Source organism: Glycine max, chromosome 17 (genome assembly GCF_000004515.6).
Source record: "Glycine max cultivar Williams 82 chromosome 17, Glycine_max_v4.0, whole genome shotgun sequence".
In the NCBI taxonomy this organism is placed as follows: Eukaryota; Viridiplantae; Streptophyta; class Magnoliopsida; order Fabales; family Fabaceae; genus Glycine; species Glycine max.
Window position 1 is genome coordinate 6,771,619 of NC_038253.2, and position 129,413 is coordinate 6,901,031.

Here is a 129,413-nt window from a genome sequence, read left to right on the forward strand (position 1 = left end):
TGAGAGCAACCAAGCAACGCAGGGCAGGGGCATAAGTGGTAGTTAACAGCAAGAGAGAGGAAAGCAGAATGAAGAAGGCAAGGGCGTTGAGCGTGGCAGTGAACGTGTTGTGTTTGGCCATAGTTTGCAGTGCGATCGAGTCACCGCAACACACAGTAGTACACTCCGAGTCCGATTTCGAGATCAGGCTCTATCGTACCTCTGTTTGGATGTCCGCTCCTGCCCTCGACATTTCCTTCGAAAAAGCCACCTGGAATGGCTTCCACAGGTATTCAATTCATTTTTTTTTTAATTATTCCACTGCGCATAGTAATCCTATGACTATTCCCGTGTTTCCCAATCTGGCAGGTTGTTCCAGTTCACAGAAGGTGCCAACTTGAATTTCTCTCGAATTCCAATGACTATTCCCGTGTTGACAACCGCGGTCCCCGGAGCGGGTCCTCTTCAATCCCAAGGCTATTACGTTAGTTTGTACTTACCCGTTAAGTTCCAAGGTGATCCTCCGGTGCCTCTTCCAGAACTCAATATCAAGCCCTATGAATTCAGCAGCCACTGCGTTGCGGTTAGGAAGTTCTCTGGATTTGCCAAGGATGAGAGGATTGTCAAGGAGGCTGAAAAGCTCGCCACGAGCCTGAGTAGGTCTCCCTGGGCTGAGTCCAAGACCGGGCGTGGTTACTCGATTGCGCAGTACAATACTCCGATCCGGATTGTCAAGCGCAAGAACGAGGTGTGGGTGGACATTGATGCTCCTGAATTGGGCTGCAAGTCGGTCGGTGTTGCCGCGCATTGATTGAAGGGAGAATGGCAGGGTGCATTCCTAGTTGTGATTACCTGCCTTCCTGTACAGGTTCTGTCTAAATGTAACAATTTGCTCTCTTGATATGTTTATATTGTGTAACTATCCTGGAACATCATAGACTTGTTGTGTGTGTAAATAATAGGATTATGTGAGCGTTTCCACAGATCATGTCATGGAAAAGATATTGACTCACTTGAAAGTGTGCAAAATAATTGGTTCGGATTGAACCAGATTGTATCTGAACCTAATTCAAATTAGTTTTATCCGAACTCATTCTAAGAAAAAAGGAGTGTACTATTTTATAAAATCAATTCAGTTAATCGAATTATTTCTATAAAACCAGTTCGGTTAACCAAATTGGTTTTCATTTATTTTTTTTTATTTGGTAAAAATAGTTCAAAAACTAGTTTGAAAATCAATTAGAAACTGGTTCGGTTCTTAAAATCAGTTTAAAACTGATTAAAAACTAGTTCAATTCAGAATCAATTTTTTAAAATCAGTTCGATTTTGAATCAGTTTCTAAATCAGTTTGATTATTTGGATATAAAATCGAATTAGTTAAAATAGTTCGAAACTAGTTCGGTTCGATTGTTTTACCAAACTTGTTTTTGCACACCCCTTGAGGCTAACTATTAGTGAAGTACTGAGTGTGGGAAAAGATGGGAAGCTGCTGTCTTGTTAAGTGGCTGTCCTAGAACTAGAAGCACTATTTTTGGCTTGCGAGCAAGTTGAAGGTGAAGGTTTTAAATTGTGCTTGCAATTGTTGTGACAATGTGGTTTTCAATCATGTAATGTGCTCGTCAGTTTTAAACCTTGCTGGCAAGCGAAGTTTTGTAAGAACCAGTAGTGAAAGAAAGGCATTTTGACATTATTTTTGTTTTTACATTTTATGACTTAAACTAACTCAAATCAAGACTATCACCGTGATTTACCCAAATAACAGAAAACGTGGTTAGGTTGTTGAATGGATTGACTTGTTGGATGAAATTTAATGGTCTTTTTTTTCTGCAATAAAAAAGTTGTTGCTGTCGAATTGGTTCTTATCTAAAGAAAAAATTTAGACCGAAAAGTTGTTTTGGGTCGAGGGAACACTTATTAAGTCACAACTTTTCATGGTCCATTTTGGTGCTTTTTTCTCGGACTTTCACAGGCATACTTGTAAGAGTAATCTTTGAGATTGAGGTTGGCCTAGGGCTAGGATCATAGTTAATATATTTTTACTGCAACCAGCCATTGCCAAACTGTCATTATGAATATACCTCTGTCTGCAAGGTACCTAATGAAACACGGTTCCTAGCAGCCATCACAGAAACAGAACCTACAACAACGCCTCCCTCTGTGTTCTTGTGGCTGTCCGGGAGCCAGGGTTGTCTGATAGCCACTTCTACCATAAAGAAAAGGGGGACTTTATCTGAATGTTAATGTTAATAATCAGAGAGGTAATATGGCTTCACATGTTAACGTTTGAGAGACTGAAAATTTTTTGTATCAATTTTTCATGGACAGTTTTTGGAGAACAGATGAGCAGAATGAAAGTAACCTCATATAGCCACCAAACCAAACTGCTCATTTCTTAGTTCAGTGATTACTTAATCTAACATTTGCCATGCTGAAAATGATGTAATTTTGGATTAACACGTCTTGTATAGACTTAAAGACAGCTAGAAAAATATATATTAAATAAATGAATAAACACTATATAAAGTACAAACAAATGATTCGACCCTTACCCATACCAGAAAATGAACCAGCTATGCAATTTTTTGTCTGACTGTCAAATGAGAGTCATGTGACACTTTGGATTTGCCCAAGTTCGAAGCAGCAACAACAGTTAGTTCTTTGCATTCTTTTTGTGAAGTCAGAATATTTTTCAGCTGAAAGTTAGACACTAATATCTCAAGGTAGTGAGATTTATTTAAAGGGTGAATCTCTCCTAATAGCTACTCTTTTATACATAGGCTTAGAAATCGAACTGCAGATCATATAATTAAGATATCTGGCAATCATGTCACAACATGTTGATATTAGTTGGTTGCATTGCTCCTAATCAAAGCTGTCCAATTTGTATTCCAAAGCCACCCAACCATAAGATTCTTCCCTCGCATTTCAAACTCTGGTTCAGCTCTTACTAAACATGAAGGAGTGATCTATCACAACAACCACAACATCTCCAAGACCCGGTCGGCATCATCCCTGGGGTCTCCTCTTCCCAGCAGTAGCCAGGACAAAACTGAACTGTCACTGTCCTATTCATGTGGTCACACAATCAAAGGCTCCAAAGTCTCAGTCACTCCAATATTAACAAATTTGTCTAAGGCGGTTTGATTTGCATAGAAATTTTTTCCAAAGTTGGCAAGTTCTCTAAAAAAGATAAGGTTTAGATTTTTATCCCTAAAAAAATAACGTTTAGATTTACAAGTTGTAGTTACAGGTATGAAATGAATTTACCTTAAGCACGATTCAAGGGGAAGGAGGGAAAGAGAAAAATCCTTTGTTTTGATTTGTATAAGGAGTAGACAAAATATAAAACTAAAACATATTTTTCGTCTCATATTTATTTAACATCTTAATTTTGTTTTTTAACTTCTTTTCTTTTTATCAAATTTTTAAAACTTTTTTTGGTGGCATTTTTAACTTATTTTTAGTTACAACATTTTTTTGAGAAAACGGGCTAGGTTAAAATGTTTTACAAAGTCATCAAATCAAAACTAATTATGTATAATAAATTTATTAATTTTTAAAATAATTATCTTAAAATAATTCAAACAGTAAATCTGTAATATATGATCAAACAATGATGTAAAATTGTTTTATTTTATATCTTCCGTGCATAAATATTAAACTTCATTTTTTTCATCAAATTTAATTCCTTATCGAACAAAAGTTTCTTACATGTTATTAACTATTAATATTATTGTATTAGTACTTTTATAATTTGACATAAACTAGTCAAACTACTGTCTCTTCTTTCTCATTTGTGTGAGGATTATAAACTATTTATTACATCCTATAAATGAAATATGAAATTGAAAAGCTGTTTTTTTATTAAAATATTATTTAATGGTGATTTATAAATATTTTATATCTCGTTATATGAAGGAATTTTATTATTAATTAAAAGGTTATGAAGATTAAAATTTATTTATATCAGATAGCTGATTAAAGAAGAAACATAATTTTTTATGATTTGATATAAGATTTTGTAAAGTATATATTAAAAATGAAGAAGAAACACGCAAGAAGAATATGTATAGAAATTGTCTTGTTTTTAAAAATAAGACTCAGATTTATAATACAAAGAAATAGAGTTTTAGTGATTTGTTATAAATATTTAAAACAGTAAAAACAATTTATAATTTAATGAGATTGTTTCAATTGATTTTTAAATAAATAATCATTTTAATTTTATTTAAATTAATCACTGGAAATTAAAATATTTATATGTATTTTTTTCTGAATGATATTTATATTATTATTAAATATTCATTAATCATAGTTATCTAATATTTATTGAAAATAAATAACAATTAATAACATGATTGATACCTTTCATGGCTTTTTTTAAGGGTATATTCTCACTTGATAACGGAGCTACTTTCTTAAAGTACACGGTTCATGTTAAACTGGAAACTTTTTTTTAATGATATATATTATTGTTTGGAATCTAAATATTTAAACAACACATTAGGCATTTGATTAATTCCATTCAAGCCATATAGGACCAATACGAATAATAAAATTATTCTTATCCACCTTCATTTCTAAAGACTCTCAAATACATTTTTTTGACCACTGATTTTACATGCCATAAATAAAATTAACGATAAATTAAGATCTAAAAAGAAATATTGAATGAAATGTTCTGTAATTCAATTCATATTTCTATCAAATTTAATTTAAATACTTTTGTAAAGGTTTTTTTTTTGGTGACGTAGTAAAGGTATTATGCTTTTTACTCTGCAATTTGACATTTCCCAACTATCCACTATTTTTTGGCAAAAAAAAATTATCCACTATTTGTGCAACAAATATTTTCAGCAACTCAAATATTAATGAGTTTAATGTCTGAGTTTTTATCTCATAAATTATTTTTTGAATTATTTTTAAATAATTATTTTAAAAATTAACAAATTTATTATATATAATAAGTTTAGATTGAATGACTATGTATATTTATATTATGAGTACATAATTTTTTTAACATTAATTAGCCACATGCATATATAGATAAACAAACAACTAATCATTTAATGGATTTTTTTTAATTTCTTTATCTACTCCTCCGATGTATTCTACAGTTTACAGAAAAATATTGTTTAGAGAAATTTGGTGAAGGATTCAAAATTATAAATACTTCTCATGATTTTTTTATTATATGATACTAACACTTAATATTATGACATCTCTCAATTTTATTAATTTCTTTTAAAAATAATAGATATTTAAAGTTTTTTATTTAACATATAATTAATCACTTCTCATCAAATTGATTTTATGATAAAAGTGATACTTTCCATTGTAATTTCCTATCTAAATAAGGAATCAAGCCTTCGATCTTAATTAACTTATTCACTTATTTAATAACTTTTGATATTTTATTACTTTTATAATGAAAAAGTATACATAATAAAATAAAATAAAATATTACTGTAAAACAAGTTATAGTATTAAAATTTGATAAATGTGGTATAACTTTGGTATGACGTGTAAAATAAAACTTAATTAATGTAATTTTGTAGAATGGGCCTACATCCCTATATGAATAAACAATTTTTCTCACGGATGGTAAGGTAACTCAACTGTTACGTCTTTCAGCTCTTTCTTTTTTCTCTTTCTCATTCTCCAGCGAACCCTTCTCTTCCTCTCCGATCCGAAACCCATCGCCTCTAACTCCCACAGATCTCCCTCTCTTAAACTCACACCAAATTCCCCCTAACTTTTCATCGCATATTATTCCCCTTTTACCCTTCCCCTCTCTTCGCACCTTTCTGCAATTGCTTCTCTAGGGTTTCTCCGAGGCGACGGATTTTCCAGCTATATCCGGTACACTCTCGTTTCCACTTACAACATGTAACTCATCGGCGATTCATTCCGAGGAAACGAAGATAAAAAAACACGTATTTCGAGGGCAGGAAATTAGAACTGGCATTTTTGCAACTGTAACTGCTGTGGGATTTGATATACATGTTTTTTTTTTAATTGTTGGAGATTAAAATGGACCCGTGTAGAGTATGTTTTATCGCCATAGTGTTTTTGTATAATCGTTTATTTGTATTTTTCATACTTTTGTGGAATATAAGGATCCAAAGGCCTTTTTTATTTATTGTCATTATGCTTCTGAATTTCAATTGGACGCCTGTTTTCTTAATTTTTGAAGATGTTGTGCGTGTGTGATTGTGGGGCTTAACTTGCATATGATAGCATTGTTGAGGAGTGCCCGTTGTTGAAAAGTTTGTGTTGCTTTTGGATCTCTGGTTTGATGATAAGATCACTACTATGGAACTGACAAAATGATTGGTGGAATTGAATGTTAGCGGTTTTGGAATATGTTGTTATATAAGTCGATTCATTGCATGAAGTTCAGACTCTTTTTGTAGTCATTTGAACTTTGAATATAGCTGCATGATATTAAATGCATCGGTGGAAAACATGATTTTAGAAATAGAAACCCTTAATAGAACATTACTACATAGGTGGATGGGAAAACTGCAAGCATAGATATTATTTAATGGGATTGGCTGATTGGGTGAAATGAATAAGTATAATCATTGTTTAGAAAATCAATGGTTAAGATTTTTAAGAATTTCATTTTGTGTTGTATACACACATGTATTTTGCCACTATTTCATCAACCAACAGAATTAACTTACACTCTGAACTGTTCCCTGCGATTTAGAGGAGTCTAATTCTATTTCATGTAAGTTAATAATCTTACTGAGACCAAGAGCAGATGAACTGTGTGTCATGTTTACCATTTTAGGCTCAGCTCCATTTGGAGACTGGTGAGATTTGATAATAAATGGAGAAAATAATGAAGACAGCAATGGATTTTTCTGCCATTGAAATTTAACATTTTGTGGGCCTAACTTGGTGACTGTGTGAAATGCATGTATTGAGAACGATGTTATGGATGAATGGCATCCTAAAGTTAGAACTAGAATACATTGAGAAAAAGAGTATTTCTATTAAACATTCACAGGTTTAATGTTGACATTATTGTACATCTTAAATTCTTACCTGTATGAATTCATTGCAGTATGTCTTATCAATTGAATTATGTTTCTCTGTCTCTCTTATCAGGCCTTTCAATTGGATTGAATGACCGTGTGGCGGCAACTAGGCTATGACTTCAAGCATGTTGAGTGGGGAGCGAAGGTATGTTTCAATTTGAGTGCTTTAAGCCACTAAAAATGAACTAATGGTTAGGATTTTGGGTCGTGTGCAGGACACTAGACCAGAAACCAGTGTATGCGTGTTATTCAAATTAAAAAGAACTGAGAAAAAAAGCATACCTCGCATGCTCACTCCTCCTCCTCCTCCCTATATTCTGCTAACCTTCTAACTTGATTTGTCAACTCAGCATAACAAATTCCCCTTCCTTGTAACCTATTACTCTATTACTGTCTTTTGCAATTAAGTATTTAGAATTTGGATCATATGTTTCTTCAGGCATTGTTACACGATCCAATAGTTTTTCTAAGGTCCATTTGGCCCCATTATCTGACTTGGGCCATTACTTAGTTTGTTATAAATTATCATAGTTCTCCCCAATGTGTTCATGAGTTATAAATTTATTAACTTATTAAGTGATTAAAAGAAAATTGAAATTGATAATATGCTAATGCTGTTGCAGATGGGCCTCTTCTTCCAGAAGAGGTGGTATGACTGTTTTAGGGAAAGTTGCAGTTCCAAAACCTATCAACTTACCCAGTCAGAGGTAATTAAGTTCTGTCTGAACACTTTTCTCTTTTCAGTTTTCAGTTAACTAATTGGTTTACCATCTGAAAATTTTCCCTCTTATTTTTCTCAAGGTTAGAAAATCATGGTCTGGACCCAAATGTGGAGATTGTTCCCAAGTGAGTATATATTTTATAGACCTGAATAATATAAAATTTTCTGCTTCATTTGTTCTTCTAGTCTTAGATTAGATTATTGATGCTTGTGTGATCTTTTTTTATTAGGGGTACACTCAGCTGGGGTAGTAAATCATGGGGGTCTTCTCTGTCCCCAAATACTGATGGCGGTACTAGTTCACCCAGTCACCTCAGTGCCCGTCCATCATCTGGTGGAAGCGGCACACGGCCTTCCACTGCTGGCAGTGATAGGGTTCTTGAGCCTACTGCTAATTCATGGGGGTCAAATTCTCGGCCTTCATCAGCGTCTGGGGCACTGTCAACAAATCAGTCTTCACTGACATCACTGCGTCCTCACAGTGCAGAAACAAGACCTGGTAGCTCACAGCTGTCTCGATTTGCTGAACCCTTAACTGAAAATTCAAGTGCTTGGAATGCTGCTAGGACTACAGAAAAACTGGTAGGCTTCTGCTTGAAACTTGAATGTAGTTTTTAAGAATTTTTTAAATGTAGTTTTTTGCTATTCATTGTTTCTATGATCATATAGGCTGATTTAGTCTAGTGTTAAAGATGTTTGTCTTTACAATTATTGTCACTGGAATTTTCACTTGTAAAAATTTCCATTTCTTACCTACTTTTGGTTGGTTGGGGGAAGGTGCACACCTTGTTGTGGAATATAATTTTTATGATAATGCATATATTTGTAGATATGATTTGGTATTTATGTGGTAAGACCTATTATCTTCTTGTATGACTATGATTTACTGATTAAGACCTGGGTATAAAACTATAGATATTCCAAACATCTTATATATACATTATTTTCTGGGCTACTATCAAAATAGATGTTTTGTCCTCCTTGTATTCGTAGGTCTACCTGTCTATGGCTGCCTTTAGTTTCCATGCATTGCTAGCCCTACCGCTTATAATAGTTTGGTACAAAATTGCAGGGAGTTACACAACCCAAGAATGAAGAATTTTCTCTAAGCTCTGGAGACTTTCCAACCCTTGGTTCTGATAAAGATAAGTCTGTCCTGAATTCTGAGTTGGAAGGTATCATCATACTCTGTATTACTATTATGGTGATTGCTTTTTTAAATAGAATATTTTTTTATGGACAATAGGTGTACATTTTATGGTCATAGTTGTTTAAACATGTATTTATCGTTTAGTAGTGGTTATTGTCAATATAATGGTTTTAACTGAAATTCTAGGATTTGTTGTTTATGTTGAAGGATACCAATTATTCCCTTTAAACACTTTGAGTCTCTTTATATTACTATGCCAAGAAGATTAAAGGTTTTAACTTTTAACATATATATGTGGTTTATTGACAGCACATTTTGTCCTTGGGTTTTATAATTAAAATTCCTTTATACATTCCCTAAACAGAGCTATATGTGTGATATTAGGAATGGTTGGAAGAGGATTCACTTATATTTAATGAATACATACTTACAGTTTTCAGCTTCCACTATGTGTTGAAATGAGTGTTTTGTGTAAAAGTGGAGTGTGAAATTCATCTTGCACTATGGCCACATTGGCTTTAAAGTGGGACAAATATGGTTGTAATTTTATTGTTAGTTGTTGAATGGTTATACTTCCAATTTTTAATAATTTTTCTTTTCATCAACCATTGGCAGACCACAGTTCTCAAGCTCACCCTGACTTGTCTTCTGAACTCAGGAAAGATATAAATGAGATCCCTGTTATTGGTATGTGTGCATGCTCTTGCTGTTACACTAATGTTTTAATTCACTTTTTATTCTGCCTTTTTCTGCTAATAGGTTTTGCTTCCTTCTGTGATGATCTTTTGTGCTGCTGGTATTTCAGATGATGTTCCTGTAAATGCAAATATTAAGGGTGGAACTGTAAATTCTTGGAGGAGAGATAATCAGGCTTATAACGAGGAAGGTGTGAGGCCAGGCATAGAGAAATGGCAGGGAAATTCCCAGCCTTATCCTAATGCTGGTATTCCTCCTCAACCATTTGATGCTTGGCATGGTCCTCCTGTAAACAACCCTCAAGGCCGTGTTTGGTTCAGGGGTCCTCCTAGTGGTCCTCCATTTGGAAATCCTGTTCCTCCAAGTGGCTTTCCAATTGAACCATTTCCATATTACCGTCCACATATGCCTCCTACTGGTCTTGCAAACCCACCACCCCCAGTTCCTCCTGGAGCTGGACCAAGAGGGCACCATAAGAATGGAGATGTCTACAGGCCTCATATGCCTGATGCCTTTATTCGTCCAGGCATTCCTATGAGACCTGGCTTTTTCCCTGGTTCAATGGTCTATGAGGGATATTACAGTCCTCCAATGGGCTATTGCAATTCAAATGAACGAGATGTTCCTTTCATGGGAATGGCTCCTGGACCCCCTGTCTATAATAGGTACTCAAATCAAAATCCCCCCGAACCTGGCAATTCACAAGGTGGATCTGGTGGATATGGTAATGCTGGGAAGCAATTGACCTCAGAGCAAGTGGAATCTGGTCATCCTTCGGATACTGCTGGACCTTACAGAGTTCTTCTTAAGCATCATGAATCAGATAGGAAAAATGAACCAACAAATTGGGAGGATTCAGAGACAACCAATGCAACACATGTTGATGGCAGGGGACAACCAAGAATGACTGTTTGGGAGAATGAGCAGAGATCAAATTACAGAAAGAATGAGGAGAGGGATTTGAGGACAAGTACTCGTGGTGAAGTTTCTTCTCAGTCTTCAGAAAATCAAGTATCTAGTTCTTCTGTGATGAAGGCAAAATTTCCCGAAAGTTCAGGAAACATAAAAAAATCTGATGATATTTCAGCAAGGAAATTGGATGGTGTTGCCTCTGATATGCTAGAAATCTCCTCAAAACCATCTGCTTCAAAAGATGCCAGCCTGATTCAAAAGATAGAGGGTTTAAATGCAAAAGCCAGGGATAATTCATCTGCTAGAATTAGAGAGGAGCAAAGGAATAAAATTCATGCCAGTAATGCTCCGATAAACCATGTGGAAAATGCAGTTGGTGCGGATGTTGTGTTTCCAACCAGAACGCATGCCACGGAAATCATAAATCCTGCCCATCATGAAATGGGCGCTGCAGGTGCAGAAAAGAATTCTGAATCCTTATCTTTCAGTGGAACGGCCACATCCAGGTTTGGTCATAACTTTTAGGTGTCTACTGCTGTAATTATGGTTCATTTATCTTGTTGAAAAATATTGAAGTGCTTATTCACAGGCAAGCTGCTCATGGAATGCATGGTAGAGGTGACCATCGTAACAAAGGAAGATCAAACAATCAAGATGCTGATGGTTGGCGAAAGAAATCCGTGGTTGAAGATTCTTCAGCTTCATCAGGTGCACAGTTGGAAGCATCGAATGTTCTTGTGGGTGATCATCAAATACCTGTTCAGACCTATGATAGGTCTGGATCCTTTAATAAAGCCAGGCACATTGGAGAATCTGTTCAAACCAGGTCTGATCCTGCTGACAACCATGCACAGGTAGTGTGTATACCTCTTCTATGCTTACTACTCACTCAACTACCTGCATTTAATACTTACGTAATACACTTTGAAACTCGTCAGCGTGCCAAAATGAAAGAGTTAGCCAAGCAACGGACTAAGCAACTGCAGGAAGAAGAGGAGGAACGGATAAGAAAGCAAAAGGCTAAAGCTCTTGCAAAGTTGGATGAGTTAAACAGGCGTTCTCAAGCAGGGGATGGATCAACTCAGAAAGAGTATACTACGAATTCTGCCATCCAGAATAAGCAAGAGGAATTACAACCTTCTGAGTCTACAACTGCAGCAGGCAAATTTGCACCCATCAGTTCAGCTACAAACGACCCCAGCATTAGTAAAGTGGAAAAATCACCAGTCTTGTCTGGTGAGCCAACTGTAGAGACACTTAAGAATTCTGGCAAAGAGCCTATTCTGAATCATCAAGCAGTAGCCCTGCACCAGGATATTAATAATGCTGATGCTACTAATGTGCATAACAATGTCCCCTCAAAGCAGAGGCGAATGAACTATAAACAAAAGCAAAATCTTCCTTTAGAGAAAACATCAAGTGAAAAGGTTGTTTCTACCACCTCAACTGCCTTGAAAATTGAGAATGAGACAAGGGTTGATGTTTCTCTATCTTCTGGTGGTGTTACAAACGACATTGGTTCAGCCCGTGGCTCTGACTTATCCATGAATTCAGCTGCTGTGGTTGAGTCTTCAGTAAATCTGAAAAAGAAGAATATCAGGAATGGCAAAAACAAACAGAAACATGAAGAAGGTTCATCTCAGGCTGCACTACCATCGGCAATACCAAAAGAATCCAATCTTTCCAAAAGCTCAGTTGAAAGTGATAAGTCCAAGGCTTCAGACTTTGAGTTAGATCAGGGCCCACTTCAGCCAGCACCCTTGTCTAAAGATCCAAATCAGTTTTCGGAGCAACACAGATATTTAGCAAATGAGGAATCCCATGGTAGAATGAATAGCCAGTGGAAATCACAGCATTCTCGTAGGATGCCAAAAAATATGCAGGCCAATAGACCGGCAGAGAAATCCCATGGGACTGATGCTGTGATGTGGGCACCTGTTAAACCTCAGAGCAAGAGTGAGATCGTGGATGAATTGAGTGAGATAAGTAAAATTGAGGCAGTTAATCCTCTAAAGAGTGAGCAGCAGGTGCATAATTTAAAAAATAAGAGGGCAGAAATGGAGAGGTATGTTCCGAAACCTGTTGCAAAAGAAATGGCTCAGCAAGGAAACATACAACAGGTAGCTTCATCAAGCAGTCAGGCTCCTACTGATGATAGCATTGGGAGAGTTGATTCGGCATCACTGGGCCCCCAGGTCATTCAGCATACCAATTTAGTTGTTGGAAAAGTGGGTTCTGGAATGGAGTCTAAAAACAAAGATGGAAGGCATATTAAGCAGGGAAAAGCACATGGATCATGGCGGCAACGGAATCTAACAGAATCAACTAATGTACATGAGGTGCATGATGGACTGGACCATGATTTAAACTCTGAACCAACAGAGCATCATCATGATCAGAAGGCTGAAGTAAGCTTTGTGAAAGGACAAACAAAGCATTTTAATGACTCTGGTGATATTGATGGTTCATACAATTCTAACAGCAATAATGCAGCTGCTTTGGGCTCAGCTCCTGTTATTAAAGATTATTCAGCCACAGGTAGAGGGAGGCGGCCCCCTTTCAGAGGGCACAAGGGTGCTGGGGGGAACCGTGATGTTGATAACAAAAAAAATTCTGGGGAGCCAGGGAAAGTTGAAATGCGTATTTCATCCTCCTCTGAGCACGGTCAACCCGATGTTGGTGTGGCTTCTAAAGATGACCGAGCTGTTGGAGAACGTTTGATGTCTCAATGGCAACCTAAATCTCAAGCATCTAATAATCACAGAGGAAACGTATCAAGTGATCAAAATGCTAGCTCAGTAGTTGGAGCTAACAAAAAGGATCCCACTCATGATGGGGAATCTCTTCCAGTGAGCCATGGCAAGAGTTCCAATGCTCACGTCTCCCAACCTTTCCATGATCAATCAGTCTCTGAAAAGACCAAGGCTGGAGAAGCTCCTCATTTTGGGAATCAAGAGGGTAAAAGAGAGAGAAAAAATGCTCCATCAAAAAGGCATCACCACTCCCCAAATCAGGTATCTGTTACCTCTGTTGAGCAGACTCCAACAAGTGCAGATCTTTTGCACAATCAACGCCCATCTTCTGGGTCTGGCAAAAATGTAAACCATAATCGGTTTCGAAGAGGACATGAATCACATGGAGATTCAAAGCCACCAACCCAAGATAACAGACATTATAATCAACCTACAAACCGGGAAAGGCAGGGTCCAAACTTGCATTATGAGTATCACCCCGTTGGCTCATATGATGATGGAAAATCGGACAACTTTGAGCGACCTAAAAATGGTAACCATGGTGGGGGAAGATTTAGGGAGAGAGGTCAAACTCACTCACGCCGAGGTGGGGGAAACTCTTATGGACGCCAGGGTGGTTTTGAAGCTTTTGATTAGATGCCAAGTTGATCGGTAGTGGAGAGACTTTCTTAAGGTGGTCTTTTGTGTCATCCATCAGAAGCCATACATCCATCAACTGTGCTGCTATAGTCAGCCGTGTTTTCAGGTATATGCAATCTAGGTTCTAGATTTGTTTGACTTCTGTAAATGTAGTCGTATTAATTATGTTCTGATGGTCAGTATGTATCCAGCAGGGCTAAGAACGGTGAAGATGGTGTCCCCGTTTTTGTGGGGGGCTGGGGGCAGAAGAGGGTTTCGTGGATAGAGTTCCCTGTGGTTGATTGTTATTTTTCTAGTGTATCTGATTGAAAATTAGTAATTTGATGGCATTTTGTTTCTTAATGAAAGTATGGAATACTTGACATGTTTCAACGTGTCTATTGCTAGGGATAACATGGAGATACCAAATAGAGAACATGTGTGTTCTACGGTGCCCTTTTCCGCGTTTTTTTTGGTGGAAAATATATGAAATTTGCTCCAGCGTTTGCGCAGTATGAGTAAAAATTATTATTTGAAATTAGGTAATGACTTGTCAGAAATTCATCAAAGACGTGAGCTACCAAAGTTCAAACACTGTTCATTTGTTTTTTTTTTTCTTCTTCTGGCGTGCGTTTGTTATTGTTAAAACTGGACAGACAATGAATTGGAGAGATTTTTGGATGTTAATAGCCTACCTCGGTTTAATAATTTAAACTCAAACTGAGTTATTTGTTCTTTTCAAAAGAATGTGCTCTTTTTTCATTTTAATAATTCAATGAAGTAATAATTTTAAAAAATGAAAAATGTTTTACTGCTTGTTATGAGTTTAATTATTTTTAAGGGCTTAAATTGGAAGAGTCAGTGGGATTTCTTCGAGGCAATATATTTTAAGATATGCAGCTTGAATTGGAAAACGAAGCGACTAAATTAAAAAAGATTACCAAGCCTGAATTTTGGGTGAGAATTGGAAATGGTACGTGAGACTGGGGTGTTCAAATTCAAATCGTTTAAAAGGAAATTGAAAACTGTACTAAAAAACCCGAAAAGTGAAGCAAAACGAGTTTCTTGGATTTTCTTGGTGAGACCAATTTGGTTTGGTTTGGTTTCGTTTATGGATACTAGAACAAAATCATCACTCACAAGTTGAAATGTCCTCACAAGAATACTATTACTAAGTATATCTGTTACAACTTACTATAACTAACTGAACTAATTAAAGTCTAAATTCTAATAGCAAATCAAAAGGTCTCTCTGCCACTCATCACCATTTTCTTGCTTACCGAATATTCCAATGGCCGTCATAATGGGTTGCTCCTCATCTTTTCCTTTTTTGTACTTTCAACTCAACACAAATCCCAAGGTGTGCACCTGGTTCTGTCTATCCTTTATCGCTAAATTAAATAAAGAAAAAGATTAGTATTAGTGTGTTTGACTTGTGTGTTGTGCGTGCTACTTTACTTGACGATCAAGCTTTTCTTGCTAATATTGTTTTCTTTCACCCGAGATTTGGTCTCTTTTCTCTCTTTATTTAGGAATGCTAAGTGAAACATTTTCATTTTTCAGAGTTCATCTAATTTTCAATTTCTCAAGATTCACGGTTGATTTCTTTCAACTTTTATCACAACCGCATTTTGTGGATTTTCCATTTTTATGCAATCTTTAACTTTCTTTGTTAAATTCAGTTTCACATATAAATGTCGTGTGGTGTGGTGTGGTGCAGATTCAACAATGTCTATATTAAGTATTAACTTTATTTACCGAAAATTGGTGAGAGTAAAAGTAAAATGTGTGAAAAAAATGTAAACTGTCAGTTACTAGTTTGAATTCTACTGTTAAATGCCTCTAGATTGTTTTTTTGGAAAAAATTCTATTTAATTATGCTGTCAATGAAAATTGCATAACTACTACTGTATCTTCATTGTTCCACTTACATAATTTATTTCCTTCGATACTAAGTTGAGCTTATCGCTATTTGTCAACCAGCAAAGTGTTGCTCACTTGACAATATCTGATAAAGGTAGCCTTTTTTTTTTTTGTGGGGCTATTTCTGAATTTTTCTCATTTTTTTCATAATTTTCTGAGTTAACTACCAATTCTTCAATCTTCACTGTTTAAAGAATTAGCGATTTTGATATGATCGGTTCCAATTGAATTTTTAAATAAATACTATATTATTGGCTATGGAAAATTGGTATGCACTTTCTGGAGGTGACCTCTGTTAACATTTTTCTGTTTGTGTATTTATGTGATGGTTAGACAAATCATATGGGCATATACTTGGAGTACCAAAGTTAAGAGCAAGGCTCCAACCGCAGACTGCGCTTGCTGTTGGCTCTGAGGATCACTCACAAATCAGTTATCTCCAAAGAGCTCCTAAAGATACCTTTCCAATTGCCAGCTCATGTTTTCATATATCCGGAAATGATGGAAAGCCAGTAGTCACATTTTGTAATAGTCCATTTAGCAGAGATAATGAAGTCAATTCATCAAATTCAGAAAGGACTATGAACACCATATTGTGGTTTATTGGCCCTGCTGTCCTTGTTGCTTCTTTGGGTTTTCCTCTAATCTGCTTGCCTGAAATATTCTGTAGAATTTTTAGAGACAAATCATTGACAGGTGAGTGACTTCTCTTTCAAAGAAATTCTATTTTGTGATATGTTTCTTGCCTGCTATATACATGATTTAGTATTTATAAGGTGTAGTGTCTTTCATTGATATGCTGTTCAAAGCAACTTGTCCTTGACGAGTGGAAAAAGATTCATTTGTTTCATGCTTTAAGTAATAACTTCTGTGAATTAGGTAGGGGTATATTGTTACAATAATGATGGAAGCTTTAAGCAGAATATCCCCAAACACTGGAATGTCCCATTGCTTGCCTGAAATATTGTTATTTTATTATCTTTTCTTTATTCCTTCTTTTACTTAATGCTGAACTCTGAACTTCTATTAATTTTTAAGCTCCAGTTTTCCTCCTATTGTTCTCACAAGAAGCAATTTTCTATTGTGGAGTTGCGATTTTTCTTCTTCTACTAGACCATTGAGACCCAAACAACTGGATGATCCTTCTGCAAACAACAGCGATTCTCTGACCCTGCATTTGGTAAAGGAATACTTCTCTTCTATTGCTTCCCTGATGATTAGACAGCTTAGTATTACAATTCCAATGGTCACAATGGGTTTGACCTGGCCAATGGAATAGCCATGTAGTTCCTGTAACTCTTGCTCCATACCTGGTTGGTGTATTTGTCCAATCCGCATTTGAGAATCTTGCACTATATTGGAAGTCACCTTCACGGGATGCTATCCCTTTTATTTTTCATGTATGACAAATCCTAAGACCCTCGTTATTAACAATTGTCACTAAACATTTTGATTGTTGGATTCTTTCAGTTTGTTAAAAATTTAAATTACCTTAGTTGTCTCTTGCACTGGCTCTTAATCAACTGAAAATGTTCAAATTTCAAATATTCTTATTCTTGCTTCTCAATTGATGAACAAACTAATAAATTGTTAAATGCGCAGGTATATAGATTGCACCAAATACATAGAGCATCAAGTAGGCTAACATTTCTGTTATTTGACCTCGCGGAAGCTGAGACGGTCTATAGCAACCTGCCTGTAACCCCCAGTAATTGGTTAGGACTTACAACCATCCTTCAGCTCCTTCTTGTGATTTGTATTTGGTCTTTCTCAAGCTTCCTCATGAGATTCCTACATTATGCTTCTTCAACTATGAAGTGATGCCAACATATGATGTAAGGTTTACATTTTTTTGGCACTGATCCTCTAACTAGAATACTGATTGTGGTTGCTAGATTTTGTGAATGAGGATTTTAAATACAGAAAAAGCAATTGAAGGGATATTGTTTGCAGTTCTATTTCTGCATACATGTTAGAACCCTTATGATTTGTTTGTCCTAGTTACGTCCTGCTTCTATGTATGTTTGTATGATGTACCCACCTTCGTGTTTGTTGAAGATATACTTTTGTAACTGTATAATATTTTATTTTTTAGTTTTTCAAATAGGATTTAGTAAATAAGTTGGTTTTCTATATTTTAGGAGTATGTCAGTTTTAATGGATTAGTCTAGTCAATAAGTGGTTTCTATCTTTAAGGAGCAAGTTAGTTTTAATATTCTGTTTTACTAATATTTTGTTATCTAATTAGTTTATCTTTTGTTATTTATTATATCGCTGCTGAGAACAATTTGATTTAGAATAAAATAATTCTATTTTCTCCGCATACGTATTGTCTCTCTTCTCTCCTCTGTTTTTTATAATTTCCTCCACAAAACCAACAATTGATATCAGAGCCTTATTCTTACGGGACCTGTACCATGAAAGGTGAAGCAAGTTTTTCCCACATAACTCTTCCAATCTTTGATGGAGAGAATTATGATCTTTGGGAAGTGAAAATGCAATCCTACATGGAGTCTTTAGATTTGTGGGATGCTGTGAAAGATGATTATGAAATATATCCGCTGCCTGAAAATCTCACCATAACCCAAATTAAAAATCACAAGGAAAAAAAGATGAAGAAGACAAAGGCGAGGTCATGTTTGTTCACTGGTGTTTCACAAATGATATTCACCAGAATCATGACTCTTAAATCATCCAAAACAATTTGGGATTATCTAAAAGAGGAATACGCTGGAGATGATAGAATACGAAGCATGCAAGTGCTGAATTTAAGGAAGGAATTTGAGCTTCAAAGGATGGAAGAGTCAGAGATAATCAAAGAATAGTCAAACAAATTGTTGGGTATTGCCAACAAGATAAAGTTGTTGGGAAGTGATTTTGCTGATTCGAGAATTGTAGAAATTTTTTTGGTAATGGTGCTGGAGAGGTATGAAGCATCTATAGCTTTATTGGAGAACACAATAGATCTGTCGAAAATCACATTGGTAGAAGTGCTACATGCCCTGCAAGTTCAAGAGCAGCGAAGGTTGATGAGGCAAGATCATGTTGCCGAACGTGCTTTGCCCGCCAAACATCATGAAGTTGATGAAAGCAAAAAGATTTTTTTCAAGAAGAATCAGCCAGCAAGCAGCGAAAATAATGCAAACAACCAAAACAAAGGTAAGGATAAAAAGAAAAATTATCCATCTTGTTAGCATTGCGGAAAATTGGGTCACCCACCATACAAATGTTGGAAACGGACAGACGCAAAGTGCAGCAAGTGCAATCAGCTTGGACACGAAGCTATAATTTGTAAAAACAAATTTCAGCAACAAGAAGCCAATACCCAAGTTGTTGAGCAGGAGGAAGAAGATTATATTTTTGCTGCAACATGTTATTCGATGAGGAGTAGTTCTAAATGTTGGTTGATTGATAGTGGTTGTACGAACCACATGACATATGATAAGACTCTATTCAAGGATTTGAAGCCAACTAATGTCTCAAAGGTCAAAATTGGGAATGGTGGCTATATGCCTGTAAAAGGAAAATGAACTATTGCAATTTCAACGTGTTCAGATACCAAATTAATATCAGATGTTCTTTATGTACCTAACATTGACCAAAACTTGCTAAGTGTAGGTCAGTTGATTAAAAAGGGATTTAAAGTGTCCTTTGAACATCAACATTGCTTTATCTATAACATTGTTGGTCGGAAAGTTCTAAGGGTTAAAATGAAAGATAAAAACTTCTCATTTGATTCAACAGAGGAGGAGCATACAACCTATTTCACTCAAGTCACACCCATGGAACTCTAACACAAGAGACTTGGTCATTGTCATCTTGAAAGAATGCTAAACATGAAAAAAAGGAAATATGCAAAATAAAATTTGAAGAAGTTTCAAATGGAGGAATGCAAATCTGTTAGCACACCAATGAATCAAAAGGAGAAGTTCAACAAGGAAGAAGGTGTTGATAACATTGATGAAGGATATTATAGGAGCTTGATTGGATGTCTAATGTATCCCACTACAACAAGGCCAGACATTCTATTTGCTCAAAAGAACAAAACTGGAATTTTTGTTGACAATCAAGTAGTCATTGCTATTGCAAACAATCCCTTGTGTCATGGGAAGACTAAACATTTCAACATCAAGTTCTATTATTTGATAAAGATGCAACAAAGTGGAGAAGTGAACTTAATTTACTGCAAGTCTAAAAATCAACTGGTTGACATGTTTACAAAGTCATTACCTATCAACAAACTTGAACTCTTAAGGTAAAGAATTGGAGTTTGCAGTTCCAAAAGCAAGGAGGAGTATTGAAGATATACTTTTGTAACTGCATAATATTTTATTTCAGTTTTTAAAATAGGATTTAGTAAATAAGTTGGTTTTCTATATTTTAAGAATATGTCAGTTTTAATGGATTAGTGGTTCATATATTTAAGGAGCAAGTTAGTTTTAATATTCTGTTTTGTTAATATCTTGTTATCTAATTAATTTATCTTTTGTTATTTATTGTATCGTTGCTAAGAACAATTTGATTTAGAATAAAATAATTCTATTTCTTTCGCATACGTATTGTCTTTTTTCTTCCCTCTGTGTTTATAATTTCCTCCACAAAATCAACACTGTTTAAGTTGAAAATTGAAATCTGCATGAATACACGAGAACAGGAGTGATAACCACGTGCAAAGCTGATTAATTGTATGATTTGTATCTGAATTTGTGTATAAGTTATAGATGTAATGTATCCAAATGGTGCAGAAAAAAGAGTGTGCCTAGTTAAACATATTGTTAGTGGAATGATAATTTGAGGGTAACTAAATATGTTTGGATTGGAATTTGTAAAAGTATCCAATAGTTGCTTCTCCCAAAATTTGAGTTACTAGAGAGGGATACAAGAGTGGATCAAAGGAGGGGATTGAAATTTTTTTATAACATTATTTAAATATCAAATTTCTAATAAATAATAAATTTAAAAAATATTTATTATTAATTTTATATAATCTACTAGTAGAAGAAAGTTAAGCAAATATTAACTTAAAAACTTATTTTTCTTATATAATTTTTACATTAATATTTTTATTCCTCATATATACATAAAGGATCGTGCCATGCATGCCCTCCTTGGATCCGTCCTTGCATGTCACCAAACTGAATTTGCTTTTCAAAAATACATTAACTCAAAAACTCTTTGAACAGTTAATCAAACATGTCCATCAAGTGGAATTTTCTCTCTCTTCAAAACTCCTTCAATTATCAAATTTCAATTTATCCGAGTATTAAAGCTAACAAAATTTTAATTTCTTCAAATAAAAATTAAACGCCTACTTGCATGTAATATTTTGTATTTATATGTATTTAAGTAGAGAAATTATTTTGTAGGTAATAAAAGATATAATTTTCAATGAAATGAAATACAAAATCACAATGAACAATCTTATCTTGTAACTTCCACCTCTTTTCATTCAATTTTAATCATACTTATTTTAATTATACCTAACACAAGTTCAATGGAGTCTCCTCTTCTGAGTTCCAACCACATTTTCTCCATCCAGGTGTATTATTCCAGAATCAAAGTCTCATTGAAAGTAAAATATACTTTAGAAGTGATTTCATTAAATAAGATTAAATTAATTAAAAATAAAATTTGCTTATATTTTTAGAGAAAAAAATGATATTTTTGGAATACAGAATGCGCATAGCTTGCGGAGGAAGTAACGATTTGCACCGCGATGGTGCGAAGGACATACATATACAAACGTACCCAACTTGAAACAAATCAAATTGAAAGAAAGTCTCTCTCACTCACCATTTTCTTGCTTGCAGTCACCAATGCCCTCCATAATCTTGTTGTTATGATGAAGCTTTTCTTGCTACTGTAATATTGTTTTCTTCAACTACAACACTCGAGTTAGTTTCAGTTTCTTTTCTCTCTTTCTTTAGGAATGCCAACTAAAAAAACTTTTTCAGAATTCGTCTAATTGTTAATTTCTCAAGATTCGTGGTTCTTTCAACTTTTTCTTTGTGGATTTAATGTTTTTATGCAATCTTTAACTTCCATTGTTAAATTCAGTTTCACATATAAAGATCGTATGATGCAGATTCAAGAAAATATTTGTTAGCTTTATTTCCCCCCAAAATTGGAGAGTAAAATTAATGTGTGAAACTGAAATGTAAACCGTCCGTTCCGACTTCCGATTACTAGTTTCAATTCTACTGTTAAGTGTCTCCAGAATTTTCTTTTTGTTTGGGAATAAATTCTATTTTATTACGCTGTCATTGAAAATTGTTAAACTACTACAGTGTTTCCACTTACGTCATTTATTTTCCTTCGATATTCAGCTGAGGTTATCGTAGTTTATCAACAAGCAAAGTGTTGCTCACCTGACAATTTCTGATCAAGGTAGCTCACTTGTTTGTTCGGGCTAATTCTGAAACTTTCTCCGTTTTTCCGTATTTTTATGAGTTAACTACCTATTCTTGAATCTTCATTGTTTAAAGAAGTAGCACTTTTGATATGATTGGTTCGTATTGGTTTTCTTAAATAAATCTGTTATTATTGACTATGGAAAATTGGTGACCTCTGTTAACATTTTTCTGTTTGTGCATTTGTGTGAGGGTTAGACAAATCATATGGGCATATACTTGGAGTACCAAAGTTGGGAGCAAGGCTTCAGAAACCGCAGACTGCGCTTGTTGTTGGCTCTGAGGATCACTTACAAATCAGTAACCGTTCATTTAGCAGAGATATTGAAGTCATATCATGGTTTATTGGCCCTGCTGTCCTTGTTGCTTCTTTGGTTTTTGTCTAACCTGTTTTCCTAAAATACTCCGTAGCATTTTTGGAGACACAGTATTAGAAGGTGAGTAACTCTCTTTTAAAGAAATTCTGTTTTGTGATATGTTTGGTTTGCCTGCAATATACATGGTTTAGCATTTGTAAGGTTTAGTGTATTTCTTGCTTTTAGATGCTGTTCAAAGCTACTTGTCCTTGATGAATGGAAAAAAATTCATTTGTTTCATGATTTAATTAGAAAACAGTTGGCAAGAATAATAACAAATAATCGCGTAATGGTGTTGCAAACACAAGTGAACTAGGTTATTAGTAGATTTTTAAACTGTTCAAACTTTGTCAGTCAAAGGGACCGTTCAAACTTGTATATGTAAGACATGAACAAACATAAATGAACTTCAATTGAGCTTGCATGAGTTGTTCAACAAACACTGGAATGTACCATTGCTTGCTTTAAATGTTGTTTTATTATATTTTCTCTATTCCTTCTTTTACTTAATGCTGAACTCTGAACTTCCATTCATTTTTTATCTCCAGTTTTCCTCCTATCATTCTCACAAGAAGCAATTTTCTATTGTGGAGTTGCGGTTTTTCTTCTGCTACTAGACCGTTTAATGAGACCCAAACAACTGGATCCTTCTGCAAACAACAGTGATCCTTCTGCAAACGCACGTTCTATTAATATTTAAGTCCGGTTAGAAGAGGCAGAAAAATATTATTCCCATGAGAGTAAAATTTATAATAGCTTCAGGTTCTTTTCTCTCTTTCAAGAAAATCTATAATAGCTTTATTTTCCCCAAAATTGGTGAGAGTAAAATCAATGTGTGAAATGTAAATCGTCCGTTCCGTTTACTAGTTTCAATTCTACTGTTAAATGTCTATAGAACATTTCTCTTCTTTTTTCTTTCGGAATAAATTATATTTCGTTATGCTGTCATTGGAAATTGTTTAACTAAAGACCGTGTTTTCCACTAACATCATTCTTTTCCTTTGATTTTCAGTTGAGGTTATCGCAGTTTGTCAACAAGCAAAGTGTTGCTTACTTGACAATTTCTGATCAAGGTAGCTTGCTTCTTTGTTGGGGCTATTTCGGCATTTTTCTCCTTTTTCCCATAATTTTTCTGAGTTAACTACCTTCATTGTTTAAAGAATTAGCTATTTTGATATGATTGATTCCTATTGGATTTCTTAACTAAATATATTATTAGCTATGAAATAATTGGTATGCACTTTCTGGAGGTGACTCTAGACAAATCATATGGGCATATACTTGGAGTACCAAAGTTAAGAGCAAGGCTTCAGAAACCGCAGACTGCGCTTGTTGTTGTCTCTGAGGATCACTCACAAATCAGTGATCTCCAAAAAGCTCCTAAAGACACGTTTCCAATTGGCAACTCATGTTTTCATATATCAGGAAAGGATGGAAGAAAGCCAGTAGTCTCATTTTGTAACCGCCCATTTAGCAGAGATATTGAAGTCATTTCATCATCAAATTCAAAAAGGACTCGGATCAGCATATCATCGTTTATGGTCCCTTATGTCCTCGTTGCTTCTTTCCTTTATCCTCAATTCATTTTGCCTGAAATAATCCCTAAAATTTCTGGAAACTAATCATTAACAGGTGAGTAACTAACTTTTCTTTTAAATAAATTATATTTTGTGATGTGTTGTTGCTTTGCATGCAATATACATGATTTTGCATTTACAAGGTGTAGTGTATTTCTTGCTTGTAGAGTGACTAGGAACCATTTATTTGCTTCATGATATAAGTACAAAACAGTGGGTAAGAATCATTGGACAATTGAACTATACTGAAAGAATATATGGAGTTAAAACTAAGACGATTAGCATGTGTGAACTTGGTTTGTTTAAGTTTGTCTGAATTTGTACTTTTTTTAATTTTCTGAAAAATACTATTCTTTTCCTTTCCTTTCCTTTCCATGCACATAAATAGCTAATAACTGTAGAGAAATTTATAATATCTTTTATCTGTTCCTTCTTTTTACTTAATGTCGAACTCTGAACTTCCATTCATTTTTTATCTCCAGTTTTCCTCCTATTATTCTTCACGGAAGCAATATTCTATTGTGGAGTTGCAGTTTTTCTTCTTCTGCTAGACCGTTTAATGAGACCCAAACAACTGGATCCTTCTGCAAACAACAGTGATACTCCGAGCCTACAATTGGAACAGCGAATCTCTTTTGATACTGCCCTGGTGATGCTTAGACTGCTTAGTATCTCAATTCCAGTGTTCACAATGGGTTTGACCTGGCCATGGATTGGCCCTGTAGTTCCTGCAACTCTTGTTCCATACCTGGTTGGTATACTTGTCCAATTCAAATATGAGCAGATTGCAAGATATTGGAAGTCACCATCATGGGCTGCTATTCCTTTTATCTTTCATGTAAGACCAATCCTAATACCCTCTTTATTAATCTCCCTGAATTTTTCATGCCTGATAAAATTGGTGTCACTAAACCTTTTGATTGTTGGATTCTTTGAGTTTGTCAAATTTTAAATTACTCAACTGAAAATCAGCAAATAAGCAGTGATGCCTAGATGATGTAAGGTTTGTTCATAATATAATCTCACTGTTCAAAACACACCCCAGGTCTTCTTCTTTGGGCGGAATATTTCAAGATGTACTTTGTCTTTGGTTGGGTTTTTGTGTGTGTATTACAAACTAGAGAATCTGATTAGGCGCTGATCCTCCAACAAGTTTAATACTGATGATTGTGGTTGCTAGAACTTGTAAATGAGGATTTTAAATACATAAAAAGAAAATGAAGGGATATTGTTTGCAGTTCTGTTTTTAAGGGTAAATTCGATAAAATAATTTATCTAAGAAAATATTGGAAAATTGGATAATGAATGTAATTATCAGTCATGATGGGGTCGGTTTATCGGGTTAGGTTAACAAATATTCCCACTATTCCATTATAATAATTATTTTGTAAGAAAAAAAATTATTTCAAAATAGTTATCTCATTTTATTTTTGATGTAATATTAGTTACTTTTTTAACTTATATCTCGTATATATAATGAATTACAAAATCTATAATTAAATTAACGATGATGTAAGATTAATTTTATAAAATTATTATTTTATTTTTTCTATTTATTATTTTTTCTTCGTAGGAGTAAAATAATAATAATTATGTTGGAACAAAAAGAGTATAAGATCTTCATTAATGTGAAAGTAACCATTTTTGGTTGGTCATAACTCAAAATTAAAAGCAAAAGGAGAAAAAATAAGACACTAATTAATTAGGTTTGTTTAGATAAATTTCTTTAAAAATATTTCTGAAAGAAAATAAAAATAAACTTTGTATAAGTTAAAATTAGTTGATATATATCTTATAAAAAAATATCTAATATATAAGCTAGAAATTATTTTAGAGAAGCTAGTATGAAATAACTTTTACAAATTAATCTGAGTTGATTTTTTAACTTATGATAAACTCATTTCATATTTTTTCTCTTTCTCTGCTTTTAAAAAAGAAATATGTTGTTCATAAGGCTTCTTTTTTTTTTTTAAGTTGTTCGTAAGGTTGTTAGAGAAAGATGATTCATGTTTGCCTCACATAAGTGCGGTTGCATGAGGATATATTTGAATTGACAGAATAAAGTGGAACAAAACAGAATCACATTTAGTTTTATTATTTGGATTATTTAAAATAAGACTTGATAAGATATATTTTATTTTATTTCATTTCATTTCCTATGTTCCTTTTTCTTCTCTTTCAATTTGAGATAGGATGGAATTAGTGTTTTTTTTGTCTCACTTCATTTAGAAAAAAAAATACTTTATTCCATTTCCTTTTGTTATATTTTATTTCATTAATTACTAATTAAACATTTAAACTTAGCCTTATATAAATAATTGTTAAATTGTTAAACGTAATTACTTTTTGCAATTCCCTATATGATTAGTTTTATCCTTTTTCCCCTCCTAAAACAACCCAAAAGATAATAAAGAAAAGGGGATTAGGACAGATGAAGTGAGTACATTTTTGTCTGCCTAATACTTATCCAGCTTTACTAGTTTCTTAATTTCTTTTAAAAATTCTACTGTTGGTACATGGTCTTAGCAGCTTCAACAAATAGTTTGGTGCCAAAACTCCAATAAAATATAGAGCCCGAACCCAACCAAAATCAACATATTATTAAAGAATCAAATCGTATGAGAATAGAAAAGTCAACGCTGAGGCAATCTGAACATATTGTTCTTAATGGAACTACTCACTTTTTTTTCTACCAAACCTCCCCTGTCGCTTACGGCTCATGACTTATCTTATTAATTTTGTGTGTGATGCAAAAGCTTTGAAAAACTTCATTTACTTAAAAGAGGAACAAATAATTACGTGCAACAAACAAATATTAGCACTAACTCAATAATTATATGCACTTTTCTGTCTGTAAGCATTGTTTTCCAACTTTTCTTCTCCAATTAAAACGGTCACAATATTATTATTCTAAGTTTAATTAAACAATACATTCGTACTCACTCCAATGCAGAATCTTGATCTTTTATACTAGCATTCTTTTAAACAACGTCTACTTGTATCCTGATGTTGTTTTAAATGTTCATTTATATATTTGATCTCTACAGTAATGTACCTTCTCTCTTGGCTGCATCTCTTGCGATTTTACACCTAAGTATCTTGTACATTTCTCTATTCAAGGGTAGTTAATCTTCTCGTGACACTATTCCTTTTAATTCAAGTGAAAGTTGACTTTAACTGAGATTAGGTAGCTATTAAAAAGGAATACAAAACGCTTATTGGGTCGTAAGTCATCAATCAATTAGCTTTGAGAGGGGAAAATTATTTGTAGCGATGCCATTATTGAATGTTCTTCTTCCTCTATACCTAGGATATATATGGCGTTTGGACTTGGTGACAATATAGCTAGCTAACAAATTTAAATCCGGTTATTTTTCATTTTTTAGGTTATGAAAAGTTAAGAGGGAAAGGTCAATATGGACTTGTACGATAACGTGCTTGTGTTACGAAAGAAAAAACAATTTTTTGCACGCAGCGTACACACCGAAACTTTTTGTAGTAGTGACCACATACGTAGTGGTTTGAAGCATGTATAGAAGCGTGAATAAGAGCTTAGCGTATAGAAAAAGATCGTTTTGATAGCAAGCACTATTGTTGGGTTGGTACTAAAATAGATAAGAAAATGTCCATTTCACATTTTTCTTGTACGCTCGGCCTTTACATCCTTGCCATATGTGATAAAATGATGAGTGCTGGGAAAAAGGAAAATAAGAAAATAATTAGGAAGACTCTTTTACAATAAATATATATATATATATATATATATATATATATATATATATATATATATATATAACGAGACGGAAAACAATTGAATATATTTTTTTTGGCCTCAGATATCTCTATTCGAGAGTTAGAAATTAATTCTTTGAATTATAGAAATTTATTAAGAGGTTAATTTCTTTTAATAGTGGATTTTTTTTATATAAATGAATATGAAATCAAACTCCTGATCACCTGTTTAAAAATATCATTTTGATGAAATAATTGAACCTCTAAGTTCAATATATATATATATATATATATATATATATATATATATATATATATATATATATATATATATATATATATAACATGTTTCCTTTTCCGGGGTTGCTTATGCTTGAATCCCGGGAAACGGTGCAAAGGCGTGGATCGTACAAAGTTAACACTGAAAGCTAAGTAGTGAGCTGAATATGAAAGATAAGATTTGAGGCACCTCTTTGTCTTCTTGTATTTTGGCTTTATACATTAGGAATCTCGGTAATACTAAAACTATGAAGCAAATATTATTTCCCTTAACTTTATTGAACCTAATTAGGATAATGCAACATTAATTCGAGTGTATAAATTATACGGTATAATCATATACACCAAACCTCATATGGTTTTGGCTTTTATTCTGGACTTCATACGTGAAGAATTAATGAAGCTGGTCTCTACTCGGAATTGACCTAAACTAATGTGGTTGTTTTCTCGTTTATGTTTTCTTCTCATATTAAATTTGGAAGTAGGTGGTTTAGGTTGAGAAAAAAAAAAGATGCTTAACCCTCTAATATTCAGTTTTATCGTAGAATAGAAATGCACATATGGAAGATGACAATGGAGACACCTAACACATTGTCTTGTGCTTTCACCCGTAAGATAAATTAAGGAAATAAAACAGATAAAGAAGCTGAAAGGAAAACCAAAAAAAGAGAAAGCCTAAACGTATAAAAGTTATCTTCATTCATTTTTCCCATCTATCATTATGAAAACTAACTTTCCCATTTATCATCATGCATGCTTGAAAGCTTAGGGCGTTTGGTTTTCCTTTTAAGAAAACTTGAAGAATCTTATCACAGCAAGTAGAAAGCTGGGTCATCCCAAAGATAAATGAATTAAAGCTCAAGTTTTAGACTTACCAACAAAATAATTATTTTTGTTAGTTTTTATAAAATAAAAAGGCTCCACATGTTAACAAAAAGTATACAAGGGTGTTAACAAAAAAAAAAGCGTATTATATAACTATCTCATAAAATAAAATAATTTTCTTAAAATTTATTTTAGGTCTCACTCATGATTGTGTTGATCCCGACAGAAAGTAATGTCAAATGCTCGAATCGTATGCTTGAATATCCTCAGAGTGCGTTTGGATAAAAAAAATTAATTGAGAAAAATAATTTATCAGAGAATTTAAATTTTTTTAATCAAAAATTCATTGTTTGGATGTTTTTTTAAGAAGAATTTAAATTTTCGAATTTTAAACAGGATTTTAAACAACTAAAACCGTGAAATTTTAATTTCCTTCTAGAAAGTAAGGAATTGAAATTCTCTTGATAGAAGAATCTTCCAAAACGTTTCGGTGTTTCCTTTATAACCTTTATCATTTATTTCACATGAAAATTCCCAAAATCTTATTCTCGAACTCGAGACTCATTTTTTTTTCATCCTCATAATTTTTAAAAAAGATTTATTCAAACACAAAATTTTAAAAATAAAAGAATTTCAAATAAAATATTTAAAATTTAAAATTTCTCACGTCCTATCTGAGAAAAATCTTAGTATTTGGATTCTCATAATGTGTTTGTACCAATTAAGTTGACAGTTTTTGAAGTTTAAATGACTGGTACTCTTGTAAAGTCAAATCGTGCTCAAACATGCCTTTCTTAAACTCTAATTGTCTTATAGTAAAAACTAATTCGAAGATACTATGAATTTGTATAGCGGCATTGTGAACAAAATTCAAGGATTACAAAAAGTGGACCCACTTGTGTCACCTTTTTTTCTCGGGCACGAGGGGATCTTTTTCTTCTTGTTCTATAATTCTTTTGGACACAACCCTTCAAATTATCTTGTTCCCTTTTAGTTTCCAAATCCCTACCACAAAAGCTACTAAAGAATTCTAAAATATTCAATTTGTTGCCTAGAGGGAAAAAAAAGGAACGGGGGGGGGGGGGGGATGAAAAGGCACCAAAACCAAAACCATGGTTAAACTGAAAAGGTGGAAACTAGAAAGGCACACGCTTTTTTCTGCACCATTCGGATACATTACCACACACACATGACACATCACATATCCGTACCATTTCAACTTTCTTATTAAACAAAGTAGGCAGGGCTGACTGTGGTACTATTTAAAGCCGAATCTTAACATCCTACTGGCACTTGAATTTGTGTCATTGTTCATTATTATTAGTTTCTCTATTTCTCATTCTTTTTTTTTTCTTATTACTTTCACTTTATACCCATCAAAATTTGAGCCCTTCTAAATTGTTCTCTATTCTTCTATACAGAATGTACCTCCTAGTCCTAGAGCACAACTTTTGAATAATTTGTTCTTGTCTGAACCTTGGAAATGAAACTCATACCTGTCAGACATTCTGCAATGGGTTCCATTTGGATGTGCCATTTGTTTCTGTTATTGTCCATACTTTGTACTACTTTTATTGCAACTATGGCCAATAATGCAACAGATTCCTACTTGCTTCTCAAAGTTAAATCAGAATTGGTAGATCCATTAGGGGCCTTTAGCAACTGGTTTCCAACAACTCAATTCTGCAACTGGAATGGAATAACATGTGCAGTTGATCAGGAACATGTTATAGGCCTCAATCTGTCTGGTTCAGGAATATCAGGTTCTATTTCAGTTGAGTTGGGTAACTTCACTTCTCTTCAAACACTTGATTTGTCTTCAAATTCTCTTTCTGGCTCCATCCCTTCAGAACTGGGTCAGCTTCAAAATCTAAGAATATTGCAACTATACTCAAATGATCTCTCTGGGAACATTCCTTCAGAGATAGGTAACTTGAGGAAGTTGCAAGTTCTTAGAATAGGAGACAACATGCTGACAGGTGAAATTCCACCTAGTGTTGCCAATATGAGTGAATTGAAAGTGTTGGCTCTAGGCTACTGCCACTTAAATGGAAGCATACCCTTTGGAATTGGTAAATTGAAGCATCTAATATCTCTTGATGTACAAATGAACAGCATTAATGGCCACATACCTGAAGAGATTGAAGGCTGTGAAGAGCTCCAAAACTTTGCAGCATCAAACAACATGCTTGAAGGAGACTTACCTTCCTCTATGGGGTCTCTTAAATCTTTGAAAATTCTGAATCTGGCCAATAACAGTTTATCTGGATCAATTCCTACAGCTTTGAGTCATCTTTCTAACTTGACATACCTGAATTTGCTAGGAAACAAACTACATGGAGAAATTCCTTCTGAGCTTAATAGTCTGATTCAGATGCAGAAGCTAGACTTATCCAAAAACAACCTCTCTGGATCAATACCTCTTCTTAATGTAAAATTGCAAAGTCTTGAAACTCTTGTTTTGTCTGATAATGCTCTGACAGGTAGCATTCCAAGTAACTTCTGCCTCAGAGGTTCAAAGCTTCAGCAACTTTTCTTGGCTAGAAACATGCTCTCTGGCAAGTTTCCCTTGGAGCTACTCAACTGCTCCTCAATCCAACAGTTGGACCTTTCTGATAACAGCTTTGAAGGAAAACTTCCTTCCATCTTGGACAAACTGCAGAACCTTACAGATCTTGTGCTCAACAACAACAGCTTTGTTGGATCTCTACCTCCTGAAATTGGCAACATTAGTAGCTTGGAAAATCTTTTCCTATTTGGTAACTTCTTCAAAGGTAAAATTCCATTGGAGATTGGAAGGCTGCAGAGGTTGAGCTCCATTTACCTCTATGACAACCAGATGTCTGGACTTATACCAAGGGAGTTAACAAACTGCACAAGCTTAAAGGAAATTGACTTCTTTGGAAATCACTTCACAGGGCCAATTCCAGAAACTATAGGTAAGCTCAAGGACTTAGTTGTTCTTCATCTTAGGCAGAATGACTTGTCTGGTCCAATCCCACCAAGCATGGGATACTGTAAAAGCCTTCAGATATTGGCCTTAGCAGATAACATGTTGTCTGGTTCCATTCCACCCACTTTCAGTTACCTCTCAGAACTCACTAAAATTACCCTTTACAATAACTCCTTTGAAGGACCTATCCCTCATTCACTCTCCTCTCTTAAAAGCCTCAAAATCATAAACTTCTCACACAACAAGTTCAGTGGAAGTTTCTTTCCTCTCACTTGTTCAAATTCCCTGACCCTTCTGGACCTAACTAACAACAGCTTCTCAGGTCCCATCCCTTCCACTCTAGCCAATTCTAGAAACCTCGGCCGTCTCAGACTTGGACAGAATTATCTCACAGGAACCATTCCTTCTGAATTTGGCCAGCTTACTGAGCTCAACTTTCTTGATCTATCATTCAACAATTTAACAGGAGAAGTTCCACCTCAACTCTCAAACTCCAAGAAAATGGAACACATCTTGATGAATAACAACAGGTTGAGTGGTGAAATATCTGATTGGTTGGGAAGCTTACAAGAACTCGGTGAACTAGATCTCTCATACAATAACTTCAGTGGTAAGGTACCTTCTGAGCTTGGTAACTGCTCAAAACTACTCAAGCTTTCTCTCCATCACAACAATCTCTCTGGTGAAATCCCCCAAGAGATTGGAAACCTCACTTCCCTCAATGTCCTCAATTTGCAAAGGAACGGCTTCTCCGGCCTAATTCCTCCGACAATTCAGCAATGCACAAAGCTGTATGAGCTCCGGCTCTCAGAAAACTTGTTAACAGGTGTTATACCAGTTGAGCTAGGAGGGCTAGCTGAGTTGCAAGTTATATTGGACTTGAGTAAAAATCTCTTCACTGGTGAGATTCCACCTTCTCTAGGAAACCTTATGAAGCTAGAGAGACTGAACCTTTCTTTCAACCAACTTGAGGGAAAAGTTCCTTCTTCACTTGGCAAACTCACAAGCCTGCACGTGTTGAATTTATCAAACAACCACCTTGAAGGCAAGATTCCTTCAACATTTTCAGGATTCCCACTAAGCACATTCCTGAACAATAGCGGCTTGTGTGGTCCACCTTTGAGATCATGCTCCGAATCCATGGTGCAGGGAAAAATTCAGCTATCAAACACACAAGTGGCAATAATCATTGTGGCCATTGTCTTTACTTCCACAGTGATATGCTTAGTGATGCTGTATATAATGCTCAGGATCTGGTGCAACTGGAGAAAAGTGACAATTTCAAGTGCAGAGGGTGGTGGCACTGTTGGTCACAAGACAAGAAATGGAGAGTATTGGAATATGAATTCCTTTGGGTTCATCCCTTCACCAGATAAGCAGAATTCAGCAACAACAACTTCATTCTACAATCTCAAAATGGAAACAATGGAAAATACAAATATGTAACATCTTTTTTCATTAATTTGGGTTCCAAGCTTTGAGGAACCATTAAATCTCAACTGTTGTTACACATCCTCAAATGCTAACATCAATTAATTAATTTAATATAAATACTTCTTGATTCAAACACATACATTATGCCCTACCGCATTTTGTAGGAGCAGGAATTCTTCAACATTGAGTATATCATTCCTAAAATAAGTTTTTGATAATATTTTTAAACAAAGAATGGAAGCTAGATCGCAAGAGGTACATCAGCTACATTATCATTTTCTTCCCACAATCCAAGGGACTTTACTTCAGCCAAAAGTGTATCATACTCATGCTTAGGTTTCTGAATTTTGCTTCTAAGCTGTGTAACCTGCATACTCTTAAAATATCCAAAATACAAACAGACTAACAGTGGGAATTTGGCAATTAGACTACGTAATGAGCCAATCATTATTACTCCATACAAAAGTTACCTTAAGATTAAGTTCTTCCTCTGCCTTTTCATATTCCAAACATCTGTAAAGGAAAAAAAGAGAAAATAAACAAGGGCTTTGCTTCATAGTATTGCAATGTGATAATTAAGAAGTGAAGGGAACTTATTAATGTTCCCAAAGACCTAATAAGATAAGGATAATCATAAACATGGCATGTAGCTTGTGATTTGCAGCAATAGTTGACTCTGATTAAGCCAATCCATGTAGTTGTACAACAGCATTCCGACAAATCAAGTATTGTCAGTGACTAGGTAACTAAGTAATTAGAAATATACTCATTCTTTTTAGAGTTTTTTGTGCGCTTCCATCAAGTTTCTTTGGTGTACCGTCTGTTATGTAGGAGATGCAGTAATCTACATAAAAAACAAGGGTGAAGTTGCCACTTCGCATTAAGAAAAATTTCGACGATTTACAAAGTATAGAGGCCAAGGCAATCAAACAAATCAATAAAAAATGTAAAATCTTAAATGAGAAGTTATTTTATTCAAGAATACTAAAAATAGCATTGAATGTAGGGAATTTGACCAAAAATTAATAACTTCCTCTATGACACGTCATGATAGTAAGTAATAACACAAAACGAAAAAGGACAAGCTAACAGCTATCAATATTAGAAATAAAATTATTAAAAAATAAAGACTACTGTTTGAGTTGTATTAATGAGAATAGTGTCGAACACATTTAGAGGAAACACAAAAAGCTACACACCAGTACATTCTGATCGCATCCAGCAACTGTAACATTTTCTTGCATTGCTTGCCTTTTCATCTTATGAGGGTTTATAGATTGATGTGTCTTCCTCTTTTAAGATTAAGAGGAGGAGCTGAACAACAAGAAGAGATGGAGAAGGAGAAGGAATTAGAGTCTCAATCTCACTGCGTGTGAGGGTCATTTCTCCCTCCACAAAATTATTTCGCAAATCCAATGGTGAGATGTGCAAAAATGAGTTCCGAACCTAGTATTCCAATTTTACAACGATCCAACGATTCGTAATTTTAATAGACAGGTTTGGATATATGCAAGAAAAGAGAGGATTTCGAGAAAAAGAAGAGAAAATCTTAAATGTAAAAATTCTCGGATACGGGAAAAGAAAAGATTTTGAGAAAAAAAAGAAGAATCTTAAATGTAAGAACTCATACATACTCTCAGTTTATTATTTATCTTATTTTTTTATTTTATAAAAAAAATTACTTACTATCAAATGAATAAATAAAATATTTTTTTATTTTCTAAGAACATATATTTATTTTATTTATCTTAAAATCATTATTTTAATTAATAAAATTATTTATTTTTATTTATTTAATTATAAAAATCCTATTATTTTCCTAAAATTCTATTTTTTCAGATAATTTTTAAAAAAATTTATTTTTTTAAAAAATAAGGTGTTACACCACCGAATACCCACTTGTGTGAAATTGCATTTGAGTGAAGGAACAAAGGGTGGACATGCAAATAGTTTTCAATATATGCAATACAATCAAAGAAAAAAAAGGATTTATAATGAGTCCAGAAAACCCATACCCCTTTGAACATTGAACGATACAAGCTTAGCACGTAACAATGAGATCCTAAAACTATAATCCCACAGAAAATAAAGAAGACATGACTCTGAAGGCAACTCATGGTGAGTTTGTGAAATGACTTCAACTTGGTTCCCTCACAACAACCATAATATATTTTTAAGAAGAGACAGAAAAATATGAAGTGAATGTATTTCGATTAGTGATGAGTTGAACTCGCATGTTTGAAAACAACAAATAGATGAAATCATGGCGAGTTTACCATAAAAGCAATTGTTTGCTGTTTTCAAAAATCTTAATTAGTTCAACCCACCACCAATCCAACACATTAAACTCATTTCGAAGATTGGTCTTATAATGGGCCTAAAGATCAAGGTTCTACACACTTCTACCAGACAGCCGAAAGGTGATTACCAAAAACAGAAGATAAGAATTTATTTTACTATTATAACTCGGGTTGACAAAATACTGGTTGGGATTGATAAATTAATATTAGCCTTAAAGATATTTTTTATCATTGTAAGTTAGCATTTTTTTTATTTTGGTTCTTATAACTTTATTTTTCTAATTTTAATCATGTAGACACTTTTTTAATTTTGATTCTAGAAAATTTTTATGTTTATTTTTAATCCTTCTAAGTTAATATTTCTTTAATTTTATATTTTTTAAGATTTATTTTTTTATTTATAATTCTTATAAGTTGGTACCAAAATCATAAACTTATAAAACTAAAGATGAACAAAACATATAACCAAATTAAGAAATACAAAAACATACATAACCTAAAATTAAAAAAAATGAAAGTACAGGAATAAATAAAAAAACATTAAGGACAAAAACATATTTAATTTTTAATATTAATTCGTGAAAAAATGTAGTAACTTATTATGATGGTATCCAGCTCTCCCAAAGTTCCTACAAATTGGTGGCAAAGAAAGGCAACATTTTTGCACTAAAGCTGTGTCTTTGATGCTCTGTTACTTGGATTTCAATTTGTGTTTTTGCACTAGCAGTGGCAGCTTCGGAACCAACACTTTCTCCTTCATCGCCACATCCACAGCTTATATAGCAGACATTTTTGTTCCCTGTATCACCTCACCAAACCAAATATTTCCATCTGTACCGTCCATTCCCCCCTCCCCTTGTACAGAACCTGCACTTGTACTTTCTAGAGCAAGTCATGCCAAGAGCCAGAAATACAACCAAAGTAAGTCCTCCCTTCGTTGCTTTTAATTGTTAGTAATTGATTTATTATGAAAATAATAAGATAATCTTAAAAAAATCACGACACATCATAATTTTACAACTCTAATAAAAAAATTATTTTAATTCTTTAATCTATATTTTATATTTTATTAAAAAAATCTTAATCAATATTATAAGAAATCTAATTATTTATCTAAGTTTTATTATAAGTAACCATATAACAATTAATGATGATGGTCTTGTCGTGTCATTGTCTCAATCACCGACCTGCAAGCCGGTTGCAATCTCTCTCTCATGCTGTCATGAACGTTATTTTTTTTTTTCATCTGCTGCTCTGAATCTCTTGGGTATTCCTTTCATTTGAAGAAGAAAAAAATAGGAAAAAAATAAACAGTAAAATAATACGATATTCCAAATAGAAAATAGACAAAAACATACACATGAAATCTCCAACAAATTGGATTTGATCACATGGCCTTACATGCTATTAGATGTTCCAACTTACCACTACACCAAACTAGGACATTACTTCTTCTTTTTTTAAGAAAAACTAGGACATTACTATAAACAATACAAACGTTATGTATACTATTATTCGTATTACTATGAGTTCATTATGATTTATTAATTCATGTAATTTGACTAATAACTCATTGATCTGATAAACTTATCAGGTTAATGATTGGTCCAATTCTAATAAGTAGCAATGCTTAAAAGAAAGATTAAAGAAAATAGAGAATATTGTATTATATTGTTTTTATGCAAAAAAATGTCTATAATATACTCCATCAACATTTTTTTAGATGGAAAATGGTAAGCACATTGGTTAACGAAGTGAAAGAGAAAATATTTGTATTGGAGTAGAGAAACATGTACTCTCCTATAATTTTAAAATGTGTTCTCATTTAATTTTTAATAAAATCTTTTATTTTTAATTTCTTAATCAATACAAAACATGGGTTAACAAGATTTTTTTGAGAAATTTCAAGACATTTTTTTTAGCACACTTTTTATTATTAGAGGTGTTTCACAAGTTAGATTTAATTAAATTTATGACCTAACTCAATCAAATTTGAAAAAATTGAATTGGATTATATTTTTTTAAACTCAACCCAAACTAACTTATTCATAAAAAAATTTAAATTCAACTCAAATTAACCTATTCATAAACATCAACATAATCAAAGTATTTAAATTTATTCTCTATTTTTAGAATCTAGTATTTTTTGTGAGTTAAGATTTAATGATTAGATCCAAGTAGAGATAATGTGAAAAACCTACTATTATTGCAAACCTTAGTCAAAAAATAGGGATGTCATGCAATTGAAACTGAAAGCACAGGTTTAATGCTTCTTTTAGTAATAGCCTCGCACAAGAAAGCAAGGAAGAGACATATGGAGGTTGAAGGAGATTCAACTAAAACTGTCAAAATGAATCAATTCAACTCATTAAACCAATTCACCTTAACACTCTTATAAATGGGTTAATTTAACTCTGTTCACTTTCTGTTGAGTCATAAAAATATTACTCAAATCAGTCCACAAAAGGTTGGTGGGTTAAACGGATTGACCCACCGGTCGACCCAAAGTTAATAAAACAATATTTAAAAAAAAAAACATCAATAGAAATTTAATTTTTTTCAAAAAAATAAATTTGAATATTTAGCACAACTTTGGATAATAAAATACAACATTTTTTTTAAATTTCATGAGTTTAAAAATAAAAAATATTGGTTATTAAATCATTCACCACCCACATACTACACCTACAATATATATCAACAAGCTAGAAAATATATTGCCATGGAATGTACCCCAAATATCTAAGGTAATCATATAATTCTAAATTTACAATAACATAAATTTAGAAAAATGAAAAAAAAAACATTTCATTTTTACTATTTTTTTTTATTTTTTTAGGTAAATTAAGTGGGTGAATCCAATCCATCACGAGTTGAATCCGAATGGATTGAATCATAGGTAGGTCGGGTTCATTTTTAAAGGTGATTGCAAATGTAATAATACACATAATGGGTTGAGTTGACCACTAATTTTTATCCATTTTAACAGCTCTAAATTTACCATGCTACTTGTGGTTGCAGAAAAAAAATAGGAAAACTTAAATCTTAATCTTTGAAAGAACATGAACATTTTCTATCTTGCAACCTTGTATTGTGTAATGTGTTGTCACTCAACCATTGTTATGACTAATATTTGATTTTTAAATTTAAATATATATAATTTAATATTAATTAATAGGTTCAAAAATCAAATTTCATGACTTAACTTATACATTAACAAGTTTGAATAGGTTGGATTGTATTCGACCCAAATATACTAAATACATAATCCAACTACTTTTAAATTTTTTGGATTAGTTTGAATTTACGATGACCCATACTCATAAACACAATTATTTATTATTGACTTAAATTTATTAAAAATCAATCCCTCATTTATTTTTTATCAAGCTTTTAAGACTTTTAACAAAATGCAACAAATTTTCTTGATCATAATAAAATAGTTGTAGATTTTCTATTTTCTATTTTTCATTTTTTACTCCACAATAAGCACATGTATATAAATTAATTGAAGATTAGGTATAATTGACAAGAGTAATTGATGTTACTCCTATTTTTATCCTAATAAAATAGTTGTGCAGTTTAGTGGTTATGTAAAAACTCAATACAATTGGGAGGTATGAAGAGTAAAAAGGGAGTTGCAAATAGCAAACCCCATGCCATGCGAGTTTTGTCCTTCATAAACTTCGGCAACCATTTACCTATCGCCAAATAAGAATCCAGATGTTTAAGAACATATCATTTCAAGAAAAATGCAATGATATTGGGAGTTCCTGTGGATCACTTTTATCTACTTACAATATAACAGGCCCGACCTATATAGATTGGCCTAAACTATTTATAATTTTACACACAGCATCCTTTCTAAAAAACAAGAGGTACAGCTACACTACCATTTTCTTCCCATAAATATAATCCAAGGGACTTTACTTCGGCCATAAGTGTATCATACTCATGCTTAGCTTCCTGAGTTTTTCTTCTAAGCTGTGTAACCTGTACAAACATGTCCTCTTAAATGGGTCAAAAATGCCAAACAGATTTTCATTCTACAAATCTTCAGCGAGCATACCAAATTTCAACAAAATGCAACAATTGCACCTAAGTATAATAACTTAACACCCTGAGTGAGACATGAAATAAGGAGGAATGAAATAAGGGGTCAATAAATAATAGGATGAGAAATAGAGTAAAAATAATGTGAAAAAAGTGTAGTTTAGATAGATAGAAGTAGGAGAAAGAAGTGTACGGAAATTTCTATGCTTGTTTAGACGCCAGAAAAGAGTAGAGAGAAACAACTAAATTATGTAAAAATATATTTTTATAATATTAAAAAAATAATTTAACCAAACAAATTTAAATTTATTTTATTTTTTTCTTAATGGAAAATATTTTTTATGCTATATAGAAAGTTATCTAAAGGCAGCATCCCAGCACTCCTAATTCTCCAAAATATAACCAGACTAACAGTGGGAATTTGGCAATTGGACTACACAAAGTAATGAGCCAATCATTATTACTCCATACAAAAATTACCTTAAGATTAAGTTCTTCCTCTGCCTTTTCATATTTCAAACATCTGTAAAGGAAAAAAAAGAGAAAATAAACAAGGGCTTTGCTTCATAGTATTGCAATGTGATAATTAAGAAGTAAAGGGAACTTATTAATGTTCCCAAAGACCTAATAAGATAAGGATAATCATAAACATGGCATGCAGCTTGTGATTTGCAGCAATAGTTGACTCTGATTAAGCCAATCCATGTAGTTGTTCGACAGCATTCCGACAAATCAAGTATTGTCAGTGACTAGGTGATTAAGTAATTAGAAATATACTCACTCTTTCAAGAGTTTTTTCTGCACTTCCATCAAGTTTATAATTCTTTGGTCTACCGTCTGGTCTGTAGGAGATGCAGTTGTCTACATAAAAAAATAAGGGTGAAGCCACTTGGTATTAAGAAAGTTTTCAACAATTTACAATGAAAAAGTATAGAGGCCAAGGCAATCACACAAATCAATAAAAATGTTAAATCTCAAATGAGTAGTTATTCTATTCAAGAATACTAATAATAACGTCAAATGTAGGGAATTTAACCAAAAATTAATAATTTTCTCTATGCCAAGTCATGATAGTAAGTAGTAACATAACAAAATTAAGAACAAAAAAGGACAAGCTAACAGGTATCAATATTAAAAATAAAATTGTTAGAAAACAAAGACTACAATTTTGGGTTGTATTAACGAGAATAGTTTAGAACACATTCAGAAGAAACACAAAAAGTTACACACCAGTACATTCTGATCACATCCAGCAACTGTAACATTTTCTTGCATTGCTTGCCTTTTCATCTTATGAAGGTCTATAGATCCATGTGTCTTCCTTTTATTAAGAGGAGCACCTGAAGCAAAACAAGAAACTGTTAGTTGGATAAAATTCATTAAGCCAGTGGAAAAAAATCTTGTTTCTCACACAACCAGTATTTGACATTAGTGCAAGTGAAAAACAGTCTAGCAATGCAACTGGTTTTTTGATGATGTGATTTCTGGAGTGATGAAATAAGTGGGCTACCTGGATCTCCAGTGCTTCTTTTACAATACCCAATCAGATGACAGTGATAATCCCTGCAAAATTTTAACAGGGGTCCTGGCATATCAGATATTAATGCTTAAAAACCATGAAGGGCTGAGGAGGTTAATATTCTCAGTATGGACCCAACAACAAAAAAGAAATAGTCAAACTCCACAGTATCATCTACTTTAAAGTTATCATACTGAATATTCTTGCATGTGTTTCAAAAGCAGAAAACATGCAAAAGAAGAGAAGATAGCATGCAAATAAAAAATATATATTTCCAAGATCCATGTACACAACACAAAATTAGCATAAACAATATACCAGTACTCCCATGTCATTTGCTTCAGGCGTAGTTCAAGTTTTTGAAACAGGGAAGTTCTCTCAAAATCCTGCTTATTATGAGTTGGCTCAAGATAATCTGCTTGCAAGATTCCTGACACAAGAGATAATTATCCTGTAGAAATCAATTAGAACTAGATATTGTCAAGTAAAATGCACTTGCTGCTTACCAACAACTCCTCTACCCCTAGTATTTGTATAGTTTACAACCTTCCAAAATGGCTGCAAAAGAAACTCAGCATGTCATATGGTAAACCATGCTTCATTAACATAGAATATGATAGAATAACAATTGATAAACCAGCAAAATATAACATTGAAAACAGAAATCACATACAATACAGCAATATACTTGCTGTCCCAGACACACAAGTCCCTTACAGAGATTACTCTCTATCCGTAGACTGCAAATAACAACACCCTTTGTGATAAGAACCTTGAGAGAATTACGCCACAAAATCTAGTCATTGTAGTGGGAGAGCCTAGGACCTTATAAACTCCACACAAAAATCTCATACTTCCAATGAAGGACTCAATTCCCAGCCCTTACAATTGGACTCTCACATCCCATTATGCTCTGCAACCCCAGCAGCACCCACTCCACAATGTTAGCTGTGCACTGACCCTTTGACTAGTCCCAAGTAAACACTGCAATGTTGGTGTCACCATCCAAGCTGCTAGTTTGCAACTGAGATGTGATGGAAAGCTTTGATAGCAGTTGATAAGAACCTTGGGAGCATCACACTACAAAAGCTAGTTGCTATAGTTAGCATCCAAGGCCTTATAAACTCCACATAGAAACCGGTACTTCCAAGGTGGAACACACGTCTCATACCTTACAATTGGGTCCTAACACTCTGCTTAATTACATGCACTACCAATTATACCCTAATACATAACTGCCAACAGTTATTTTCCATGAATAATTGTCATCAAAGCAGTTTCGTATTCTAATCTAATACAGAACAACTAATGTAAGATAAGTTATCTTCTATCAACATTCCTATTCCTAATAATACATTACTGGTCCTAACTTCTACTCATAACTGCCAACATGTCAGTTATCGTTACACATATTTCATAATACATGATTACCCATTAATCATGACAGTTGTTATTGGTTCCAATGAATATAAAATGATTTAAAATGTTATAGGCTGGTTTGATGCTGCAATACATGCAATTTGACAAACAAGTAAGTTCCATTTTAATTGCAATTTCCCAAGAAGATGGAGAATAAAAACTCCTTTTTTTTCTTTTTTTTCAACATAATCATAATATATATATTAACTTGTAAAAGCTAACATACGTGATATGCCAATCAGCACCTAATCTTTCTACACATTTTAACAAACCACAAGTATTATGTCCATGCAAAAAATAAAAAGTTCCACCTAAATCAATTGAACCAAACTAACTACAGACCCACAGAATTTGGAGTTATTCCCTCTTTTTAGTTTTCAGGTTTTTGACAAGAGCAAGGATATTAAGTTTCAAGAGGATATGCTTTTGTTGAGATATGATATGCTGGAGACTTAGGCTGTTGGACTTGGAGATATAAATCATATCTCCAAAATCTACACCATATGATAGCAAAATCACATCATATCTCAACAGCTTTGTATAGTATTCTTTGGAGTGTTTGAAGGGAACAAAACACAGAATTCTATAGACATAATTATTCTCTATTTTGAAATGAGATTGTGTTCATGAGTTTCTTTTCATTGGAACATTGCACTCAGTGTTTATACAGCATCTCCTTGACTCAGGTTACTTTTCTTTCTTCTTTTGATCCTTTTTTTATCAAGGATATCTTATCCTCCTCTTTCTTGTGGCCCTTCAACAACAACATCCAAGCCTTGCCCCACTAGGTAGGATCCAGATCAAACAATGCCTTTGTATTCTATCAAGACCAAAATTTTAAAATTAGATCAAGGTCTTTTTTAATGGTTACATTTAAGGTTTTCCCCAGTCTTCCTCTACTTGTATTGAGTTATCATCCATTTGATCAACTTTCCTTACTCTGTTGTGTGATAATTACCAGTATCAGCCGATTTTTGTGATATACATTGAAGCCATGGATGTTCCCTTTAGGAGCTTCCTTAACAAATCCAATTGTTGTTACAGATACTCCCTGCAAAATTAATCAAAAAGAAAAAAACAAATCAATTATAGCTAGCAGAAGTACCTTGGTTCAACTGCTTAGTCCTTAAGATTTGAACCACTAATTGTTAATATCAACATGGAATCATGCATGCATAATAGATATGAAGCCATCGTTTTAAAATTTTGCATGCATGTTATAGATATAAAATCATTTGTAGGCATTCACTCAAATTAAATTTTTGGGATAGTTGGTTCATGATACAATATTAGGGCTGTTGGAAAAAGCCACCTAAATTGTGGTCACCCCTAGATAGAGTGGGTGCGTTGAAAGTCTCACATGACAGGTAGTCGTGGGCAAAAGAGGACATGCTTAAGTCCCACATCAACTAAAGATAGTGTCGGGATACACTATATAAGTGGGGAACAATCCTCACCTTACAAGCCGATTTTGAAGAATTGGGTTAGGCCCAAACCCACTTTCTAACAAGGGCCTTAGTGACCATGAGATCCAAAATTCTATCCTTGTTGCCCCTATTTTTTTCAATAAAAGTTAATATTTCAACAAGGTGTGCCCGTGCACTGTTTACAATTTAAGTTCAAATGGCTCTTGTGTGAGGGAGCATTTTAGATATAAAACCATTCATGTGCTTCCGTCCAACAGCTTAAACTTTTGAGACAGTGACAGTTAAGTCATGACAATGCATATTTAGTCTGTCAAGAACCAACTCTCTTAAAAGCTTAAGCTGTTAAGTGATTTTACATGATTTTATCTATAACATTAGCATAGCCCAAGATGAATTTCCAGTGAGTTAATAAAGAAAAAAAATCTTTCGGCAGACAGACAACAACCTCTTTAGAACTACCACACTGTGGTCTATACAAGACAAATTCAGTATATTTGAGATCATCTGCAATGTTATGTAGCTTCACAACTTGCCCTCGCAATATCATTCTAAAACTTTCTGGTATCCGCAAGTACAATATGGACAAGTAAGCCTGTTTAAGATGAGAATTAGACTAGAGAATAAACAACCTTCTATGTAACCAACTAAGCATAAGTTTCTAAATCAAGCATACATGTAAAGAATAATGAAAACGGTTAGCAATGTGTCCCTCATTTACTATCTTTGAGGCAGAATGTGTGTCAATCTTCTTGATATCCCCGACAATATGAATATCCTGCATCCAAAATATAAGAAGCCCCCTCTAAGTAACAAAAGCATGACTTTATAACTGCTGGCAAAGAAGGAAAAAAAGAAGGAAAATCAATAAAACAAAAAAACACAACCTCGGGATCAGAATTAAAGTCTAGCTCCAAATTGCCATCATCATTGAACCATAAATTGAAGATAATAATTTTAGTACCATGATTTCCAATGTCATCAAACTGCCAACAGAGAAGAATATTGAAAGAGAATCATAAACTTAGAAGGAATATGCTTAGCCTATTCAAAAAACAGCAAACATTATAAAACAACTTGATGAGTTACACTAATTTTACAAGTGTAAGAAAATCTGAGAAATATTTTAGAATAATCTGATTATTATATCTTAGAATATTTTTAAAGTATCATAGATAATATCTTAGGATTTATTCTACTTCTATATTTTATGATCTGTTTCCTTATTTAATTAAGATCTTTGTAATTATAGGTATATCTTAATCTTATTAGAATCTGATTTATAGGCATATCATATCATGTATATAGGAATAAAATCTCCTATAATAATTTGTAATTTGTATTTATAGCAATCAACTTATATAAAATGGACTCCATTGTATAGTTTACACACAAGGTTTCATCATCTCTTGAATCTACTTTTCTCTCTTTCAACAACGATTTATTTAGCCATGTTTGATACCCTTTAACTAGCTCCATATTTGACTAGCACAGCAGTGGCAATAGCATATTATACCTATATTCATTTTTAACAAACTAATCTAAAGTCTAAACACACACCTATTCGAATTAGGATTTCATTCCTAATCTTTATAATAGGAGATTGTAAATTTGTAATGCTTTCTTTCAAATAGAGTGCTCAGTTTCATGAATTATAGCAGCAAATTCCTATGCAATGCATAAATGCATCAAACCTTAAGGTGTGACCTAGGTTTCATTTTTCTTCTCTACTTCTAGCATACTTCCTTTGATTTTACCAACTGCCGATATCACATTTCTTAGTAAAGCATCATTGAAACTTCACCCCATAAAAAACTCAATCTTTGATTCTTCCTTCTTAAAACCCACCAAACCCCAAATCCTAGTTTCATAATAATAGTGTTCAGACGTCAGATTACCCAATTGTCTGCTAAAACCACATTCTAGTGCTTGTAATGTGATAGACTGATAGAGGATGGTTCATAAAGACGATGGAAACACCAAATAGATATACAACAGGATGCAATTTTCAAAACCACACTCTAACCTTCAAGGTATTTGAAAAACCTGGACTCCCTACCAAGTTTTACTCAAACAAAAGAATCTGCTCTTCTCTTTCTGGCTTTCCCTACCAACACTAATAGAAAGAGAAAACACCCTAAAAGAGCATTAAGACAATCCATAACACACACAAGCAATGCTAAATAAACAATTCTCTCCGATAAAAGGAGCCTCTGGATATCTTATTTAAAATATGATCCCAGCGCCACTAAATAGCTCAAGCCATGTTCTTGCTATTTTGCCACTTATATTTATCGCCAAATTTGACATAAATATCTCAACAGAATAGATAAACATATATATAGAAGACAAATTAAGAATTAGTATCCTACAACCATAAATTGCAGTCCCTACTCCCAAGAGAAACCTGACAAGTATTTTAAGGAATAAGCAAAGACAACATAGAAATTATTCAGTACGTTCCGAAGGAGGAAGCCAATTATCATGGATGATAGGGAAAATTCAGAAGCTGACTAGTTTCAGAAGTTCTTCTTCTGATAGATATGGAGACCAGTGCAACAGTATGGACAAATTCGACCTAAAATGCTCTCCGTCATTTAGTCTTTCCAAGTATCCAGTTGATGTATCAAACTTATAATTCACCTGAAATTAACATGATCACTTAGTCAGATAAAATTGAAACGGCAAGAGCAGAACCATCTATAGAAGGGTTATAACTGGAAAGAGAGTACAAGCAGTACATCAAATCATCACGATGGTAGACAAGAAAGAAAAATGCATGCAATAAGTATCAGCAGCATGCACCATGACAATGCCAAGTTAACTTACAAGTACTCTACATGTACAAGTTCACTGACAATTAAAAGAGTTGAAAAAAATAAAGCGTACAATAAACTTTTCCGTTCCTGAAGTATAATCTTTCACAACTAAATTTCGTTTGTTGATTGGGGCAAAGTTTCCATTAAAAAACCCAGCGTTTTTTATGTCTCTCTCCTTAAGTTTTTTATGTTATCACTAAACTCCCATGTAGTTTGGTTTTATGTGAAAATGTGACTTGTTTTTTGTTAAGTAAAACTATTCAAATACTTAAAACCAAAACTTCAAAGGGGTTAAGCAATAAAGAGAAACAGTTTTTTGTTATGGTAAGGTCATGTGTTGTGCATGCGCTTAATAATGCTCCATTTGACTTGGCACTGTAAAGCCTCTAAACTATCAATATACAGTTACCATGTCCACTTCTTTTAGTAACAAATCAGCATCATAAAGAAAATCAGAATTTAAAAAAAGAAAAAGTACTATATAAACCAGAACCCTCAAAAAAGTAAAAATGAGCAATATAACTCACCATGGGGACTACAACTCTGTCTTGCTGTGTTTGCATCAAGTATGTATAAGACAGAAGTCCAATGCTTTGAGTCAATTTCCTGATCAACATACAATCAGTAGAGAAGAAAGAAAGTAATAGTAATTTAAAGATTATCCCATAGTTGCAGACATTGTTGCAAGACTTCCCTGTCTATGTATTACCTTCACGTTAGTAGGTGAATAAAACAATACAAAGAGGGTGACAGAAAGAAACAACTAGGTTTTGATGCTAAATATAGATACAATGGATCAATTTTAAGGCTATAGCCAACATACAATCAGTAGAGAAGAAAGAAAGTAATAGTAATTTAAAGATTATCCCATAGTTGCAGACATTGTTGCAAGACTTCCCTGTCTATGTATTACCTTCACGTTAGTAGGTGAATAAAACAATACAAAGAGGGTGACAGAAAGAAACAACTAGGTTTTGATGATAAATATAGATACAATGGATCAATTTTAAGGCTATAGCCTCCAGACTCCAGAGCAATGTGATAAATCTCATGTCTGCCCTGAATGAATGAATGCAAAGCTTGCAGAGTTCAAGGTCATGGGAAGCAGATAGTGGAAGAAAGAAAATGGAGAAAAGGAAAAAGTGGAAGAGAGAAAAATGGAGAAAAGGAAAAACTGAATATTATTTTGGATAATGCTCAAATGAGCAAAACTCACCTTTACATGAATACATTGTGCCTTATAAAACTAATACTAGTAAGTTGTTACATAATTGGTTACCAGAATAACTAACTTGTAACTAACTAAAACTAACGCTAGTAACACTAGTAATCTATATCTCTAATACCCCCGCAAGCTGGAAGGTGTTGAAGAAGATAATACATCTACATCAAAGGAAAAGGAAATAAAGTCTGAAAAAAAAATTAGAATATAGCTAAACATGTCGGATACATCGGCCAAAACAGAAATATAGAAACAAATCAAAATGTAGGTGCGGCCATGATGCATAGCTCCTAAAAGTCTTCGACCAACATCGACTTTCTCAATCTTCTTCCAAGAGTCCAAAGCAAGCATCAAAGCTTAGCCACCAAACAAAGGCAACAACAAGGCCATTTGGTAGAAGTTCAAATGATCAAAGCTTAACCATCAAGAGTAGAAGCTAAAAATAATGCTTAACCACTCAAGACAGAAGCAAAACAACAATCCAATGCTTAACCATTCATGACAAAAGCTCAAACAATGTTTAATCACCATGGACAGAAGCTTACATCAACAAATAGAAGAACACAAAATCTGTCTTCTATGAGGACTTTTCACAAACACTTTGTGAATCAAGAACAACCAAGGCTTAACCATCCATGGCAGAAGCTAAAACAATACTTAACCACCTTGGACAAATGTAAACAAATGAACAATGCTTAACCACCACACATGGCAGAAGCTAAAATCATCAAAAAAAGCCTAAAAGGCTCAAAACAATAAGCCAAAACAGGCCAAATATCCATGAAACAATGAAAAGATTAATCACCAAACAGTTGGTGTGCAGCTTTTTAAAATAATACAAGAATTCAAACAGTAGCCAATACCTTCAAAATCTTCAAAAGCATTTAATCAAAAACTTTGTAGGCAAAAACTGGGCAGTGCTAGACATGGAGAGAACCTTGAGATCTACCAAACTCAAGGTCATCAAATTCAACATCAAGCCTGAGATAATAGTTCGATATGCATCCTCGTCAGCAATCACCACTCACGACAGAGGAAGGCGGTGCACAGCGGCCGGCCTCACGGCAGAAAAGGCCAAAAAGATAGAGGGGTTTTGTTGCGGAGTAAAGCAGCAGTTGAAAATTGTTGTCCCGGCGAAGTACGAGGTTGGAAATCGCCAGTGTGATAAAGCACGGTGATCGGAAATCACCAGCGTGGCGGCGGCGACAAATGTTTAGGGGTTTTGTCGCGGATGCGGAGAGGAATTGATTGGTAGTGGTGGTTTCACGAATCGCGGCTCAAATAGGCCAGAAATCAAAGGAAAGGGAAAATGTTAAGTTTTGTGTTTTGGAGAAAAAAAATTTAGGAAAATGTAATCAAAAAATGAAAAAGGGAAATATGAGAAGATGAATAAGGATTGAACGAAGGTAGGTGTTGACCAGAATCGGTGTCTCATGACAGAGGACGGCGACGGCAATGAACGGAGAGGTTGATCAATAGTGGCAGCGGAGAGGAAATGATAAAGCTCTGATACCATAATAAATCTCATGTCTGCCGTGAATGAATGGATGCAAAGCTTGCAGAAGAATAAAGTTCAAGGTCAAGGGAAGCAGATAGTGGAAGAAAGAAAATGGAGAAAAGGAAAAAGCGGAAGAGAGAAAAATGGAGAAAAGGAAAAACTGAATATTATGTTGGATAATGCTCAAATGAGCAAAACTCACATTTACATGAATACATTGTGCCTTATATGACTAAAGCTAGTAAGTTGTTACATAATTGGTTACAAGAATAACTAGCTTGTAACTAACTAAAACTAACTAATGCTAGTAACACTAGTAATCTATATCTCTAATACAATGCTCAAACAAACCATAAAGTAAAGTCATGAATTCAGGATCCATACATATTATTCTGGTGGCGGCTGAAGACAATGACATCTGCACCCAGTCTCATACTACCAGTCTTGAAGCCATTTCCATCTACAAGGCCAAAAGGAAAAATAAACACAAAAGAAAGTATCAAAATCATTGCAAACAGAATGCCAAAGTCCATACACTGTCCAATTGCAATTTTTGACTTGTTTGAAAATCCAAAACTCATGCATTGACGCATTGCTTCTGGATCCATTCCACCACCATCGTCTGTTTTGCACGTATCAGAACAATATCAAAAGAATAAGAATATTAAATATTATAAAATCATCAAATTCAGAATGAAGATACAAGATTCAGAGGTAGGAAGTTAAAACGATGAACTATCAACTTCCTACTACTGGCTAGTACCATAAGCAATATACCTCTAATCAACAACGCTGGACTTCCATCTTTTGGATTTAAAATTTTATCTACAAAGACAAAAGTAGCCCCATTTTGGATCTACCCTATGAACAAAAGTCAATAATGCACTACAAATTATGCAATTGCAAAATCTTCAAAAACACAGAACAGTAGAGGCAATAGGCATTAAGAATTAATTTAGAACCTAACAAGTTAATCATTAACAAGACAATGTCATGTTAGAGAGAGAAAAACTGGAAAACACAAGAATAAAATTAATATACCCTACACACATAATGGCAGGTCCTACTATAATTGTTTTGTGTGTCTCTCTCATAACATAACATTGTCATTAGTTACTAACACAGGAGGAAACTGATCTGTTAAGATTTAACACTAATATATGTCATAACAATTAAAGAATAGAATATTGGAATAAACATAAAACAGACATCAAAATTTAAAAATGAATGTATCAAATCTATTTCTATAACAAAACAAAGCACACTTGGCATTGTGGGCTTATATCCAAAAAAGGATACTTACAATCTTATGTAGTTCATATATTTCAATTAACAGCTGTCAAAAAGGCCACGCCAAATCAAGATACAAGTAAAAATAAATAAATAAAGTTGTTTTAGGACAAGTAAACAGCACAAAAGAATAGAAATCACACTATAAGTTGCCAATAGCTGAACATGCAGCAAAAAATCAAAGAAAATAGCACAATGTCTTTAAAACTAACTGTTTCATGGTTCAAGCACCGAAGAGAATCACCTCATCAACTGCATTATCGATAAGCTCAGCAATAGCTGCAGACAGAAAAACAGAAGAATATTTTAACACGTGAAAAGAAAAGAAGAAAAAAAAGAGGTTCTCTGGAAGAACCATTGAGAAGAAAAATAAGCTTAAATAAACCACTAGAACATACCACCAAATACCCACTTATGTGAAGTTGCATTTGAGTGAAGGAAGAAAGGGTGAACATGCAAGTAGTTTCCAGTATCTGCAATACAATCAAAGAAAAAAGTATATATAACGACTCCAGAAAACCACAAATTCCCTTTGCACCTACACGCTACAAGCTTATTAGCATGTAGCATGTGAGATCCGAAAACTATAATCCCTAATAAAATCAAGTGGCTGTGAGTTTGTTGGAGGACTTAAATTCCATTCGCACACAAAACAAATTTAGAAAGGAATGAAGAACTTTAAGTGAGACTAAACTCATAGTCGACCTAAAAAAAATCAAAGATCAAGGGATCTTAATGGAAAGCCAAAAGATAGTTACAGAAACCTACACACAACACATTTTTAGAAAGGGATAAAGAACTTGTGAGACTAAACTCATATGAAAGATTAGCCTCATAAGTGACCTAAAATACCAAAGCTCTTGGGATCTCACCCGAGAGCCAAAAGATAGTTACCAAAACCTTCGCGCTACAAGCTTAGCACGTAACAGTGAGATCCTAAAACTATAATCCCAAAGAAAATCAAGCAGACGTGACTCTTAAGGCAACACATTCACCCACAATGCATTTTTAAGAAAAGACGAGAAATATGAAGGTGAATGTATTTTGATTAGTGATGAATTGAAGTGGCACCTTGAGTTTTGAAAGCAACAAAAAGATAAAAATCATGGCGACTTTACCATAAAAGCAACTATTTGCTGCTTTAAAAAACCATGGCAAGTTCAACCAATAGTCAATCCAACCCGCACTAGACTCAGGTCAAAGATTAGTCTCTTAACCGCGGAAAGTCAAAAAGATAATTACCAAAAACAGAAGATCAGCATTTATTTTACTAATATAAAATATTGAGTGGGGTTTTGTTGGTTGGTAAAGTATATTCAGATTATTAATTAGAGGGAAAAAAAAATGTAGTAACTTACTTGGGAAGTTGAGTTTAGAAGAAAGGCCATTATTATCATGATGGTATCCAGCTCTCCAGAAGTTTCTACAAAATGGTGGCAGAGAAAGACCAGTTGTGTCATCAACGTCAACATACAACGGCGCTACCATTTCTTCCATTTGACGAGTGGAATAGCTATGACAAGTGCTTAGAGCACTAGAGCTTCTATTTCCTTCAGACGCTACTTGTATTATATTCTCCGTTACTTGGCATGTTTCCTTCTTGATTTCAATTAGTTTCTTTGCAGGTTCGGAACCTACATTTTCCACTTCGTCATCATCACTATTGCATAAATCCACTATTTCTATAGAAGACATTTTTGTTCCCTGTATCGCCTCACCACATATTTCCATATGTAGCGTCCATTCCCCCCCCTTTTGTGCAGTAGTTTTGTAGCGTCCATTTCGGAACCTTCTAGAACAAGTCATGTCAAGAGGCAAGAACGATGAGAATGTAATAAAGTACTATCTCCTCTCCTTTTCTTTAGTTGTCGAGTTTTTAAAATGAATTTGTTTTTATTTAGATGTTATTTTCAAATTTTAAAATAATATTAATTATTTTTTTACCTAATTTTTAATTAATTTACACTTATGTATTTATTATAGAATAAAAATGAAAACAAAAATATAATAAGAAATTTCATAGCTATTTTATTGAAATGAAGAAAATTTAGTATATTTTTTTATTTTTACGTAAAAATCTTAAAAGTCGGATTAAAAAGAACAAAAGAAATATTTATTATTTAAATTATTCTTTTAATACAAAAAATGGCTATAATATACTCAACCAACACTTTTTTAAGAAATTCCAACCACACTCTTTTCAAGCATACATTTTATTATTAAGGGTAGGGGTGGGCAAAAACCAAATTGGGTTGAATCCATGCCAATTTTATAAAATTCAGTCAATTTTAATTAGTTTGGTTAACATTTTTTCTAGTTTAAATCTACAATCCAATTTAAACCAAATCTGATTATAATCAAATTAATTGGATTGAGTCATTAGACTTATTATTAAAATAATAAAAAATAAAAATGACCTTTTAAGCATTAAAAATGAATTTTAAAAAAATAGGTAAGTGATTCTAATAGTATGTAATTTAATATTTGTATTTTTTTTTTTAACTACTGGTCTAATAGCTAGCATCTTCCATTCCAAGTTAAAAATTAAATCATATCTTATATTATAATTATATTAATAATTAATTAGTAGCCTTGAAATGAAAAAATACAGTAAATGGATCAAAGAATTTAAATTTATTTATTATTTTTTAAAATACAGTATTTATTTTATAGGTTAAGATTTAATAATATCTAGATTCATGTACAGATCATGTGAAAAGCATACTGTTATTGCAAACCACGAAAGTTGGAAGAAGAAAAAAAAAAAGATGTGATGCGATCGAAATTGAAAACATAGATTCAATGTTGTTTGATAATCACCTCACACAAGAGAGCAAGGAAGAGATATCTCAAAGGTCGCAGGGGATCCGTCGTATTGTTTTTTATGTGGTGTGACTACGGCGTAACAAAGAAGGGAACCTAAACCCTAATCTTTAAGAGAGAGCATGAACATTGTATTTCTTGTAATCGTGTATTGTGTAATGTGTTGTGACTCGTAATTGTCATTCTTTTACATTTAAACAGGAGTGACCCGAGGATAAAGTAATTAAAGTTTTAGGTTTATTAATAAAATAATATTTTTTAGTAATCTTTATATATATAAAAGAAAGTAGGTAAGGGTAATTGTGGAAATATATTTTGCAATAATGAAGTAAAAATAAAAAAACAAAATGAAAGGAAATCAATAGGAATTAATGGAGTTAAAAATGTTTGCATCCTTTTGGTGAGTAAATGAAAAGAAGAAGAAAAAGCAAAATGTGTGTTGAATCAAACCAAAATATGAAAACGTTTTGATCCATTGTAAGTAAATAGAGTTAAAAACGTGTGTGTCCTTTGGTTTGGTGAGCAAATGAAATGAAAATTAAAACGTATGCTGACTCCTTCTTGTGCTGGTTGTGGCACCTTCTGCCTTGATATACATATTAATACAATGAAATACATGAAAATATGAAATTACATGAAATGAGATTTTATTCAATGAACATAAAAGAGTTCACATGATAAAAAGTTCACATTCACTTCACTATTATCGAATAAAACTTGTTAAAAATATTTTCGGCTCAAAACATCATGTAATTAAACAAAAACTCATGCTCCACTATCATATCCTATCAGAGCATTGTGTCCCGATGTCCTTCAGCACAATGTTCCTTGAAGCAATCCACCTAACCATCTGCTTCTACAAACACAAAGTTAGAGATCATCACAAGATCCAAACATAAACAACACACGATGAATGAATTATCACATTCCTAACTAACAGAGAGAAACAAGAACACATGTAGATATACATATCATATAAACGAAATATAACTTACTCAAACATAACTCACGTCATTCCATCACTTTGTCGTGTAACATCACATCTCAACACAATACGTCTCATTCATTTTCACATCATTCACGTACTCAATGATCAAAACACAACATCACTAAATCAATCAATATCGATCAATACACAAACATTATGCAACAAATACACTAAGATCCAATCATATATATAATGTGGTATCATGTCAGTGAAAAACCTCGTCGGGCGCCTAGGGGTACATGATAAGACAGACCATGCCCTGGTAAGTCAGGTCACTCTCACTAGGTAAAATCATATGGAGACCAGTCAGGGTCATGTTGTTTTACCAAAATGCTCCAACCATGTGGGATCGACACATGCTTAAAGGAGCACTCAAACCGGGTGTATTTATCTCCGATGCCTAGACTTCAAAGAGTCAATCAGGAATTTTCCCTCCTGATTCAAGTCCAACCTAGAAAAAATTTTATCACACAAACTCTACATATGAACTATACAAAACACATGACTCATCAATTGTTCTCAAAATAATTTTATCTCGTCACGTTTGTGATTAAACTCGTCGAGTCCCCACAGTGGTTCTCATCACAATACTTGTCGCTATTAACTCGTCACCCTTAAATGGTCTTATAGTCGTGTGATTGTACGATTAATATCTCAATACTCAATGCACACCACATCTTGATGCACATATGTATTACAAGTCAATACATACTCAATTTATCACATGCACTCGGTTTCAATCACGATGGTGTAATATCAAAGTAACATGTTATCACACCTCATGAATCATATACACTTTACCTATGAACTATGCAATACACACAACTACTCAATTATTTTCAGAATCATTTTAACTTGTCGCACCTCAAAGTGATTCAACTCGTCGGGTTTCTACAGTGAATCCCATCAGAGGTTCAATTTGTCAGTTACGTATTACACCAAGAATTAATTGACAAGCGCATTAGTTTTATAGTTGGCTATGTTGATATAGCTTAGAAAAGGGAAAAGAGAGTGACAGAACTGAAAAAATGACCTAAACACCCTTAATAATCCATAGGGAATAAATAGGGACGTTATTTGAATCTCCATTCCGTAATCTCAATAAAACAATTTATCATGTCAATCTAGCTAATTTTTTCCCAAGTACAAACAAATTATACAAAAAAATTTCTCACAGCACGTGGAGTAAAACTCCTTAAACAATTTCACATAATTATATTAAAATCATAGATCAAAAATACGAAAATATTAAGAGCACTCAATTTTATCAACCAATTCGCATCAGGACATCCATTGGTCCATCAAACACAACAATATCATATTTATAATCATAAAGGAAAATTATAATTCAATAAACATCTCAAATAAATCCTAATTTAATCCTCCAAAGATCTTACATATGTCAATTCTAATCCCAATTGCGATAAACTCGTCTCTTACCTCCAAGAGGGCTCATGGATGTAGTCCGATAGTAATAGCGGTTCCTTGAGACACCTCAAGTTTTTCCTCTCATTGTTCTACTAGGATTTCCAAGTGTCACATAGAAGGAGAAGAGATTGTAGCCTCCATTTTACTATCAATGTGCGAAATTAATTTTTCTCTTCAATAACATAATTTCAAAAATCCCAACGGTGAGACTTTGCAAAAATAGGTTCAAAAGGTGGTTTTATAATTTCACAATGATCCAATGGTTAACCAGTTCAGGATCATAGTTTTATTGTGACAGATTTGGGTGTATGTGGGAAAAGAGAAAGCTGAGTGTGAGAGATATTTATTCGACCACAGATATTCTCTTGCAAATCCCAACAGTGTATGTGTGAGGAAATGAGTCTCAAAACACGGGTTCAAATTTCATGATGATCCAACGGTTAACGAGCCTAGACTCATTGTTTTAGTGAGAAAGGTTTTAGTGTATGCTGAAAAAAGAGATAGTTTTGAGAAAGAGAAATGAAAACGAATTTGAGAAAAAAAGAAAGCGTAAAGATGTGTCGTGAATATCAAAATTGACCTAATATGTCTCTATTTATAGTTAGGATACTCTCAGTATACTATTTACTCTATTTTTTTTTTATATTTTATAAACATGAACTCTATTTTATTTCCTATCAAATGAATAATTTTTTTTTATTTTCCTCCAAACCATTATTTTAATTAATAAAATTATTTTTCCTTGTCTATTTAATTATAAAAATGAGGGCGAGCCCTGGTGCAGCGGTAAAGTTGTGCCTTGGTGACTTGTTGGTCATGGGTTCGAATCCGGAAACAGCCTCTTTGCATATGCAAGGGTAAGGCTGCGTACAACATCCCTCCCTCATACCTCCGCATAGAGAAGAGTTTCTGGGCAATGGGGTATGAAGTTTTTATTTAATTATAAAAATCTCGTCGTTTTTCTAAAACTCTATTTATTTTTAAATATATATATTTTTAATTTATTTTAAGAAAAATTGGGTGTTACAATGACAACCATAAGGTGAGAGTAATCCTTCGACTTAAAGTCACTATGATTCCTATATGTATGAGTAAATTGAAGGCTTTAACGCTATCAAACGTCATATGTAACACGGTGATCATAAAAAGAGTACTTGGGCTTGAAATGAATCATTTTGAGGAATGTAAGTGATGTAAATATGATTCATCCCTCCTACATAGCATAAGTTATGTTTGAGTTTTTTGATAGAGTGTGACGTACTATAAGTGTGATCACTCGAAAAATGATCAATTTAGATTAACAAAATTGACTATTATATTTCGACTTAATTGTATTTTTTATCCCAAACTTTTTAATTTTTAGCAAATTTTACCTCTAAAATTTTATTTAGTGCATTTTATCCCAATTTTTAAAAAAACTTGTGAATTTTATTTTCATCATTTTACGGTTAACATGTTTACACTTTTTATACTTCATTTTTTATAACAATAAAGTATATGTGATAGATTGATATATACTCCAAATAAGAAGTTTAATTCAGTTGTCAAATATGATACGCGAATTATTGTAAATTTTTTAAGAGACTTTATTATTACATTTATATCAAGGGTTTGAAAAATTTGTGCATGACACCATATACCTAACAAACTTGTGAACCGTTTGGCCGTGTGATAGATAGATAGTAGTAAGCTTCGAAGCACAGACAACAAAGTCACGTTGCTACTCAGTCAATTAGAAAAGAACCATTGGCCAAAATTATCAAGAAAATGACAGATGGCCAAAATGGGAAAGAAAAATTAAGAGACAGCTAGATATAAGTTTTACATAGAAGTTTTTATCTACTAGCTATGAATTTGTTTCCACTCCATTTTGAGTGAATGGGATAGAAAGATGAAATAAATAAGGAGAAAAAGAAAAAGTAATAAATATGTCAAGGACATCTTGTCTGTGTTTTGTTATAAATTGTTTGATATTGTCTTTATTTTAAATATTTTTACATAAAAATAATAATAAATATCATGACACAAACAAAGAGAGAGAAAAAAATAGGATTAAAGTGAGTTCTAACAGAATATGTTTATAATTAGCCAAATGTATTAGATCATGTTCAAACTGTAGTTTTTGGAAGGAGATGTTAGTTTCAAAACCTAATCTTCTAAATATTTATTATTGGAGTTGGTAGTCAGATCTCTCCGTGAAAATTTGGTTCTTTCACAAGAACTACTGAAATCTGCATTGTTTTCCAAAAAAAATATTTTTTTTTTGTCTCTTTGTCCAACAGAGACCCGCGGGTAGCAACTGGCATGAAGGAGAAAAAATCGAAGGAAAGGGAGGAAAGGGGATGAACAATAGAACTGATAAAAATGAAATATATTTTTCTTTATGAAAAAGATAGATTTGGGTTTATGAACACTAGATCTATCTCTGGATGTTGTTGATGAGACTAGAGATGGTGATCGCTAAGGGGAGGTAGGAGAGTGTGGGGGTCGTGTCGGAGGGAGGAGAGGGTGGAGGTTTGTCGCATGGCGGAGAGTTCAAGGTGAGGTTCGTCACGGAAGGAGGTGAAGGTGGTGGGGTTCGCAAAGGGAGCAGATGGTGGTGGTGAGTGGTGCGGTGGAGGGTGTGAGTGGGGGCGGGTGACACAACGGAGGGTGAGGTGTGGGGGAGTGTGAGAGAAAACAGAAAGGGGAAGGAAGAGAAGGGGAAAGGTGGGGGAGCGTGAGAAAGAAAAAAGAAAAAATAGTCTCTTGTGAGACCAAAAAAAATTATTTAAATTCTCAAAATAAGATCTATTAATTGAAGTAAAAAAAATTTAAGAAATATTGAAAGTAATATAACATTACAGAATTCATCAAAATTTTTATTAAGATCTCAAATTCAGATCTCCAAACCCTGGTTGAAGCTGTTACGGTATGAATACAATTTCAAATGAGAATATACAGCTGAAAACACCAAAACCAAGATAATAAAATTGCCCAAATTATCTTGGCATTTCTTAAAGGCAGAGCTGCACGGTTTTCTTTTTTCTTTTTTCCTTTTTGCATGGAAAGGGCAAACTGGCAAAGGAATGCAAACCCAATGTCTACTCTAGAGTCTAGGGAGGAAATGGACAGAGGCCATATCAAGCCGAAAAAGGTAGAGAAATAAAATCAGAAATTATATCAAACTCCTTAAGCTTAATCTTGTGAAAAATAAGTGACAAAGGAAGGGAAATTTTAAAAAATATGTCTGTATGAATGACTATGGATTGGTGAAAGATAATGGTTGGTAATTAGCTTACAGGCAGACCTGCACGGTTTTCTTTTTTGCATGGAAAGGGCAAGGACATGCAAGTCTAGAATCTATAGAGGGGAAATGAACAGAGGCCATATCAGTCAACAAAGGTAGGGAAAAAATGATGTTTCTTACTGCCATTTTTTATGAGTTTCAGATAAACAATCGAACATGTACATAAGAAAATACCAAGAAAAAATAGCTCAATTCATCCTAGCATTTCTTAGTTCTTACCGCCATTTCCATCACTACACTTTTTTCTCCATGGAAGGGGCAATGACACGCAACCCCAACTAGAATATATGAGAAAAATGAACAGAGACCATAAGCAATATTTTGGTCTGTTTGTTTAAAATAAATAAAAAATTGCCTATAAAAATGTTTTTGAAAAGTGATTTTTTCAAAAGTATATAGAATTTATTTAAAAAACAGTTTATACCAAAAAAATGTAAAACTACTTATCTTATTAAAAAAATATTTTTTAACAAATAAATTTAAACAAATTAACCAAATCTACTTGTCAATTTTGTTAATTATTTTTTTATAGTAAATAAAATAAATAAGTGTGTAATATTTCTAAAATCCATAGAACAAAAATACATCATGCATTACCATAGGCTATAATATAAATATGTTTATATAATAATAATAATAATAATAATAATAATAATAATAATAACAAAAAGAATAAAGTGTGTCCACTTATAGGCAAGTTACAAAATACTATAGTAAAATAAATAATATATATATATATATATAATTATATAATATATGTTTGGTTTATTTTTAATAAACTGTTTTTTTTCAAAATTTTAATAAACTGGTTCTATCTCTATTATGCATGACCCCTATATAAAGCCAATGGGAAGGGGGACAGGCTCTATCTCATTACCCACAAAAAAAAAAAAAAAAAACTGAAATACATGAATAATTCATTAATCCCAACAAATAAGGAGACGAAATATATTTTTGATAACATAAAGTTTAGGAAGAAGAGAGATTGGTCATTACAAGGTTATAATAAAGAGAGCTTACATATACATGACTATAACTGAATGTCTGCCACGAATCAAACACAAGACATCCGTTTCAATTCAAACTTATGCCGAATGCCATTGACAATAATATTAGAGAAGAATCAACCAGAGAAAATAGTTTCATAAGTTTCAACAACTCTAATACATCAACAAGTTGCATCAACTCTAATAATCTTCACGCACAAAATAATATAAACTATTAGTAGCTTCATAACCATAATCTTCTGTTGAGCAAAATCCATAAATACCCCCCTTTGCTTAACTTCCAGCCTTGCACATAAGAATTTTATACACTCAAAATTTAAAATTAAGCTTATTAGGAGAGTAGTGACTTTTCTCAGTTTTCTATTATGCCTAGTTTCAGCTCACCCCCTGAATGATATACATAGTGAACTAGAACTCCTTAACTTAGTTAACCATGCATGGTTCTATGGATCATCCTAAGATTTGAAGTTCACCTACCTTGGCTCAGGTACCCCAATATTTGGATATTTGAGTCAGGACTCCCCGTAGGGTTGAACCTGGAATAAGGAGAAAATGAATTCTCAAGTACTGTTACATCATCATTTGGAATTAGGGAACTGGTGGTGCTGTGGAAGGAGGATCTTGCACTTGCATGCCCATTTGAGGATAGAATGCGGGCTATGGAATTGAGGAATGGTTGTTGATTTGGGGAGGGAATAACATAGTCTTTCTTTGTTAGCATCTGAACTACTTCAGACATGGATGGTCTGAGAGTATCAGAAGACTGTGTACAAAGAAGGCCAGCTTGGAGTGCATTTGATGCCTCTTCTGCCGTAAACTTGCCATGTAGAGTGGGATCAACGGATGATGTGATAATATTTGCATTGTAATTTTTCCACACCTGAACAAGAAGAGATAAAAAGATTAAGTTACTAGCTGCTAATGAAATTCACTAATTCCAATAAGTTAAGGTATGAGGGATTGTAAATCTTACACTGTGGAGTACTGAAGTTGACTCTGGTATATAATCACTGTTCTTCTTACCACTGACAATTTCAATAACCAATACCCCAAAAGCATAGATATCTGCCTTTTCTGTCAATTGTCCGTTGATAACATACTCAGGAGCCATATATCCCCTGCCATAAGGAGTTGATTACTTGATTTAATGTATCACAAGTGAATTTTTTTATTGAAATTTATTTGAACTTTGTTCATCATTTCTATTACTAAATTATTAAGAGATTGAGATTCCAAGGAAACGTTTTTATAAATGATTTGCTGTTTTAAATATTGCATGGCATGGATATCAGCTATCAATGTACCTAACAAGGGCTAAATTGAAATGAAAGAATTTTTGTACTTACAGTGTCTCCGCATTTCCTATGCTAAGAAGAGATTTGTTTTCAGCAACACTACGAGCAAGACCAAAATCAGCTATTTTTGGATTAAGATTCTCATCAAATAGAATGTTGCTGGACTTTATGTCTCTGTGAATAATTTTTTTTCCAGGGCCTCCATGAAGGTATGCTAAGCCCTCAGCTATCCCACATATGATTCGAAACCGTTGTTCCCAGTTCAGAGCATTTTCTGAGTTCTTACCTGCAAGTTACAAGGAATCTTTTCTCATTTTTGAAAATCAGGAGGGAGAAAGATAGATAAAGAGAATAAGTTGTATATACAGTATGTTCTTTTCTCCCTTAAAAGTTAAGCTGAATTTCACAAGATTAAATTGTGCTAGTTAGTAATCAATAACAAAACTTAAAAGCCAAGTCATCATGAAAATCATGATTTTTCTCTAAATATGTTAGGATGTGATATTTAGTCAATTTATTTAATTTTTTAATCATAATTTAATTGTTTGGATATAGGATTTTCAAAATTTTAAATTTACATCAATTTTTTTTAAAAATTTAATAGATTAAAATAATAGAAATTGAAATTTTTCATAGAATTTCAAATTCTCTCCACTCATACAGTAGTCTTCGTTCTCTCACACCCGATCTTCCGTTACGGAAAACTATGAGCAAGGCTCAACAATGTCATCAAATACACTTTCACGCCAGAGATAATTGCACGAACGAGGATCCAAATCCATGGCGATGAAGTGAACGTTGCGGCGGCGAGGACTTGTGGCACGGGGGCGAAGGCCTTGAGGATTTTCCTGGGCGACAGAGGCGGTGGCGTGGACGGCGGCGGCGAGGGAGAGGGGAAGGAGAGGAGGGCGAAGAGGGTGCGCGTGCAGAGGGACGAGACGGAGGCGTCACAGGACTCGTGTCAGACGGCGACGCGTGCGACGACCTCGAGGTGGAGGACGCGGGATCGGAGGGGGAAGATGAGGTTGAAGGCTAGGAAGGAGAAAGGGAGCGTGAAACAGAGGATAGAAGTTAAAAAGTTTCTTATTTTAACTTTTTCTTTTCCCACTGCATGGTCACAACTTACTTTTTATTATTAAATATTGTCGAACATTAAAATTATTTTAAATATTTAAAAAATATTAATATTTATTTTTATTTAATATTAAAACTTTAATTTTTAAATAAATATTTTAAAATGAAATTTTAAATTTTGTTAAAATTAAATTAGTTTATCCACATTAAAAAAATTAAAATACAAAAAGTTAAATCATCCAAATAAAATATTTATAAAATAAAAATAATAATTATATATATATATATATAAAAGATCAAAGGTAGTAGTATATATAGCCTTGTGTATTCAAATTAAGTGAAGAACTCACCGAAAAGGACTTGATCAAGATTTCCACGGGGCACAAATTCATAAACCAAAAGGCTTTCAGGACCATCAATGCTGCACCCCAAAAGCTTCACCACGTTCTTGTGTTGAATCTCATTGATCAAGTTGAGCTCATTGAAGAACCCCTCTGTCCATTGCCGGGCATTAAAAAACAGTCGTTTAACAGCAACGGTCCCTCCCGAGGGCAGGGTTCCTTTGAACACAGAACCAGCTCCACCCTCCCCTAATTTGTTTGCGGGATCGAAATAGTTTGTGGCCTTCTCAAGCAAATCGTACCTAAAACTGAAGCCAGTCACGTAGGCAAAACCAGGTGACGCACCGCAACTGTCGCTTACTGAAGAGAATAAGATTAATTAGCACCATTAGAGCAGAGTAAAATACTAGCATTAATATGGCTTCAGACTAGTAAGCATTACTTTTATTTCTACGCGATGATGCTATTCTTTTCCGGCATATAAATGCAGCAAGGACGACGAGCAAAAGCCCTACAATCGCTAATAATACACATGCAACCATCAACCAGACAGTACTAGGCCCTTCTGAAAAAACCATTGGAAGAAGTTAAAAGTAACTTCAAATGTAGAAATTAAACAATACTGATGTCCTGTTGTAACAATAACAGGCATGGTGTGGGGATATATTAAAGCATGCAATACACAGTTACATGCCATAATGTTATTATAAAAAAGTCAACATAGAAAGAAACTATATACATTTTTTGGTAAGAGTTTTTTTTTTGTGTGTGTGAGAGTTAACATGTATCTTTACGGAAAACAATTATGATTGAATTAAACACTATAGTATAGACTACAAAACTCTTGCTCTAAATAATTATTTACAGATAACTCAGAAATTCAAGCCACTGATTAAGTCACAGGATCCGTGTGCTTGGTACTTATCAACACCAAGTATATGCTAGCATAGAATTATTGTAGTTCTAGCTTAATTAAAAGTTTCTTTTATATGAAACTATTTTTCTGTGTAAATATATGAAATTACTTTAAATATTTGAGAAGAGATAAAGAAATTACAAGATTAACTTAGTGATCAAAGAAGACAAAAAAGAGAAATGAAAGATACTTGGTTTGAATCTCAACTAATAAAAAACTAATGATTAAAAGATAATAACATATTTATCGATAATTTTTTTTTAAAAAAAATACGAGTAAAAAGGACCAACTGCACTTAGTACTTATCAATTAAATAATAATATAAAAATGTTTACATTCTCAGTCCATTTTAATTAAATTCTAAAATTAGTGTTATATATATATAAAACTTATTAACTAATTAAAAATCATCTTAAAATATGTTTTAACTATAACAAAAGGAAAAAACTTACTATGTTGTATACCTCTAGAATTTGTAGAATCCTTGATGCCATGCAGTGCAACGTCGTTGTAGAACTTGCGCGTTGAGTACCTCAAAAAGCAACCAGTAAACAGACTCCTACCCTGAGCATTAGGCACACATTCCTGCACTCTTGTCCCCGCTGCATTCAAGCATCTCTCGCACGTCCCTTTATCCAGCGTCCCCCAGCACTGCGCCAACGCAAAAACCCCCTCTACTCCGGCCACCGCGAACCCGCACTCCGCCGCGCCCTTCGTCGCGTTCGCCACCGCTGCTGCCACCCGTCCTTCCCCGTCTTTCCGAAGCCCCGGCGACGACTGGCAGACGCTGATGTCGCGCGTGGGGTCCACGCTTTCGCGGAAGAACGAGTAGTTGTCGTAGCGGAGGAAGCATCCGTCGAGGTAGATTCTGCCAGCTGTCTTGGGCACGCACCGCGATAGCACCTGCCTCGCTTGGGTGAAGCACGTGTAGCACTCCGTGGGCCTCAGGTCGCGGCGGCACTGGCCCAATGCGTACATCGGAGGCCCGGAACCGAGGAGCGTCTGCGCTCCCCAGCCTCGCTCTTTGACCTGAAACGACACCGTGTCCATTATGGCCATGAACTTGGACGCGCTCGATCCTGGGCTCTCAGAAGCCCCGCACGTGAGACCCGTCTCGTGTATCCCAAAGTCGTAGGAAGCCGCATGTGGGATTAATAACGAGGACGATGTCAGTATTAGCCAGGTACTAATAAGATTGAATAACTGCGTCATTTTTTGTTTCTCTTTTTCTATTTGTTCTCTCAGTTTTAAAGAATGAGGATCAAGCATCCCCCGAGGTAGAGTGTAAAGAAATAGAAAGAAAATCAATTGAGATGAAAGTTTTGAATTAAAATAAAATATAAACATATGAGTTTCACGTTAATTTATTGTATATTTCTTTCGATTTTCTTTTTCTTCAAACGAGCAAGACCTATGATGAGAGTATTGAGCTGGTATATGCCCGGTTATAATGACTCCTTTTTGGCATTCTCGGCTTGTCCTTATTAGAAGAAGATTGGGAGAGGGTATTATTCACGATCCTGGAGTAGATAGTTTTCTTCTTGATTAATTTTCTTACAGGCATGACCCTAGCTTTCAGGTTTATGGGTTTTTAGTTGATATAAGAGAGGGAAAAAAACTATGAGAAACAACAAGAGGATCCTAGGAATGAATTGGCTTTGTTTTTTCGTTTTGATTTCCTTATTTGGCTTACCGGTACAATGGGATTAGGCTTGCATGGCGTAGAAAAAAATAGAGTGGCACTTCACGTTCAACATGGTATTGGTTGGTTATACCTGTCTCTAGATACAAACTTTTTATCTTCTTAATTTCAACGTATTAGGTACACATCTTCAAGTCAACTAATTTCAGGTAGTTGAATTAGCTAGCCATTAAAGTTTTCATGGACCATACGGGAGAGGTATTATATGTACTATCTAGTCAGCCAATTATAAGTACATCGTGTGTGAATGTGAATATATGATAATCATATATGTCATTAGGTTATTGTTAAATATAAAATATACATCTAATTTGATCAAAGCTTCAAGCTTGTTACCTTAACCAATAAAAGAAGTATTCTTACAATACGCAACAATTAAACCTAATTTGCCATGAATGCTGATAGCGGCGGTAAATTAAAGGAAAGTATTTGGTACATGAGAATCATTATTTTGTGAATGATTAATACTATTTGTTTAGTTAATTATAAATATTTTTGGGAATATTTATACAATTTTTTATAATTAAAGATTATTATTTTGATAATATAATTTTTTAGATATATAAGTTTTTTTTAGAAATATCCCTTTATGCCTTTCTTTTAGTAAAACAGTTTTATTAGATATACTTCTTTAAATATTGTCTTTTTAAATTTTTTTATTTATCTTATGAGAATATTTATCTTTTTTTATTATTTGAAATAAAGAAAACTTTATAAAAATACATTTTAACTCAACAAGAAAAATTAAAGTTATACAATTCTGTTGAAAAATTTTGTATGCTAGTTAATTTTAATAAAGACACGTTTTTATAAAAAAAAATAGAAGAAAGTCGTCAATTTTATTTTTTTTTTAAAATAAGATCACGATTTAAGGGTTCCTTAAAACCTAAGATTTCCATAATATCCAAACAAAAAGGGGATCTAAAGTGTACTAATAACTATTTTTCTTTATTGTGATCTATATATGCATAAAAAGTAGTCAAATTCTGAGGCCCAGATATCCTTCCCTTACAAGTATCTTGCATTCTAGCGTCTTGAGGGATTTAATATTTTACTAATATACAAAAGTGTTAGATATGTGGATATGTATTAAACTTTCATGGCATAACAATTGAAAACTATGAGACTAATCATATAATCAGAATATATGCACCTTTTTTTGTAACAAGGAGAGCTGAAAGCCCAAAAACAGAAACTAAGACAAAACAGATCGATATAGAGGACTCTGTAGGAGCCGGAGCTTACGTGGAACATGAGAACGTGGTTCATGCAGAAGAGGAGGTTATGTTGCCGCAGTATGAGCGGCATGTGTTGGGGTGGCACAAAGTTAATGGGATTAAGTATGTTGAGAGAATTATGAGGTACACTGCCAAGAGTAATGGGTGCATGCATGGTCGTGATGATTAGTGAAGGAACTCAACTTGCTTGGTTGGTTGATGATTATGACTATGGGGGCAGCTTTATTGAGATGGGGTGGTGGTGAGGAATCTAGATTAATTGTGTGTGGGTTTTCCTGCACTTTATGTTGGGGTTAGGGACTAAGGGATTATTGTTGTTTTTATTTTAATGGCTTTTGAAATTCTGTTTTCCCTTGGTTTGCTTTTGTGGGTTGGAAAAGTAAAACACTGAACTGCAAGTTGCTTTAGAATATAGTATTTGCAAATGATTAAGGTTATTTATACAACAAACTATGCATTTCAGAAAAAGGCAGGAAAATATATGATAACATAGATAATTAATATATGAAATTGTGAAAATAACATTTTGTTATTTCACTTTGTTTTTATTATCCCCTCAAATGTGTTTTAAGAAAATAATATAACGAGTGGTTAAGCTGATAAACAAACTTAAATTGATCACTTGAGAACTTCCATTGTTATTACCACGCAACCAAATTTAATTTGTTTTTGGATTGAAATGTTTTTAGAGATTACTTTAATGATTGAGTGTTGTATTAATAATCATTTATGTGAAATAAAATTATGTTTAAATTTGTTAGTTAGGTGAAAAGTAGTTTTAAGATAATTTATTTTATTTGAATAGTCTAAAATAATTTATTAATTTATAATAAAATTACAAAAGAATGCATGACAATTTTTTAATAGTTGATTTTGCATTTAAATTAATCAATGGTTGGAAGTGAAACAGAAAAACAAAAGTTAACAAGAAAATAATAATATGTTGGCTTTTAATCATAATTTTTTGAAATTTTGATTTATCATATGTTGAAATTATAATCTAAAATTATCAAACACATTTGAATAATAACAACAGATACATTTTTTTCCTACCAATCATATATCATAATATTAAAAAGTAAGCATATGCAAAGGCAATATGTCACACTTAAATACATGGAAATGTCATAGTAGAAACCAAATAACAATATATAAAAGTCAACTAGAAAAGTATATTTTGGTAGTCATATATTAATTTTAAAAGAGTGTAAATTAATTTTCAATTAAATATTAAATTAAAAAATCAAGATATTGTTTATCGGAAAAATAAAATATTACGTTGAAAGAAGAATATAGATAAGATGTGTGTTTCCCAGAAAAGAACAAAAAATAATGAATTATCAATACATGGTAAAAAAAAAAAAAAAACAGAAAATGAAAGAATAGAAAGAATACTGCTACTCCATGTAACTCAGTCTTAGTCTCAATCTCAGAGCTGAAGTACCTAAAAATAACGATTCCTCGGCGGTGCAATCGTTCGAGTCCACCGCCATACACACCGAATCAATTTCTTCGGAGATCAATTTCCCCTTTTCCGTTTTGGATTTTCTTGCGTTGCCTAATTTCTCGGCAACCAAACAGCTTCTACAACTTCCATTTCCATTCCGTTGATTTTGCCGCATCTCCGATCATGGAAGCTCCTGACAACTCAGAAGCCACCGTTCCATATGTACGAAACTCCTCTATGTTGCTTTTTTTTATTCTTCTTCTTTATTTTTGTTATTCGATTTCATTTTAACTTAGAATTTAGTTGAACTATTCGGTGTGTGGATAACAGTGTGCAAAGAATTTGAATAAAGAACCCTAGACTTTTCGGTTTATATGATAGTTGTGTAACTTATCAATTTGGTAGCTGCAATGATTTGGTTCATTTAGCACTCAATTGGCGGTTGACAAGAACAGAAAAAGACTTTTAATTTTGAAGCATCTCTACAAAATGATGATCAAGCCTCTGTATGCTGATTACAGTTAAAATCAACAGAATAGTGAAGAATATGAGAATACCTTACTTAATAGCACCAAATAAAACTTGTCTAATCCGAAATTGCAATGTTGAAATTGTTAAATCTGAGTGTGGATTTTGCTTTTCTGTTTTCTAGATGTTTTTTTAGGTCTCACCTTAGGTGTTTAGTGATGCATTATAAGTTTCTCTCTCTAAAAAATAATTCGGGTGTATGTTATCATTTACGAGTGTGGATTAATGTCAAACAAATATACATATATTTCAAGAGGTGGTGAGTCATGAATCTCATGACCAAATTTCAAAATATACTGCAAATCACTTTTATAATTCTGTAGGTTTGATGCAGTGGCTTCTCAATTCTCATTCTGTTTGAAAATATGTGTTATGGAATGCTGGTTATCTAACTGTATGTACCTATTGAGTATTAAATTAATGTGTGTTTCCAGAAATCTGTACATATCATAATTCACAATGTATTGAATGTTTATCTTATTGACCTTGCATTGATCTAATGAGAAAACTTTCTGTTTCCCTCATGGACTTCATCATACTGAATTCATTTAACTTCATTCCTATTCTAATGCTTTCTTTAATCAGAATTCTCCAAAACTAGCTGGAACAGTTAACTGGGGCACGGCAACTGTCGTTGGAGTATTTGCAGGCATGTTATATGGCGGTAGCAAGGAGGCAGCTGCTTCTGTTGTAAGTTTATGAGTAAAAATATGCTTCAAAACTCTGCCTTATATAGAATTGTGAAAGTGTATTGTGTTCAACACAGAAAAGGTCATTAAAAGTAAAGACAAGAGAATAAGTGAAGATCATTTTCTTCAAAGGACCGAATTGCATATTCTGTAATTCAGTATGTGAGTTTGGTTTGGTTTTCTTACTCTTAGATATATGACCATGATGACTTAAGTTCAGCACTAAGGTTATGATTTCATATTTATTTATTTGATTTGTGGTTCCCAAGAATTAATATTCCTTGTTATTTATTTGATTTATGGTTCCCAAGAATTATCTTTTCTTTAGCTGATTGTAGGTTTTTTTTCATGCCAACCATGTTATTGTAAACATTGCTTGTCTAGATTATCCCAATTAATTGTGGTGATCTTAAGGAATTTCACATGTGTTGCTAGAGCAAGGATGCAGAAGTTATGTTGAAACTTGGGAGCACAGAAGACAAGCGTGAGCAATATCGATTGATGAGAGATGCAATGGAGAAACGATTCATTCGAGTTACACGGGGCTCAATAGTTGGAGGGGTACGCCTAGGAATATTCACTGCTGCATTTTATTGCTTACAAAATCTGCTTGCAGAGAAGAGAGGTGTTCATGATGTTTTTAATGTTGTTGGAGCTGGATCAGCCACTGCTTCAGCTTTTGGTTTAATCAGTAAGAAATCATACACTTACTGTACACTCTATATTGTTACCTGGGCCGGATGATGAGAACAGTTAACTGTTCTGCTTTTTATCTCATTTTCTTTAGGGTGATATTTTTTTAGATAATGTAAAATATGGTTAAATTTCACAATTTTTGTGTTGATATATTGTTTCCCGTTTTATGTTAGTGCCAGGATCACTCCGTTGGCGAGCAAGGAATATGGCACTAGGGTCGGTGCTGGGAGCAGCATTTTGCTTTCCTCTTGGTAAAGTTGTTATTATTTGTTGAGTAGTCTTGTAAGTTAGTGAGTAAAAGGAAACGACCCAAATTCATCATTCAATTATTTTTAAAATTTACCTTGCTTATCTGTATTGTGGATATGTGGCTATTTATTGAAATTATGATTCCATTAATTGTTTGGCAGGTTGGATCCATCTGAAGCTGGTAGAAATGGCTAATGAAGGTAATCCAGCTGCACATCCACACTCAGATCAGAGACAAGTGAAGAGTGGGGTTAGTGCTGCAATTGAGAGGCTTGAAGGAAATTTAAGTAAATGAAAAGCTACTGTTAGGTGTGATACCCCTCTCACGGCTAGTACGCTTTGTCATTTTTATTTTCTCAGAGAAGTGGGGTAACTTTGAGTTAAGGGAGTTGATGGCGTTTGCCCTTTTTACTGGAAGAAGTGATAATTCAATAATTTAGTTGAACGTGTTACTTAAGTTTTTTAATGTTTATTGCGCAATATGGGATTCAGCTATGATGCTTTCAGTCTAGGTGGTTTGTAGTATGCATATTCTTAAAGTGCTAATGACTTTGGATTTCAATTATTCTAGTAGCTCAGAGCCGAAAAAATAAAATATTTTAGTGGTGGTAGTATCACAGTACGAGTCAACTTATCCAGACAATCTAAGCCAGGCATTCTGGAAAAGCTAAAATCAATGGAAGAGCTGATTGGGCTACTTAACCTGTTATCAATGGAAGAACGTTGCAGATTAATAGCGTCAAGCCTTGCTCATTCTAGCTTAGTTATGACTTCGGAGAACATTACAGAAGAAATAAGAGTGAGGGGAATTACGGGTAGCTCCTTTTAGTGAGGGGAGCCACCTAGGCAGTTTTGTATTCAATACCCTTGTAGCAGCTCTGCTCTGGGTTTTCTTATGAAATACACTGTCCTCATAAATAGCACTATTCTATTCTATAATCATCTTTTACTTGTCTCTGACAGACGAGCTGATTGCTGTAGGTTAGAGTGCCTAGGAGAAAGTTCCATGCTGGGAATGCTGCTTAGTAATACATTACTTCTGCATGTTTTATCACATCTGAATTTAATTCGAAGGCGAGTCTTTCAAATCCTTTTAGAAATTATTTGTCACCAAACATGATAGAAGCATTGATGTTCAAAACTATTTTTTATTAAAAAAAAATCGTTATAAATATTCATTGACACTTTGGTAGGGAGAGAGGGGTATTCAAAGGGGAAAAGAAAAAGAATATTGAACTGGACCATTTAATGTACAAGTACTCAAGGAGATTAAGTTAAAAGACCCATGCCCAACCCTAGACAACAGTATTCAAGGGAACCAAGATCTACCATCAAAGTTTTATAAGTAGAAACATTAAAAGCAACATTTTCCAACGATTTTCTTATTTCTCATTGCTTCGTTTCAAAGTGCAACCACCTGTCGTCAGCAATGCTCAAAAAGCAGACCAATACAATAAACCATCTGTTTAGAAAAACACAAAAAACTCATGCCCATCCCCAGATAGCAATGCCACGCCAGGAATTCAAGAGAATCAAAGATTTACTGCATCAAAAAGTTTTACAAGCAAAAGCATCAAAAGCAAAATTTTCCAACAATTTTCTTATGCCTCGTTGGTTTGGAGAATTCAAGGTTCAACTATGACCATCTGCCATTAGTTTGGTGCTCTACATATCAGCTGTGAATATAATTAAAGAATACAAAATTTAGCACAAAAAAAAATACCGCTGCTACGAACTTGTAACAATGAGTAGCAGGAAAAGTAAATAAACAGTGACTCTCCTTTCCATGTTTTGATATTAACCAAGAATTCAAGGAATGACGAAAACAGCCAAACTAAAAAGAGCATTCAAGTTGCTTTCATCTGCCACTACCAAGCTTATGAATGGCATTGCTCATTTATCATGGTTGACTCCAACAAAAATCCTCTTCCATGTCAATTTTACTTCATTTTGCCATGGGCTCCCCCTTTGAACTTATTATTAGTTGTGCAGCTTCTGTAAACAATCATAAATATTGAATTGTTGTTTACCCTGCAAAGATCCAGGGAGATTCAAGGTGAGAAGCAACAATATCATCTTTTGGAAAAATTCTTTAGACTACATCTGGTTACTCATTCCACGGTTGGCAGCCAACTAACCTCAATGTGTAGGAAACTAGTCATCATATCTAAAGACTAAGATACAAGGAGTTGTGCCCAGACAAGGGTAGAGTCATATCCAGGTACCCTGTCTCACTAAAACATTTTTTTCAGTTAGGCTTAATTTGGAAGTAATTGAGACTGCAGTGTACAACCGATTGAATCTACCTAAGGTATACTATGTCTACCTAAAATTTCAATATTATGCAGGATTTGGTGGGAGTTATGACAGAAAGCAAGCTCCACTCATAAGGGATGTGACTTCTACCATAACTTTATAGAAGCCTGCCAAGATTAAAAAAGGAGAAGATATGTATATAGCCAACTCCCGCGATAAGAGGATAATGGCATTTTGGAATTCATAATAGAACAGACATCGCGATAGTTATAGTTTTATTTTTCTTTAAACAATGTGGTTGCTAACAAGAAATTAACTTGTGTCACATTCAAAAATAAGTGAGTATAATGTAACATTTCTTAGACCTAGTACAAAAAGGATATATAAAGAAATTACCATTAACTTTGCTACGAATCACCCCTTCTTGTGCCTTCTTATTCGTCCTTTTTACTGCCTCAGCTGTAACCATAAAAGTTTGTTAATTATAATGAAAAGCATATGAAGATAGTGTCTGGTACAAAACAAAATGCTGGGTATCTTTCCTCCTAGAACAATCATGCATATGGTGTGCAACTTTGCATAAAGACAGGTAATGAAGTATTGAACACCATAATCTCTATGTATATGTTGCTATATGCCAGTTACCAGGAAGAGACTTTTATTGCATAACTGATGGTACCTTTAAATTTTCTTTTCTTATTAGCTCTCCTTGTTTTCCTTTCTGCCTTTGTAAGCTCTGTTTCTTCCTTAATATCACCTTTCCCATCAAATACCTCCTCAGGTGCCAACATAGCAGCATCTGAAACAGCCACAGGTGCAATCTACCCAGGGAAGGCATAATACATTGTCAGTATATGATAAATGGAAGAAACAGAAACATAAATTTGATTAAAAAAAATAGTTCTTTACTTCTTCCATTGCTAGAGCAGGCACATTAGCTTGAATAGACATGTCCTCTATAACCTGTTCAGTTCAATTCAAGGCAAATAAGAAGACAAATTTCAAGTGTCAAGTATATTGTCTATCAAAAGAGATAATAAGAACGTTGATGTCATACAGGTTTTGGAGCAAAGTTAAAATGAGAAAGGGCATCCAGCTTCAGACAGAGTCTCTTAAACAGCATGCTTGCCTGATTACAAGTACAAGTATCAAGATTCAATGTATAATTAAATATATAAAAGGATGGCTACATAGCGTTGTATTACACAAGGAAATGAAGCACATAACAAATGAGAAAGATACTAAATAGTAATATAAATAGAAACAAAATAAAGCAATCGAGATTAGCACCTCATTCTTTTGTTCATCTTTAAATGACAATGGAGCAGAAGTGGGGTCTGTCTTCTGAACATATTCTTGCTGTCAATCATTAAAAAAATCTTTGAGGAACATCACAAAATGTACAACTCCTTGAGGAATTAATAATAGGTTTCCAATGTTGCAAATATATCCAAGAAATACGGACCTCATAAAGTTCTGCAAGACCCTGCTTGCTTTTATTGTCATCCTGTGTTCATAACGAAAATGAAATGACTTGTACAAGTTAGTTACGTATAGATATAGCAAGACATGAAGTTGAACCTTAAAATTGGTTTATTTCAGTAAAAACAAGCTTACCAACTCTTTAACTTCCCGAGGTGCTTTAGATGGCAATTTAGGAACCCTTTGAACATCATTAAAGTGCCCCTATAGTAAACACAAATGTAAATTAGAAACAAATAGTGTTTGTAGGTGCTTGTAGTCTCATGTATTACTTAGTAGTATAAGTTAAATAATCAACTCAACACACACACCCAACTTTTTACAGAAATTGTATATGCTGCCATCTATATATCTGCTTCCATTTGTGTAAATAACTTGATGTATTATAGTAGAAGTCCAAACCATGCCAGTTCAACATATTAGTTACCTCAATAATCCTTTTCTTGATTATATCCTCAATTGAAGCTGTAACTTCTTCAGTGATTACAGGAGCAGGCCTCACATTATGCTCAAAGTCCAGATCAACTTCCAATGCACTATTCTTTGGTCTCTTTGCAGCAGTTACCTGTTATAAATTCAACAATCAATAATCTAACACCATATTAGCAAAAAGGGCCAAGGAATGCAATCCACAAAAAAATCAGGTAAAAAAAAGTAAGGGACTACTGTATTACCTCACCCTGCATAGTCCATGTTTTTGGATCTATGTTAGCTTTCTCCATCAGCTCTATCTTGGACTGAATTTTTTCCAGTTGCTTTTCATGGGCAGATGCAGTCCCTTTCGTCTACATACATTTGGAAAAAGAAGGATAAGAAAGTTGTTTTCAAAATAAATAAATATATATATATATATAAAGAGAGAGAGAGAGAGAGAGACCTGCTTGTCAAATTCCATATCATCTTCATCATCAGAATATTCAGATTCCTGAAGTACTTGAGCTTTTCTTTTTGACCCCCTTTCCTTTTTACCTCCAAAGAAGTCTTCATACCTGACAGCAACAGAAGAAAAAATGAACCCAGCAAATGGATAATAGAGGAAAACCATCTAAATCAGTAAGCAATTACAAGGAGTAATATAACTAAACAGAAGTACCCAGCTAATTGCATAACATATGACCAAGGAGAACTGAACTTAATATTAAAGCAAATACACCGCCACAAACAAGCCACAGAATAATTATTATAATAATTAATTAAATAGTAGTAAAAGAAATACTGTAAAGCTTAAAAAAGACGAAACATCACTTGACCAAATACAGTTGGCCAGACAAAACCATAGAGGGAATCCAAAACTAACGAAATAACAATAATAACAACTACAACAACAACAACAATAATAATAATCATAGCCTGCAGCAATTACTATTGACAAAAACACAAAAACTACTTTGCTACTAGAAATCTTAAGCATAAATGGCATACAGTTAGATTACTTGTTCTCCTTCAGTTTCCTCAAGCTTCAGATGGTTTCACATTGAGTTTTCATTGGTCTTCCTCTCTTTCAACTATTCGTCTACTAGGCTATTATCAATCAAATCAACTCTTTCTATTGGGGTTTCTATTGGTCTTCTTCTCACAATGACCAAATTAGGTGTGATTTTACCATCGTACTCATTGGTGTTACTCCTATATTGTCTCTAGTATATCCATTACTCATCTAGTTTTGTAGGTCTATTCTAATATTTTCACCTCAGCAACTGCAACTAAGGACAGACACAGACCTACACACTAGGTCCTAGAGGCATATGTCCCCTCAGTCACACTATGTTTTATATGTTATATCCTACATTTGTATTGTTTTTCCTACAGCTTGCTTAATATAATTATAAATTTAAGATAAAGGTCAAATTCTTTCGATGTTATAGTAACTTATGACTTAATGATAACAACAACAAAGAATATTAACAAAATTAAACTTTCTCTCTCAGAGAATTTTTTTAATGTAAATATAAATATTTTACAAACAATTACTTGTGTGTCAGCATTGTTCTTAGCCATCTTGCTCCCAACACTACCTAAATTTCTTAGTCTCTCGTTGCTTGTGCACTTAGCTTATGCTTGTCAGGTTGTGTTGAGTGTTGACACTTTACCAGCAAAAATTCATTACCATAAAGCATAGATGGTCTTATGGCTACGAGGTAAAAATATTAAAATCACAATAGTACTACCATATGCCTAGACCTCCTGCTTGTAATGCTTTCATATTGTTATTCACACATCACCACAAAAAGTTTTATCCACGACAAGAAATAAACGAGTGATATCAATAGATATCTGTGAAACAAAGATCATTAAACTGAAGCGAAGCAATTTAAAGCTTTTATTTATGTAGTTCATTGACCCGTAAGTGAAATTACAGATTAGTGATTGTGAGATAAGCAATAACTTAGATTGCAAGCTTAAAATGGATGAATATCTTCTTTTTTTTTAGTTCTCTAGTGGGAGATTGGGAGGACAAGAATAAACACCTTGCACTTTCTATGCCCTCTGCTTCTTCATCTTCATCCTCATCATCATCATCACCAATCCCAAAATCACCTTCCTAGATAAATATAATTAGAATGAGTCAGAAACCGATTAATTAATTAATAAGCAATAACCAATTAAGACCAGGTTAATCTCATGATCGTGTTTAAGAACACAAAAAAGGGTAATGAAAACCAAACTAAGAGCACAGACTCACCTCATCACTTTCTTCTTCGTCATCTTCCTCCTCACCTTCTCTGTCTGCCTCGCCATTCTCGAAATCATCTTCCTCCTTCTCTAAGTACTTTGTCAATTCATCTATTTTAAAGAATTTATCCTCAATGACACCACCTTCTTCATTATCCTCCCCCTCTTCCTCTTCATCCTCCGTCTCTTCTTCTTCTTCTTCTCCTTCTCCCTCCTTTACTTCATCATCCTCATCTTCTTCCTCTTCCTCATCCAATTCCTCGTCAAAACCGTCACTCTCTTCTTCCCACTCGTCTTGACTCTTCTCCTCCTTCTTGTTCCCACCCTCCGAAGGAACCTTCAGCTGGGAAATCTCTTCGGGATTTTCGACCAGCTGTTTCACGCGGCGGCGAATGGTGGATAACAGAGGCTGCGTTTGGAGGTCTATTTGCTGCCATATCTGTTCTGCGTCGAAACCGTCCACAAGGAGTTGGTCCAGTGGCGATTTTGGGGAAAACGGTTTTAGGGAAGAGAACAAGTATTGCGATGCGGTACGAGCAGCTTCCGACAGCGCTGGGTTCGGAGTGAGAAATGAAGGCGGTTCCGTCGCTTTCAGCAGCCGTAGGGCTTCGACGCCAGCGTCGTTGCTAGTGTTCTCCATGGCAGGGTGCTCTGATAGTGCTACTCTGTTCTTTCGGCGATATATGGGTTTAGGGTTTTAGGATTTTAGCCCAGCGAAAAATGGTGAAGACTAAAACTGTGCGTTTTGATGGACCAAGTTTCTTTTTGGTGGGGATTTTGATGGACCAAATAAATAAACTTTGATTGATTATTGGAAAAATATTTTTATAACACGAAAATGAGAGTGGAAGTATAATTTGTCTCTTGTAATTTTGAAGTGTGTATTTTGGATTTATATATATGAAAAGAAAATGTGAAAGATGTATAAAAATAATTATACATATCATGTGATATAATTGTATTTCACTGAAATTATACAATAAATTCTACAACTAAATATAAACTTTTTTTTTAATACAATTAAGTAGAAACTATGATTTATACTCATATAATATAAAATTTGTTTCACTTTAGTAATTATGTTTTTACAAGTTATTTCAGTTTGTTTTTTTAATTAACTCAGAAATTTATTTGATTATTTAATTAATAATTTTTTTAGTAATTTTTTTAATTTTTAACACTTTTTAAAATGTTACTTAAATAATATTTTTTAAAAATGTTAGTGTCTAATTTTTATATTTTTTATTTTTAATATATTTATCAAATATCTTCGTTGTTCCTTTTTAAGTCATTTTATATTTTTTAATTACTTTAACTATTAGTTTTACCCAATACCTGTAATTTAATAAGACAACTTCACCTTCCGTTGGCCTATGTACTATTTTTGTATAAATTTCAAAATTTTAAGCATATTTATAAAATTTCAAAATATTTTTAAGCATACTTTTATAAAATTTGTTTCACTTTAATAATGTTTATTTTATTCAAAAAAACCTGTTAAAAAAATTAACAAAGGTTCTGAAATATATACTTTACTATATATATGATCTTAAATAAAAATGCATATTAATTCAATATTTATTTAGCGTATTCTTATGAATTCTACTACTTTTGAATTGTGATAATTTTTATTACTTTAATCTTGTTTTATAGTTATAATGAAAAATATTTCAATAATATTATTCAGTTTAGTTTTTCTATGCATCAATGGTAATATATATTGATTGAGTGAAAGGAATGTGGTGGCGAATGTGACTGTGGTAATATTTACAAGAGTGTACGTGTTACATTAGTGACTCAACAATGTTATTCCATTGTATCATGTCAGTGGTTGAAATTGTGGTTACAAAGTGTCATATGCATCAAAGGTATGTGTGTCAAAGGTGATTGATTGATTTCACGAAAATAATACTTGGTAATTTTCCAAGTAAATAGGTGTCATGATCGATTAAATTAGTCAAATTAAGAGATTGAATATGATTTAAAAGGTAATTTAGTAATAAAAAAAATCGATGTAATAACCAAATCAAAGATTCTCTAATGCAAGAGTAACAAAGTCAATATATGTCTTTAGACAATGTTCGTCATATCTTACTTTTCTTCTCTCTTTTTTTTGGTGAAGATCTTAGTTAGATAAGTCAGATCTCAAACGAAATTATTCAAGCTCAAGACCTGTCTAATGAGATCATTCATACTTCTCATGTATGTCAATGAGAACTTTGTTAGCTATTAGTGGCTAACTGTATAAAAAGATTTTGACCATTAAAAATAATTGTGCATATTGCAAGAATAAGAAGTTACTTACAAAAGGGTTAGAAACGCACTATTTTTAATAAATTTTATATTATTTATTGAAATGTATTAAACTTTGATTTAAAAACAAAATACAAAAATACCTATAAAATTACATGTGAAATGTACATATTGCTGTCACTTCTCAAGTTATAAAAATGTGAAAAGATGATTCTTTGTTTTCTTCTGCCATCCTTGAATACCTCGTTTCCAATAATATACTTGCTCTAACATTATCAAAATAATGGCTTGTTAGAAATATTAATGCTTATTTCCTAGGGTTGAATGATAATGTAGTTTGAATCATTTAATAATAAATTATTATTATATAACTTTTAAAATGATTAATACAAAAATAATAAATTTATCAATAATTTATAATTAAATGATAATTAGTGTATAATCATTTTTTCAATTTATTAAGCAAACATATTTACTATTTTAGAACTATTCACCAACCATCTCCTATGGTCGTTTTCCTAGGATTTTGTTTCCCCCATCTTTTTCTCTTTTTTTTTTTTTCTTTGAATGATCATCTTTACATGTGTTTGATTTAGATGAGAAAAATATGATAGATGAAAATAGAAGAAAATAATTTTAAAAATAATAAATAGAGTAAAAATAAATGACATATTTTATTTTTTTATTTTAAAAAAAGTGAAATAATATTATAAAGTTGTTTAATATAAATAAAATAGGGGAAAAGATAGTTAATTAACTGTGCAAAATATTATTATGTCCCTGTATGTGCTGTGACTTTGAAAAGAGTAAAAGCAAGGTTAAAAATGTCACCTACTTGGAGAGAGAAACTAAAGTCGTGGGTTCGCACATTTGTAACATATTTCCCTTTGAAATTGTACCTTCCAAACTAGAACACCTCATTTCCATCCTCAGCATATTATTTCCATTGTTGGAACCGAATACAGCCTTAGTGAATTTTTTTTCCATCCAATAACATATTTTATATAATACTTAAACTCAAAATTTTATTTAAAAATTCTAACTTTGTAGTATTTGGATAAATCACTTATTTATTGGTGGTCTTTTTCTCTTTTAATAAAACATTTTTCTTTTACTTGCTCCCAATATTGGGTGCTCTTCTAGCTAATATTAAAATATAATCCTAGAATCAATAAATCAATGCACTCGGATTATAGTTCTTAGAATTCATGGTCTATTACATTACATACATGCCGACAGAAAGTAACGACAAAAATTCTCCTTGCCTGTTCAACCATTAATTTTCCAAAAAAGAAAGAAAAAAGAAAACTATATACTTTGGTTTGCTGTATATTTGTGCACCTCAATATATGAATCCAAACTTCTCAATATAATATTTTTTTACTATTTTCTTACTACTACTCCCCTTCCCTTTTTCTACCAGAAAATTGTTGTTCTTCTGAAAATTGAAGCCCGTTTATGTGTCACATAGGTACGAGTCAGGGTACCGCGTCGACAACACGCTGTGTTTCAGCTTCATTATCAAAGCGAATATGCCATAGCACGGAATATGCAGTAATGCCATGGAAAAGTAACTGAAAAATCAATTACAAATCAGTCAGAAAGAGATATCAAAATATCCCATCAACAGTTAATTATCAGAATCTGATACCTTACAGACTCTTGAAATAAAATGAGATGAAAAAGAAATAAGAGAAAAAAGTTATACCTAACGTGACATTATAAAAAGTTTTATATAATTATTTATTTAATCACAATCAATCATATATAATAAATTTATTAATTTTTAAAATAATTATCTTAAAATAATTTAAATTATAATTTATAATTACATCATAATCTTTTATATTGTCAGTTATTTATAAAACTCTAGATGTAATATTAGTAACTTATACCATAATGGAGCATAAGGGGATGACAAATCAAGAAATGGATATGGCCACCTGTTTTTCCAGGACAAGAAATTAACATATATTAGACAATGATGTATAAGATGTTTTCCATACTTTTCAGTAGTGTTAAAAAACCAAATGAGGGTTATTACCAGAGTTTAACTATAGCATGAACAATCCACTGGAATATGACGTATGTGATTGTCCACATGCAAAAGTATCCTATTCGAAACCAAGGGAACCTCTGAAGAGGATTAAAAAAAAAGGGTAAGAATTCGAATATGCATATACAATGGAAGTGGACAATTAAATGGAATAAAATCTAGAAACTCACCAGGGAATTTAGAGCCGTATCGCCTAGTAGGAAAACAGCATTGATGGTGTGCATACTGATTATTAGCTGCAACACATGACAATTTGACTTATGATTTAGCATTCAATCATGTCTCCTCTTTTTTTGATAAGAAAAGGAACACATGTATAATACAACTATCTATACTTAAGTATTAAAAGAAAATTAACAGATACGTTGAGGCATACATGGTACTTACCAAATTTATGTTGTAATCTTTGATGGTTAGGAACGGAACAATAATAAACCAAAACACACAATCTGTGAGCATTACAGCTCCGCCAATCATCTGTTCACAAAAAAACAAAAAGTTAATTTAGGTAGCCAATGGCAAAAGCTGTATTACCCCCCACTTTTATAAAAATGTGTCATCTCACTTGTCATTAACTTGATGTTAGGTTGAAAATGTTAATGAAGAGTAAAAAATGTTTGGCTCCACATTTTTCTAAAAGTTAATAGTTATAGTTTCTACATCTTTGATGTGATTTATTACTTCTCAACGAGTTTTCAAACATGCTAGATGATATACCAAAGTCGAATTCATCACTGATTTCTTAAATTAAAGAAATCATCCTTGAAGTTCAATCAGTGTGATCAATGGCAAGTTTACCTGGAACAATATTTGAAAGATATAACCCCATGTGCCTGCAGTTTGGCGAACAAGATGTTCTTGTGGAGCTCCTAAGCCTTTCTCATGGTTTGATGGATTAGAATTCTGTGGGGGTGTAGGAGCATCATAAATTCCCTGTTCTGCATATCCATCTACATTTCCAACCTTACCACCACTCGCTTTTTTAAGATGTTGGTAACATCCATGCATGGAGAGCAAAGATCCCAGCTACAACATCAAAACATACAATGTTAGTGTATAGAGAGATTACACACTAGATTATAGACATGAACAAACGAAAATTCATATATTAGGCCCTTTATGGAAGAAGTATTTACCCCAAAATAAATGGTGACTGCAGCAAAAGTCCACCTGTTTCAAACAATAATCAAATGCCAAAAAAGATATCCTTGTCTGATAGCTTAATCAATACAATAAGAGGCGAAATACGCTTTTTTTTTTTTTTTAAACGGTAGCAGCTTCAATTGGCTTTTTAAATAAGGTAAAAAAAAAAAAAAAAAACACTTGTTATCTTAGACACACACAAAACAATGATCACAAAAGGGTTTATAAAAGCTTCATTATTTCCAAGAGAAGAGGACTGATTGCACTGCTACAATCCCTTCATCTGGCAAAACTACTAGCTTCGTTTTGGTTTGAAAATAATTAACTCTGTTTAAAGTTTAATAAGCTTTCAAATTCGTGTTCCAGCCAGACTTATTTCATGTTCCATACCAACAAGGCGGGATGACTCTTAAAAGTTAAAACAGAACTATACTCACGCATTGGCCTAGTTTGGAATCAAACTTCTCTGGCACAATAGAAAAAAGTTAAGATGCATAAATTAATTTTAATTTACAAGTTTGATTTATTTTAACTTCTAATTTTCTTCTTTTTTTCTGGTAAGTGTTTATTGAGAACTTTATAGTAACTGGACTGTAGTCATAGATATGCAGAGAGACCCTATCCATATAATACTCATTTCAACAGCATTCAAATTTTGACATAAGGAAATTCAAAAGGGAATGAAAACTCACTGAGTGTAAAAGTAGAAAATGCTTCCTCCATCCTCAGTAGCAATGAGTATGAGAAGCACCAAAAGCACAGCAAAGGCAAAAACTCTAAACCCGAGCAACCAGACAGGGTTGATTCCTTTCAAACAAGGCCTCCAAATTTCATCCTCGTACAAAGTCGATGATGTTTCTTTCTCTCCTTCCTTGTTACCATTTCTTGTTGCTTTCTTCCGTGAAACTTCATACTTCAATATAATCAATGAAGAAATGATAGCTGAAAACAGAACCAAAATGGCACAAACCAAAACCCTCCAATTCAGCCAGTAACTTTGTGTTGTTGTATCTGCAGTCATAATCGGTTGCCACGTGCCTTTTGGAGAGCCTGTCATAAACCTCATTTCGTTTTACTTCAGATTCTCTCACAGGTAAGTAGAGATATAAGGAGATGGTGTTGTTAACTTGTTATGCTTCCCCTTAGGAAAAATGTTAGAAAACCAAATGCTATTGAAGAATGAAAAAATAGAATGTAATTATGATGGCTCTAAGAGAACAAGAAGCTATTAAATTAAATAGAACTGAAACATTGGAATGAGTTATGGGGGGAGGACCATTCTTATTCTATGTGATCAAAAGTGGGGCCTAATGAGAAAGTTACACATGACATGGATTTGTCATGCATTTCAAACTAGGAACAGCTGCAAAAGTTTTGGGCCAGGGAGAGGACTAAAAAGGTTGAACTCTTGACCCGTTTTAACCACATTAACTAATCGTTTAATTATTGGATAAGATGGAGATTCTAAACTTCGGGTGGATTTTGCACATAAAGATGCAACCGACAAATGTTAATCGGTCTATAAAGGAAAAAAGAGGCAGCTAAGTAAAAGAAAAGGTTGAATTGAAACTTGCAAGGGAAAGCAAAACAATGTGGAGGGGTGAGAAGAGATGCTTTTGTATATAGAAAACTATTAAAGTTTATATAGACGAGAGAGAGAGAGAGAGAGAGAGAGAGAGAGAGAGAGAGAGAGAATGGAAAGAAAAGAATGGTGTGCTTGGAGCACAAGCTTCTTCTATTACTTTTGTTGCTATCCGACCAAAATCCTATTGCAGCCTTGATCTCCGTATTCCCATGCAAATTTTAAACTAGTCATGAGTCATATGACCCAAAAGACATGCATGTTTCTGTGAACCCTTCTTGGGTTAATAATCTTATTATTATTTCTTTTTTAATGACAGTGAGAAAGACAGAGAAAAGGGACCAGGGACAGGGTACATTTGTATTTGGATTTTGTATTGGAATGCTTAGGGCTAAGATGCTTCATGTATTCCAAGAATGGTTTTTTGCCTAGCATGAGTCATGTCTTGCTGAAAAAGAAATAAAGTGCTTAACTACCAGAGAAAGGAATAGCAGGGCAAAAAAAAGGTAGAGTGTATTTTTTATTTATCAAAATATCTCAAAATTCAGTTTTACTTTCTATTAAAAAATTAATCAAATTTGGTGAGATGAAAAGAGGATAAATTAATACAAAAAAGAAAAAAGAAGATAGATGCTCAAGGGGGATGACACGATGCATTTGAAGTGTATGGAGCATAGGTAGGATCAAGGTTTGCTACCAGTGATACAGAACGTGATTACTAATGAATCAAATGGAGAATGTCTATTACTATTATTAGGGACACATTCGCAATCATCAAAGACTGATTTGAGGAAGAAATAAAGTCTCACTCGTTATGCATGAAGGAGAGCAGCCACCGTGTCTTGGTAAGTGTTTCCAATTAGACAAGTTCTATTTGAACAAATGTGTATAACTTTTTTATAACAAAGGAAAAAATAAAAAAATATAAACTAAAATAAATAATATAATGAAAAGAAAAAAAAAATATAACTATACAAGTATTAAAAGATAACTTAGGGTGCTTTTCTTAAGGAGATTGAACGGGGGCCCACAGGTGAGACCAGGCTTGACTACAAATATGGGAGTTTCTCACGCTTGACAGCTGGAGGATGGCATTTTTGGTAAGGGTTTGGTTTTGATTTTTGGTAAGCCAAACACGCTTCTGCTTTGCTGCATATGCATAGAAAATTAGATATGACAAAAGGAGAAGAAAGTTAAGACAAACAAGCATTTGTAGAGATGAGAAGTAGTGGTTTGCCTATATTGGATTATGTTTAGATATTTAATTTTAAATTTTTATTTAAAATTAAAAATTAAAAAAATAGTCTCGATTCATATGCTTATATTTGAAAAAGGGAAAGAAAAGTTTAGATGAAAAAATAAAATGTTTTTTTAACATGTTTTATTGTATTTTAATTTTTTTTAAAACAATTCAAATAATATAATTTAATATTATTTCATTTCGTTTATTTTAAATAATTTTAACATAATATTAAAACTTTTAAATTGTTCATCAAATTTAATAAGACTTCGGAGGAAAAAAATGAGTTTTAAAATTAATTAAAAGGGAGATAAGTTCGTCAACTTTCTGAAAAAAGAAAATCATGTTCTTACATAAATCATGATTCATGAATGTTCAAATAAAGAAAAATATCTCTCAATTACATCATACTTCCAAACGTAGCATTTTATAAAACTAACTAATTTTAAAGAGAAAGTTTTATAAAACTTCCTAAAATATTTTTTTATGAAAAAATATTTTCCAAGAAAATAAACAAAAATAGACATAGAGACAATGGAATGTGGGTTAATTGGTGGGTCCATTTAGTAATTTTTTTGGAGATGCCGAATTAGGTGGATTGGGTACTTATGAGGGCTTTAGTTGAAAAAGGTTTAAAAAAATTATATATACATGTTAAACTCACTTAAGAATCCTAAGGAGAGAAGACGGATTGGAGTTTGTCTTACACATTTGGTAAATATAATTCCAAAATTTTATTTGTGTAGTTTCTAAAATATCATTGCTTAATATTATAATTTTGGAATATAAAATATATTGAATTTTGAGAATGAAATATTTTTTGAAAATAAAAAAATAGATAATGTATTTTAAAAAAAAAAACATGCAAAAGTACTTTTGTCAGCCGTACAAGTTAGATAAATTCCGCCCTATCCCCAAAACACAAAACTAACCCAAAAGCTGACGCAAGACTGCACAAGCCCTATTTTTGTGAAATACAACCACACTTTTGTTTAAATTAGGGGTATATGTATCACTAAGTGCATAAATCAATTAATACAAAATCGTTTTAATTTGTTAGTCTTAGGTATAAAAAAAGAAAGAAATATAAGTAGGTTCAAGCTGATCCGATCCGGTTTTAACACTATATTTAAAAGTTTTTTTTTTATATAAAATTACAAGCAAGCATATAACTTTTTCAGAAACTCACAAAACAGTAAAAATACTAATCATTTTCTTAAATTAACTTAATATAAGTTAACAGTGAACAAGTTAATAATGAAAGTTGATTTTGCTTATTTGTTTCTCCAAGAGACAACTCTTATATTTTATCTAGATTATTTAGAGTGTCTACAATGTATAATTATGTAAATGAGTTATTTATTATTTTATAAGTCTTGTAATTTCTCATAGATTTAAAACACTCTACATGAAGATTCACTTCAATTCTAAGATTGTTGAAGTGAATGATTAACTTAATTTTGCGGATCCTACCATGCATGAAAAATATTATATTTATGACATAAATTTGTTAAATAATAATTCTTAATATAAACAATGGTGTTTATATAAACAACATCATATCATCTGTTCTAGTGGGAAAAAAAAATTAAACAACTCATGTAAACAATTTCATTGAAGATACTTTTAGAGTTTAGATCAAGTATATACTGGTGGAAATTATAAAATGTAATAGTGATTAATGAATGTGTCCTAGAGTTGCTATAAGGTTAACTTGGTGGTTAAAGAAAAAATGAGATAGTGAAAAAGGAAGAGATGGTGGGTTATTTTTAAAAATTGGAGGGGGTGTCATTTAAAGAGATTTCAGGGAAGGTGAGTGCAATTTCCCCCAAAAATTATTAAATTCTAATGCTACTGCAAGCCCGACCCAAAGCGGCATTTACCTCATCAGCTTCATGGTCGTCGTCGTCGTAGTTAAATTACCTAGTCAATTGATTCAATTCTGCTATTGGTTTCTATAAATATTGATTTCTTTATTGATATCAATAAAATACAAATGTATGCTGATCAAATTTATTCGTAATAATAAGATATCTTACACTTAATTAATAAAGCAAGTAGCCTGCTTTAATACTTTGGAATGGCGAAGAGAATGATAATAATTTACATGTTGCAGAAGCTGATGCAGCACTTCAATTTTAAATAATACAACCTTCATCATCTCCAAGCAGACAGAGAGAAAACGGGGCAATGGCCACATTGAATGATTGTGAGCCTACTCTTTCTACATGGATCATCTCATAATCACCTTCCTGCATTATAATATAAAAGCCTGATTTTATGTGGGATATGATGGAGACGCATCTGGCAATCCGTGAAAGTAGAAATGCATCTCGAATAAAACATGCAATGCAACAACCAATGAATCCAAATTATTGAGGGGTATAGTTTACAATTCTCCGTCAATTTTCACTTGATGAAGAACCTAGGAGTGCTGCATGGCTAAAATCATAATACCAACTCATTCTGAAGTAAAATTGGATGCAACCATGAAACAATCACCCACACTGAAGCATGTCAAAATATGTGCTTCAATAAGGCTTTTACTTTGGCTTTCTTTTTCCTATGGTAAGATCTGTTGATTATGCAAATAATGACAGTTGATCGGATAGAAATCATGGCAGCGTTGCATCCACTCAAACTTAATGTCACGTATGTTTACAGATAAGAACTTCTACAGAAACCCAGCACTGGCCTGTTGACAATTTAAGTATAAAATTTATTTGATTGAAGCAAATCAATCAGTATTCTTAAGAGAATATGTAAATAAAAGGAAGGAGGAAACCCGGTGCTTTTATCTTTCTCCGCAGTTATAATTATATTACTATTTGATTGCACAATACCTAAAGTATTGGAATCTCTTATGCTTCTATTCGATAGAAAGGTAGTATTATTATTACCAATTACCAAACATCACCAATAATGTTATAATTTATAAGGGGGTACCTTACTCAAATCAATTCTGACTACCCCAGGAAATTGCAACAAAAATCTTACCATTCTACCATTTGGTGTGTTCAGTGGGCATGCTGAAGAGTATTCAAAACTATTCCCAGGAAGTATTAATGGCTGTTCACCAACAACTCCAATTCCCCTGTCATGTGGAAAATGAATTAGAGAAGTTATGTTGAATTTGAATCCCTTTGAGTTTAAAACAACAACGATCTTTTTCTATTAAGTGGGGTTAATTGACCAGGATCAAAGTATTTGTGTTCTGGCATTAACTATGTGCCCCCCGGGTTTAAAAGAAAAAAGAAAAACACTTTGGAATCATAACAACAATATAGCAAAAGAGAAGAATAATTAACTTACCAGACATTTTCCGTTCTCCCATTAGCATCAGTTATAATCCAATGCCTTCTAAGAAGTTGAACAGGGTGTTCTGAGTTATTAGTAATTCTTATTCTATATGCAAAGAAATATAGCCCCTTTGAAGGCTGACTTCTGCCCTCTATATATACACTCCTAACTTGAACCCTGATTCCCTGAATAAGTCACAATTAAATGTTAAGATTTCCGATTATTTTTAGTGTGTGCTTAAAGTACCCAATATCTCATGAAATACGCACTTATATTTTTTTCCTTGAAGAGTTTGAAGGAAAATAAATATAGTTTTATTAAATAACTTTCTAAGACATCTTGCAGGGGTATTCTGAAACTTAGGGAGAAATCATGAAAGACAAACTATTCCAACAGAGATACTCAGCGTTTCCATCTTTGAAGACATGGTATTGAACTAATATTTTAAAAGTGCAATCAACTTAAAAGACCGTTTAAAAAAGGGAAGTTGCTTTCCTTGTTAATTGTATTTCTCTTGAGATAGCTTACATCAAGATAGAACTATCTAGGAGACAAAAAGTATTTAACTGAAAGTAGGGATCATACCAATGTTGTAGCATCACTGCAACATTTTAAAAGAGAGTGTGGAGCAATTTTGTTTAGCTCATCACGATAACTAGCAGCATCCTGAAAAGAGAGAGGAAACGGTGTCAAAATGTAAAATTAATGAGGGAATCATACCTCAAAACACACAGAGTAATATAGGTCACGTTTTGTCAATTCAAGGTGAAAGATGTGAGGACTGAGGAGTGCTGATCTGATAGAGGGTTGAATGTAGAGGTATGAAAGTTGAGATATGTACTTATTACACCATTTAGTGGTTGAATTGAGACTTGAAAGGAAAGTGTTTATTGAATTTTGAAAAATTGGATCACAGACGTAACAATAGTCCAACAAATTTTGAAAGCAGTGTAAATTTTTCATCTGTCCTGTCTAACTTATTGAGAGGAATGAGCAAGACAAATTAAAATTCAAGCAAGGTGGTGCTACTGCCATCTCAAGCACAGAAACACGTTATTTATTATATGAAAAGCACTAGTAAAACCAACTCTAATCAAGTTGCTTATTGGTTCTTAAAGTTAAGCTACTTGATAATAACATTGGAGCAGATGAGTTTTTATAAAAGTTACTTATACAAGCAACTTGCTCAACCATTAAAAAAAATCTTTCCAAATAAAAATAGTTTAAGTGAATTCTAGTGAGTGGAGAATTAACTTAACTTCAAAGGAATTAACCCAAACCGAATCCTTCACTCGAAATGCTCTAATAATTTCACACGAGTCTCACTAGACAGAGAGTGAGCCCAAATTATTGGGTGAGAAACTGGCATGCAATTTAGAGAAAATAAGCTATAGACTAAAAGTGTAAAGTAGTTTTACACATCTAATCACAAATCACCGCGTATAGTAAGTTTATTGACTTTTACAATAATTATCCTACAAGGCATGGTTTCTAATTGGTTGACGGTGTAAAAAATGTTATACTGACAAAGCATAGGCATTATTAAAGTCTGAAATTTACCAAATAAAAGAAAGGAGTTAACCCTTCTGAACAAACCACAAAAGTGAACCTAACACCAAACTTTAATCCAAAATATGAGGGAATAGAACACTAGGGAGACAGGCCTCAAGCACACCACATAAGTGACATGACACCACACTTTAAACCAAAACTTAAGGGTCTTTTCCTCATTTACATGGTGTCCAACTTTTTCATTCTTATCTAATATGGAACTTCACCTAACACTTATACCCTAACAAAATGATTTTAAAGGTATTTTTTTGGTTACCCTCCAAAAATATGTTTGAGAGTAAAATTGTGTCTGGAAACTAAGTTTTGGAGATGCAAGACTCGGATACTTTTGCAAACTCAGTTAGCAAACTTAAGTTTAACAACCTTCAGTTTACAAACTTTAATTCAAACATGCACTAGTTAGCACAACTCGAGTGCATAAACAATTAATTAGGCACTCAACCACATAATAATAGACACCTGAAATCTCTCTTCAGCAACTGCTTCCTTCAATAGTCTCCTCAGACGCAAAACAGGTTCCTCGTCCTCAAATAGCTTCAACGAGTCTCGAATTCTAGCGGCTTCCTTGTAATCCTAAAGAATATAATCAAAAAACGGTGCTTATCTCCAATTTCAAATTGCACAAGTAAGAGGGAAAACAAGAAACTAACTAACTAACCTCGGATTTAGCAGCTACTTGCAATTGTTGCTTAAGAAGAGCGTAGGTTTGGGTCCGAGAGAGAAACGAGCTTGTGCTACTGCTGCCACTGTCTCCCTCTGAAGCACACGCTACGATGACACTCCTTCTGCTTCTCACTCTCGTCTCTGAACCCAGCAAAAGAAAATTCACTAAGCTACTACTCCTCAGACTCATACTCAACGATAACGATTGCATTTTCCGATCGATGCTTCCAATTTTCCCCACAGCACAGACCTATCTTATCAAAATCAAATCATCGTACCACACTACTGTGCAGGGGCTAGTGCAACGCAACGCAAAAACCTTTTCCGCGGCTAAAGTTAAATTAAAAATGTAACTTTGCAAATTTTATACTGTTATTTTTTAGGGTACATACTTTCGTTTAATTTCTGGGAAGTTAATTCCAATTTCCGACCATGACTATATACCAGTTCTTGCGTTTCGTTGAGGGTATTATGGAGATTGTACTATGCTGTAAAATATTCCATTTCGCTCTTTATGGATTGTATCCGAAACTCTGAAGTATGAAGAACCACAATCCATTTTTGTTGTTCATGGACATGAAACATACACGTGCCGCTAATCGTTAACACAGGATATTTTGTCGATGGGATTATGGGAAAGGGGAATAGAAAAATATGTGAATGTTTATTAATCTCAATTTTCAAACGTGGCGCAATGTCTGCCTTGGATCTACACTTTAGATCCCTTGGGCAATACTTACTAATAGTATATGATTAAAATAAAGAAGTGAGACCCAACTTACAAAGTATAATACCCAACCAATCACACCAAAGAAAGAAAAGGTTTAGATATTATAAAGGTATGAGAATATATAATTAATAATAATTTAAAGGAAATTAATTGATATTATATATATCATTAATTTGAAAATAAGTCAATGATGATTATCGAAGTTTCACGAAGGATTACCTAAAAATGATTTTGATCGGTAGAGAATTTTAACCAACAAAGAATTAAGTGAAGTGCTATCGAGTAAAGTACCATGCGAACTACCAATAAATCAATAATTAGGGGCATTACACAAGTTATTAATGTATTGATAAATATTTCACAACTATGACATGATTTTTTCTTATCAACAAAGGAAAACTCATTGATACAAAGGACAAGGGATACCCAACTCTTATAAGTTACAATAATATAACATGGTAAAAAAAAAGATACGGGCAGTGGAGGTAAAATGAAACTAAACACTTGACTTGAATTTTGATTAAGTCAATTGGTTTGTCTTTTATCATATTAATCAAACACTCAATTTATTCTCAATGACAATGATTATTAAATTGCTAATCACACAATCTTTGTTGTCATACAATCACCCTCAAGTAAACTCTATGGTCATAGACACCAAGTAAAAAAAAAGACATTTTGTCACATCTCGCAATAGATTTCATTAAGAGATGTGACAAGCTCACGATGAAAGAACCATCAAACTCCTTAACACTTCGTCTATAAATACCTCATGACACCTTTAATTAGGTATGCATAATTCATATACCTTGGTGGTTACTCTACCAAATTTTGACTCAAGTATTGAAATTTCCAAAGGTTTGTCTTTCTTTGACTTTGGCACAACAAAGTGATCCCATTAGCGCACAAAGAAGTCATCTCAGTGGTAGGTCATTACTCATTAGCGATTTCTCCATCGACATTAACACTAAATAACAATATGTTATGAACACAAATAAGAAGCCCACGAAGAAAAAACAAGGAGTTGGAAGAAGGTGAATACCTACTTATATGAGTTGATGTTATTTTGAATTTTTGTCTCCAAAATTAGTATTTCTTTCATTCCTAATTATAAAACTCTTTTTTAGAATTTAGTTTTTGAATAATAGTACAAATAATTGGCATATTTAATACTACTAATTAAATTAACCACTTTTTTTAAGGGACATGAATTGGACTATGTTCGGTAAGACATTTTAACTAGCTTCTAGTTTTTTTTATTAACTAAAAAATTCTTTTGGTTGTTTGGTAAACAAGTTCTTAGTAGTTTCTAAGATTTTTTGAAACGCTATTTGAAATAAGATTTTTTGAAACCCTACTTTCTAACTTTTATATTTTTTTTCATTTTTATTTTTAATATATTTATCAATTCCTTTGCTTATTTTTTTAAAAAATAAATCATGATTTTATTATTTTTTAATTATTTTACACTTTTAAGTTATTTCAACAATTAATTTTATAAAAAAATTATAATTTAATAAGTTAATTTTTTTAGCTACCGAATTTTGGCTTCTAGCTAATTTTTTAGCTAGTTATATTGAAATAACCTTAGTTAAAAAGATCTTAGGAACGATTTTATTAACACAATTTTATTAAATACATTTCGATTTTTTTTAACATTTACCCATTAACAAAAATACGATCAGAAATTTAAGTTTCAAAAAGTGTTTTTGAGGAAATACAAAAAATGTGAAAGAAGGGTACATTTTTTTTTTTTATCACGGAAAGAAGGGTACATTTAACTATGAGGAGCAGCGCATTATCAATTGCCCTATGCTTATGTTTAGTTTGAAGTAACTTAGTTTTTTTTATTTTGTGTGACAATTTTGATGAAACCTAGTTGAAAGTTTTTAGTTTAGCCTTTTTATGGGTCATTGACTAAATAAGTCAACTGCTATTCATATTTGCAACCACACGCATAACACATACACATAAATTATGTGAGGATTTGAATCGAAAGAATCTTTTGAAAGTCAGAGAAATAAATATTCATTATTAGATTTTATCATTGATCAAAATTAAAACACACAATCAAGGTTTTTCTTTTTTTTTATAAAAAAAATCACATTATTTTTTATAACGTGAGGTTAATTTTGTTTTATCTTGATTATTTATGTATTACTGTGCTACCTACAAATGTTCCTACCATTCTCGTGTGCGTGTATATATATAAATAATTGTTGGTTAATACAATTTTTTTTAAAAGTCTAAATATATTAGTTGTTCTTTAGTTGATCTGATCAATTTTAATTAATTCAATTTGGATCAGATTTTACCTAATTTAGTTTTACAATCCAATCCAAACAAATCCAATTTATAACCACATCAAATCAGATTTGTTATTAAAATAATACTACATTTTTTTAAAACAAAAAAATAATCTAATGATATACAATTTAATATATTTAACTCAAAAACTATTTCTTAACAATTAGTCTAATATGAAAATGTTTCATTCCATTCCAACTTAAAAATTAATCCATGTCTTATATTATAATTACAATAATAATTTAAAAATGAAAAAATACTATCAAATTAGGCTGGGCTAAAAATCCCAAACTCTAAATGTTAATAAATAAATAAATAAAATACTAAATAATCAGTGGATTGGATTAGATTAAATTTTCATAAGTAAAATTCAAGATGATCCGAACATATTGAATTTATAAATTTTCAATTCGATTCAAATCAAATTATTCGAACAAATTCAATTTTTTTATTTGAATCCATTTGAATTCACTAAATTATTGGGTTGATTTGGATCCATGACAACCCCTACAGAAAACTTTGTGGCTAGTAGTGGTCCACTTAAACTCAAACAGGATTCTCTCCTATAGAAGACACAAAGAAATTGTATCTCTAGTGTTTATTATGAGGAAGGAAAAGGTACGAGGGTTTATTCAAAACATAAACATCAAAATAATCCTAATTTATTGGTATACTTTGGTAATTAAATTATATTTAAACACAATTATGTGTAAAAAAAATTGGGTTAACAATAAACCGTATGATGAAATATATTAATCTTTAATCTAACGAATTAAAAAATAATGTGACATTTGACAAAGAGAAAAAATTGATTAAATATAATACATAAATCTTATAATTTTAATTAGGGAAAAAGGCACTCTGTGTCTCTCTATATATCTTAAATAAAATAAAATAAAGAAAAAAAGGTTTAGAAATTTAAAAAAGTAAGAAAAGAAAATAACTAACTAAAAAATAGTGGGGTAATTGTTAAAAAAAGAATAAACTAATGGAGAGTAAAATTATCTAAAAAATATAGGCAAAATTGTATTTTTGTCCCTTAATTTATCTCCAATTTTAATTTTGATCCTCCTTTAAAATTATTAACGAATGTTGTCTTCTTATTTTATGTAATCACGCAATCTTGATCCCCAATCCAGAATTGGACATTGAATGCTTCACAAGAATATTGATTGTCATGTGTCACGTTCTTATTGGATGATGACTGACACGTGTCATAGTCTGACTAGATGTCGAATTCATGAAAGATGAAATACATTGCTGTTGTCATTGATAAATTAAATTATGACACGTAATTGTCCTCATCCAATATGAACGTGACACGTGACAGTTAATATTCTCTTGTAATAGTCCACGTCTAATTCTGGATTAGGGGACCAAGATTGCGTGATGAGATAAAATAGAAGGACAAAATTTGTTAATAATTTTAAAGGGGGACCAAAATCAAAATTAAAGATAAATTGGAGGATAAAAAAATACAACTTTGCCAAAAATATATACACCAAACCAAATGAGATAATTTTGATTATTAATAGTTACAAATTAATAGTTATAGATACATGCATATTCAGAGTTTAAGCTGGCGGCTAGATATTGGTGGGAATTTTAGGTTCAATTACCATAAAGCATTGGCACCTCCTCCCATTTGCAAAGAAAGTGGCCATCAAAATTGAAAAGCAAGATCAAAAGTCATACTTTACTTCTCAGAAAGCAGCATGTTCTCATGCAATTTTTACAAATATTTTTAAATTTAGTAAAAATTTAAAATATTAATTTTCTGAAAAATTGATAAAATAATGAGTTTATATAAATGTTTCAAAATATCATTTAAAACTGTATAAATATACACATTAAATGTCTAAAAAATCACTTTAAAAGTAAAAAAATGTTTCAATTAAGAAAAAAAGTAATTCTGTAAAAAAAAGAAAAAAAAATTATTACTTAATTTCCATGACATATATTTTATATTAATATGCAAAAGTAGAATTTTCTCATTAGTTTCCTCTTTGGCTCTACCTAACATTTGTTTTATAAAATATGGGTAAGCACACTTTTGTGTGATCTGAGTCACTGTGCATATAGACAAATTAAAATTCTCTCGAATAAGGTAAGCATATTATTTAGGAATATTTTGAGGACCAAATTTGACACGTTTCTCCTAACAAAGAAAGACAAACAAGGAGAAAAAGAAATGCAATAGTATCAAATTATTATAGTAACAACTAACAACAAGTGCTACAATAATGGTCCATCGTTAGAATGGAATATCCCACATTTGAATCCAGATTCATGATGCAGTCGTTGTTCTTCACTTCTTATTTAGGAAGCATTTCATTATTTATTTATTTATTTATTAGTATTAATTATAAAAAATTTAAATGCAGCCTTAAAAACCTGGTCCAACACGTCACGGTCAACCATTGCGTTGAAGCGAGACAGAAAGAACCGCATCACTCACTCCCTTCAGAGACTCTGTTGTGATCTCCAAAATGCAGAGCACAGTTTTCTCTCTCTCCCCTTCCCTCTCTCTCCCAAAACAACCTCTCAAACGCTCTGTCTCTGTTTCCACTTCCAAACTCAACGTCATTCTCACTCCCTCTTCATTCCCATGTCAACCATGTTCTCTTGCTTATTCTCCATCTTTCAAACTCGCTCCCTCACACTTTCACCCCTTCCATGCCAGAGCAACCTCCGTGCCGGAGAGCAGCGCCGGCAACACTCTGCTCAATACTCTGGAACTTGGAGCCCTGTTTGGGCTCTGGATCCTCTTCAACATCTACTTCAACATCTACAACAAACAGGTCTTAAAGGTCTACCATTTCCCTTTAACCGTAAGCACCCTTCAGTTCGCTGTGGGGTCTCTCTTCGTAGCATTCATGTGGAGTTTCAATCTCTATAAGAGACCTAAAGTTAGTGGCGCCCAGGTAGGTTCATGTTTGTGTTACTGTTCTATTTTTTTTTTTTACGTTATATATAATATTATATTATTTCCTCTGTTTCTGTTTTTTTTTTTTTTTTTGCAAAATGTTAATTGTTAATGGCTAGTTTTTTTTTGTTATCAGATAAATCGAACTTACAACCTTTTCTTCCCTCTCTTCTCCTTTTACCATCAAGACAATCTTATAATTTCTTCAGTTTCTGTTTTGTATTGTTGTGTTTTTCTTTTGTGTGTGTTAATGTTTGTTTGTGTTTCGTGGGTTGCAGCTTGCAGCGATATTGCCACTGGCTCTAGTACATACTTTAGGGAACCTTTTCACCAACATGAGTCTCGGACAGGTTGCTGTGTCTTTCACTCACACTATAAAAGCGATGGAGCCTTTTTTTTCAGTGCTCCTTTCTGCTATGTTCCTTGGAGAGGTTAGAACTTAGAACCTTATATGTTACTGCAACCAGGCATTATTTTTTTTTGTAGCCTAAGTTTTTGTTCCTGTTGTTTCTTTTCAACGAATTTTATGATCCGTTTATTACCGTTTATTATATAGGGACTGCTGTCATCATGACATGGCTTTGTTCTCTTCGTATTTGCTTATCTTTGTTCCTTTGTAAATTTCTTTTGCAAAGTTTTTCATTAATGAATAAGGTATGTTAAGGGGGTCCAGCTTAGTTTGATTCTTTCGGATAAAAAAAGAAGTAATGAATGAGGTATTGCAGAGCAAAAAAAAAAAAACCTGTATCATATAATGGTTATATAATGTTGTTTCCAACCTTAATCCATTTTTTACTTTAATTTTCTTACAGGCGCCTACTGCATGGGTTGTTGGTTCCCTTGTGCCTATTGTTGGTGGGGTGGCGTTAGCGTCTGCTACCGAGGCCTCTTTCAATTGGTAACCTCTCCTGCACTGCATGTCTTGTTCCGTAGTTACAAAATTCTCTCAATAACTCTGTTGGGTACAACATAGTATCGTCAAGGTTTTAAATTGGGGTCACGGCTGTAGTTCTGTCACGATCCTTAGCATTGCTAGAAATTATAGACAAATGTGGCTGATGCGGCTACAGTTACAGCGACAATGTGGTTACACAGAGCTAAAAATCCTTGACATAGCGAGATCACATCTGTGGACAATTTTTTAGAACCTTGCATATCATGTAGCAAGTTTTCTTTTAGAAAAAGGTCCTGTATTAATAATGTAAAAAGTAACAAACTGCATACTTACACAAACGGCATAGTCGTACCCATATCATGTGGCTGGTAACTAGGATTCCATCGAAGGGGGAGAGAAGAGAGGAAATGCAAACATCTGAAAGGAACATATGTGGTCATTTGAGTTCTAATAAGTGGCATTTTCTTTTCTGGTATATTGAATAGGGCTGGATTTTGGAGTGCAATGGCTTCCAATTTGACTAATCAATCTCGTAATGTTCTTAGCAAAAAAGTCATGGTTAACAAGGAGGTAATATGATCTACGAACACGTCTCAAAGTTTTGCATTTGTTTTGTACTTTTGTTGTTGACAATAATTTTTTGCTAAGAATGAGTAGCATTTTATGACACTCCTATATTATTAGTATTACATTTCATCTTTTTAAACAAGCAGAAAATAAAAGACATTTTGTTCTTCTCAGGAATCTATGGACAACATAACCCTCTTCTCAATAATAACGGTTATGTCATTCTTGTTATCAGTACCTGTAACTTTGTTGATGGAGGGTGTCAAATTTACCCCTGCTTACCTGCAATCTGCTGTGAGTGTTTTGAATTCTTGATGGTTGAAATTGATAGGATTTCTGTTACAATTCTCACAATCGAAATATATTATGGTGTTAAGGCTACTAATTGGTCATCATAACATTTTTCTTGGCAGGGATTAAATGTTAACGAAGTGTACATCAGATCACTTCTTGCTGCACTATGTTTCCATGCATATCAGCAAGTGAGTTTTCCTCTTCTATGCACAATTGTCTCCCTTTTATTCAAAAGTGTTACTACTTCCGGTTCTTCAATTTTTCATTTCGTGACAATTAGATTTAAACATCAGTAAATGTTACTTATGGAAAACAAGAAAAAAGAAACAATTTCTTTAATATTTCTTTGCATGGTGTTCAAAACTTTCTATTGACAATATGATAACATTCTAACAAAAAACTAACAAATAACATTTGGCCGAGAAAAAAAAAAAAAGAAAAATAGAGACAATATGACATTATGGCTACTATGCTGTGAGATAGTTTGTTTGCTTGTATTGTACGTCATTTCATTTCAGCATGGTATTTGTATTGGAGAAATTGTATTTCTAAAATAAATTTGCACAAACTTGTGTAAATAAAAAGATAGATAGGAAGAGAAGAGAGATAAGTATGGGATCAGATGATAGATACCATGAACAGTGATAGCGAGAATCAACAGTGCTGTAAGTTGTGGTATCCTGTTTTCTGACAATCTTATGGAAAGCATGTGAATGTTGGAAGAGAAATTCAATTTTTACAACATTTTTGTATAACTTTTTTTTTTTCAATTAATAGATAAAATGAGTGATGTAATGAAGAAAAATAAAAAGAAAATTGAAGTCGTAAAAATGCGTTATAAATCACGTACCTAAGAATAGTACAACTCATGTTAGAATCAGCTGCATTCATTGTTGAAAATAACTTGACAATAGGAATGCAGCATGTCCACTTTTAATGTGCTTCTGACCATTTTAATAGAAATAGAAACACTTCTTACCTAAGTTCATCTTGAGAATTGTGTGCTTTTGCCTAAAAAAAAGAATTGCGTGCTGTTAAAGAACTGTGTGCCTATGCTAAATGAAAATGATAGTGAAATCTTTTTCATATAAGATCATCATAAAAGAAAAAGTAAAGGGGTAAAGAGCTTACTTTGTTACTAACTATTAGTAGCCTTTATCTGAAGTCATTATATATTTTTGCGTGGTTCTTTTCAATGATAGGTTTTTTGTATTCCTTAATGATGTAGAGATAATTTTGTTTGAATAAACTGTGCAGGTTTCTTATATGATACTGCAGAAGGTGTCACCTGTTACCCACTCTGTAGGAAATTGTGTGAAAAGGGTTGTGGTCATCGTGAGCTCTGTCATCTTCTTCCAAACACCAGTATCACCAATTAACGCATTGGGTAAAATTGCTATTTTTTTCTGGTTCCAAATGGAATCATTTGAAGAACAGTGTTTAAAGTTTTTTCTTTACCATATCTCTTGCTGAGATTTTATGTGGTATTCCTCTACAGGGACTGCTATAGCTCTTGCTGGTGTTTTCTTGTATTCCAGGGTGAAGCGACTTAAGCCAAAGACAACTTAATTTTCAGTCGTAAAATTTTTGCCAGTTGCATGACACACTTGCTAGTTACATTTCTGAATTTTTTTTATCATAGGTCAGATATAGGCATTAAGGGTTCTTGACCCTTTATTTTTTCTTTTAAACAGTTAGGTCCCCGATTTTATTGTACATGTCTTAGTGGCGCCTAATGGTTCTGCTATAAGAAATTTTTATCAACGTTTCAATTTTGATAAAGTATGACATCCAGTTACTTTTATTACACTGTCATTTGTTGTTTATTAGGAATGTACCTTTGTTTTGATGAAGGAGAAATATCATAGAGAAAAGAATGATTAGAATTAGGACGACATGTACGTGCAAATTAAGTGATTGGATACATTTGAATGAGGGATGCCTAATCTGGCATCTCAAGTATTTATAAAAACTTTATTTCTTTTATTCATTTATAAAAACTTTATTTGATACTGAATTTTAAAAATGTAAGGTATAAATCAATTCTGAGCAGCAGAATTTGAATCTAAGATAGAATTAGAGATGGTAAAAGGGACTTGATCCAATGTGCTGGTTTGTTTAACCCACCCTTTTAGGTTGATTAGACTAATCCATCAGCTCCTTTTGGTCTGTCCTATTTCAGCCTGCTAAAAAAGTTTCATGACAAGTTGGGGAGGGCTAGTTCATCGGATCAACATTTTTTTCTTTTTAATTTATTTTTATGGGTCATTTGTCTCAATTAATTTTTGACGGACTAAAAATGAGTTAAGTCAAATCAAGTTGAGTTAGTTTTGGTTGAGTTGTTTAACAAAAAATATTGAACTCAACCCAACTACATTTCATTGGGTTATGTCTTAAATTAGATCCATCCCAACATTCTTTGGGTCATTTACACTCCTACCAATGTCCCCTAAATCACTATCGCTACAACTATCGTTATTGTTGTTATCATCATCGTTGTTGTTGTTGTTATAGCCATTGTTGTTGTCAACACTATTGACACTATCGTTGTTGCTTCCATCATTACCACCACATTCTCTGTTGTCGTCATGACCCCTGTTGCTATCATTACATTAAGATAATTAATATGAATTGTATTGAGATAGTTAATATAAAATATATTATAGTAAATTTTATTTTATTGTTGGTCGGAGATGCTCGATTTTGGGTTTGTATCGGGCTTTAGTATGAAGTCACATCTAAAGGTACTAATTTACTCTAAAATGGACCGATCGGGTGGGAGAAAGATTAGTTGAGTGCCTAATAAGAAGCCCTAGATACCTCCAAATTAAAAAAGAAAGAAATATTTGACTTCGATTTGTCTTTTTATAAGGAGATAGAGAACCTACATGGAGATATTTTGTTCTGACACTTCTTTGTTTCTCAAGTAAAATAATGGACAAATTGCTGATATTGGGTTGTCCATACATTAAATAGCATAAAAATAGGACAAAAAAACCCTAATATTTTGGGGAAAATAAGATATTTCTTAGGTGATTTTCTTTAATTAATGATCCCTTGCCATTAATTATCTTTGTTGCAACGTTTAAATTAAATATAAGTTGTTAACTCTCATCAGTTACTTCACAAGCCTTTATTAGGTATGACTATTTTGTATTTTTGTACTCGGAAAAAAAGCAAGGGAGTGAGGGATGGTGTTCAATTTTTGGGAATGTTTCGACCTTAATTCAAAATTAACCCTATACTAAGTCTATTAAATTTTATACACAAATATCATTAACTAACTGCATTTTAAATGACCTAGATTTATTTCCCCTTCTGTGACACCGTTTACCCCAATATACATATAAATAAATAAAATATATAAAAATACAAATAAACAAATTCAAGTGGGTAAAAAGTTCACGTTCACTTCACTATTATCAAATAAAACTTATTAAAAGTATATCCAGCTCAGAACAACGCTGTCAAAGTTTACAAAGGAATTTTTGTTGAATCAGTGAGGTAAAATAAAATAAAATAACATCATGCGATTAAAATAAAAACTCAACACCAATATCATATTCTATCAGAGCATTGTGTCACAACGTCCTCTAACACGAGATTCTTTAAAGTTATCCACTTAATCATCTGCTCCCACGAACACAAGGTTCGAGATCATCGCAATATTCAAACACAAATAGCACATAGAGAGTGAGTTATCATATTTCTAAAAAAACAAATAAACAAAGACATGATTAAAATAAATTATAGAAGTATTTATAACATAACTCAACTTAATACAATCCACATCACTTCACCACTTTATCATTTAAAGTTTAATTTTTAATCATTAATCACATTACACATGAATCACACACTCGGGTCAAGACGTAATAACACTCATGAATTTCATAATAAACAATTAGCAGACGTTATGCAACAATTATACTGAAACTCAAGCCTATATGCAATGTGGTACCATGTTAGTGAAAAACCACACTGAAGCGCTTAGGAGTACATAACAAGACACACCAGACAATGAGTATGTCAGGTCACTCTTAGTAAGTAAAATCATAAGGTAACCAATCAGGTTCACTCTGTTTTGTGAGAATGCTCCAACCATATGGGATCAATATAGGCTTAAAGGAGCACTCAAACTAAGTTTCTTTACCCCCAAGGACTAGACTCCGAAGAATCCGTTAAGACCTCACCTTCCTGATTCAGGTCTAATCTCTACAACAATTTTTGCACGTAGACACTGCTAATGAATTATACAATACCCATGACTTCACACTCGTGTTTCAAACACGTTTAACACATTGCACTACAATTTAACACTTTAGGTTCATAACTATGAATCCTATATTTTTCTTTTAATACTGCGCATAAACACTTTTCTCAAGGTAAATACCAGTTAGATTATTATATAATTCATAGCTCATAGCACTAGTATTGTCACATCAAGTGTTAAACACACATTTATTCACAACTGAATTTCATGTCCACAATTTTAACATATCACAACGAAACAATCCATATCACATGTTTACGTGTATCTCAAAAATTAACACATGTTCAACTTTGCACTTATGCTCAATCTCAACAACAGTGTTATAATCTCCATAACAATTTATCATGCCTCATAAATCATATGCATATCACACAATAATAATATTTGCATGACACAATATATATATATATTAAATCAAACTATACTATTTTCAATTAAAAAGAGTTTCTACAACAATTAACTTAAAATTATATCAAAAGAAATTACTACTAGGTATTAACTTTACAACTTTCTTTAATTTATTATTTTATTACTTTTATTATTATAATATATACATAACATGTTGATCATCATCGTGGGAAAATATAAAACAAAGACAATAATTTGTATAAAATAAATTATTAAAGAGAAGATTATTTAAAGTACAATTCGCGTTAATTAAAAAAATTTAATTTTTAGGATTCACACTCAACACAAGAACACAATAATTTCTCATGGAGACATCAATTGGTCCGTCAAACATATATAATTTACAATTATAATTGTAAAGATAGGATCAAAATTTATAGAAACACCCCAAAACTCATTTCAATTAATCCTCTAAAGATCCCTACACATGTTCTCCCTATTCCCCAATTGTAAATAACTCATCCCTTACCTCTAAGCGGGCTCACACGTGTAGTCCGATAGTGATAGCGGCATCTCTAGCAGTTCTGTGAGACTCCTCAAGTTTTTCCTCTGATTGTTTTATTAGGATTTTCAAGCGTTATAGAGAAAGAGAAGAGATTGTAACCTCCATTTCATTGTCAATTTGCGAGACTAATTTCTTTCTGCAAAATCATTATTTCACATATTCCAATGATGAGAATGTGTAAAAATGAGTTGCAAAGCTAGTGTCTAAATTTTACGATGATCCAACGGTTAATGAGTCCGAGATCATAGTTTTACCGAGACAGATTTGAGTGTATACGAGAAAAGAGAAAGCTCAATCCGAGAGATATTTCTTCCACCACAGTCATTATCTCAAAAATCTCAATGGTGGGTGTGTGTAAAAATATGTTTCAAACCTCGTGTTCAAATTTCACGATGAATATTTATTCTATTTTTTATTTGATCATTTTATATAAAGAAAATATATTTTACTCACTGTTAATTGAATAAATAAAATATTTTTTTTCTAAAAATATATATTTATTTTATTTACCTTAAAACTATTATTTTAATTAATAAAACTATTTCTCTTATTAATTTTATTACAAAAAATTCATTATTTTCCTAAAATTTTATTTATTTTAAATAAAATTATTTTTAATTTATTTTATGAAAAATGTGATATTACACCTTCACCGAATGAGAAGAAGATTCACAAAAAAAAAATAAAAATTCATTGTATTTGAATTAGTCTATTTTTGCATTAAAATAAGCTCCAATTAAGATTATATTTAAAATTTCTTTAAAAAAATCCTAAAAATTAATTTAATCTAAGCATGTACATAGTCTTTAATCATCAAGCCAGCTAAAGAGTGGAAAAGGTAATAGTAGCATGCACGAACGAAACACTAAATTCAAATTATCAAGCTAACTGTGGAGTGAAAGTGCTCCCCTATTTGCAAGCCATCCAATGTGGCCATAAATTACTATAATTAGTCTTTCCTCCTGATTGAAGGTTATGCATTGACTGAAGTAAATGCTATTTAACCTTAGTAATTAGTAGTTTAGTACTCCTCAGAACATTCTCAAGTTAACCTCTTTTACCATAAATTGTAAAAACTTTCATGCAGGAGTTTGTCTAGTAGGTGTCTGATTGGTGTAGCTGTGTTTTTTTTTTTTAACATTTAGTTGGATTGCACATTCTCCTGCACAAGTGAAACCAATTTCATACACTATTAAAAAAATGAAGAACCAAATGTACTAATTGTTGTCAAATTCTCAATGGATGTTAGTTTGTAGCATTCGATATTCATGGACTATGGCCTTTGCCTACTACTTTATAAAATCTAGTCACAAAGCAAGGTTTGACCACGATAATGGTTAACCATGCAAATAACGTAACTGCAATAATAATATTATTATACTTGAACTGTAACTTATGGTCAAGTTTCTAGATGTGAAACAACCTTTGGCCATTTGATGCTTCATATCAATTGCCCTGTAATTAATGCATTCTCAATCTCTCTCTCCTATTAAGGAACACAAACGGAGATGGCTTGAAACGCAAAAATGTCACCCTCATCAGTTTCTGTTACTCCTCTTATGGACAATATTGAAACAAACCTCACAGAAAACTATGCCTCAGAGTCAAAGCCAATGCATTTGCAAGAAAACTACTTGAAACCAAGCATGGAAGATCAGCTTCCTTTTGGAACTCCTTCCACGCAGGGTTTCTTGCAAGATTCTCATCACATTGATCATCTTCAGTTTCACGTGAATGGCTCCTCATCATCCAATCCAATTTTTGGGGTACAAACTCCAAATTTTGATCCCTTTGATCACAATGTAACATGTGAATCTGCACCTCCTGATTTTGAAGCTTATGAGTGCAAGCTTTTTGCTGAGAGTAATGGTAGTGGACATGCTCATCTTATGGACAATTTCCAATATGTAGGTTACAGTTTGAACCTTCCTCGGACGAATCAACTGGATTTGATGGTTGCAAACCAAAGTTATGTGCCCTTTAATGCTCTTGAAACCAAGCCTTTGAATTTTGTTGTACCAGATGAAGTCTCATGCATTTCCCCACCAAATTATTATAAGAGAGTTGGTTTGAATAAAAACCTCAGGGAATCTCCAAGCACTAGGATAACATTCAAGGCTCGGAAGAAGTCCAACATAGTGAAGGGGCAATGGACATCAGATGAAGACAGGTATATAATTTGTACTTATTGGAATTTTGTTTTCAATGGCTATTTATATAATCTATCTTGTTACATAATTTTATTTTATTTTCACATATTGGAATTTTGCATATTTCTGTTGAAAGAAAACATATGTTTGCTTTGTCTGTTTCCTTTAACAGATTGTTGATTCAACTGGTCGAACAATATGGACTGAGGAAATGGTCACATATAGCTCAGGCGTTGCCTGGAAGAATAGGGAAACAATGCAGAGAACGATGGCATAACCATTTGAGGCCAGACATTAAGGTTTCTATTTATTTGTCACATAAGATATTATTTTACACTTGTCACTACCGAGTCTATATATAAAAGCACATCAATGATAAATGCGTAATCCAATTGTTGAAATCTGTTCCTCTTAACTCATAACATAAAACCATGATATGTACTTTTAATATCACGAAATAGTATATGCACAGATAATGTACTTTTAATATAACAAAAATATTTTTTACATTGTTATCTAATCACAACTCATAATAAATTTGTTGACTTTAATGATAATTACCTTAAAGATTATAGAAAAGATGATTTTTAATTGGTTTTAGTATTAAAATATCTAATAAACTCCTTAAATATATTATACTCTTTCAATTCATTGTGCCTTGTATTAAAAAAGCAAAACCATTTTGCAGAAGGACATATGGACCGAAGAAGAGGATAAGATACTGATCCAAGCTCATGCAGAGATTGGAAACAAGTGGGCTGAAATTGCAAAAAAATTGCCTGGAAGGACTGAGAACTCAATCAAAAACCATTGGAACGCAACAAAGAGAAGACAATATTCCAAAAGAAAGTGTCGTTCAAAGTACCCTAGAGGCTCTCTTCTTCAGGAATACATCAAGAGCTTGAACTTGGACAAAAATCCACCAATAGACTATCGAAAAAAATCTGATAAAAATGCCAATGCCAAGACAAACAACAACGGCAAAGCAGCAGCTCAGCCCCAGTGTGCTGATCAATTTTGTCCCAATGGCCAGATTGTGCCAAGGTATGATTTTAACGAGGTCCCAGATTTTTCTTTGGATGATAACTTGTTTGAAGAGGGGTGCAGCATTGATTCTCTGCTAGATGATATGCAAAGTGCTTCTACTGTTGATCATGAGAAAGACTTTGATGGAAAAATAATGCAATGTGCTCCTACTATGGATGGAAAACAATCTCATCATCAGGTTGGCATACAGTGTGTTCATGTTGTTGATGAACATCATCATGATCATGAGACTGAGATGGTGGCACACACGATGGGGAATGAAGTTAAGAAGGAATTTGATTTGGTGGAAATGATGTCCCACATGAATGGAAGCCATTATAGTACACACTCACCACGTTGATTTATTTCGTTGTTTCCAGTGCTGGCGTTTTTTTTCCTTCTATATAACAATGTTGCGGGGATATAGTTTTGGACTCAGTTCTCATGTTGTTAGTATTATACGTGCATAACAATGGAAGAGAAATGCAGAGATTTGCTACAATCCAGAAAAGGGAGGGAAAAGGGAATTAGTATTAACAATAATAAATTGAAATAAGTAATGAGTATTGTTATATTTTATGATAAATAAATAAAATTCCTGCTTGTACTTGAAAATTCATTTCAAGTTTTCAACCTGCATGGCCAGTGATAATATAAGATGGAATTTTTGTCAGCTTTTCTTTCACGGACTCTAAAATATTAAAACTATATGTTATATGAGATTTGATTATTTTGTTTTAGTTCAAGCATTTTCTGTTTTAGTAAAAGGGTAGCTAATTCCTCTCTTAACTTTGTGGTTTGGTGATATCTAATTATCTTCTCATTGTAACAGCACGATTCGAACATGACATCAAATATAAAAACAGTAAAAGGGTAAAATTAAATGGTAAGCCAATGGGAAAAAATGTACACGTCAGTTAATATAGATTATAGAATGTTGGTCTCGGGAGCAAATGACCTGTGTAAGGAAACATGGCTGACGGACACAGTTAAGATTGCGTTAACTCTAATTAACCTCTACTGTTGTGTTTGTTATTATAATTAATTTGTATCGTACGTTGAGATGTAAAAACTCAGTCAAACATATATACCTTTTTTTTTTTTTTGACAAAAAGAGAACTGAAAGAGCAGTGAAAAACATCCTAATCAGGTCAGCACCCCCTCCACTACCCATGCTCAACAGCCCACCAAAAATATATTAATAAGAAGAAATAACTACAAAATGCATGGGAGAATGAACCAAAGCCATGAAAAAAAACTAATTGAATCTATAACTAAAAAGACCTATTTTATTCCTAGTGAAATCAGCTGAGATGAAAGATGGGAGGAGACCCCACCACAAAAAGTCATGTGAAGAGGTACCATGAAATATTAACCTATATGCATAAGTATTACTCAGGGTAGACGTGTCCCACTACAAAACACATACTTTTTAAAATCATAATTGTACAACTTTTCCACCTATTCCAACTATACAATATAGCTTGTTAGCTAGACTATTGTGTTTGCAAAAAATATCATTTTAAGATTATTCATAATTACTAAGAAAGTCACTATATATTATTTATTTTATTACATGTTGACTCTATTAATGTTTTTTAAATCGTATGGATCAACACAAGATTTTCCAACTTAGCATGAGAGATAGGGGTGAGAATATGTCAGGTTAGGCCAGGCTTTGAAAGGCCTGATCCTAGTCTACGATGAATCTTTGAGGCCTGAGCTTGACCTATAACCTATAAAGACTTTTATTTTGATTCGATCTGGTCTTTTTAAAAGTCTGATCTAGTTTGATAGTCTTTTAAAAGAAATATAAAAGGACACATGACTCACACCTAAATTGTAATTAAAATATGATAGTTTCAAAAAAAAAATAATTATATCCAAAAAATAATATATATATATATATATATGTCAGCTTATCAGGTTTTTTAATAAATCTAAGTTTGGTCTATTTAATTTAATAGGTTTTTGAAAAAGCCTGAACCTAACTTTTTAATTAAATAGGCCAGTTCAGGCCAGGTCGTAGGCCCCTGTAGGTCGACCTGACCTATTCTCACCCCTAATGAGAGACAATTCTAGATTAATCTTTTCTTGTAAATTCCGGATTAATTAATCTGGAACGTAAAACTTTCCTTCCGCATCGAAGATTCCATAATAAAAGAAAGTGTAAGCTGAGATTTTTGGAGTACATAAAAAAGGACCTTTTCAAAATTTAATTTCATATCATGTATCGATTTAAATAAAGCCGAATCTGTTCCAGCCCAAACAGAACTCATAAGTATTTTCTTATGATTTTTTTGGGTGAATGAACTTATGAGTAATTTAATTCTATGAATTTTTTGAATACCCATCCGTGCAGGGCACGGCTACATGAAATCGCCAAGCACTCCTCGTATACAGAAATACCAGATCAAGATCACACCCAAAAAAAAACAACAACAAATAATCAAGAGTTTTATCACAACTATAGCCTCATTAAAGCATTACAACAACAATAGTTTTATTCCATTATTATATGAGATGAACTACATGAATCAGACGTCATTACAAAAAATATTCTTCACCGTGGTTTCATCAAAGCATTAAACTCGAATATAGTTCTGGAAGAAAATCTAGATCATCAAATAGAACGTGGTATAAAATTGCTAGACTAGACCAAAGCAGTGTCACAATGGGATATCACAAACATTCTGCTGGAAAGCTCTCTCAGGATGTTTGGAATCAATTTTTGAGTGGTGAGGGAAATCCATTGGCATGTTATCAGCAGAAAGCCCTGCTTCATTGAACACATTTATCACTTCTTCGTAGACTACTGCATTTCCTTCTGTTGTCAGGTGCAATCCATCCCTTACACAGCAAAACATCAATGTCAGGTGGAATCTCCCATGATTTTCAAGAAAAAGGTATTGGAGTTGATTTTACTACAGATAAAATAAGCATAAATAAAATCTTCTTAATATATTAGGAAAAAAGTATTAAATAAAAAAGTAGTAATAGTTAGAAACATCAAAAGTTTTCTATCGAAGGGTTATTTAGAATTATTCAAAATTAAATAGCCCCAAAATAGTGTCAGACACAAAATAAATCCCAAACCTAAAATTCCCCACTCCTGTTAAAATTTCAATTTTCATTTTCATATATAAATAGAAGACAGCAGTTCACGGCATCCTTAATCCATGATGCCCTTAACAAGATAACAGAATCAGATTATAACTAGACTTAGTCAAATGTAATCCATGATGCATTCAAGATTTAACAAGAAAACAGGGTCACACTTATGTCAGTCAATATTTTAAGTCCAGGTTGTAACAAACCACAAAAATTTTGTTTGCCAGCCATCGGTTTCTTGCATTTTGGACCATAGATTGATATACCACACGCCCATTTCCTTTGCTACCTCAACACAGGCATTTGCATATTGACCAGTTACTTCATTTGTTCTTTCAGGTATTTTAGTAGCATTCTCACCATATACGGATCTGCAAGACCCCAAAAAAGCATCTCAAGCATGAAGTTAACTACTATTGAATAATTAGAAGTCAATGTAAACTAACATTCTCTTGCTGTGCCAGAACATTATAGTTTCATGGACTGGCAAGCGTAATACCCAAAAAAATAACCAGGGAATACAAAAACAATAACGTGAAACAGTATGTGGCACAAGTTTCAGTACAGAAGCTTTTAGTCAGATTAGGAATAACCACACATCAATGTAGGTTTTAGCTACGGCAAAAAATTTCTTAATTAGATACTGATAATCTAGCATACTGTGAGAGCAGGTGGGTGGTATAGCAATTCAGTACAACAGTGATAACATGAATTTTAGATTTATATGACTTGAGGATAAATAATCAAATGTAGTGGATGCAATAGTGGCCCTAATAGTAGCAATTATAATTGTTGTGGTGAATGTAGCAATTATTGCATTTTTCTTTCTTTTTTTTTAATTTTTAAAAAGGACTAAACCCCCCACTTATGTCCCTGAGATTGTAAACATTGATCACTTTAGTTATTGAATGTTAAAAATGTAGTTCACATTAATCATGTTCCACTAAAGTGAGGGTTTTGTAAAATTGGGAATTAAAGAAACCTGCGCTTATAATCAGACTATAATAGGAATTTACCCAAAAAGAGAACATACAAGTCAAACAGGAGGAACAATTCTATTTGATGGTATTGGTAAGATAAGTGTCATACATAGCCAAATACATAATAGTGCAGTAAGACAGTGTCTATAAAGGAAGGCAGATTATGAATCATACCTTGCGTATGCCAGGCGTCCTTCCTCACTAAGTGGAGGTGGAGTAATAAGCACAATTACCATAGTTGGTGAGCAATCCTGAAACCAAATTATAAGTTACAATTAACAACATATATAATATAATTAATTAGCACTTAGAAGGCACATGGAAGAGCTTCTACAGAGCTTATTTGGGCTTATGAAAATGGCTAGTGACTCCTATAACCTCTTTTATTTCAACAAGTTTCAGGGTAAAATTTATGGCATAATCTCTAATGTGATAATGGATGAGTTTGTTTAAACTTAAAAAAAAAAAAAAACTTTAAAATAAGTATTTTTCATATAAGCATTTTTTTAAGAAGCAGATAGGATTTACTTATTAAAATAAGCAGAAATCCACTTTTTCTAAACAGAAGCAGTTCATATAAACACACTAAAAAACAGAAAGCTGCTTATTTTATTAAAATAAGCACTTATTTAAAAAAATAAGTTTAAACGAACTGGCCCAATAGCTTACTAAACAAGTGCTTGATTGAAGTTGTTTTCCAAACATATCCATAATGGTATAAGAGTAAAATTCATGTTATGCCCAGCTTTTTTAACAACACAAAGTACTAAAACAACCAACAGTGGGCTATTCCTTAACCCAATGCAGCAATTAACCCAAAAGCAAAACAACAAAGCTAGAAGAAATCATGTGTCTTTGAAAGAACAAGATGAAAGATCATCATCAGAATCATTCGATTAAGATTAGAGAGTAATAGCATGAAATGCTTAAAAGAAATTAAAATTCTGTTCAGTGAACATTCTAGGTAATGAAGACTGTCAAACAAAAGAAAATAATATTTTAACATCACAATATGTAATATAAAAATTCTTAAGACTCCAAAATATATTGAGCTAGTAAATCAATCTTGATATTTTTAATCTTTTTTCCAGGCCATTACAGAGCATTTAAGTCAGCATACCCCGAAGTCATTCAAAATATTAGCCTTAGAAGGTAGTACAACCAGCCATTTGCTGGAAAATATAAAACATAGTTATACTCTACCCCTATTAAAACACATCATCCTGCATCATAGGCAAATACAACCAAGGGAGCACAATTTTTGCAGATAATGCACATAAAAATTGGAGTTAAAATGTTGAACAGGTAATCCAGAAACTGGTCAAGTTAAAAATATTGAACAACAAAATGTAACCTTTAAGTGTCGAACAAATTTTCTGAGGTTCTCTTTGAATTCTTCAATAGGTACATGTTGCCTTTCACTGGTTCTTCCTAACAAAGCTGCATCATTAGCGCCAAAGAAAATTGTGGTAGCAGTAGGTGGTTTAGTTGAGTCCTGAATATGAAGCCATCCAAACAACTGTACACTAAGAACTCAAGACTAATAGAGTAATTTGCCAAAAAATAAACAAAAACCCTATATCTAGGTAAGGAAGAATTTTTTTTTTTTTTTAGGGTGAGGTGTCAGAGGCTCTGGTGATCTAAGGCCCCTTACTGTTCCAAAACTGTAAGTGTAATGTAACTGAATGAGAAGTTCAGTCAAATCACATTTGGTTTTCTAGTTTCACCATCACACTTACTGCACAAACAAATTATATTTTCAAGTAACAGATTCCAACAACTTAATTAAATTCATATGAAAATTTTTGTTCAAAGCAATGTTGGCCGTACATTCTTCAATTTTATGCACACACCCTATTGGCAACAACAAAATTATGAACTATATTTAAAAAAGCAAAGGATTTGATCTCTTGTTATACAAAAGCTTCTCTTTTTTTTTGTTAGAGAAATGTGGTAGAAGTCTACATAGAGGATTATTGTATAGGTACAAAGCGCAAACAATTCTATCTAGTTGCAACTACTCAATTAGTCTCTAGGCACCAGTGAATCTCCCTAGGCTCTAGGGAGGGTTGACCAACAAGTGGGACAAGTAACATCAGGGAGTTCAAATCCACACCCATTTGTAAGGGAACAATTTGTACCAAATCCTTAACCACTTATCTCAACCCACACTGGCTTCAAGTCATTCAAATCCTAGTCTAACATGAGTAAGACCCAATTAATTTGAAATATCATTTCATTAATTTTATTATCAAATATGAGGTTAAAAAATAGGGGCAAATGTGAATGCAGAGTAAAAAATGATTTAGGTAAGCATCGAATACCAGAGGGAAGAGATGGCCCAGTAAGAACATAGCCCACCTAGTGTTGTATCCACCATAACCACGAACAAGTACATCAGCCTGAAAATGCAAGCCATTAAATCTGAGATTCATTACTAATTAATTAGAAAATGGATCTAATGAGAGAGTGTTTGGGTGAGAAAAAAGGGTTACCCTGCGAGAATAGGCATTGGCAAGAGGAACACCCCATCCATTCTCTCGGATCGATTGCTCCGTGATGGAGTCTCCAAACAACACTATCTTTGACCTCATCATCGTGTTCGCGCCAATGCGATTCTATGTTGCACACCATTCAACACTTAAAGTCGCTGCCACCTCGTAATTCGTACATTAAATTACTGACCCAAATCCAATCACGTTTTACACGGATGGATTGTTAGTTACTCAAGATCACTGATGTTTTTTCTTTCCACCAATTTCACACCACTGTCCTACTTTACCTTTCAAGAACAGAAAAATTATAACTGATTAAAATTTTTGTTATCCCCATATTAGTCCCTGCAATTGATCTGGGTTGTAGTAAGTTTTGACTGTTAAAAGCTTAAAGCTATGTTTCAGGTTAAGGGTTTGACGGTTTGTATAATCGAACCCTAGGTTAAACAACTCTGTATTAAATGATTAAGACAATTATCTTATAAGATGTGACTTTTTTTTTGAAAAATTATAACAAATATTTTTAGAATATTAATTAGTAAATTAAAAAGATAAATATTTTCATTAAAATACCTGAAGTTATTATTTTGTTCATAATTTTTGTATGCTTTCATATAATTTTTTCAGTAAATATTTTTTCTTTCATTTTAGTTCATTAATCAATGTTTAAGAAACACATGTTAACAAGATTTTTGTTATATTACACATAAATAATTAATTCAATATTCATTATTTTGTGTATATTCCTTCTCATTGCTTATATGTTTTGTTTGATAGAGTAGAAATACGAAGAAAGGAGAAATGAAAATGATTTAGTTGTTTGGTAGAAATATAAAAAAAAAATTATGGGACCTACTTTATGTATATGTAATTTTTTTCCTATTTTTAGTTATCTCTCCTCATTTCTTTTCTAATTTTCTTTAATCAAATATCTATATTTTCACTCATCCATCTAATTTCCATTCACCTTATTTTTCTCTTCTCTACCTAACATGACAATAATAAATTATGTGTATGAGACATAGACACTAAAAAAATGTTGCACACATTGTTCATAATTTGTTGTATAAATAATATTTATCATCTTATTAATGTGTTTGATAAGTCAATCTAATTCCTTAAATCTATTTAATACACAAGCTTATGAATATATTTGATTCGATACTTTAATAATTTTAAACTTATTTTTATATAAAATATGTTTGATAAGATATTTTAATAATTTATAAGTTATTTTAATTAGCTTAATCATATATAAGTTAGTTGGAGTATTTGACCAAGCTTGATAAACTTATTTGACTATTTTATAACTTATTTTCTTGTATGCTTGTGAAAATAAACTATCTTATTAAGCTACTATCTTCTTTCCATATTTTAGGTGTTTAATTGATGCAAATTTGGACCCCCAAAATCCCTTATTGAATATCACATTAGTAGTAATAAATTAATTACAAATTCTTACTTATCTCAACTATAACAAAAACGCACTCGCACTTACACACAAAAAATATTTACAACCTAGTGAGAGAGAGATACGGTATACATAAACAGAAAGAACCCAGTGAAAGATGACAATTGACAACATTAAAAGAGTGGGTTTCAATTGCATGATCACTTGTAAGGACACTGTCAACAAATTAAAATCTGTGTTTTGCAGAAGATGGTGAAATAAATGAGAATTAAAGTGTGTACCTCGTGCTTTGTTAGACTTACTTATGACTATCTTTTGAGATACCACGATACGTTCAGTGTGACGGTGTATGAGGAGCATTTGGATATCGAATTGAATCTCTTATTTCTTTGTGCACTTGTGCTCATTGTTAACGTTCAGTGTCATAATCCAGTGTTTAGTGTCTGAACAGGCTTTTGTGAAATGCTAAGAAAATTCTCTAATGTTGGCTAAGGAAATGAATAATTGGGCATTGTAATCTTAGGATCAACTTGTTTACTTTATTAGGTCGTGTGGTTCAAGATGGATCTAGTAGAGGCCTAAGACATATACATTTCAAATATTTCCATTTTCGAGTGTTTTTTACTCTGCCTCTACCAAATGAGGCATGAAACTAATATGCCTAGGAGTGTTTTTTCGCCAGTCCCAAACCGTTATTATGCTTATTCTTCATATTTTTTTTCTTGCATATTTCCTTCCCTCTATAGGTTGAGAAAAGAAAGTAGAGGACAAGAAAACTTTGAAATGTTAATAATTTTTATTAAGAATAATAATATATAAACACTTCATTATTTTAAACACTTCACAAATATTTCTTATTTTTTTATTTCTCGCTTATTATTACATCAGAAGTTTTATCATACCGATATATTTTTTCCTCTCACTAGGTGTTGAATTACACATTGAGTGTCCATTTAAATTTTTCCTTCTATTATTTGGATAAAAGGAAAGGTTTGTTTTCTTTTTCATGTTCTTATAATTTTCATTAATTATATATACATGGTAATATGCGTAGTACACCTAATTTATACTCTTCATTTTTGCCTGTCTTTTTTCTTGTTATGCCACTGTTTTTCATGTTGAGTTCTATGTTTCTGTTTTTCATGCTTAGTACATGGTTGTAATTTTCATATTTCGTTCTTAGGTTTTGATTTGGTTGGAGTTTGCAGGTACATTTGTATCATTCTGGACTGTTCCAATTGTACCCAAAAAAAAAAGTATAATTTAAACGTGCCAGAAGTTCTAATTTTTAATAGACATTTTCCTAACTACTTTATATAAGAAAATAATCACAACGTCGTGTTCCCGCTGCATCCATATATATCACTTTCTTGAGCTCCCTATTGTACCTTCGTACTGAGCAATGATATATCATTACAATAGGATAGAACACAATTTCAGTATCTTTGATAATGGTGATAGTAGTGCGTATCAAAGACAGTGCAACGAGAGTTTGAATTCCACTAAGTTATGTTCCATATCTAACTAGATGGATCATGTCATGGGTCCTCAAGAGGGCCACGATCCCTCATCTCCTTCGTGGAAACAATCTTTTGTATCTCCATGAAAACACATCTTTTACAAAGTAGACAACCATAGTGATCATAATTCACTGTCAGAAGGCATTAAAGAAGGGGAAATTATTGTATAATTTGGGACCGTTACGTTATGTATCCATGACTTTTATCAATCTCCATGTGATTCTATTGATTCTTTCTCTTAAATTGAAAATATAACTTCGTATCACATAGAATGTACAATGAAAGATATTCAAATTTCACATTTGGTAAGAAAAATAAAATGACCTTTCGGCATGGTAGTCATTCACTCATTATCATAAAGTTGATTTATGAAATATCTATTTTAATGACAACTTAATCAAAATATAGGAACACAAACCAACCGGCACGTGGATCAATTGATGAAAAATTATTTTAGTTTAACTGGTCTTGGATTTGAATTTTATGTAGGTAATTGTATTAAATATTTGAAGAATTTTTTTTACCACCCATAATTATCCTATTTAATTCAAATAATATTGTCCGGGAAAGATAAGGTGATGTAGAAATAAAAAAAAAATAGAAGAAGAGAAGTGAGAGATAAAATCACATACATGAGTTACACCCACTAACCCAAAGATAATAATATTAAATATCGGCTAGTAGATTTGTAACGAACCTACCCCATTACTCCTTTAATTTAGCCATTAAGTTCATTGACCTCACGTGGCCATAACACAACTGCAGATACAGTTATCAATGATTATTTAAGGATATTTCGAACCATATGTGCCAACTATATGCAAACAAAAGTAGGTGCGTGTATTAACTCTTCATTTAACGTACTCTAGCCATTACTGAAAAGCAGAACGAGATGCAAGTCTGTCTACAGCTTTGAAATGCATAGAGCTTATTAAGAGAAGGGCTTAAGTTGATTATGAGTTGGATGACAGATGTAGGATCAGTGGTTCACTTGAACTACAAACTTGAAACTAATGCTGTCTACACAAGTTTTCCATCCATGAAAAAGCAAATGCCTAGCTAAAAGCACGTTTAACATATCATAGTCTTAATTTGTGGTTGCAATCATTGTCACTATGTTGAAATCAGCACTTAATCGGAGAAGCTTTATCATAAAGTAAGCTATAGTGAAAAATAAATGAATAAATGCTTGGTTGAAATTATACACAACCAATTCCCTAGGTTTCCCTTTTCACTACAATGATGAATGGGAAAACAAAAAAGTAAGTAAATTTCTTGAAGCACTTTAAAATTTAAATGTTGTCTGCAATAAATTTGATATCTACACTTGACACCTTTTTTTCATTCTAGTCCCTATTTGAAAGTACCTTACATTTTACAAATCAAGTCCTGCCATTTATTGAAATTACAACGGTGTTGAATTTGGTCTCTATACTCGAATTTGTTTTTTTATTTTAATTTTAATCCCCACATAAAAAAGAGTTGCACTTCATTTTGGTCCATCCACGTAAAAAGGCTCTACATTTTGGTCCCCACATAAAAAATACTCTTAACCCCATCATAACTTTAGTTAACAGTGGGGACCAATTTGCAATATTTTTTCATGTAAAGACTAAAATAGAGTTTTTCATGTAAGGACAAACAAAAAGTAGTGTCAAGTGTAAGGAATAAATTTATAATTAAACCATTTACATATGTTACAGAACATATGCAAGTAAATTTGGCAACAAATCAGCTGAAAAGCAAGGTTTATGATTCACAGCAGCTATGCAATGCTTTATTTAGCCAAAGACAATAACATAAATATTTATCACAATCTTTGTTTCCGAATCCCTTCATTGCTTTTTTTATATAAATAAACCTAAGACGGTTAGATTCAATACCATCTATCCATCAACTTGAAAATACCCATGCTCATTTTGTATTAAGGTATAATGTAGTCAATATGCTAAATATTGAAAGGAAGAAGAGTCAAACTCAAAGACAAAAACATCTATAAGATGACTTCTGTTACATAAATCAAGCTCAGGACCTCTAGTGCACTACTTAAAACTATTTTCATCAGACTTAAGGATACCATATTAGCTTGAAGGTAAACCATTGGAATATTGTCCCAGAAATGATGGCTGTGGACTAGTACTTTTCTTGAACTTTATCTCCTTAATGATCATGATTGATCCTAGGCTGCTTTCCCCTCTGAATTGAGTTACTCGAGAGCTGTGAATCCTTTGAGATATTTCCATAAGCAGGTATAGTGTCTCCACATGATGTTGGAGTTGAATTCCTTCATTTTTTATTGAGGCAGATCTCTCCAGGACTCCTTGTAATTATTTCGACCGGAATTTCCCCACTATTATTATTGACTGTTGTTGTCTGACTTCCTGAATCCTGTGAGGTGTATAAACATTATTAATCTGTGAACAAGAGATTCTTTGACTGATACATGTAATATAATTCTAGGCAGAATATGAATCTCTTGTGGTCTAAGCTGGCTGAGTTTGTACTCCACACAACAAAAACCCAAAGAAAGCTATTTTGCAAGTCAGAAAATGATTATGTTTGAAAAAGAAAATCAATCCATGCATAAACCTAATGGCTAATGATAAGGACTAAATTGGAGGATGTTGACATTCTCACTTTTAAATAGAACGAATTAAAAGAAAGACCTCTCATGCTAATTTGATAATGGTTCAAACTACCTACATCGAATGACAAGTTGAAACTAATAGCAGGCGTTTCCTCGTATGCTGCAGCATCTAACTCTTGAAGATGGGCTCCTTTAAAAAACTTGGGAAGGAAATATTGGCGTACTGGGATTAGAAGCATGATTAACAATGGGAATAGGACCCCAGCAATTGGTATCCAGGTTAGACCAAAGCAGAGAAGCAAGTAAGCTGTCTGGAATAAGGTAAACATGGCAACCGTTTTGAATGGCACGGTCTCAATAAAGGCTGCATGGTGTTCCTCCATCACTCTAGTAAAGAGACAAAAGAAAAAGGAATCATCGTCTTCAACATTATAAAATGTAATGATAATGCTAAAGATGAGCAAGCAAACACATGTTAATCTTAACATGGATATGTCTCGTAGGAGTCTAGGAATAAGCATAATCCCAACAGGTCAACTACTTCCCATCAATATTTTTTAGTAAAAAATATATAAATAAACAGATAGTAGAATTCTAAAAATGACAACGAATGCATGATTCTTATGCAATAAAAGTAGGAATTTGATGCAGGAAGAAATTTTTGGCTCCATATTCAAATCCATGAATCCTAGGAACCATGCAAATGATAAATTCATAACATTGACTATGAGCATAGGTATACTTGTATCTTCGACTTGGAGCAGTGAAAAGATATAGTATTCTCTCCCAAAACTGGTTTCCGGGCAAGCTTTCAATTGCCATGAAAGCAAAGTAACCCCAAAGCACTGAGGTTGGTATCTTCTTCAAGAGAGGCATAGCAGCAACACAAGCTGCAACCATCAATGCCTGCAGCAGATTGCTGAGGCGCTGTTCTTTAACTTCAACTGGCAAAAGGTCATCAACATCCTTATCTACATCGAAAACAGCCTCGTCAACAGGGGAATCAATGTATCCATGACTTGAAGCCAGTTGGATGGTGGATTCCTTCAGCTCCTTTAGCCCCTGCTTGAAGAACAATATATAGGATAAAGGAGAGAGAGATAACAAATTTCAAGTCAAATTGGAAATCATAGGATTATACTTACCAGGGCAGGTGGTATTTGGCGGGCTAATGGAGTCTGCATTTGGTCATATGCTTCTTGCATATTTCGGTATAATTGACACAGGTTCATATTTTTCTGCATGCTTTTTCGTGCAGCAGATACAAGCTTATTGCGCAAGAGCTATTCCAAACAAAACAAATAGCAATGATTGACAGTTAGCTTAGCTATAATGAAGCAACTTACAAGTTTGTCTGCATATAGAAAAACTAGTGAAATGAAATGATACTACAAGAGCAGATAATGAAAGGTAAGATAACTTTAGTTTCAATGAAACTGATAGTTACTTTTCATTAGTAGCATGCATAATCAAATCAGGATCCAAGAAGGTTATAAAACCAAAAATCTGAATGAAAGAGATGGTTAGATTCTGGTAACTCTGCCAAAAATAATTATTTATCTACCAAAAGGATTCATGATTAACAGTTGAGCCATGGAAATATTAAATGTAAGAAAATTATATTACCTGATGTTTTAGAGTAGCTAAGCTTTTAGTATGCATTGGAGATTGAGGAATCACGCCGTTGGATGGAGGGATTCCAATAAGTCCACACAGTATGGTCTGGCAAACAACATGAATAAGATTTTAAAAGGAAACTATTTGCTAGATGTCCATACACAAGGCTATCTCTTGGCATCCACTGATATTGCAAATTAATTTCCAAAATATTTCAGAGAAATAACATACCAAGAAGCCCAAGAGAAGAAGGTCATAATGATAAGATGAGGGTTTTCTTAGATTGAACTCCTTCTGCTGGGCAAGTTGTGATGCAACACTATGATCAAAGTAGTAAAGCACGGCAATCATAGTTGCCGGTATAAATGCTCCAATAATATAGATGAGAGGCACATTCAACATTTCCTGCATAAGGCAAGAAAAATAAGCAAAGAACTATGATTTTCTGGGGGGAAAGCTAGAATTTTGCTTGAGTTTAATGGCTATGCACAGTCATTGTAAAAACGTTTACACAGAAAACCAATAAAAAATCATCATTAGTATAACTTTTAAGATAGTGTTTAAAAAAATCAATAAACTTGTCATATATAGTGATTTATGATTAGATAACAGTGTAAAAATGCTTTACAATATCAATGCATAGCCTATTTTCTCAATTTGGCTTTTCCTTAAGTGGAATTATCTATCATCTACTGTGAGAATGATATCTACATTAAATAATCAGACATGCCTTAATTACAGTCCAATTTGAGTATGCACCAGGAGACCATGGATTTGGACTGAAAAGTCGCCTTGGGATTCCCCTTGGAACCTTATTGGTTGGTATATAGGACACAGCAGTCCACACAAGAATCATTAGTGGGACTCCATAATCAGCCACAAATCCCCGCAACCATCCTATAACATAATCATATTTATTAGAATTTAGAATGATAATGTCAATCAGACAAACAACTTCTACTGCAAAAACTAGTCAGCAGAAGGCAATTTTGAATTAATGCTAAAAAATGGAAATAGACTGAAGGAGCCAGCACCTAAGGACACAAAACTGGTTTATCTGAGTCATAACAAACTTAACTATATCTTGTAATGCATCAAATTCATTACTGAAACTTTACATCAGGATTCAGAAGTATAACCAATACCTGCCCCATATCGCCAAGATCTAGCCTTACGGCTTCTAAGTGCAGTAAACAGAAGGCCAAATGACAAAACCAAAGCAAACATTCCATTGCCAAACAGCCAAGAGGATTGGAGTGCAATCTGATTGGTACCTTCTCTCTGAGACTGGAGCACACCAAACTCTTCCACTAGTCCCTTTAAGAAAGAGATTGCTGACATTATTAAACAGGAGTTTTAATTTTGGTAATTGTAAATAAAGGACACCTATATATGATCCAAATATCTAATTTTCATATATTACTTCAGAAAAATTGTCCATGTTTGTTGCATACTCACCCTTATAGCCTGCTGCATAAAGAGCATTGCGATTAGCAGACCAAATAGTTCTCCTGCAAGGCGTGTGAATCTGTTGATTATGGAGCATGCCCCAAGAATGGCCAACAAGAAGAGCAACACAGCAGTCCAAACACACACCCTAAAAATCAAAAGGTGGAGAAAATTGCTTCAATTCAACAGTAATTTCCTTTAAATAAATAACCAACCACTCAAGGAAATAAAGAGATACCATCCAGTCCAAGGCAGGAATAGTTTGTGCCCCAAATCCTTTCTGTCCTTTGCAAAGTCATACAGAAATGTATACATCAGAACTGTTGGTTCGGCTACGCCTAGTATGAGGAGGGGCTGCCCTCCTAAGACTGAATGGATAATGCCACATAGTGCGGTTGATGCAAGGGTCTGCACTGCCGTTAGAGTTCCATCTATAGAATATAACCAATGACGCATTTCTCAGCCAAAACCACAAAAATTCCAAAAAGGAAGAGACTGTAAACCAGAAAAGTATTGTATTTTACCTGTATTTCTCTCTAGTTGCTCCCCAAAAGAGATAACTGGAATTGCTGAAGCAAAAAATATATATGTTGTTGGGGCAAGGATCCTATATCACACAACATCAGAATTAAAAGTTTGACAAATCTTCTTCCCAGTTTCATGAGGCAAACTTTTAATTTGTTATGCCATTTGCATTAGTTATGTATTATATTGTAATTTCTTGGAAGGGAGGTGGCTTTTGGTTCCAAACTTGAGGCAGCTTAGCCTGTTTGAATAAACTTTTCCATAAGCACTTATAAGACAAGAAAAAAAGAAGGTAAAATGAAAAGAAAAAAAAACTCCCATAACCTAAAATTAGCTTATCCATAGAATAAAATAAGCATTTGGAAAAGCTTAAAGGGAGAGCTTCTAAAAATTAGTTTAAGCATAAGTTAGTTTTAACTTATAGAAGAATTTTATTTTATTATACCATCTTATTTTCTTCTCCTATAAGTACTTATGAAGAAGTTTATCCATAGTCCGATTGAAATATCAGAATCTGCAAATTTATACCACAAACCTGATGCCTGCCCGGATTCCACTAGTCCAATCTTGTTTGTAGCACATAAGTCTTCCTTTGAGGTCATTCTTGATCCCACGTAAGGGAACAAATGTTTCTTCCATGAAGGTATTAGAATATCAAGGGATGAATACTGGTCTAAGTTTTGGTTTATAGAAAATGGAGCAGAAGATATGAGTGGAAGATGGTGAATCACTTCAAGGGAGTCTAGAGGAAAATTGTGATTAAAGTTGCTTTGTTAAAGTATCCATAACCAAACTTCGAGCAGGGAGAAGATAAATTAACCTGCATGCCTTAATCTTCCTAAATAGGAAAGCAAGAAAAAATGGATGTAGTAGCACACCAGGCCAGAAAACGAATAAAGGAATCCGGATGATGAATTCACATTTGCAATAAGAATGAAAATGTTTTGGATATGTTGTTATGAAAAACCAAAGAATGAGTTAATTTAGCAAATGAATAAAAAAACACCCGGGTAGGTGGAATTCAAGAGCATAAGAGAATTTTGTTTTCAGTTACCAAGCCAGAAAAACAAACACTCTCCTTAAGCTAAAAATGAAGAGTAGTAGAGTTCAACCATGACAAAGCCAAGATCCAAAAAAACTCTTTAACTTTCTTACCACAGAAACCTTCCATATAACCATCATTCTGAGAGAACAAACGTGAACAATCCCAACTGCAACCTTCCAGTTACAAGGCAGAATGGCACACTTGTTACATTCAAACTGAAATTTTAGTTCTAAAGGTATAGTCTTGGAGAAGAATCCAAACAAATTAACGGAAACCCATCAATGCAAGCTGCATTAGTTACAACTCAGAAACGCTTGAGACAGAACACAAACAGAGCCGTTAAATATGAAAAAGCTAGACACAGATGGGTGTATGAGGCAAGATTAACGAGATTCCATGACTGAAACCATGATGGGAATGGTTCAGAACACTTGTGACAAGTTGGACATTAAATGGAAAGAGAAATGGTATTAAGAAAGAAAAAAAAGCTTTTTCTTTTGACAAGAAAAAAAGACTGCAGTTACATTAAAGTGATGTAGTACTAATAAAGACGTGAAGAGGTTAAGGTAAATAAGATTCAGGCACGCACGCTAAGGCTGTGACTGAAAGCACTTTAGCAGAGAAAGAAGTAACAGTTTCCGAGGCAGTGAACGAGCAAAGCATGAGTAAATACGAACTATCAAGGAAGTAAGCAAAGAAACGCACGCTGCAATTTGAAGAATTTTGTGTGACATGTGAATGAGAATTGTGTTGAGCAATCTCATGCATATATAATAGTTCTGATTCCTGAATGAAAATTGAAGTGGAAGTAGCATAAGACGAATCAAAACCGTAAATGGAAGTGTGACGCAAACACCGGCACACATAAAAAAGATATTTTATTACCTAAAATAATTCGTTTATATTTTTTTATTAAAGGATGTAATATTAAATTAGATAAATAGTCAAATTAATTTGTGCACTGATTGGTTTCTCAAAGATAATAAATAAATAAATTTAATTCCTGAATTTACAAAAAGTGTCACAATATTCAATATTTGCATATTTAAAAATTATACTTATATTTTTCATTTTTCAAAAATTAATTTTTTCGTTGTGTCACATTAAGAATTTGACTATCCTATTAAATATTTACGCATTCATTTTTGGACCTACACTGACACTTTACACTGGTGGTATATTTATTTCTAAATAACTTGCTGAAATTTAATTGAAGTTACTTAAAATTTTCCAATACAGCGACAACTAAGAGAGTTTATAGCATAAGAGCATCTTCAACCTCGAACATCATTGCAGGTTCTTAACTTTTTTTTAAAATGGATGTTACCAAATCATATCAGTTTAAAGAATTTTAGTAACTTTTTCGTTTTAATGACGTAACTCTTTAAAAACTTCAAATGGGTCTCATAAATTATCACGTGTCTTTATATTTGTAGAAAAATGAGTCTTAATTATCTTTTAATAGTTAAAAACGGATTCTTATATAAAAACAGATTTCACACTGACATTTACGTCAACATCTTGTAATAGTGAACCAAGTTAGATGGGTTCTTACCTTTAAGAACTTGCCTGCGAATATAGTGGGAAATGCTGTAAGTTAGAATCAGTTATCATGATATTTAATCAATTTTAATTTTATATTAAGTTATTTATATAGATTAAAATCCAGTAGAAAGTTAGTATGTTGCTTTAAAGTTTACATTTATTAAAATTAGTTTTCATATGAGTCAAGTTAGTAAAATAGCATAAATCATGAATATTTCTAATAACATAAATATTAGAAAAAAAATAAAAAATATATATGAAAAATTAATGGAGATTAAAAGTTACTTAATTGTCATGTGACTACTTAGGGAGCTCTCTTGGAAATCTAGGGGCTCCTCACTTTGGCGTTTGATTTGAGATTCTAAGATAATGGATTAATGTCGAGTTATACTACGATTTACAATAAGTTATTTCTTGTGTGAAATTCACACTTTAAACATGTTTAATGTAAATCAAATGTGTTGATGATCCTCCAATTTATCATTAAGGGTAGAGCCATCAAAATGGCAATCGGGCCGATCCACTTGACCCTCCATAATGGTCCTAGCAAGCCTTAGCCTTTAATGAGGAGCATTACAGGGCCCCAACCCATACAACCCCACTTAATATGGGGTCAGGGTTTGGGTCATATTATTTTAAAAAGAAAGTTTTTTCAATTGTCTAAAAATATATATTTTGAAATCAGTTAGTTAGGGTTAATTTTGGTTGACCTTCTCTAGGATTAATTTTAACCGATTTCAACCAACGTAATTTTTAGATGACCTCAATGTGATTTTTTTTTATCTACCTCAACTAAGGTTATTTTTAGTTGACCTCAATCGTGACATTTTTGGTCAATCTTTGCCAAGGCAGTTTTCAGTCAACCTTGACATAATTGTTTTTGGCCAACCTAAGCTAGGGTTATTTTCAGCTTATCTCAACCGTTGTTATTTTTTCCAACAATAACCTAGGGTTATTTTTTACTAACCAAGGCCAAGGATTTATGTGAGGACGATTTACGGCCAACCTTGAAATCTTGATTAGGGTTGTTTTTTATTGTCCTCAACGAAGGTTGATTTTGATTGACCTCTCATAATTGATGCCTTAGGTGTAACATTTGTTAGGATATAATTTTTTTTTCTCGTTATTCTTTATTTTTTTCATTGATAAAAAAGTCATAAGACCACTTAAAAATTCATATGTCACAACAAAAATGCATATTAGAATCACTTAAAAAGTCACACCAATCGCTATTAAATATTTATAATACATATATATTAAACTCATAACAGAAAATAATATTTATGTTCTAAATTTCAAATTGCAATAACAAAACCTTCCAAAGTTCGGTCAGATAATGAGATGTTCTCGCTGGCTGCAAAATTAGGTAAGCCGTACGAAAGAGAGCCTTCGAAAACCAAGCCCCAAATCCGAATATCCGATACGTATCTGTGAAAGCTCGCATCGCACAATAATCTATAGAATGGAACAGGTTTTCTTAATTTTGATTAAAAAATCCGTAACTTCCAAAGCAGCTACCAGTCACTTGAACACACGTCACTGTTACGTGAGTCTCTGTTTAATAGGTTTGATTTTCCATTTTCTTTTTCTAACAAGTAAAAAAATTCTGTAAAGAGAAAATATTATGTAATAGTAAATTATGTAAGCGCACATCATTCTTTTAAGATCTCCAACTAAAACCTGGCATATGAAAAGAATAACTTCTACTCTCTTTTTTTTTTACTGAAAATAAACTCTGCTTAAAAAAAGTTTAATTTATCATTTTATATATATTTCTAACTTTTGAAAGTATTAATTTCTATAAAAGATATATAGTCTTAAATAAATAAATAAGAAGTGATAGCTCAAGTGTTGTTCTGGAATCAAATTAGCTTTCCTTTTTTTTTATCCTTTCAATAAAATAACTCCTCCTTAATTATCATTATTCAATTGAAGTAATTACCATTTACTTTCATAATATGATAACAATTACTTAATTAGAGTGAAAATCATATAACACTATTGACTAATAGGGTAATAATTCTTTGCATTATTTTTTTTGACAAAAATTATTTACATGGTTAGTTGTGCCTTATTTTTTTCTTCTTCTAAAATTTGAGAGAAAATAATCTATGTGTGGAATAATATAAAAGAATTTTACATTGCTAATTACAAATCTGAAAATTTTATTTTTTATAATAATTATCTTAAAAATCATAAATAAATCATCTCAACTAGAAAAAGAAACTTAAGATTCTCAAATGTCAAAATCTCACCATTAATTCTTTTAAACATCTACTTTGTAATAGAAATATATTACTATATTAATAGAACTTATTGAAGGGCTAAGATCTCATCCGGTTATAATTGTAGAGGATTCATTTCCTTAAAAGTGATATCCATCATGATTTATAACTGACTAATAATTTACAAAGTCAATGCGTAGAAATTACACTAAAAGATTAAACTCTTTAAAAAAAATTAGAGAATATATATTTGATTCGGTTATTCTCCAATCTCATCAAGTATGGAGGTATGGGATTCAATTCTCCTCTTCTGCCTAAATTCCAAGCCATAAAGGTTCCTCTATCAACTATGATCTTAAAAATACCAAACGTATCTAACAGGACTCGATCTCCATGTAATCTCTAATTGAAATCTATGGTAATTTGTACTGTGATTATGAACATCTTGAAAAAGTGACTTTTTAAAACAATATAAGTTAGGTGATGATGAGCACAATTACCTAATACACTCATACTCAAAATAGTTATAATAATTTATTCAAGTATTTTAATAATTTTATCATTCTTCTCGTACCGTAAAAAGAATATAATTAAGAAAAAGAATACTATACGCATGCATGCACGAAGAAAAATTAGTGGATTAATGTAAGTATAGTTAACACATTGAGATTATCAACGGTGTTTTATTTTCCTAGTATTAAAAGTAAATTTAACACAAGTTGTTGCTGTTTTAATATGAATTTGAATTTAAAAAGTAAAAATATTTATTTTGTAATAAAAAGTTATTCAGTGCTTTCTATATAAATTTAAGCATGTCGCTAGATGTCAGCCAATGATTATAGATATGAATGCTCAAATTGGATAGTGGGGCTTACTGGTTCCGCTTCCACACAAATAGTGCAGATTAATGGCGTGATGTCAATTGGGAATTGTTATTACTATTGTTTGCATATTATATATATTCCGCTTTGACTCAAGTCCGAAGTTTGGAGATCGAGAAGGGTTATTTTCATCCAGGTATGAGCTCTGTTGGATTCTCACGTTCTGGAATCCATTGAAAGAATGACGATCTTAGAAGCACAACACTATATATGTATGCCACTGGTTTTGAATGTTACAAACGGAGCACTAGATGCAATATAATTATTTGAAATCTTGTTTGAGTCCGATAGCTTAAATTTAAATTATTAATTAAACTAAAATAATTATACATTAATTGATTTTTCAGGTAGCTGAGACATAGTTGTCATTGGTTTTATTATTATGTTAGACGATTTTCAGTCAATTTGGTAAGGGAGTGGGATTATTTAAATATGTTTTCAATGGTAAAAACAAAATTGCTTTATAATCTTGTTATTTTAATCCTCAACCTCCAAATAGGATATTGAGTGTTGATGGTTTGCTTTGACGATCATGTATCACATTTTTATTGGACGTTGACCGTCATGTGTCATATTTTTATTGGATGATAATTTCGTGCACCTAATTAATTAATGTAAACCTTTAATAAAAATACGATATATGATGTGATATATGACAGTCAACATCTAATAAAAACACGATACATGAGATCAAGATAAATAATTAACAATCAACGTCTAATTTCAAATTAAAAAATAAAATAACAAAATTATAAAAAATTTAAAGGACTAATTTTATAAATTAAATTATAAGGGACCAAATTTACAATTTAAAAATAAATATTTACCTTTAAAAAGTAATCTGAAGCACAAATGACAAACAACATATCAGGCTTAAGTGAGAAAGCTAGGCAGCTGTGCATCATACATGTAAGGAAACATCAATCAGTAAATAATAATAGTAATGCAGTGGGAAAACCGTACACGTATGCTTTCGCTTGCTTGTTGATCCAGTGATCCTAACATTTAGATAAGGCGAGACACTTTCGATGATACATGGATTCTAATAATGATTCTAATTCAATGAAGCGTACAATTATAGTAGATTTAGTAGGTTTAG

General features: G+C 32.9%; 13 protein-coding genes and 1 long non-coding RNA gene across 22 annotated transcripts in view; 7 read left to right on the plus strand and 7 right to left on the minus strand.

Annotated features, from left to right (window-relative positions):
* Nucleotides 1-1,133, plus strand: part of LOC100306073 (SOUL heme-binding domain-containing protein) — a 1,140-nt gene extending 7 nt beyond the window's left edge. The window contains exons 1-2 of the mRNA NM_001250181.2: nucleotides 1-268; nucleotides 349-1,133. The exon at nucleotides 1-268 is cut by the window's left edge and continues 7 nt beyond it. Of these exons, the coding sequence (NP_001237110.2) occupies nucleotides 69-268; nucleotides 349-790 (642 nt within the window). The 5' untranslated portion in view covers nucleotides 1-68 and the 3' untranslated portion in view covers nucleotides 791-1,133. The remainder of the gene's footprint in view (nucleotides 269-348) is intronic.
* Nucleotides 1,134-5,575: 4,442 nt separating this feature from the next.
* On the plus strand, nucleotides 5,576-14,242 carry LOC100777190 (protein MODIFIER OF SNC1 1). 4 transcript variants are annotated; one of them, XR_003265181.2, is made up of 11 exons: nucleotides 5,576-5,842; nucleotides 7,100-7,174; nucleotides 7,653-7,736; nucleotides 7,831-7,875; nucleotides 7,981-8,332; nucleotides 8,823-8,925; nucleotides 9,516-9,587; nucleotides 9,706-11,014; nucleotides 11,098-11,362; nucleotides 11,447-14,006; nucleotides 14,081-14,242. XR_003265181.2 is itself a non-coding variant. In XM_006600571.4 (10 exons), the coding sequence occupies exons 2-10, from the start codon at nucleotides 7,143-7,145 to the stop codon at nucleotides 13,895-13,897; spliced, it is 4,713 nt and encodes a 1,570-aa protein (XP_006600634.1). In that variant the 5' UTR covers nucleotides 5,576-5,842; nucleotides 7,100-7,142; the 3' UTR covers nucleotides 13,898-14,242. The 4 variants fall into 4 exon arrangements, 1 of the variants encoding a protein (XP_006600634.1); XR_003265180.2 differs by having other exon boundaries at nucleotides 14,092-14,242; XR_003265179.2 differs by having other exon boundaries at nucleotides 14,095-14,242.
* Nucleotides 14,243-21,899: 7,657 nt separating this feature from the next.
* On the plus strand, nucleotides 21,900-25,180 carry LOC100778790 (uncharacterized). The gene is made up of 5 exons (XR_419040.4): nucleotides 21,900-22,649; nucleotides 23,117-23,330; nucleotides 23,581-23,641; nucleotides 23,829-24,200; nucleotides 24,628-25,180. It is a non-coding gene; the product is annotated as an uncharacterized lncRNA (long non-coding RNA).
* A 4,929-nt stretch (nucleotides 25,181-30,109) lies between these two features.
* Nucleotides 30,110-33,854, plus strand: LOC100779315 (LRR receptor-like serine/threonine-protein kinase GSO1). Its single transcript, XM_003550680.5, has one exon. It carries the CDS (start codon nucleotides 30,465-30,467, stop codon nucleotides 33,378-33,380), a length of 2,916 nt encoding a protein of 971 aa, XP_003550728.2. The 5' UTR covers nucleotides 30,110-30,464; the 3' UTR covers nucleotides 33,381-33,854.
* Nucleotides 33,855-39,409: 5,555 nt separating this feature from the next.
* LOC100779850 (protein MICRORCHIDIA 6) lies at nucleotides 39,410-52,669 on the minus strand. Of its 2 annotated transcripts, none has more exons than XM_014769915.3 (19): nucleotides 52,271-52,669; nucleotides 51,311-51,385; nucleotides 51,157-51,191; nucleotides 50,400-50,478; nucleotides 50,158-50,244; nucleotides 50,007-50,082; nucleotides 47,430-47,508; nucleotides 46,598-46,726; nucleotides 44,971-45,069; nucleotides 44,760-44,861; nucleotides 44,532-44,678; nucleotides 43,618-43,710; nucleotides 41,747-41,798; nucleotides 41,559-41,655; nucleotides 41,232-41,284; nucleotides 40,952-41,061; nucleotides 40,503-40,582; nucleotides 40,202-40,244; nucleotides 39,410-39,661 (listed from the first exon to the last, which is right to left on the minus strand). In XM_014769915.3, exons 1-19 carry the CDS (start codon nucleotides 52,641-52,643, stop codon nucleotides 39,533-39,535), a joined length of 1,938 nt encoding a protein of 645 aa, XP_014625401.1. In that variant the 5' UTR covers nucleotides 52,644-52,669; the 3' UTR covers nucleotides 39,410-39,532. The 2 variants fall into 2 exon arrangements, with proteins under 2 accessions (XP_014625401.1, XP_006600635.1); XM_006600572.4 differs by having other exon boundaries at nucleotides 41,559-41,670; nucleotides 52,271-52,667.
* A 7,442-nt stretch (nucleotides 52,670-60,111) lies between these two features.
* On the minus strand, nucleotides 60,112-66,354 carry CRK49 (cysteine-rich receptor-like protein kinase). Its single transcript, XM_003550682.5, has 6 exons — nucleotides 64,538-66,354; nucleotides 63,600-63,722; nucleotides 63,167-63,517; nucleotides 61,794-62,028; nucleotides 61,421-61,565; nucleotides 60,112-61,327 (listed from the first exon to the last, which is right to left on the minus strand). The coding sequence occupies exons 1-6, from the start codon at nucleotides 65,418-65,420 to the stop codon at nucleotides 60,917-60,919; spliced, it is 2,148 nt and encodes a 715-aa protein (XP_003550730.3). The 5' UTR covers nucleotides 65,421-66,354; the 3' UTR covers nucleotides 60,112-60,916.
* A 1,988-nt stretch (nucleotides 66,355-68,342) lies between these two features.
* On the plus strand, nucleotides 68,343-71,184 carry LOC100780551 (uncharacterized). The gene is made up of 5 exons (XM_003549568.5): nucleotides 68,343-68,682; nucleotides 69,574-69,678; nucleotides 70,113-70,368; nucleotides 70,547-70,624; nucleotides 70,784-71,184. Exons 1-5 carry the CDS (start codon nucleotides 68,644-68,646, stop codon nucleotides 70,915-70,917), a joined length of 612 nt encoding a protein of 203 aa, XP_003549616.1. The 5' UTR covers nucleotides 68,343-68,643; the 3' UTR covers nucleotides 70,918-71,184.
* Nucleotides 71,185-72,207: 1,023 nt separating this feature from the next.
* On the minus strand, nucleotides 72,208-77,806 carry LOC100781093 (U3 small nucleolar ribonucleoprotein protein MPP10). 3 transcript variants are annotated; one of them, XR_005889304.1, is made up of 15 exons: nucleotides 77,044-77,806; nucleotides 76,829-76,902; nucleotides 75,238-75,349; nucleotides 75,035-75,145; nucleotides 74,788-74,925; nucleotides 74,496-74,564; nucleotides 74,344-74,385; nucleotides 74,169-74,237; nucleotides 73,936-74,007; nucleotides 73,788-73,841; nucleotides 73,558-73,699; nucleotides 73,275-73,337; nucleotides 72,949-73,045; nucleotides 72,761-72,856; nucleotides 72,208-72,653 (listed from the first exon to the last, which is right to left on the minus strand). XR_005889304.1 is itself a non-coding variant. In XM_006600574.3 (13 exons), the coding sequence occupies exons 1-13, from the start codon at nucleotides 77,671-77,673 to the stop codon at nucleotides 72,649-72,651; spliced, it is 1,581 nt and encodes a 526-aa protein (XP_006600637.1). In that variant the 5' UTR covers nucleotides 77,674-77,806; the 3' UTR covers nucleotides 72,208-72,648. The 3 variants fall into 3 exon arrangements, 1 of the variants encoding a protein (XP_006600637.1); XR_419042.3 differs by lacking the exon at nucleotides 72,949-73,045; XM_006600574.3 differs by lacking the exons at nucleotides 72,761-72,856; nucleotides 72,949-73,045.
* Nucleotides 77,807-80,454: 2,648 nt separating this feature from the next.
* Nucleotides 80,455-84,209, minus strand: LOC100781639 (uncharacterized). Its single transcript, XM_003549570.5, has 8 exons — nucleotides 83,178-84,209; nucleotides 82,479-82,512; nucleotides 82,141-82,368; nucleotides 81,730-81,819; nucleotides 81,513-81,578; nucleotides 81,331-81,422; nucleotides 81,182-81,229; nucleotides 80,455-80,860 (listed from the first exon to the last, which is right to left on the minus strand). Exons 1-8 carry the CDS (start codon nucleotides 83,549-83,551, stop codon nucleotides 80,743-80,745), a joined length of 1,050 nt encoding a protein of 349 aa, XP_003549618.1. The 5' UTR covers nucleotides 83,552-84,209; the 3' UTR covers nucleotides 80,455-80,742.
* Nucleotides 84,210-87,259: 3,050 nt separating this feature from the next.
* On the minus strand, nucleotides 87,260-91,481 carry LOC100782176 (uncharacterized). Of its 2 annotated transcripts, none has more exons than XM_003549571.5 (6): nucleotides 90,838-91,481; nucleotides 90,639-90,752; nucleotides 89,193-89,273; nucleotides 88,620-88,792; nucleotides 88,305-88,401; nucleotides 87,260-87,559 (listed from the first exon to the last, which is right to left on the minus strand). In XM_003549571.5, exons 1-6 carry the CDS (start codon nucleotides 91,051-91,053, stop codon nucleotides 87,446-87,448), a joined length of 795 nt encoding a protein of 264 aa, XP_003549619.1. In that variant the 5' UTR covers nucleotides 91,054-91,481; the 3' UTR covers nucleotides 87,260-87,445. The 2 variants fall into 2 exon arrangements, with proteins under 2 accessions (XP_003549619.1, XP_006600638.1); XM_006600575.3 differs by having other exon boundaries at nucleotides 87,260-88,002; nucleotides 90,838-91,358.
* Nucleotides 91,482-96,145: 4,664 nt separating this feature from the next.
* Nucleotides 96,146-100,333, plus strand: LOC100780925 (triose phosphate/phosphate translocator, non-green plastid, chloroplastic). Its single transcript, XM_003550683.5, has 8 exons — nucleotides 96,146-96,803; nucleotides 97,084-97,236; nucleotides 97,618-97,703; nucleotides 98,186-98,270; nucleotides 98,442-98,561; nucleotides 98,681-98,749; nucleotides 99,819-99,948; nucleotides 100,060-100,333. Exons 1-8 carry the CDS (start codon nucleotides 96,369-96,371, stop codon nucleotides 100,128-100,130), a joined length of 1,149 nt encoding a protein of 382 aa, XP_003550731.1. The 5' UTR covers nucleotides 96,146-96,368; the 3' UTR covers nucleotides 100,131-100,333.
* Nucleotides 100,334-105,273: 4,940 nt separating this feature from the next.
* On the plus strand, nucleotides 105,274-107,284 carry LOC100781456 (transcription factor MYB98). The gene is made up of 4 exons (XM_006601364.4): nucleotides 105,274-105,549; nucleotides 105,592-105,917; nucleotides 106,070-106,196; nucleotides 106,586-107,284. Exons 1-4 carry the CDS (start codon nucleotides 105,274-105,276, stop codon nucleotides 107,282-107,284), a joined length of 1,428 nt encoding a protein of 475 aa, XP_006601427.1.
* A 2,117-nt stretch (nucleotides 107,285-109,401) lies between these two features.
* On the minus strand, nucleotides 109,402-113,963 carry LOC100782709 (GDSL esterase/lipase At5g62930). Its single transcript, XM_003549572.5, has 6 exons — nucleotides 113,510-113,963; nucleotides 113,339-113,416; nucleotides 112,369-112,509; nucleotides 111,189-111,265; nucleotides 110,241-110,405; nucleotides 109,402-109,773 (listed from the first exon to the last, which is right to left on the minus strand). Exons 1-6 carry the CDS (start codon nucleotides 113,609-113,611, stop codon nucleotides 109,593-109,595), a joined length of 744 nt encoding a protein of 247 aa, XP_003549620.1. The 5' UTR covers nucleotides 113,612-113,963; the 3' UTR covers nucleotides 109,402-109,592.
* A 4,225-nt stretch (nucleotides 113,964-118,188) lies between these two features.
* On the minus strand, nucleotides 118,189-124,415 carry LOC100782542 (probable boron transporter 2). 2 transcript variants are annotated; one of them, XM_041011116.1, is made up of 12 exons: nucleotides 123,154-124,415; nucleotides 122,618-122,700; nucleotides 122,332-122,524; nucleotides 122,103-122,241; nucleotides 121,790-121,961; nucleotides 121,375-121,541; nucleotides 120,876-121,049; nucleotides 120,654-120,749; nucleotides 120,173-120,310; nucleotides 119,770-120,089; nucleotides 119,144-119,414; nucleotides 118,189-118,828 (listed from the first exon to the last, which is right to left on the minus strand). In XM_041011116.1, exons 1-12 carry the CDS (start codon nucleotides 123,255-123,257, stop codon nucleotides 118,727-118,729), a joined length of 1,959 nt encoding a protein of 652 aa, XP_040867050.1. In that variant the 5' UTR covers nucleotides 123,258-124,415; the 3' UTR covers nucleotides 118,189-118,726. The 2 variants fall into 2 exon arrangements, with proteins under 2 accessions (XP_040867050.1, XP_040867051.1); XM_041011117.1 differs by lacking the exons at nucleotides 122,618-122,700; nucleotides 123,154-124,415 and having other exon boundaries at nucleotides 121,790-121,978; nucleotides 122,332-122,474.
* Nucleotides 124,416-129,413: the final 4,998 nt, after the last annotated feature.

Coding starts and splice junctions, on each gene's coding strand:
- LOC100777190 (XM_006600571.4), top strand. CDS start 7,143: ATGACTTCAAGCATGTTGAGTGGGGAGCGAAG. Junction 11,015..11,097: donor AGTGGAACGGCCACATCCAG/GTTTGGTCATAA, acceptor GCTTATTCACAG/GCAAGCTGCTCATGGAATGC. Junction 11,363..11,446: donor CTGCTGACAACCATGCACAG/GTAGTGTGTATA, acceptor GAAACTCGTCAG/CGTGCCAAAATGAAAGAGTT.
- LOC100779315 (XM_003550680.5), top strand. CDS start 30,465: ATGAAACTCATACCTGTCAGACATTCTGCAATGGGTTCCATTTGGATG.
- LOC100779850 (XM_006600572.4), bottom strand. CDS start 52,643: ATGGAAATATGTGGTGAGGCGATACAGGGAACAAAAATGTCTTCTATA. Junction 51,386..52,270: donor TTCTAAACTCAACTTCCCAA/GTAAGTTACTAC, acceptor ATTGTATTGCAG/ATACTGGAAACTACTTGCAT. Junction 41,285..41,558: donor CAAATGACATGGGAGTACTG/GTATATTGTTTA, acceptor AAAATTTTGCAG/GGATTATCACTGTCATCTGA.
- CRK49 (XM_003550682.5), bottom strand. CDS start 65,420: ATGTTTATATTTTATTTTAATTCAAAACTTTCATCTCAATTGATTTTC. Junction 61,566..61,793: donor ATAGGAAATGCGGAGACACT/GTAAGTACAAAA, acceptor TCCTTATGGCAG/GGGATATATGGCTCCTGAGT. Junction 61,328..61,420: donor CAACTTCAGTACTCCACAGT/GTAAGATTTACA, acceptor CTTCTTGTTCAG/GTGTGGAAAAATTACAATGC.
- LOC100780551 (XM_003549568.5), top strand. CDS start 68,644: ATGGAAGCTCCTGACAACTCAGAAGCCACCGTTCCATAT. Junction 69,679..70,112: donor AGGAGGCAGCTGCTTCTGTT/GTAAGTTTATGA, acceptor ATGTGTTGCTAG/AGCAAGGATGCAGAAGTTAT. Junction 70,625..70,783: donor AGCATTTTGCTTTCCTCTTG/GTAAAGTTGTTA, acceptor ATTGTTTGGCAG/GTTGGATCCATCTGAAGCTG.
- LOC100781093 (XM_006600574.3), bottom strand. CDS start 77,673: ATGGAGAACACTAGCAACGACGCTGGCGTCGAAGCCCTACGGCTGCTG. Junction 74,926..75,034: donor CATGGACTATGCAGGGTGAG/GTAATACAGTAG, acceptor AATTTATAACAG/GTAACTGCTGCAAAGAGACC. Junction 74,386..74,495: donor CTCGGGAAGTTAAAGAGTTG/GTAAGCTTGTTT, acceptor TTATGAACACAG/GATGACAATAAAAGCAAGCA.
- LOC100781639 (XM_003549570.5), bottom strand. CDS start 83,551: ATGAGGTTTATGACAGGCTCTCCAAAAGGCACGTGGCAACCGATTATG. Junction 81,579..81,729: donor AAGATTACAACATAAATTTG/GTAAGTACCATG, acceptor CATGTGTTGCAG/CTAATAATCAGTATGCACAC. Junction 81,230..81,330: donor CATGCTATAGTTAAACTCTG/GTAATAACCCTC, acceptor CTGGAAAAACAG/GTGGCCATATCCATTTCTTG.
- LOC100782176 (XM_003549571.5), bottom strand. CDS start 91,053: ATGCAATCGTTATCGTTGAGTATGAGTCTGAGGAGTAGTAGCTTAGTG. Junction 90,753..90,837: donor AAGTAGCTGCTAAATCCGAG/GTTAGTTAGTTA, acceptor TATATTCTTTAG/GATTACAAGGAAGCCGCTAG. Junction 87,560..88,304: donor ACACACCAAATGGTAGAATG/GTAAGATTTTTG, acceptor ATTATAATGCAG/GAAGGTGATTATGAGATGAT.
- LOC100780925 (XM_003550683.5), top strand. CDS start 96,369: ATGCAGAGCACAGTTTTCTCTCTCTCCCCTTCCCTCTCTCTCCCAAAA. Junction 96,804..97,083: donor CTAAAGTTAGTGGCGCCCAG/GTAGGTTCATGT, acceptor CGTGGGTTGCAG/CTTGCAGCGATATTGCCACT. Junction 98,750..99,818: donor GTTTCCATGCATATCAGCAA/GTGAGTTTTCCT, acceptor TAAACTGTGCAG/GTTTCTTATATGATACTGCA.
- LOC100781456 (XM_006601364.4), top strand. CDS start 105,274: ATGTCACCCTCATCAGTTTCTGTTACTCCTCTTATGGACAATATTGAA. Junction 105,918..106,069: donor TGGACATCAGATGAAGACAG/GTATATAATTTG, acceptor TTCCTTTAACAG/ATTGTTGATTCAACTGGTCG. Junction 106,197..106,585: donor ATTTGAGGCCAGACATTAAG/GTTTCTATTTAT, acceptor ACCATTTTGCAG/AAGGACATATGGACCGAAGA.
- LOC100782709 (XM_003549572.5), bottom strand. CDS start 113,611: ATGATGAGGTCAAAGATAGTGTTGTTTGGAGACTCCATCACGGAGCAA. Junction 112,510..113,338: donor TGGGCCATCTCTTCCCTCTG/GTATTCGATGCT, acceptor CTTCATATTCAG/GACTCAACTAAACCACCTAC. Junction 111,266..112,368: donor AATTTGTTCGACACTTAAAG/GTTACATTTTGT, acceptor ATTTGGTTTCAG/GATTGCTCACCAACTATGGT.
- LOC100782542 (XM_041011116.1), bottom strand. CDS start 123,257: ATGGAAGAAACATTTGTTCCCTTACGTGGGATCAAGAATGACCTCAAA. Junction 121,962..122,102: donor TTATGCAGCAGGCTATAAGG/GTGAGTATGCAA, acceptor TCTTTCTTAAAG/GGACTAGTGGAAGAGTTTGG. Junction 120,750..120,875: donor TTCTTCTCTTGGGCTTCTTG/GTATGTTATTTC, acceptor GTTGTTTGCCAG/ACCATACTGTGTGGACTTAT.